General features: G+C 42.2%; 18 protein-coding genes and 1 long non-coding RNA gene across 40 annotated transcripts; 8 read left to right on the top strand and 11 right to left on the bottom strand.

Moving 5' to 3' along the window:
• The first annotated feature begins 4867 nt into the window (after positions 1-4867).
• On the top strand, positions 4868-7710 carry LOC100846004 (galactoside 2-alpha-L-fucosyltransferase). The gene is made up of 2 exons (XM_003571149.4): positions 4868-5214; positions 5896-7710. Exons 1-2 carry the CDS (start codon positions 4920-4922, stop codon positions 7485-7487), a joined length of 1887 nt encoding a protein of 628 aa, XP_003571197.2. The 5' UTR covers positions 4868-4919; the 3' UTR covers positions 7488-7710.
• On the bottom strand, positions 7674-11028 carry LOC100840937 (cytochrome c-type biogenesis CcmH-like mitochondrial protein). 2 transcript variants are annotated; one of them, XM_014900976.2, is made up of 4 exons: positions 10838-11028; positions 9232-9428; positions 8687-8818; positions 7674-8119 (listed from the first exon to the last, which is right to left on the bottom strand). In XM_014900976.2, exons 2-4 carry the CDS (start codon positions 9370-9372, stop codon positions 7937-7939), a joined length of 456 nt encoding a protein of 151 aa, XP_014756462.1. In that variant the 5' UTR covers positions 9373-9428; positions 10838-11028; the 3' UTR covers positions 7674-7936. The 2 variants fall into 2 exon arrangements, with proteins under 2 accessions (XP_014756462.1, XP_003572452.1); XM_003572404.4 differs by having other exon boundaries at positions 10700-11027.
• A 1470-nt stretch (positions 11029-12498) lies between these two features.
• Positions 12499-19714, bottom strand: LOC100838493 (probable plastidic glucose transporter 2). Of its 4 annotated transcripts, none has more exons than XM_010235832.3 (15): positions 19489-19714; positions 19239-19410; positions 19000-19102; positions 18827-18894; positions 18602-18734; positions 16929-17028; positions 16723-16835; positions 16533-16626; positions 15666-15819; positions 15420-15563; positions 15264-15337; positions 15111-15199; positions 14470-14584; positions 13142-13326; positions 12499-12958 (listed from the first exon to the last, which is right to left on the bottom strand). In XM_010235832.3, exons 2-14 carry the CDS (start codon positions 19318-19320, stop codon positions 13144-13146), a joined length of 1452 nt encoding a protein of 483 aa, XP_010234134.1. In that variant the 5' UTR covers positions 19321-19410; positions 19489-19714; the 3' UTR covers positions 12499-12958; positions 13142-13143. The 4 variants fall into 4 exon arrangements, with proteins under 4 accessions (XP_010234134.1, XP_010234135.1, XP_010234133.1 ...); XM_010235833.3 differs by having other exon boundaries at positions 12499-12870; positions 19489-19713; XM_010235831.3 differs by having other exon boundaries at positions 12499-12937; positions 19489-19712.
• Positions 19715-23390: 3676 nt separating this feature from the next.
• On the bottom strand, positions 23391-28746 carry LOC100835123. Its single transcript, XM_003572388.4, has 8 exons — positions 28594-28746; positions 27982-28115; positions 27031-27106; positions 26818-26900; positions 26031-26069; positions 25549-25619; positions 23955-24069; positions 23391-23778 (listed from the first exon to the last, which is right to left on the bottom strand). The coding sequence occupies exons 1-8, from the start codon at positions 28649-28651 to the stop codon at positions 23704-23706; spliced, it is 651 nt and encodes a 216-aa protein (XP_003572436.1). The 5' UTR covers positions 28652-28746; the 3' UTR covers positions 23391-23703.
• Positions 28747-29654: 908 nt separating this feature from the next.
• LOC100845699 (protein tesmin/TSO1-like CXC 5) lies at positions 29655-37549 on the top strand. Its single transcript, XM_003571148.3, has 8 exons — positions 29655-30243; positions 31219-31299; positions 31858-32035; positions 32990-33316; positions 33688-33788; positions 34229-34332; positions 35912-36259; positions 37061-37549. Exons 1-8 carry the CDS (start codon positions 30086-30088, stop codon positions 37225-37227), a joined length of 1464 nt encoding a protein of 487 aa, XP_003571196.1. The 5' UTR covers positions 29655-30085; the 3' UTR covers positions 37228-37549.
• A 10945-nt stretch (positions 37550-48494) lies between these two features.
• LOC100827794 (peroxisomal fatty acid beta-oxidation multifunctional protein) lies at positions 48495-56875 on the bottom strand. The gene is made up of 18 exons (XM_003572368.4): positions 56647-56875; positions 56469-56540; positions 55963-56025; positions 55801-55857; positions 55603-55670; positions 55417-55498; positions 55253-55308; positions 54558-54860; positions 54291-54377; positions 53302-53476; positions 53011-53132; positions 52607-52770; positions 51412-51666; positions 50530-50651; positions 50264-50385; positions 50002-50150; positions 49377-49515; positions 48495-48822 (listed from the first exon to the last, which is right to left on the bottom strand). The coding sequence occupies exons 1-18, from the start codon at positions 56741-56743 to the stop codon at positions 48775-48777; spliced, it is 2181 nt and encodes a 726-aa protein (XP_003572416.1). The 5' UTR covers positions 56744-56875; the 3' UTR covers positions 48495-48774.
• Positions 56876-59230: 2355 nt separating this feature from the next.
• LOC100830527 lies at positions 59231-62476 on the bottom strand. Its single transcript, XM_003572375.4, has 5 exons — positions 62264-62476; positions 61540-61628; positions 60493-60566; positions 59979-60060; positions 59231-59865 (listed from the first exon to the last, which is right to left on the bottom strand). Exons 2-5 carry the CDS (start codon positions 61616-61618, stop codon positions 59618-59620), a joined length of 483 nt encoding a protein of 160 aa, XP_003572423.1. The 5' UTR covers positions 61619-61628; positions 62264-62476; the 3' UTR covers positions 59231-59617.
• Positions 62477-62571: 95 nt separating this feature from the next.
• On the top strand, positions 62572-65043 carry LOC100825318. Its single transcript, XM_003572363.4, has 3 exons — positions 62572-62771; positions 62862-62980; positions 64756-65043. The coding sequence occupies exons 1-3, from the start codon at positions 62650-62652 to the stop codon at positions 64773-64775; spliced, it is 261 nt and encodes an 86-aa protein (XP_003572411.1). The 5' UTR covers positions 62572-62649; the 3' UTR covers positions 64776-65043.
• A 2174-nt stretch (positions 65044-67217) lies between these two features.
• Positions 67218-74587, top strand: LOC100845397 (proteinaceous RNase P 1, chloroplastic/mitochondrial). Of its 9 annotated transcripts, XM_024460919.1 has the most exons (9): positions 67219-68881; positions 69556-69598; positions 69671-69726; positions 69818-69999; positions 70345-70465; positions 70872-70940; positions 71412-71612; positions 73447-73604; positions 74199-74587. In XM_024460919.1, exons 1-7 carry the CDS (start codon positions 67289-67291, stop codon positions 71544-71546), a joined length of 2199 nt encoding a protein of 732 aa, XP_024316687.1. In that variant the 5' UTR covers positions 67219-67288; the 3' UTR covers positions 71547-71612; positions 73447-73604; positions 74199-74587. The 9 variants fall into 9 exon arrangements, with proteins under 9 accessions (XP_024316690.1, XP_024316692.1, XP_024316691.1 ...); XM_024460920.1 differs by lacking the exon at positions 73447-73604; XM_024460918.1 differs by lacking the exons at positions 73447-73604; positions 74199-74587 and adding an exon at positions 71791-71954.
• On the bottom strand, positions 72615-78501 carry LOC100821721 (TOM1-like protein 9). Its single transcript, XM_003572353.4, has 10 exons — positions 78129-78501; positions 77173-77251; positions 76416-76514; positions 76220-76333; positions 75815-75963; positions 75514-75595; positions 75204-75289; positions 74551-74730; positions 73884-74377; positions 72615-73560 (listed from the first exon to the last, which is right to left on the bottom strand). The coding sequence occupies exons 1-10, from the start codon at positions 78227-78229 to the stop codon at positions 72908-72910; spliced, it is 2037 nt and encodes a 678-aa protein (XP_003572401.1). The 5' UTR covers positions 78230-78501; the 3' UTR covers positions 72615-72907.
• A 2855-nt stretch (positions 78502-81356) lies between these two features.
• LOC100846619 (uridine kinase-like protein 3) lies at positions 81357-87653 on the bottom strand. 2 transcript variants are annotated; one of them, XM_010235829.3, is made up of 16 exons: positions 87402-87653; positions 86999-87180; positions 86828-86919; positions 86429-86498; positions 86211-86326; positions 85770-85866; positions 85278-85357; positions 84620-84814; positions 84441-84524; positions 84301-84361; positions 83599-83659; positions 83149-83242; positions 82991-83063; positions 82541-82623; positions 81727-81917; positions 81357-81583 (listed from the first exon to the last, which is right to left on the bottom strand). In XM_010235829.3, the coding sequence occupies exons 2-16, from the start codon at positions 87159-87161 to the stop codon at positions 81574-81576; spliced, it is 1470 nt and encodes a 489-aa protein (XP_010234131.1). In that variant the 5' UTR covers positions 87162-87180; positions 87402-87653; the 3' UTR covers positions 81357-81573. The 2 variants fall into 2 exon arrangements, with proteins under 2 accessions (XP_010234131.1, XP_003572397.1); XM_003572349.4 differs by having other exon boundaries at positions 86999-87177.
• Positions 87654-90130: 2477 nt separating this feature from the next.
• LOC112271621 lies at positions 90131-99053 on the top strand. Its single transcript, XR_002964940.1, has 3 exons — positions 90131-90219; positions 94226-94227; positions 99042-99053. It is a non-coding gene; the product is annotated as an uncharacterized LOC112271621 (long non-coding RNA).
• On the bottom strand, positions 95560-100351 carry LOC100841858 (D-amino-acid transaminase, chloroplastic). The gene is made up of 5 exons (XM_003572335.4): positions 100076-100351; positions 98153-98208; positions 97004-97182; positions 96091-96764; positions 95560-95928 (listed from the first exon to the last, which is right to left on the bottom strand). The coding sequence occupies exons 1-5, from the start codon at positions 100251-100253 to the stop codon at positions 95834-95836; spliced, it is 1182 nt and encodes a 393-aa protein (XP_003572383.1). The 5' UTR covers positions 100254-100351; the 3' UTR covers positions 95560-95833.
• Positions 100352-103977: 3626 nt separating this feature from the next.
• LOC100843983 (nodulin-related protein 1) lies at positions 103978-104596 on the top strand. The gene has a single exon (XM_003572341.4). The coding sequence runs from the start codon at positions 104022-104024 to the stop codon at positions 104421-104423; it is 402 nt and encodes a 133-aa protein (XP_003572389.1). The 5' UTR covers positions 103978-104021; the 3' UTR covers positions 104424-104596.
• Positions 104597-107573: 2977 nt separating this feature from the next.
• On the bottom strand, positions 107574-112823 carry LOC100838492 (gamma-secretase subunit APH1-like). The gene is made up of 6 exons (XM_003572325.4): positions 112538-112823; positions 110512-110667; positions 110298-110383; positions 109654-109779; positions 109295-109422; positions 107574-107939 (listed from the first exon to the last, which is right to left on the bottom strand). Exons 1-6 carry the CDS (start codon positions 112648-112650, stop codon positions 107799-107801), a joined length of 750 nt encoding a protein of 249 aa, XP_003572373.1. The 5' UTR covers positions 112651-112823; the 3' UTR covers positions 107574-107798.
• Positions 112824-114393: 1570 nt separating this feature from the next.
• LOC100836355 (expansin-A14) lies at positions 114394-115570 on the top strand. Its single transcript, XM_003572319.1, has 3 exons — positions 114394-114550; positions 114687-115011; positions 115258-115570. The coding sequence occupies exons 1-3, from the start codon at positions 114394-114396 to the stop codon at positions 115568-115570; spliced, it is 795 nt and encodes a 264-aa protein (XP_003572367.1).
• Positions 115571-118648: 3078 nt separating this feature from the next.
• LOC100834020 lies at positions 118649-122969 on the top strand. The gene is made up of 3 exons (XM_003572313.4): positions 118649-119200; positions 121173-121253; positions 122368-122969. Exons 1-3 carry the CDS (start codon positions 118807-118809, stop codon positions 122802-122804), a joined length of 912 nt encoding a protein of 303 aa, XP_003572361.1. The 5' UTR covers positions 118649-118806; the 3' UTR covers positions 122805-122969.
• A 345-nt stretch (positions 122970-123314) lies between these two features.
• On the bottom strand, positions 123315-126397 carry LOC100832158 (rho guanine nucleotide exchange factor 8). Its single transcript, XM_003572308.4, has 4 exons — positions 125443-126397; positions 125002-125348; positions 124345-124917; positions 123315-124249 (listed from the first exon to the last, which is right to left on the bottom strand). The coding sequence occupies exons 1-4, from the start codon at positions 125621-125623 to the stop codon at positions 123848-123850; spliced, it is 1503 nt and encodes a 500-aa protein (XP_003572356.1). The 5' UTR covers positions 125624-126397; the 3' UTR covers positions 123315-123847.
• A 401-nt stretch (positions 126398-126798) lies between these two features.
• Positions 126799-130988, bottom strand: LOC104583495 (transcription factor MYB3R-1). Of its 9 annotated transcripts, none has more exons than XR_002965655.1 (8): positions 130801-130988; positions 130609-130651; positions 130133-130184; positions 129249-129880; positions 129109-129174; positions 128918-129017; positions 128117-128245; positions 126799-127645 (listed from the first exon to the last, which is right to left on the bottom strand). XR_002965655.1 is itself a non-coding variant. In XM_014900798.2 (8 exons), the coding sequence occupies exons 4-8, from the start codon at positions 129735-129737 to the stop codon at positions 126958-126960; spliced, it is 1050 nt and encodes a 349-aa protein (XP_014756284.1). In that variant the 5' UTR covers positions 129738-129880; positions 130133-130184; positions 130609-130651; positions 130801-130988; the 3' UTR covers positions 126799-126957. The 9 variants fall into 9 exon arrangements, 8 of the variants coding, with proteins under 8 accessions (XP_014756284.1, XP_014756286.1, XP_024318245.1 ...); XM_014900798.2 differs by having other exon boundaries at positions 129109-129177; positions 129674-129880; XM_014900800.2 differs by having other exon boundaries at positions 129678-129880.
• Positions 130989-137182: the final 6194 nt, after the last annotated feature.

The following is a 137182-nucleotide window of genomic DNA, read 5'->3' as shown; positions in this document are numbered from 1 at the left end:
AGCGGTTGCTGATGAGAGTGCCTACTTCGGCCACACAACCAGCTCCTCAATATGCTGATAAGCTCATTGATGATTCAATTGCAGCGGGGGCAGAACCAGAAACCAGACGTGTTGTGTCGTTCAGGGTCATCATCCACGTCCATGAAGTGGTCGATAGGTTTCATCTTCTTACTGATGGTTCGGACCACAACAACAGGGACTACTCTGATTCTTCAGATGATGAAGCTTATCTGGACTATGGTGGTTCTGGAATACCGCAAGGAGATCTCACTCGCCTCCATGAGTTCCCCTGTTTTGCTGGCGCTGTAGATGGCTCAGGTCCTCCAAAAGGAGGGGTTAATCCATGTTGATGTTGTGTTCTGTTTAATCCATGTTGATTTTGATGTACGTTTTCTATGTATTAGTTTGTTGTCCGAAAACTACCTATTTGTACTGATCAAGAGTAGGTTGTTGCTTTTTATCTGAACCTGTGCATGTACTGTTATCGGCACTTATCGTTTCCTATGAATTTCTTTCGTAATTTAACTTCCTCCAAATTGACTTCTGAATGCATAAATAGCGAATGAAAAGTTATGCAAGATTACCAAATTTCAATATGTTTTGAGAAGGTTGACTTTTGTTGACCAGGGAATTTATAGCGACATTTGACTGTGCCCACCCAAATGGACAATTTTGGAGGAAGCTTAGAAAGTGAACTTGCTCCAAATTGATTTCAGACTGCATAAATGGAATCCGAATGGAAAGATGAACAAATTTCAACTTGTTTTGTGAAGGTTGACTTTAGTTGACCAGAGAAAAAATAGCCACATTTGGCTATCCCAACACGCCAAAATTGATGTAGTTGAAAGAACCCCCAAGATCCGACCTTCTCCAAATTATTTTATGATTGCACCAATAGAAAGTACATCAAAAGTTAAGAACACCGGTGAAATTTCAAACCCATTTGAGAAAGTTGACTTCGCATTGACCAGGATTTAAATCCACTCAAATCCATTCAAATCTGCAAAAGTAAAGAGTTTTTTTGAAATTTTCTTCGAGGAGTCAAGTACTAACAATGTTTGCTTACTTCCAGTAGCTGTTCCACAACTTCAAATCATGTATGTCGTATCATTTCGGCCCAAACACAACAAATTTAACTGAATTTGAAATTCAAAAAATATGAAAACCTGTCCAAATTGAAAATGCTTTTGCATAAATGCAATAAATACCAAATGTGCTTAGTGTGCCAAATTTTACAATATTTGGACAAAGTTTTAAATCCAAATGTCAAAATGAGTTCATTTCTCCAACATCTCCCTATGTGGTGCAATGTACATGAAGTACATTGTGAAATTTAGATAATGCTCTGATTTTTTTTATGTGATGAAGTATCACTGAAAATTGACACTTGCAGGAAATAATAATTTTCGGACAACTATTTCATATTATTAACATTTTTATACTTTTGAGTTAAGTGTAAATCATAGTAATCAAGGTATATAGAACATTTAATTTTCATTTCTGAAATGGTTTGCTAATTGTTGAATATCAAATTCACTAAAAATTTCTTGTTTTTCACATTTTTTATGTCAAACATGTGCAATACTAATCCCAGAAGATTTAGGCTGCTTTGTGAGTGCATCACAAGTGTTTCCACCAAATATGAGATTTTCTGGACTTGAGATACTATATCTTTGTACATTTTTTGAATTTCTGAGTTTATTTATGAAAAATAGATAAACCCATGGAACTCAACAGAAATGGTGAGAAAATCAATGAAGAAAAGTTGTGTCTGGACCAATAAAGTCGAGCAAAATTGGATTCCATCCGGTTCAGTTCAATTTCAAACCTATTTGTGCATGAAAACAGGGATTTCACCACACCAAAATGGCTGCAATTGGAAGAACCCCCAAGATTCGACCTTCTCCAAATTAATTTCTGATTACACCAATAGAAAGTACATCAAAAGTTAAGAATACTGGTGAAATTTCAAACCCATTTGAGAAAGTTGACTTCGCGTTGACCAAGATTTAAATCCATTCAAATCTGCAAAAGTAAAGAGTTTTTTTGAACTTTTCTTCGAGGAGTCAAGTACTAACAATCTTTGCATACATAGCCGTTCCACAACTTCAAATCATGTATGTCGTATCATTTTGGCCCAAACACAACAAATTTAACTGAATTTGAAATTCAAAAAATATGAAAACACGTCCAAATTGAAAATGCTTTTGCATACATGCATTTCATACCAAATGTGCTTAGTGTGCCAAATTTTACAAGATTTGGCCAAAGTTTTAAATCTAAATGTCAAAATGAGTCATTTCTCAAACATCTCTCTGAGGTGTTTTACATGAAGTACATTGTGAAATTTAGATAATGCTCTGATTTTTTTTACGTGATGAATATATCACTAAAAATTGACACTTGCACAAAACCATAATTTTCGGACAAGTATTTCATTTTATTAATATTATTATACTACTGAGTTAAGTGTAAATCACAGTAAACAAGGTATGAGACATTTAATTTTCATTGAAACCTATGTGTTTGCGTTCTAATAGGTTGCAATGGGTCCAATGGACCTTTCTTACATTAATTTCTTGTGGTAAATGTATTGAAAAAAGTGATTTTTCATTTAATGCCGAAATGTGTGCTGAAAATCCAAAATATGTATGAAATATAGTAAAATTGCTCCAGAAATTCTGAAATTATTTGAGGAGAACAAGTAACATCTAAGATTACCAAACAAAAATTCTTATATGTTCTAAACCTTTATTTACAAACGTTTTGGACCCAACACTTGAAAATTGGATGAAACTCTATCAGTAGCGGGTCAAGAAAAGCCCGCCAAAGATTTAAGTCATCATGTTTTGGCCACAAATACATGAAAATTATATCTTGCCTTCCTTCCCATCAATCAACAACCGAATAGCCCCTCACATCAACTCTTGAAGAAAGAGGCTGGCAAGAAACGACTCTCGAAGCAAGAACTCAACAAATTTACAAACATATACCGTTGAAATTTTGATTTTAAAATGTTTGTTATCACTGTCGGCCCCGAGGCACCCGACACTGATACTTATGGCCGGTTCTAGGCCTATCTGACAAGCTATTGCTCATTTTTTTTCTCGGTTTTTTTTCTTCCTTTATCCAAAGCGGGACCCACAGTGACTTGTAATCAACCTCACTTTTTTTCAGTGTTTGTTGCATTATTATTTTCAGTGTTTTTGCATTATTATTTTCAGTGTTTTTGCATTATCAACGATTCTTGCGGGTCATTTTTGTACGAGATTTAATGTAACTAAAGAAAACTTGAATGGATCTCTCCAGCATTACATATAGAAATTTATAAAAAAAGAAAAATACATATGAAAATTTATTCCACGCTCCTGGTGATCTTCTCCAAGGCCTTGGTACATGTCTCCAGTGTACCGATCGACGATCGGAGCACTTCCACGGAGACTTGTACAGTCGGCGGCGGCGGCGGAGGCGGCGAGGGCGGAGGCGGCGAGGGTAAAGGTGGCGGTGGCGGCGACGCACGGCGTGTCGGCGGGGCCGTAGGAGCTGCCAGAGGCACCGGCAGTGGAGGAGGCGGTGGCGGTGGTGCAGGTTGCGTGGCCGGTTGACGTACCACTGGCGGAGGAGCAGGCTGGGCCGGCACTGGAGACATGGCCTTCCTTTTACGGCTGCCTCGCTTGACGCCAGACGTTGGTGGAGGCGGAGGCGGCGTCGAAGTTCGACGCCGTGGTGGAGACCGGCGGCATCCATGACCACGGCAGCCAATGCAGCACCGCCTACTACGGACGTCATCTTCATCCGATGAAGTCAAGAATGCCGTCCGTTGGTACGGACTGTCTCCGTCGAGCTCCCTATTCTCCGCTTCAATGGAGGAGCACTGGAAGGAGTCCCCAAACCACCACGCCATATTGATGGATCTTTGGTATCAGGGAAGAAGGCTAGATGAAAAGGCCGGAATGATGGCACAGAATATGTAGGGACAGAGCTCTTTCGAGAAACTTCTGCACGCCTCCGCAAGTCAAGCTCCCTATTAATTAAGGAATATTGAAGGCCAGAGGGTGCGCTCCCCACATCAGTTTCCCATGCAAGTCCCTACAACTGCCCACGCACGCCGGTTTCCCATGCAAGGCCGCCGCGCACGCCTCCGCAAGTCAAACCGCTCCGGTATGATTGTAATAACCGCTATATGGAACTGCCTGTGATGTGATCACTTCCATAATTTAGCATTAGAGGTGTGTTTTTGCTTTCTTCGATTAGGGCTTCCATAATTTAGCATTAGAGGTATGTTTTTGCTTTCTTCGGTTAGGCTATGTAGACGCCGCTTCCCTTCGCAAGTCTCGCCGGTGAGCCCACGGAGGCGTATCTGGTGGCACCATTCCCAGGGCGAGCACGGAGGCGTATTTGGCAGGGGTGGCGACGTATTTGGAAAAGGGATGAGAGAGATAGGCGACAGACCCACCTGTCACTTTTTTTCATCGCCTCACATGTAAGTTAAGTCGACCGCCCCGACAAGTGTAGTGCAATCACTAAAATTTAAAAAAGAAGGAGTACTTAGGAAGCTTCCTACTCCGTATTTGTGTTCACCCTGCTCTGGGCTCTGATACCAATATAGAACGAAACAATCTACCTAGTGCCTACGTACGCCATGTCTTTATCAAACTGACTTTCGCTGCCATCTTCCATATGGTAAGTCGATCTCGACCATTGCCAACTAATTGCGACTTGACGAACGGTTGCCTTGTTAGTTGTTACTCGACCAATAATCCAAAACCGCGGCCGGTCGGTCGAACAATCCAAATAACCCATTGGCTCTTCCGATGTCCGGCTACCTCGATATCCCCATAAATAAAAGGATATATAAACGCACATACATATGCAGCCGAGGCCGGGCCGGTCTCGTTTTGATTTTTCCTCTTATTACAATGCGTGGCCAAGCTGCGGTGGCCTTGGCGGCCAAGGAAGCGGCCATGGACGTCGAGGGCACTGCTCGCGCAACAAGGCAGAGGCCGGCGACATCTTGGTCGTCGTGGCATGGCGGCGCCGACGTGGAGGCCGCGAAGAGGCTGCGGCGGCTCCGGAGCTGCGCGAGGAGCGCCGTGCCGACCGTCTGCGTGGCGGCGACCGTGCTCGCCGTGGTCGTGCTCTGCAACGCCGGCGCCGGGGGCAGCTCGCCGAACAACATGAGTAGTCCCAGCAGTAGCTGGTCGTTCTTCCAAGGTAATTATTAAAGCTACCTAGCTAGAGCGCATCATCATGAATTCATGATATGCTTGGATAAATTGCTTCTCTTTCCCCTACGCCGTTTTCGATCGGCAAGTTGCATGCATCTTTCCAGTAAGTACGTCAGCAATTGCCCGCCATGAACGACCCCAATTCATATTCATGCGTATATATGAGCCCACAGCCTAGCATCACGTGCTGATGTAATATTGTTAGCATCTTCTAAATTAAGCTGTTTGATGGATTGAGTGGCGGCAGAAAGGGCCGGCCGGCGTGGGTTTTGAGGTTTACGTTTCTATCCACTGAGCACCTAGAGATCTCGACAGAGACACGTACTCATGGAGAAAGAAAACAACTCCTGTGAACGTCTCATGCATGTGGATAGTAGATCAAACATTCAGATTTGCATGCGATCAATTAATTGGTGGTGAAGTCAATTTGGAGTTTGGACCAGCCCACACTCGTACACGTCTCCATTTCGACCTTGGTCGCCCACCGAGTGCTCATAGTGGACGCAGCACTATAATTAATAGAGTAGATTCCTCTGTGACTAGAAATTGGACGCGAGGATAAGAATTCGAGCCACGCATGGCAACTTGCCCATGCCACTATCCGGCAGAATCTAGTTGAAAGCAGTTTCGTCGTTATTAAACTGTTTGACCCGTCCTTTTATTGCAGATCCACCACCGTCAAACCTCACCGCGAGCCAGCTCCTGGACGGCCTGCTCACGGCGGACTTCGGCCACCGGTCATGCCAGAGCCGCTACGAGTTCTCCAGCTACTACGCCAACAAGACCAACAACGCCACATCGCACTCGCGCCCGCACCACAAGCCATCCCCGTACCTCCTCGCCAAGCTCCGGACGCACGAGGCGATCCAGAGGCGCTGCGGCCAGGGCACGGCCCCATACGCCGCGGCGATCCAGCAGCTCAAGTCCGGCAATGGCGTCGCGTCCACGGACACGGAAGAATGCCGCTACCTGGTGTCCATCAGCTACGACCGCGGGCTCGGCAACCGGATGCTGGCCACGGCGTCGGCGTTCCTCTACGCGGTGCTCACGGGCCGGACACTGCTCGTGCACCAGTACAAGCACGACGTGGGCGCGCTCTTCTGCGAGCCATTCCCCGGCACCACGTGGCTGCTCCCCTCGCCCAGCGGCTGGCCATGGCCATGGGGTGGTTCTTCTAGTTTCCCGCTTGGGAACCTCCGGGATGACTACGACGGCAGCTCCAGCTCCAGCCTCGGGAACCTGCTCAAGCACAACGTCATCTCCGTGTCCGGGCCCCAGGGCCAGGGCAACAACGCCACGTGGGCCGACAGCGAGCAGCGGCCGCCTTACGTGTACCTCCACCTGGAGGGCGGCTTCGACTTCTTCGACAAGCTCTTCTTCTGCGACGAGCACCAGCGGCTCCTCCACGGCGCGCCGTGGCTGCTCATGAAGACGGACAGCTACCTCGTGCCGGGGCTCTTCCTGCTGCCTTGTTTCCGTGGCGAGCTCGAGAGGATGTTCCCGGAGAAGGACGCCGCGTTCCACCACATCGGGAGGTACCTCTTCCACCCGGTGAACGACGTCTGGAGCGCCGTGAAAGGCTACTACGGCGCCAACCTTGCCGGCGCCGGGCACCGGGTCGGGATACAGATCCGGGTGTTCCAGAAGGGGAAGGCGCCGGTGCAGCGCCTCCTGGACCAGGTCCTCTCGTGTGTCCGCAGGGAGAAGCTTCTACCTCTACCGGATCATGATGATGATCAGAGCCAGATCACTTCCTCCTCGTCGTCGTCGGACAAGGACAAGGCTGTGCTGGTGACTTCGCTGAGCTCGTGGTACTACGAGAGGATCAGGGAGGAGTACAGCAAGGTGGCCGGCGGCGGGGTGCACCAGCCGAGCCACGAGGGGCGGCAGAAGTCGGGGGACACCACGCACGACGCCAGGGCGCTCAGCGAGATGTACCTGCTCAGCATGTGCGACGTGCTCGTCACCACGGGGTTCTCGACGTTCGGGTACGTCGCGCAGGGGATCGGCGGGATCCGGCCGTGGATCATGCCCACGCCGGACCCGTGGAACATGCCCACGCCGGAGAAGGAGGAGGCGCCGGTTGACCGTCCCTGTGTGCGAGCGTCGTCCGTCGAGCCCTGCTTCCACTCGCCGTCCTACTACGACTGCAAGGCCAGGAGAGACGTGGATCTGACCAAAGTGCTGCCGTACGTGCGGCGATGCGAGGATGTCAGCTGGGGGATCAAGATTGCCAACGGAAGCAGCAGCCACTGGTAAACTTGCTCTTGCAGCTTGCAAGGCCGGCCAACGTATTTCGTTTGGTTTCTCTCATAGGAAAGACCCTCATCACAGGTTGTAGCTAGCTCTAGATGCAGATTGTTACAAATAAGACATGCCAAAAGGCACGCGCAAGTTCAGTGGAGGGAGAGGATAAACAATTTGCAGTGTACAATGTAACGAGACTAGAGATAACAAATTTAGAGTTCTTTTTTTTTCTCCAGGAAGAAGGTTTCGTAGTTCTGAGAGCTAGACATCAGGATCGGCAGTGAGAATACCTGCTTATGATTGCCACCGTAGCCTTTTGTTTAACCAAAAATGTGATGGTCAAAATTCAAAAGTTGGAGATACATCAAGATTAAAGTCAGCCATCCTCATCGTTTGTATGTTGCTACCACCGGAAATGAGTGTTATTTGTTGCATACTGAGGCCTGAGGACATGAACATCATCATACAGGCCACCACCACCTCCTTGCTGGCGGAGGTGGGGTAAGGATGTCAATCATGGTCTCCTTCTCCCTCGGAGTCAGGGGAACCCCTCGGACGAGGTTCAGAGCCATGATGTGAACATTAGTCCTTTGCCTATGCTTTTGGTAAGCCCACATGCCGGCTGCTACACCACCCACAATGACCTGCAAGGATTTGACTAGATGAGGTGTTGAAACTGCCTACTCTAGGATTCCAGTTGGTAAAGGAAATGTGTGATCTGGATTTGGTATCGAAGACCCCATGATTCAAATCAAGAAAAATACAAGCCACCAAAATCTTGTGTAGTGTTTGTTCTATGTTCTGTTCTGCTGCAGTACAAGATTATACTTTAGTAAGCAAGAATGAAGCAGTTCGAATAAGTATTGCAATCTATATTTAGACTAAGCAAGAGATCAGCTGGAAGGCTCGAAATCAGACATGATTGATTAGCTTCTTGAGAAATTTTACTTCTACAACTGCATCACACCCAATATCTTAAGATTGCCAAAGAGAATCTTCAGCAGCTACTTTAATACTAGTACTGGAGTATTACTTAAGAAAAAACATTGAGTGTAAAAGTTTGTGATTATAGTTACATGCTTGCTTGGGATTCACCAAGAACATGATGCATGCATAAAACAAAACATAATATGCCAAGAAAGTGCAAATGATGTCATCGTTTAGTACAAGGAAAGGATGAAGAGCGCGTTCAGATCATAATTAAGGCTTACCGGTGATAACCATATTGCAGCAGTTTGAAGATCAAATTTAGGGGCATATAGAACTGTTTCTCCAAAGTCTTCTTCTAATTTTTTGTATATCTCCTTGTCACTCTTTCCAGATTTGATTTCATCACGAATGAGCTGCAAAAATGCAAGATATCTGAATACATAATGATAGGCAGTGAAGTTTCCCTTCACATACTGGCACAAACTGTCAATATTTCAACATAGAGATGCTGTGCAAAACATGAAAAGGACATCGCCAAAGGTTGGATGCTGCGGAAATATGAAAATGACGTCAGATAATCTGAGACTTACTAGTTGACAGATCATAAAAGCAAATGTAATGTTTCCTAGTATATAAAAGATTTTTCAAGAGATGAACAAAGCAAAGGTAGAATGCTGTGGAAACAAATGGACACCAGCAAATCTGAGAGCTTCCTTTGTCCCACAGCTAAATACAGCTTGACTAATAAAAGTTTAAGAGTTAACTGAAGTTACTGAACCAAGGTCAAGCAAGTAATCACAAAGACTTATATGGACAGAAAAGGTACCCTTCTAAGAAGAATTGCAACATCTGCTTGTGAATCTTCAATGGACTGGCTGCCACACTCAGTGCATCGGACATTGTGGCTAATATTTCTTGCACGGTCTTCAACAATCTGCCGCTGCTTCACATCCTCTTCACTGGCCATGATATAAGGTAATGGCTCTCAATAAAGTGTAGCCAACTAGCTGTATATAATATAACCTGAACAAATAAAATAGAGTTATAACTTCTGTCCTTGGTCTACAAAATAATACTACCGACGTTCTAACAATAAAGCAGATCAAAACAATAAGGTACTACATCAAGAAAATAAACTATCAATAAAGAATTGTAACACAAGGGAATGGCTATTAGTTTGTAGAATTGTGGAGGTTGTTGCTGGAATTGCCGATTCCAATTTCCTGTCTGGACACACACTGATTTTTGGTTCCCAGGGCTTTGGACATATTTGAGATAGTATTGTTATGTAGCCTCCTTGTTATACTTAAACCTTAATAATTCTTACTTTAATAAATGGAAATAAAAGGTCACGCAACGCAAAAAAATATTGGAATAGCATATGCGTTGTTTTAAGTATTTGTATCACTTAAAGATAACAAAATGTTGCAGCAAACAACAGTTCGACTTATGCAACAAAAACAGAAAAATAGTGCACAAGTATTAACAAGTGCATGAATAACATGAACAAGATCCATAAGCCAACAGGCAGATGTATATATATAAAATTTGCATGCTCCACACATTACATGTTAAAAAAGTCCTAGCTCAAATAAGAAGTGATCACAAAAGACGACTCAATCTCCTATCCCTAATGATATATGCTATCACCAGAACAATTGTTTCATAAAAATGTTCTGCCAGTGTAGTCCTTCTGTTCTTCCCTCTTTTATTTGACACGAGAAAGAGATCTAAAGATCGTTTTGGCATGGTCCAGCTACACATGTTCAAAACAGAACATATGACCAAAAATTAATGTTGCGGGTCAATATTGCACAGCTTGCTACAACGACTGCACAAAATCAATGATGCAAGTCAATATGCCACGAATATCACCTCATACTCAGACTGCTAAAACAGCTGCACCGGATACTATTGCAGTGTAATGATGTTGGTTTGCAGAGAGAGACATGCATTATCTAAGAACTGATGCTTCTGAAAAATTGTGTGGTCGCAAGTGTGCAGAGTTAACTTATTCTGGTGGCAGACCTCAGTCTTTAATGTAGCCTAAAATCTGTATGCAACCTAAAATGATTGCTAATCTGGCATGGAATTTTACGTCAACTCACAATTTCATCCATTGTATACCTGAAACATAGGAACCTGACAAGCAAGCTTCAAGTTTGGATTTACTAACAAAGAGGATACACCATAAAATGTAAAAAAACAGGCACATACAACAAAAGCATGACAAAAAATGTATATATATTCACGGGCGGAGGACCCAGTAGGGCAAGGTAGGGCGGCCACCCTACCTTGAATTTATTTTCTTTCCTCAGCTACGAATCGGGGGAGATTAAGGAGATGAAAAGGGGAGCTAAAGGGCAGAATCGGTTCGTGGGGTGATGGGAGGAGAAACGGTGGGGAGCGGGAGAATCGAAAGGGAGATCAACCGGCAGTGGCGGCGCTCGCGCGAGGGGGCTGCGGCGCTCGGCAGAGGGATGGGCCAGGAGTGAGGGGTGGCCGCGGCTCTCGTGCGAGGAAGACGAGCGACGGAGCGAGGCAGCTGGGGCGCTCGGCAGCGAGATTGGCCAGCAGGAGGGAGGGGTGACGCTCAAGGAAAAGAAGAGAAAGGGAGAAATAGATGGGGCTCCAGCCGAAGGGGAAAAAGAGGGGAAGGGTAGACCGGCTGCTGTGGTGTTACCGGAGCATTCGGGCCCAGGCCCGATTAGTCCGGCCCGAGCCCTTAGGGCCGGAATATAACCGAGCCCGTTTAGCCTGAAGGGCCCTAAAATATACGGATAGATGCTTCCCTCAGATCTATAATACCAAGTATCTGGAATTTGATTCCCAAAACAAATATATCTGGAATTTAGTATTCTCTCCGGTCGGAATTACTTGTCGAATATTACATGTATCTAGACGCTTTTTAGACACAGATACATCCGTATTTAGGCAAATTTGAGACGAGTAATACCGGTCGGAGGGAGTAAAAAGTTAGTACAACTTTGTACTAAGCCCCCTTCTTCTTTCCTACTTTTGCGGACAAGGAGCTACCATGCGACCTTGTCGACATAGCGACGGAGTAGTAAGAAGAGAGATGAGGAGTGAAAAGAGTGAAGATATATCACGATGGCTTGTGTACTGGGGCTATCTATGATTTCCCCCAACTGCCAACGGAGCGAACTCTCCCGTCAAAGCCCCTAGCCTGATGTGTCTGAGGCAACGCACCACATAGGGCAATCAAATGCTCTTGAGCCACCTTAGGACGTATACAATGGGACGACGTCAAAATTTTCTTAAGGCTGTCACGTAGGATAATTGCTAATGTGAAAAAGACACGAGCCTTCTCTTAGCTAAGAGATAATCTTTTCACAAGGCAAAGAAAAGACAAATTCCTCATTTTACTAGATTCCACCTTTGCGTAACATTTATTCGATTAATTTTATTCATCTAGTCATTAGTTGTAAGATATGGCAGTAAAGATAACCTATTATACAACATGTTTAAAAATTTAGGACCAAAATATGCATTTAGTAATTTTAGGACTAATTTAACACTTCCTCGATAACATTAGAACCATGGATGTATATTACTACCTCCGTTCCTAAATTCTTATACTAAAACAGCGACAAGAATTTAGGAACGGAGGGTACTAATAAAAAGCTTGTTACTAACTTTAAACTAAAACAGCGACACAAAACGGAGGGTACTAGATAAAAAGCTTGTTACTAACTTTAAACTAAAATAGCGACAAAAATTTAGAAACGGAGGAAGATAAAAAAGTTTGTTACTAACTTGACACTTCCACGTATATTGGAGTTTGAGGAAATTGGTTGAGTAACCAACCGATACTTTTTATACTGGACTTGAATTCTTTGCTTTGGCAGATTTTACTGACACGTTGGATGGCTCAGAAAACAAGCCACAAGCTTTGTCGGTAGGGATGCGAATTTGATCCCGCCCATTTAGTTAATTATCAGAATAAAAAATAGACCGTTTGAAAACTAATGCATGGCGTCTATTGTGTCACATCCATCTCTTCATGAAAATTGAAAAGATTATACTGCCCTCTCCTACTTTATTATTAGCTCACATGTTGCGCCACGAAAAATTGAACAAAAAGGTAAGTAGCTCTGAATTTTCATACAACTGGGCAAAGCAAAACCAGGTAGAAACTAGAATACATAAGATCTGACGAGGCGTCCCAGTGTTTTTATTCCCAAGGGTACATTCGTTTCAACAGTGCTCATCGGTAACTAGATTCCAGTTTCTCTTACTATTGAACAGTTAAACAAGAAAACAGCACAGATTCACATAGCACAAACTATATGCCTATACAGACAAGAACTTCGTATCGATCTTGTATGCGTAAACTAGTATGCCGCTCTAATGGTCACAGGTGCATGGCTGGCAACTTCCCTGAGACCAGGGTAGGGAATTCTGTCCATAACAGATGGCCAGATTACTTGATCAGGGAATAGACCTGGTATTCAGCAACAATATATTGTCAAATTCCAGTGATGCCAAAAAAGATATCGCCCAGATAAGACCTGCAATGACAGTAGCACCGCCTGTGAACCCAGATAGTTGTGTCACTATAAAGTTCTCAAACTAATAATTCTTTGCTGAATAATTCACCTCGTCTTTCAGAAAATATAAGTGCCACCTTATAACATCACTGCCACCAACTATAAGTGCAGGTTGATAGACAGATTATCTGGACTACGTCGAAGGAAAAAAAAAGCAAGTAGTACCTTTATTGTGGTTGTAAGAGTGATACTTCTATCTCTTGCAAAGTTTTTCCCTTTGTTTCAATCACATGGCGCCGAACAAATACCGCTGCTACCACGCAAACTGATGAAAATATTGTGTACAGAACTTGCGGACCAAGTTGCTCCAGAAGTCGCAAGAACAACAAACTAACAAAGAAGTTAAAGACCTGCAATTACAGTCAAATATCATGTCAATGAATGAGGACATGATTACAATTAGGGAAGTCAAACACATGGTACAACCCAATCAAAGTTATCTTAGAGCACACTTGTCTATTGGGGATTCCAACTCTTTACCAAAACAACTTACAAAAGCTATCTGCAGTTATTTAAGCGCCAATTGAGTTATATGTAGAATTATACAGTACCAACCTCATAACTGCATTTTTTCAATTAAAAAAAGTAACTAATCAATGAGGATAAGTTGCGTAAACATTGTCTGAAACGTTCCAAAAAATGTCTGTTAGAGGTTTATGTTTCCTCCTCTTAATAGCACATATACAGCCTTAGTTGCATGATGAGGATGGGCTGCATAGTCCTCTTAATAGCAAATATACAGCCCTAGTTGCATGATGAGGATGGGCTGCACAGAGATTTCATATGAATAGTTCCAAGATAAGTTTTTATGCTAATTTATGTTTCTTCTCTCAATAGAATACACAAAGGAGCTGTGTTACAAGTTGCATAAAAAATTGTTAGATAACGGAAGGCTCCACGATTTGTAAATCAGTTTGGCAACCTCCTGCAGGCTGATGATTGAACAGGTTGACTATTTACAAATTACAACTCAAAGTCCTCTCAACTCATCACATATTTGAGTTAAGCCTGGCTAACCCAAACTGAAAAAAAATAGTCAATTTCTAATATCTCAGGGTTTAGTTGGATACGAGAGGTAATCAGTCTGTTTTCCCTGTTCCATTCAAAGGGCATGCATGTCTGATGTCTAGACTCTGTTTTTACCTACACAGAACACTTCTGGACACTGGTATGGTATTTTTGACATTTCAATATTTTTTAGTTTATCCATTTATTCTCATCTTAACAAAAACACGAGGCAAACTAGCTTAAAAATTTACAGTGTGTACTGTTTTGTATTGCCAGATTTTTTTAATCTAATGAAAAATATTTAGTACTCCTCCGTTTCATAATTCTTGTCTCAAATTTGCCCAAAAATGGATGTATCCATTCTTAAAAAGCATCTAGATACATGTAATATTTCGACAAGAATTATGGAACGGAGGGAGTATTTCTCTACAAAAACATTTAGCATGTATTGCATGCTGTTTCATGTTGAAAAAGCGAAATCTTACCCAATGCACAGACATGCATAGAGCCATAGCTTTGGCCCGAATTTTGTTTGGGAAAATCTCAGGCAAAAGAAGTCCTGGAACTGGCCCTGCTCCCAGTGAAAATGACAGGACAAACCTGCATAGAAATGATCAATTGTAAGTAAATGACACGAGTACCACAACTCTTGAAATCCTATAGTAACTCTAAGTAAAGTACAACTGCCAATAAAGTAACGAAGCTCTCCAAAAGCACATAGGCAAATAAAAGTACAAAATGCTTCGTAATTTAACTGCTAGCATACAAATCAACCAAATGGAAAGTCATTATGGGAAATAAAATAGGATTACAGAGGAGAGTATACAGGAGTGGCACAACACAATTGACGAAATATGCTAAAGCAGAATCAAGATTTAACAAGTGGATGACATCATGCTTTCTGTTAATTACTTGGGTAAGAAAACAACTTGTTGACAAATACAAGAAATTTTCCTTATTAATTAATTAATTAATAAAAATGCAAGTAAGCAAAAAAAATTCAACATATGCAGAAGATTTGAAGAACTAGAACTAAGGTAAACAAACAATAATAATATTCTCACACACAAGAAAAACTAGCATAGTAGAACCAAGGTACTGGAAGTTACAGGACTCCAGCACTTACAACAGTATGCCACCAACCGAAAGATACACGCTTGCAGAACCAAGGTGGTGACGATTTGCTCCAATAGCCTGAAGTCCCATTGAGAAGGCCTATACCAGAAAGGAGCATAGTCACAAATGTTTAATATACCTTCCAGTTGTACTAATTTCTTACCATGCCAAGGAAGCTTCCTGAAAGAAGCACTTTTCTGCCTAGTTTGTCCATTAGAAGCATTGCTACAATTGAACCTGGACGCGAACACACCAAAACAAGATCGATGACTATATATAACAGAGAAGCAGAAGAATAGAACAGCTTCGATGGGCTCACCTGCTAAATTTGCAATCCCCATGCATATATTGGCAAAGCTAGAGGGAACCCCCACGCTTCTAAACACAGTTGATGAGAAATAGAACACAGAATTTATGCCCGATAACTGTTGTAAAGCAAAGAGCGTTGTGCCAATAAAAACAACTGTAGCAAAAAAGGGACTTGTAATGAACAAACTTCAAAGATGTTTAGTAATAAGATTATAATGAAGCACATAGATTCAACAGAATAGATGTAATTGTGTACCGTTAAAATGGCGCCCATAAAACAACTCTGAGTACTTCACATTTTCTCCATCATCTCCTCTTTCAGATCGAGATAGTTCTGCCATAGCAGATTTTACGTGAAGAGGACCTAGAAGCTTCTCGAATTGCATTTCTGCTTCACTTGTTCTTCCGCACTGCATAGAAGAACACGGCTCGTTCAATCATCTCAAAAAATACGCTACTTACTAAATACAATTGTACATGCGTGCGTTCTAAGTCAGAGTTGCATATGTATCGTGATACAAACACAGTAGCAGGGCAACCTATACACCAATTGAGCTGTTGGAAATATATATGTCCCAATGGTTACAGTTCCGTTTTATTCTCCAGAAATTAAAAATCATTCCTATTAACAGTAGGGAATAATTTCTTGTAGGGCAATATACGAGAATTTATCTTGACATGGAAAGACATCTAGATGACAATTCAAATAGTTTAAGAAAACTAATGCTGTTTCTAACAAGTAATTCAAACACCAATGCATTTATGTCCCGGTTTGGGTGGCGTGCTAGCTCTAGACTTCTTAGTTTGTACATCGGTTCTCCGTGTGGCCTGTCACACTTGTGGATTTGGTCATGTGTTTTCAATTGTTGAGAATAATGTACCATTTTAGGCTGTATGCACTCTGAATGCAGAGGCCGGAGGTAATAAAGCTTCCATTATCTAAAAAAACATGTGAAGTGACTTCCAAGATTCTGATCAGAACATCTACACCCTATCTCCTGGCTAGCAAAGGCAGAGTATCAAACTACAGAAGCACATTTAGAAAGCAGTAAACCCAGTGGTTAAATCCTTGAATTGATAAATCAGTAAGGCAACATGGCGAATAACAATATCCTGAAGTCACCTTATATAGCCACTGGGGGCTCTCAGCACAGAACTCCATACCAATAGCTTGTAAAGCTGCTGGGACAGCTGAAACCCAGAAACACACTCTCCACCTGCCATTGCAAGGATAGTGTCAACAGAGACGAATTTTGTAAATATTAACTGCAACAGTCACAAAGATTGAAGAACTACAGCACAAAATTTCTGACCATCTATCGATGTCCTTGACAGGTGTGCCAACTAGCAGAGAAAATAAGATTCCAAGACAGGTCGCAATCTGAACAAAGCTTCCATATGTACCCCTCACAGAGGGGGGAGAAACCTAGATTCCATCAGGGGTAAAAATGAACACAGGCGAACTAGGTTGATATCTGCCAGTAGCAATCATCCACCGATAAAACCACCAAATACATACCTCTGTTATATAGAGTGCAGCCACCGGTGGACCCAACCCCATTCCTATTCCAACCAAGAGTCTTCCAAAGAGCATACCCTCCAGACTATTGGTGAGAGCACTGCAAAAAATGTTTATTCATAAGAATGGTATTTATATCTATATTATAAACAAGTCAAGAACATACATGGTTCCTTATCCTTCCAGATCATTAAGTAAGGTAAGGAGTGCCCACTGATGTAGGTTTTTACACGTACTCCACTTTTTGTATCATAACAACCATAACACTCGTTCTCCTAGGCCACCAAGATCACTGGGTATATCAGTAGGAAGAGTGGAAGGATAACTGCCTCGAAATTATAAAACAACCTACACTTTTTAAGAAATGACTAAATAAAATGGCTAAATGGCTAAATTGACCTACATTTCTGGAGAGGGCGAGTTACCATTCATTCATTGATGCCAAAACAAACTGTAAACCTTATGTGGGGTTTCCGGCGTTGTACAAACTCCCCATGTAGTTCAAAGAACATACAACTTAACCCAATTACGAAATGCTACAGATCTTACACACCTGAGTCTTACAAACACCAGGACCGTCACCTCTGTACCTCATGGAAATTAAGAATTTATATGCTATGTCACACAAACTCAGAATTGCGTTAATTTTTGGCCAGGAAAAAAATGCATTACTTGTTGTACCTTTTGTGGCTTTATTGAACACCACTAACAGGCCAGGTCATGGTAAGATTATTCAATCCACTTGTTGTACTCTAACAAACAGACAGGTCGAGTCACATACTTGACATTACATAGTTAGGCCATAAGAAGCCAGGGCTAATAAAGCTTCCATTCTCTTAAAAAAACTTGACATTACATACTCAATAGATCCAATATTCCATCAGGGTAAATAGATCCGTGGAAGAGACAAGTCGCATAACGAGGTGCGTTCTGTTTTATCACCAGGAATGATGACCTACCTTTGACCTTTCCATAAGAAACAATTATCGACTAACTTATGGTCAACACCCCAACGATGAACCCTCTACTATTAGCAATCAATTATAAGAGTGCTACGCTAATGCAAGTCTGATACTTCCTTACACCATGAGTGAGTTAATAGAATGAAGCTTATTAATAAGCTAAGAGAATGCAGGGATCCTTGTCATTTACTATTCAACCAATGAGCCAATTTCTAAGTGGCTGGTAAAAGTTGATTTAGACTTGAGTCACTTTGAAAATGTCAAAATGCCTTCATTTCTATTTTCTACATGTTATGTTGTACTAGCTCCGTAGCTCCTCGCCCAGTTAGAAACCAAAATCCCTCTTGTGAGTTGTGACCATACTAATGTACCTCATGCGCACAGTAGACTCGTTCAATTGTTACAGGATAACCACATTCATCCCTTGTTGAATAATCCAGCAAAAGTACGAACTAATAGAGCAATTACTTATTAGTCATTACTCCAGCAGTTTGTTCCATTAACACTTTATTACTCACAACAGACCAGATCAGCAGTCAGCAATGAATGTATTTGTTTAATGCCTAGCAATCAGCTGCTGCCACCAAAACAATGCTACTAGCAAGTGGTCAATAAATAAAGTGTTCATTGATGGAACTACAAAGAGACAAGGAGCAAGTGAAAACTCTCATCTCTAAAAAAGGAAAGAAAATGTCGTGAAATCATAACTACCTTATGGCAGCACCAACTATCATGGGCAGTGCACTAAGCTGAAAGGCGCGCCGGCGCCCGATCCCATCAGCAACGGAACCACTAAACAGGCAGCCAACGAATGCTCCCCCCAAGCATATGCTCACCACGAGCCCTGCATCCGAAGAACCACCAATTTTATCAGCTCCCTGACAGAACCCTAAATCTAACAAGAGAAGGTGTGCACGTAGCATCGAGAGCTCATACCTTCAGCAAGCGTGTTCCCAGCGAAGCCAAGGTCCGCGGAGATGCTCTCCAGCGGCTCGTTCACCACCCTGCACCACCATCGCAATACGAAACAAACATGAGCACCAATCATATCGCGAAACAGAACATGCGTGAGAACAAGAGCTGGGACAAATCATGACGAGCGCACGCACCCGGTGTGGTAACCAAAGAGGAAGGAGGTGAGCGTGGCGACGCACACGTGCGGCAGCGACATGCGCCACGACGGGCCAGCGCCGCCGCCATCCGCCAACTTCACTGTAGAGAGACCAACACCGCCATGAGAAACCCCTCGAATCTCACCGACCGAATCCACCACCACCACACAAAAAAATCTCCAACCAAATAGAAAATGCAAATGTAAATTAGCGCAGCATCGGGCTGGCGCACGGACCTGGCATCTCGACATCGGGATCCATGGCAGCGTCCCTGGACGACACGCGCTTGTACGCAGAGGTGTTAAGATTCCACCGCATCGCCGCTGAGTTCCGGCCCAACCAGAGCAAAATCAGAGCAGCGCCGAGGGATTTGGAATCCGGAAATGGAGAGCGAGGAGAGAGAGGGATCTGAGATTGGGCGCTCTCCGTATATTAATAGCATCGATCGGGGAGCGAACAGTATAAAATAAAAAAGCATAGAGGTACCTGGATGCCGCGTGCGCGTGCATCAGATCGGCGGCCTGCTGGGATCTGGAGGAGCAATTCGGTTTACGAGATCGATTTGACTAATTTTGGGTGGGTTTGGTGGCGTAGCACGGAGAACCAAGGAGGAGAAGCGGTGGCGATGGCGGAGGAAGGATGGAGGTGGCGAGGTGCCTTTGCTTCTCTTTTCGGAGAAGACAGGCGTCGGCGAGGAAGCAGGCTTCATTAATGATGGTCATTAAGGTGGAGCCACTTCGCGTATTAGCCCCTCGTCAGTTGTCGATATCGAGTTTTAGGAGAAGATTTCGAGTTTTTACATGACGGAAACGGTGATATTGATATGGCAGATAAACTGGGCCTCTTTGCAAAGCGCTAACCAGAACAGAATCTCGCAAAGCGGTGGTTAGGCTTGTGTGCATTTGTTGGCCGTACGCCGACGCGTGGCCGCGAAAATCTAGGAGCATCCACTTGCGGTCCATGAGCCTGGTCCACCGTGCGCCCGTTGGTGATAGCGTCGGTCGGTTCAGCAATAAACGGAAGATGCCGAAATTGACACGTGCTTCCGCGCACACGAAGGGCCGTGGATTTTAATTTTTTTCTGCTGTGGCGCTTGGTGTATCGTTGGGCACAGAGGACAACACGTCTTCATGGTAGGCAGGAAACACCTTTCGCTTTTGCGTTTCCGTGGGTGAGGTGAACCGCTTCGGTGAGTGCAGCGGTCTCTCCCGTCGGACGCCACGAGACGACAGCCGTTGGTGCTCGATGGATTCCGGCCGTCTCTCCCGTCCCATGCCAGGAGCCCACGAGAACCGTCCACACAACATGTCGTGATCTGCCACCGGCCCGTCGCACGTAACTTCCCTATTTACCAGTGGAACCCGTAACTTCCGTACCACTAGAGATTAATGATGCTGGCATAGGCTACAGACTCTTTTTTAACTACGCATTTTGGCATGTCACGGTAAATAAATGAAAAAAAATAGTGGTAACTGGAGTATATATGTTACTATAAAATCCCACAAATAAATACTCCATATGATTAGTCTGTAACATAATAAATAACATAATACATGACATCACATATAAGTTATTACCCACTATAATAACATATGCATATTACTGTTCTAAGTTACGGGCATGGTTATCTGGCGGACATCAGCCCAAATTAAAACTGGCGGGCTGTCACATTTTTTTTGCCATTTTTGAAAACTTTTGTTTTTTTTTCTTCATGGCCTTTAATTCTTCGAGCTTGTAATATTTTTTTTGAACTTTTAATGTTTTGAACTTTTACTTTTAATTCAAAGTGTTTAAGTTTTAATTTTGAACTTTTTATTTTTATCTTTTTGGAATTTTAATTTCCCAAAAAAAGGGAGAGAAAACTTACCTCGGTACACTCGGCTCCGGGCGGCGGGGCCATTTCGGGACGGGGAGACGGCACGGCCGGACCAGGCCCAGGTCGCCCACGCGGACGAGGGGTGCCGCGGCGGCGCGGGGAGCGCAGGGGGAGGGAAGGAGGGGATGGGGGAGGAGGAAGATCGGGAGGGAGGGGACAGGAAGGGAGAGAGGGGGATTGGGATTTCGTCCACCTGCGTGGGAACCTGCAATTAAGTGCTAGAGATATTTCCTGCTAAGTTACTCTCCAGTATGACCAGCCTAACATTAACAAAGAGATACGAGTAACATTAACCTGGATCGGGGAAAATTAATACTATGCATCTATGGATCTGGGTACCATGTATGGATTTTTTTTTTTTGAGAAAAGAGATTATCCGATCTGTAGCGACACAAACATATTTCTATAAGAATATATACAAATCCAAGTCACTCATTTCCGAACAAAGGGAGTACAAATGATCTGAGGGCGTGGATAGTCAGTCTATATATCGTGTAATCTATCAGTATAAAGCCAGTGACGTTGACCGGTGGATGAGCATATCTTATGTTTTGTGTTGAGTTGCTATAGAAAGTAGCTAGGTTACTGGACATTGGAGCACAGGTTGTTGATGTTGCTCGGTTTGAGAACCTATGGTGGTCAAAACTAGCTTGATGTATCGTAGGTTTTCTTTTGTGTTATTTCGCCAGACTAAGTATGAGACACTTGGTTCCCTTTAATGAAACCTAAGGGGGTGCCCTTTGTTTTTCAAAAAAGTATAAAGCGCTGGCCACTCCGATTGAAGATATCTCGATATTTTTTTGTAACCTTATGTATTCCGTATATATATCAATGGTGGGATTATAACCCGTGAAAATTTGAAAACTCCCGTCGCGGGCCACTGTATTGACAGTGGACGACACAAATCAAAGGTGTGGTATAACCAGCCACTTAACCCCAGGTTGCATCAAAAACTAAAAGTTCCCGCTGATCCATCGGGAGCGGGATGACCAAAGACGAATATGATGAGTAGTCTTTGTAGATAACCTAAAAACACCGAGAAACTCTTTATCTGTTAAAAACACGGTCATTTTGAGAATTCCAAATTGCCCAACATAAGGGAAAACTCCACCTGAATGTAAGATTTAGTTTTTTTTTGTCAATCTCTTTAAGCCAATTCCGAAACAAATTTGTGACACCACCACCCAACATCTAAATATTGAGTGCGCATAAGGACGCAACAGGTCAATGAAATCCTTAGCATGTGCCGCATGCGCATGCTCCAGAATCAGCTGCCACCGTCTTCCACCAACCCATCTTCAAAAAAGGGATCGAAGCATTCAACTTGTCAGGCCCGGCAACATCAACGCCAGCCAGAGCCACCGACGAGCAAGCACCCAGCAGCCGTCCTTTGACCAAAATCCCTGCACCCGCAGATCTAGCCTTTCCCCAACGACGCCTCCAAGGGGAGAGCGTCGTCGCCAGCGCCGCTGCCGCCCGATACAAGGACTTTGGGTTTTCACCTAGGACCCAGCTCAAGGGTGAACCAGATCGGGGATTTTGGGTCGGGATTTAGATCTATGGGAGCCATCCTCCTAATTATAGAGGAAACTTGGTAGTAGTGGCAAACCTAAAGTTGCGGTGCATCACCGATGTTTAGCTTGCTGAAGCTACTCCTATGAGGTTTGGTTTTGTTCTGGCGCAAACTGTTGTTCGCTAATTATGATCTCTGATAGTATGGAGGTGGTGCATACATGCATGGTGGCAGTTCGGAAACAATTTGTTCTACGGTATACTATGACGGTGCCAACTTAGTGAGCAAGTTCGGCAATGTCAAAACTAATGGTGCCGGTATCTACCCTAGGATTTCGGCCGGCCGATCCGTGCCGAGATCCGTGCGCCAGAGGAGAGCACATGGGGAACAGGGTTAGGCACGAATCGGTGCGGATCGGACTGTTGAAATCCCGCCGGTAGATCGCCGCGTTCGGAAGTTCGCAAGAATTTCCTTCTCACTGTCGCTCATGAAGCCAACACAACGGGGTTGAGGCAGCTCAGGGGCGGAGCTGGCATGTAGCCATCGGGTTCAAATGAACCCAATAAAATTAGGCTCATCCTTTTTGTTCAGCCCAAACTTTGTGAGAAGTATTACGACTAGAGATTCAGAGTTCGTCGCATCAGTGTTCTCCTCCAGGTAGTTCCACAGCCAACACGTAGTGCAGCCATGGAATCGCCCCGTGGCTAACATGGTTCTCCATGGCAGCTACCTCAGCCTCCAGTGCATCGGCACAGTGTGCCAGGTGGCGGCACGCAGCAAATATAACATCATCTTTGCAATCTCGGCAGCTGATCAAAGCAGAGGAAGAAAACATGTACTCCGTACTTCTTCCGTCTAACAAAGTGTCAACTTTGACTAAATTTGTATGCATCTATACACTAACTAAGTCATATCTAAATACATCCAAATTTTGACAAATTTAAGACATCTTTTGTTGGACGGAGGGAGTACGAGATCGTAGTGCATTGGCACGGCAGCAAACAGAAAAACCACAAGACATTCCTTAATACGAGCAGCAAATTCAAAGTTACTATTACATGCGAGATGATTCAGTAAATCACATACGGAGGTAAACACTCCTGTTCTTTTTCTTGCCACGAAGGTAGACGACACCATGTTGAGACTGCATTGCACCAATTTCTTGCATCATTTGTTTTCAAGGTTAATGCATATAATACTATTACAAAAAAAAAGAATACACAAATTTATGTAGATTGTCCAAATCGTGATTTTGGCTCCTGGAACTTGACCTAATGCTATACAACAAATGGACCTCAACTCATCGTCTGTCTCAAGGATTAGTAGGACCACTTGTTTCCGAAGGTCCAGCGCGCTCCACCATAACATCATAGAGTTGTCGACCGTTCTGTGTTGTGACAATGAATCAAATCCAGTTTTGTAATAAGAGATCTCTTGTACTCCCTCCGTTTCATATGAATTGGCATGGATTTAGAACAAGTTATGCTAAATCCGTGCCAATTAATATGGAACGGAGGGAGTAATAACAAAGTCGTTAAGCTTATGATCAACAAAAGGACTTACAAAGATCACAGGGAAGAAATGGATCTGGCCTTCAGGTTTTGTTTGGGTCTCTTTGAAGTAAACCAAGATAGGAAATTGCGGCCACCACAGTTCCCAATTCACAAATGTCGAGTATCTATATGCATGCTCTCGATCGTTAGAATATATTGTAATCTTTTGCCATGATCAAATAAATTAATTGGAGAAGACAATACATTCATCGGCTCAGAATTCTACCTCTATGAATATGGAACAAGGAGTTAACGCTTTAGTATTTATATAGAACTAGTAGGGCGGTGACCCGCGCATTTGCGCTGCTAGATTTGTTAAAAGATTTTGACAGTATATTTCCTCTGATAATTAACCCATGATGATCAAGTATCGACATAATTTAGCCTACACAGATGAACATGATGGTCTTTTTCCTCTTGTTTTATGCCGACTGATTAGCGTCCACTTTAGGAAAAAAGAATAACATGAAGTGGTTTCAGTTGAAATAAATTATTCTTTTTATTTTGTCTCTCTTTATCTTTCTGTTGGATTCTATTTCTAAGGTAGCAATGTTGGACTCACTCTTATATGTATGTATACTTCTATCAGAATAAAATGTTTTGTATTTTCTATGTTTCTATCATTATATGCGAGCCGATATAATCTAGACCAACGGCGATTGACAGTGTAGATTATTTAGCCTATGTGGACGAATGTGGTGGCTTCATGTTCATTTATTTTAATGAACCGTACGTGGTGCGTATTTTGTGCATCTATTACATACATGCAGGCTTATGCAACGAAGAAATTTGGGACTTGATTTTTATGAAACGTCTCTTTTTTAATTTATCCCGGTTAGTGTTAGACACGGTGATTGCTTGGGGCAAAACACATCTGATGTATGTATGTATGTGGATTCGTCTGATGGAATATAATTATTTTTATTAGCATTGCTGCAATGCGGGATGTGGATGAATGTGTTTGCGCATGTCACGAAGGATGCTGTGATGTCGTACTGCATACATTTGAAGTTGTATCTTGGCCGGATTAGCACATACGTATGTAAACTACTGCATGTATTGTGTTTTTAGCCGGATGGCATAGACTCCTGCCGACACAATTGTGTGCCTGTGTAAGCTTGAGGAGCAGTACTCCCTTAACTACATCCGTCCGTGACTGATGACTGGACATATTTTAGATGCGTGGAACTCTAAATCTGGACCGTTGATTCTATAATTAACTAAGGAGATCATTTAGTCTATGTGGACAAACGTGGTGGCTTCTTGTCCTTCGGTTTTAATTATATATACCTTTACTATTTTTCCGTTTATACACAACAATTTAGAAAGCGTGCATTCAAACTTCACTAGCTTTGACTAGTCATGTAAAGTATTTTCATAATACCATAAAAGATCCCTACAAGATGCTGAGATATTCATATGCCCAAACACCATGTACTGAAGGAAGGAAGAAATAAGTACTCCAAAACATTGCCTACTACAAAACATTGCCTACAGAAAAGTAAAACTACAAATACTTGCATGCCAACACCGACTTCCAATACATCTTTTTAGACTGGAGGTACTGATAGAAAAGATTAACAAGTAGTAGTAAGTATGCTTACTTCCAGCGGTTCTTGCCACCAACAAATACGTTCTCGCCTGACTCCTGCAGCTCATTGCCCACTTTCACTTCCTATAATAACACAAGAATATGAAGTTTGAGAAAAGAAAAACTACACACGCTCATCTGCAACAAATGTGACTGAAACAATGAAATCCTCATGGTATGGCAAAGAAGAAGCATCACTCAAGAAAAGTTATCAGTGTTTCAGTTTGTAACACAGCATGGTAGCCAAAAAATGACCAGTACTCAGTAGAATGTGAGCTTACACAAAACATGTTTACTGAGCTTTGTTGTGGTTGTGGGGGCATTGCTAACTTACCAACAAGAATATTATACATGTTGTGCGCATATTTCAGTCATTATAGAATAAATGCTCACATATAATCAAGAAACCAGTTTTAGAACAGATTTACATAATTTGTTGGCATACTCCCACATAATTATTTTACTCCAAATGGTAGAAATGTAGAATGCACTAACCAGGGAGTCATCATCAAAGACGAATCTTACTCTAGTAGTCTGCAAAAGATGAGGGAATAAATCTGTGTCAGCATTAGCACAAAAACAAACCATAGTGACAAAATGACCAGGATAATTTAGTATATGAGCTAAATGCTGGTGCGCTGGAACAGAAGTTTCTTTTTTGCATAAGTTTTTTAAATGCTCATGTCATCATAGTCCCTAATTTTGTGCGAAATTAAAAGTTATCTCAAAATATGCATCAGCGAATCACCAAACCAAAAGATCATGATACATATGTGTACCATATAATGGTATGATAATTGTGGTAATTAATTTCTTGGCAACTTAAAGTTAATCTCAGTGAGGTTGAACGGACCACGACCAACTCATTTCTTTTTAAAATATTAAAGGTCAAGATAATGATATCAATGCCATACCCCTTGTTTTAAGAGCAACATGATAAGTTATAAGTTAAAAATGTTTTTTTCCTGAGGAATATGTTGACAATGCTGTCAAGAGCAGGAAGGGAAAACCAGTGTCAACCTGATGATTCTGGAGCTCAATATGTCTTTACTGTGTAACTCAGTTTGAGTTGAAGTGAGGTTAGTAATAGAGCTCTGACATCAGTGTGATAGTATCATAGTTTCTGTGATAGTACAGTAGGTGAACTGTAGTAGCATAGCATGATCACTAAGACTTTAGCTAAAGATGCTCTGTGAAAAAATTTAGAGATCTCTGCTAGTATTTGTTCAGCAATGCCGCACACAGATTGTCTAAAAGCAGAGCACACTCAGGACAGACTGACCTGAAACAAAAGAAGCAGCCCCAGTAGGCCTACAGGTGCAGCAGCAAGAAGATTGTCTGCGTATGCAAATGCACCAGCTATCCCTGGATTTAAGCAATGCTGGTTACCAAGTGGAGACATTACCGTGCTAAAAGATACTATATCTTCTTTAGTTGATGTAAAAGTACATGTCCAGAGAACAGAGATGTTTTATTTGCTACCTCTAGAGCTCACCAAGTATAGCAATCGGTAGTCGGTAATCTGGGTCTGGAACAACTGTTTCTCTGGTGGTCTTTGTCCTTCTTCCAAACTGCAAGAGGCATACAGGTTACTAGATTGAACAAAATGTAAGACATCACATGTAAAATGTTAACTTTCACATGATGATTTCTATGTTCCAGTAAATTCACAGTGCAACTTAGTATCTCCAGGATCTTCTGGAAGACACTTTCCTCATGTCTATGTCGCATTGTTTATACAGGTATGAAGTTGCAAAAGGAAACAAGAAAATGCTATAATATTTGGCAGTACAACTGTATAAGCCAGAGGCAGCCACATACAAGCAAATGGCGATCATAGAGAGAATAAGTTACAATATTGGCAGAAAGTAAATATACTCCATTTAAATACCAAATTTTGGATAAAGAATGCAATGTGACTTTGGAATGGCAGATAGACAGGCATGGATCTTTTAACTGCAATGCTACACACAATTATCAACCATGAAATTCCCTACTTTCAGGTACCTAAGCAGCTAAGCTACGGTACGGTGAAAAAGAAAAATAGAGTGAAAGAATTCCCTTGATTTACTAATCTAGAGGATCATTGTTGGTTGGGATTCTCTGTCATCACAAAGTACTCCCTCCGTCCAACAAAGGATGTCTCAACTTTGGCTAAATTTGAATGCATCTATACACTAAGTCGTGTCTAGATACATTCAAGTTTTGAGAAACTTGAGACATCCTTTGTTGGACGGAGGGAGTATATAAATTGCCTATTCCATACCCTTCTCTTAGGATAATGATTTGATTGGTGGTAGACGTCTAGACAATATGACTATTCACCAGGCATTAGTGCCAATGTTTTATATGAATAGTCTTCTTATGATGCAAAAATACAATCAGAAGTAGAGCAGATTAGGAGGTACTGAGAAATGTAGACTGCACAAAGAAGTTTGTGACTAACCACATATACTATTGATGTGTGTCGCTGTTGCTTCCTGCCATGCGCTGTACCATCATAATACCACTTGCATGGTAGTTTTGCATTGTTCCATGATGGACTAGCTGAAGCCACTCCACGCAGAATCACATTTGTAGCTGCAAAATTGAAAAAAAAAAACGTTAGTTGCATCTTTGTGCCAATGCAAGTGTTCCCCTATTCCAACCAACAATTACGCCTTCATCAAGGACCAATATTCAACATACGACATATGTGCAAATCTGAAAGATTTGGTGGAACAAAAATTAACCACCTTTTTTACAAGATTAAGCATCCAACCCCTGCTACATATTTCCAGGTACTACTGCAGTACTACGTCAGACAGTGTTTCTGGAGAAACTGAAGCCTACTAAAGCTACACATAGCTGGTAGATCCAGTGTGAATTCGTCTGTTGAATACACCGTTTCCAAACTAACAGGACCTATATACCGAATCCACCGTGGCCAGCTCAAGCTACCACATTGAGAAAATTGACAGCTTCAGCGGTTAGCCGATTACTACAGGACTATCGGGCCACCGACTACGCGTAGATGGCAAGAACAGCAGTCAGAGGAGGAGTTCTCGGAGGCAGGTACCTTTGGGCGGAGCAGCAGCGAGGAAGAGGGGAGAAGATAACGAGAGAGTGGTCGCCATGGCTGTTCCTCCTCCCGTCTCCGGCTGCCCTTTTCCCTCGGCTCGCTGCTCTTTTCCTTCCTCTCGTCTCGTGGCGCCACCGAAGTGCCACGTGTACACGCCAGGCTAGCTTCGTGGGCCGGGTCGCGACTTTTCTTCGGGCTTTTAGATGGGCTACGGAGCTGGGCCTTTAGAGAAGGGAGACTCTCGATAATTGTTCGGTGACGCGGCCAGCCACATTCAGCCGTTTGCCCAACGCACGCGCCGTCGCGGCATAGCTCCCCTAAAAAAGGGTAACTCTTTCACGACGCGTTCAGAGGTCTTTCATATGTAGTACGTTCATTATTCTATTGCATCTTTTTATTATTTTTTATCTCTCTTCGATCCATATAAATGTCTTAGAACACTTGAAATCCACCGATTTCAAGTGTTGCGGAGCATATTTTTAAGAAAATAGTATTGTAATACGAGAGAATTTTGAGAAATGCAAGAATTTTACATGCAACACTTGAAATTCACTTCTCTACAGTTTTTTTTTTCAGCTTTTAACATTCTCTGCATTCAAGTTTTTTTTTTCCATCTCTGCATTCAAGAACCATGAATGCCATTCCACAAGTGTTTGCCAGTTCTTAACGGACGGTAAAATGCATCAAAAACATCCTGCAGAACCGAATGTTATCCAGAAGTTTCAAAAATCTATAAAGGTGGAAAATATCTAATTGTATTTAGAAGAATTAATAAAAACAGAAAAATACATATGAATAGTAATCAACAAAAGTGTACTAATCAAGCCCTGTTTAACTGCTAGTACCAGATTAACGTGTGGTGCCTTTGTTATTTGAGATCTCTTGTTAGCCTCTAAAATTTAAACTTGGATTGTACCAAAATTGGTGGAGTATTTCAAACGGAGAGCCGTCGAAATCAGAGGAAGAATCATCCGTTCTTCTGCCAAAATTCGGGGGCGCAAAAACAGAAGGAAATAATGGAAGTTAGAATAACTAATAAATGCATAAAATATTTCAGATTCAAAAAAACTGCGAAGAGACCAAAGCCTCCATTGCCTTTAGCTTCTTCTCCCCCAACCTCCACCTCCTCCTCACCCTCTTCGATCCCTCAAATCTCACAAAGATTTCACCTTTCCTTATCTCTTCTCCTTCCGGATTCCGACCTGTCTTAATCTCTGCGTTTCCGACGCAAATTTGGCCTCTTGGGCATGATCCCTCGACTTGCTCCATTGTTTTTTGCCTCCTGGTTTGCGCTGCTTCCTGAAATTGGACGAGTCCATGAACTCGCCCTGTTCTGGAGCTCTTGATCCAATCCCTCCCAATTCCTGGAGCTCGAGCTGGGAGATTCGGCTCTGAGCCTCGAGGCGTGGTGGTCTCGGTCCGGGATTGCACACCCTGCCGTGGGATTTTGCTATCGGTGACCTAATTCGGTGGGCATTCTGGATTGGTGATGGAGCAAGAGAAGCAGCCGCCGCCGCCGCCGAACCATCAGCCCAAGCCGGTTGTTCCAGCCGCTGCGGGCGGGATGAAGGCGCCGGTGGTGGCGCCGCAGCAGCAGAAGCCAGCGGCTCCGGTGCCGAGGCCGTGGCCCGTGGCCTTCACCCCGATGTGAGCAAGCTCCCTGCTTAGAATTTTAACTCCGTTTTGGTGTATTTGCATGTGGATTTGTTCTTTTCTTCCAGTCAAGGATATAGTTCAGTTTACGTTTTCCAAATCGTGTTGCTTGTGGTATCGTTCTGTTTAAATGAGTTGGTGGCATCGGAATTCAATTCTTTTAACTGAATTTGAGGACTGATAAGTATACGTTCAATTATCTCATATGTAGTAACACTCTTTGTTATTGATTTTTTTGAGAAATATGTTATTGTTATTATAAGAATTTCTAAGCTGATAAGAGAATAATTAGCTTAGATTAAATTTTAGAGTTGGATACTCTGGCATGGCTCACCATGTTGTGTAATCTATACAGATATGCATGTACATAATTATATTAATCTTGTGAAAGGTAAGTGAGACTGATTTAGTTGTAGGCTATTGCACTTTGCACTTGGTGAGTATTGAAGCTTAGCATTTTCATACGTGAAGCTGTGGATGTGTTGTTGGAAATGTATGTTATTTATCATAGTTTCGCATGTTAATTCTGTCGGTTGTTATCAGCGAAACAATGGAGTTTCTGTAGGTTTCTTAATTGGATCTTACACCTCAGATCACAATTGAAAGGGCATATCCGGTTTAAAAGATAGAATAGATAATGGTGTTCTGCTACAATACTGTCATACTCCTAGTTCCCCTTTATTTGTGATCTGATTATTTTTTCAATAATTTGTTCCATCCACCATTCATTTTTGTTTCGACAACTGGTTGTTTGACATTTTTCCTGGAACTTGTTAATTGTTAGAGACACTTCGGTTACCAAAAAACAATTTTCAGCTCTTTTTCAAAATAAATTACTATTACTCATTGTCTATATAACAAAAGAACAAGTTTGTCCCTCATGTATGATTCTTCTGCCTTGGAAAGAAAATCAGGAGTGTATACTTGGAAGATGTTTCTTACTAACCAAGTGTACTTTTATTTGCCCAGGAAGCCTGCTGCTGAAGTAAAGAATGTTACCCCAAAGAAAAGGAAGCACTGTAACTGTAAGAATTCACGATGTTTGAAGCTGTGAGTACTATTTTCCTCTGCCCATGCATTTTCTTGTTAACAACACAAAGCAAATGTACTATTGGAAAAAAACAGAATAATGGGCATTCTTACATTGCTATTAAAATCAGGCTCGCTATCAATGGTTAACAAGATGTGTGCTCAGTTAACTGTTTAGTACTCTCTTAAGATTTTCTTTTTTTAGGATTGTCCTAAGAGTATTGCAAAGAGCTCAAATAGGATGAGAAATAGGTTGCTGTATTTATATGCACTAGCGTGTGTTATCATTAGCGGTACATTCGTGCCAAACTAGCTATATTATATGCACTAGCGTGAGTTATCGTTGAACAGATCAGAATTTATGTTGGGTTCATAGGAGATGACTATTGCTAATCATCGGGTCATGTTTTATTTCCTTTTGCACTTTCAGTTTTCCTGCACTCTGTAAAACAAGCAGTACCTTCAAGTTTGCAGAGTTTGTAACCAGTTGATCATTTTTTTGTGAATACACATTAATGATGAAACATCCTATTATTGCTTATTGAAGGTAAACTCGCTAACTTGATATTTATTTGTTAGGTATTGTGAGTGTTTTGCAGCACGTGTAAGTTGCGATGGTTGTAATTGTTCAAATTGTGGAAACAACAGTGAGAACGAAAAAATCAGGAAGGGAGCTATTGAAGCGACTCTCCTCCGTAACCCACTTGCTTTTCAGCCTAAAATTGAAAATGGCCCAAGTACAGTCAATGTTCGAAAGGTACTTTCCTCCAATAAAATTGTTTGATAAATGCTGGTTGAACTTATGAACTACATGTAATATATTATGTACACTAGTTAATAACCTCTAGTAATAGTTCATGTGCTCTTTATATCTCTTACTCAGCATGCAAATTATTGTAATTTTTGCTGTCAAACATTTTTCTGCTAACTATCAGCGGAATAGAAAAATATATTTCCAAAAGATGTAGTACTAAAAGTTGAAATTGGAGTATTTAGATGACACATTAACTTGAACTTGTTTGCCTCCGCGATCTCTAATTACTCTTTTGTTGCTATCAGAGCTAAAAATTATGATAGCATCCCTGAGGTGTTACATAACATCAAGTCAGGCTTTTCTCTGACCGATGAATTTGTTGTGTATATTTACTACGCTGTAGTGTGCTTAAAGCTCAGGGGCATATATCTGATTATTCCACTCAGCAAGACAGTTAGCATGTCGTTTATATGTCCACATTTAGCTTTTCACCTACTTTGTATCCCTTACCAATTATTCTGAACTGATGTTTATCTTCTGCCCGTCCAATTGAATTACTATATTGTGCAGCCACAATGTTACTGAACTTAATTGGCAGTAAAGTCTCATTTTCATTACACTATACGTACTCTCCTGCCTTTGGTCACTACCTTTTCTGTGTAGAATTTAGAAAGATTTATAAAAGTATAACAAGATAAAAGTATTCTTGACAAAAAATCTAGTAATAACATTAGGATGTGGCAAATTCATGTAACTTTTTATATATTGGTGGTCAAAGTTCTATAGCATGGACCCATTGGATTCTAAAATGAAATACAAGAAAGGACGGAGTTAGCACTTCATTGCCTCTTATACTAATCCCTACTTTATTTTACTTTTTCATGCTTTATCCTTAAATAAACACATTTTTCTTGTGCTTCAGTCGCATATGTTTGAACAATCTTACTTGACTATCAGGATAATTCTGGAGCAGTACCTCTTCGACCAAAGCACAATAAAGGCTGTCATTGCAAGAAGTCAGGATGCTTAAAGAAGTACTGTGAATGCTTCCAAGCGAATATCCTTTGCTCCAAAAACTGTAGATGTATGGACTGTAAGAACTTTGAAGGAAGTGAAGAAAGACGAGCTTTAGTTCAAGGGGACAATACATCTGATAGAAATAACATTCAGCAAGCAGCTAATACCGCTCTGAATGGTGCCATCGGATCCTCAGGGTACAAATGTTCTCCAGCGCGTAGAAAAATATCTCAAGAAGATTCACTATCAGAAATGCAATTTCAACAGGTATGCTCCAAAGGAGTTGGCTGCTTGTTTGAATTTGAGTTTAGTAAGGAATTTGACTGAATACTGAGTATTGAGGAATTTTATTGAGTTATGTGTTTACTTTATAATCCCTTCTCTTATTTTCTTTCTTCTTCGAGAAAACGCAAAGCTTGCGTCTCGATGCATTAATAGAAGAAAATAATATGTACAAGCCAAAGAAAGGGCTAACACTCGCAGTTGCAACTCAACACATTTCTCTTCTTTGGATGGATGGGAAAAAAAATCAGCTGTTTCATTCTTGTTGTCACTTTTATTGCCACATTTTTTTTACTAAAGCTCATCACTGTAGTGTTTTCTGACTCAAAACTTTTGTGACTGTTCTTGTGTGCTAGGTGAATCTTTCAGATGTTTCACAGCTTACACCTTCTTGCACAGGATTTGGAGGGCATAACGGTTGTTATTCCCAAAGTAATTCGTCTAAAATGATTTACAGGTAATTGAGATAAAAAATTTATCAAATAACTGAGTACAGGAAATTGGTCCATTGCCCAATTAAATGATGCAGAGGTAGTTCAATTGCCAAAATACTCTAGAGATGGACTATCAAAACATGTAATCCCATTGTTTTTACAGCGTTAGCTTCCTGTAACTAGTGCATTTCAGATGGCCCATTCCACATAATTGACACAGTACTTTCTTGGGTTCAGCTATAAAGTTGAAAAAGAAGCATATTTAATTTAAACACAAGTATATTTGCATAAACAATTACAATGATGATCTTCTCCCTATTTATTACTCCCTCCGATCCATAAAAAGTGTCGCTCATTTTATACTAAGTTAGTACAAATTTTGTACTAAGCGGGCGACACTTTTTATGGATCGCAGAGAGTACATGTGCTTGTATCATCTTTTGATGAAATGCATTATTCTCAGGTCTCCACTAGCAAACACTATCCATCTTAGTGATGTCAATGATCTAGTCAAGCATGTGGTGATTGCATGCAGAAAGGCAGCAGAAGCATTTCCCACAATAGCTGGTAATGTTTTATCTTCTTTCTGTTTTGTTAAATTATTCAGAAAGCCTGAGTTTGGAATAAACATTAGTGTTATGTGAACCAGGCATTGGCAATAAGAAATAAGTTTTAGATAAACACTGTGCACTTTTTCCTTTTGTTTTGAACGAAGAAGAAACAATGACAGTCATCCATGTTTATTAATCAGCAGAATTTGCAGATAGTTTGCAGGTTGCTATTTGTATTTGCTTTCCCACTACAGTTTTTTTTTCCGAGGAGTTTTCCCACTACAGTTTGCTTCCACATGTTTATCTTAATATGGTGCAAGTGCTGCGCACCAATGGGGATCAAATAATCTAACAGACCATAACGACAAGGTGAACATGAAGATGTGTCGATACCATTGAATGTTCCAAACAACAGAAATAATAAAATTATGTCAGTGCAAGAGCTAAAACAATAATGCCACCCTGATGTCTTGTGCTCGTTTTCATGGGAAGTTCAATTAGGATCATATCATTATCTGAGATCAATATGGCATGCATCTGATACAGCATGCGTGAGTGGACATAACAGACATGAGGGCACCTCCTTCATATTCAAAGTTTGGATCGTGGCATATCCCTCTTTCATGAAAGGAAGAGCTTAATGAATAGAGTAAACTGTACTTTGGACCAGGTATTCTACTCAGTTGCAAGTTACACCAGATTTTGTGAAAATAACCAACCAAACCAGATATTGTTACCATAAGGTTTGAACAGGGCCAGGGTAGAAGAAACCAAACCACTTTGTTGACTTAGGCCCAGGTGTCAAGTGCCACATGGATGCAATCTCACTCCTCACTTCCATGTTTGTGCCACCTCACTCAAGCTCTTAATTTAGTTGTTGTACCTTAGTACGAAATGGCTTATTAATTTCCAAGATTTGATGCCAATTAGGTGCTAATTAGACTTGCATTGTTTCAATTTGGAGTTGGGACACAAGCTTGCTTATTTTATGTGTTAGTGGATCCTTAATTATATTGCATACTTCTAATAGTGTGACAAAACTTCAATTACCATCACTAATAGACATTTTATAGAGTTGGTATCAATTTGAATACTACAGTGTATAGTTTGCTTGAGTGGCACAAGCGTCGCACTTGGCACCTGCGGAAAGGGCTTAGTCACTTTGTTTTTAGGACATAGCAGTTTTATTACCCCCGGCCTTTGCACAAGATGCATACAGCCTAAAGTTTGTTACAAGGTTTTTATAACAAACACAAAGACTTCTTTGAAAGCTAGAGAAGGCACTCCCCAAAACCAAACTACAAGCTTAGGAGTCTATAGCTTGCATGCCATCCAAGCTTTGTGGCACGTGGCACCTGTGGACGGGGCTTAGTCACTAAATCGGCGGTCTTTTTTTTTATCTTGATCTGGTTCGAACCTGATGGTAACACTATCTTGTCATGTTTCAAATCATAACTGAGGTAAGAATACATAATACCTTCGGTCAAAAAAAAAGAATACATAATACCTGGTCCAATGTGCAATTAATATGGTGATTGCTGTCACTCTAGAGTCTAGATGGTTGTTTAACTCCAGTTTTTTGCTTATGTCCACAGACAATAAAGGGGTGGAGGTGGAAGTTGAGAAGGAATTTCATGCAAATTATGGCTTAAATAATAATAGGAGCAAAGTGCAAGACTTGAAGGAAGCTTCTCCAATGGACATCCATAGCAAAGCCTGTACAGATCAGCATAATGTTGATCCCAGGCCTGCATCTCCAGGAACACAAGCACTAATGTGTGATGAGCAAGACACTTCGTTTGGAAATGATATTTATAGAAGTTCATTTGCGGCGACGTCATGTGATAAGAATATTTCCGAGATAAATGCTTTGCAAGAAAACCTAGTATTGACAGGGTTCCGGGACTACCTCCGTGTTCTTATCACACGTGGAAAAATAAATGGTGAGTAGAACTTAATTGAAAATGTGCCATGTTCAGTTTATTACTCACATTCATTTAACTTATTCTGTGATGACACGCTTGAAGTGCAAACTATCAGGTCAAAATTTGAAATTGCATGCTTCAGACAGCAATTAACATAAAAATAATCCCTGAATAAAATTGATAAGGTAGGTCTTAGTTCATTAAGAATCTGTTCAAAGTTTAAGGTTCAAATACATTTTTTGTTAGTATAGATGGATTTTCTTTAAGAGATGTTTGATGAATTAAGAACTAACTCCTTATGATTTGGTGTCTGAACCAAGAACGATTTAAAATTTTCACCAAATGAACATTTATTTTTGTGAGGATCAAGTGAACATTTTTCTGTGGGGATCAAATGAATATTTTCATTTGATAAAGGCTACCATACATTGAAGGGAGTGTTAGAAAAATGATGGGACTATTAAAGTACTAAATTTAAATAAACCTTCCATAAATACACAATAGACAGAATTTGATCTTGAACGCTCTCTTATTACTTTTGGTGCTTATTGATCAAATGCAGGTATATTTATGTGAAAAATTGTTTTACTACTGATTACTACTAAATATAAGAAGTCTATGCTTTTCCATGTTGCACCTTTGGTCTTTTGGCATAACCACCTAAGGCGCCATGTATAAGTAGAAGCTGGCACTTCTGATAAACAAGCTTTGTAGTTTCTACTTATCCTTACTGGATGAATGTGTCGTTGGCTAAGTTGGAGAATGAACTTTTTTGTTGGGGATAAACTTGACAATCTAACATTTATGCCAATGTCACAGAAGCCAAATCTTCATCAGAGGCAGCCATGGAGCTGAATGCCCAGAGGTATCATGGAGCAACACCTGTTTTCCACCCTGTAAAAGCTGAAGAAAATTATATTTCTTCTAATGGTCCTGAAACCCTTAGGAATACTGGAATGCCTGTACCAAATGATGAACAAAAGTAAAGAGTCGAAGTTAAGACTAGGTACAAATTTTAGCTGCTTCAAGTCGCCATGTTATAAATGATCACCTCTGTGCATAGATGGATAAAGATAGATAATATAGTCCCTCTTGCCATTCTGGCAACTGGTGTTGTAAGAGCAATCATTCATGAGGTGTAGCCAGCAACGATTTTCCTGCTACTCATGCATTTGTTAATTTAATCAACTGTATGTTGTTTTACCTTGAGCAGTGGGATATTGTGAAAAAGCTGATGCTCATTTGTTATGTACTATCCATAATATTCTTCAGAATATGTAGCGGGGTCTATATGCATAGATTTGATTATATTTGAAACCGAGAAGATGTTGTATCTGCACAAGTTTGATTCTCCATGGTAATAACAACAGCAGCCCTGTTGTTACACTTTGGTGTCAAGGGTTTGGCTCGCTTGCATATTTGTGTGTCGAACATGATCCCCACTTATGTCCTGGAAAAGGATATGCGTATCCCTTATTCTACTCTTTATTAAAGTACATAAATACTCCCTATCTCAAATAAGTGATGTTCATGTCACTTATTTTGGGACGGAGGGAGTAAACAAAACGACATTGAAACAAATGTGGGCCATTTACTCGTTCAAGTAAATTTCAAGACGCAAGGCCCAGCCTGTGGTTAGGCTAGATTGAGGAAGAGCAAGGGCATGATATCTAAATGATATACTGATTTAGCAAGCTACCAATAATGATCAGCTCTTGCTTTTTCCACCTTCGCTATTTCCCCGATGGCACGGTAGCCGCCGGCCGACGCTTCATTGATATCTTGATTTTCTTTTCCCTGAAATTTGGTGCGAAGCATTATACTCCAGTTTGGGACAAGCGTGGCTTGCTTGCTTGCTTGTGCATACTGCTTGCTACATGTGTGTGAATCGAAAGGCGAAGACTGACTGGATCCGGCTATCAGGCCAAACCTCGTGGTACCACAGGTGGCGGACCTAGCTAAGAAATTCAGAGTGGTCCAACAGTAATATTAATCATGAAAATCAATTTTTTTTTCTATTTTGTGAGTGCTATTGATATGATCATGAAGGGTCCCAAAATCCTAGGATGGTTCAGGGACCACCCTGGCCACCCCCTAGATCTGCCACTGAGTACCACCGACGGTACCTACACCATCGTGCTGACCAACAACGTGTCACTTTCTTTTTTCCTTAATACTCTGCTATGTGAGTGAGAAAAAAAAGGTATGTAGTGTGCCTCGTACAAAGAATAGAGAGAAACAAAGAAAAGAAAAGTTGCCAGGTGGTCCCATCCAAAAGAAAAGAGAGAGACACAAGTAGTATTTTTCTCTTAATCACTCTCTTTAGTACAAGACACATTAAAATAATTTGATGACCCCACATATTAGTAGACTTGTGTGCAGAATGAGTGGCTCACATGATGGGGGTAGATACCACCAGTGGTACCGCCTCCGCTTTAGTGTATGGGCGAACCGTGCAGTCTCATGTGGAATTTCTTCGTGCTATAGCACATCATGAACGTACGCACGGATGTACAATGTGCTAACCGGTTAAGTGCCATGGCCTGCCGTGCTGTGAAGACCGATACAGACTTTTGTCATTGTTGTACTAGCTCTAGTGTAATTGCGAAACGATTGAACTGACGCCACCTTAAACATAGACATAGGCATTGGGCAGCCACAATGATTTGTGGGACCCTAGTACCTACTTTGTTTTTAATAGTTGCTAGAAAGAACATTATTGGGAAATTTTAAGATTTATTTTAGAGTTGGTTTGAAGAACAAATTGTTGAATTTAATTTGAATTCAGCTTGGATCTTGTCCAAAATTTCTAGGTAAAAAAAAATACTTCCCCCGTCCCAAAATAAGTGATGTGAATTTGTACTTATTTTTTATTTCGGGATAGATGTAGTATATATACTTGACACTGCTAGAGAAGATATCTAGTGCTCCCAGGGTTTTAGGTGCTGCCAAACAATGTCATGCTCCGGAGCAACCTGGAACGTCCAATCTAGATCCAAAGGACGGAATTAGAACATTTGACAATTTTGCACTTGCCTCCTTAAGTTTTGTGTGAATCAACCCTCGCTACACTACTCTCTCTAATCATTTTTCTATTTCACACCTATAGGTTTTTATAGTGATTGGTGCTAACGAATTTTTATTGTCATGCCATTGAAATAATTGATGGTAACGAATTTTTCAAAAGACTTGCAATGAAATTTCAATGATGTATCAACGAAATAATTGCACGTTTGGATTTTTCAAAGGTGCTTCTGTTAAATTTCAATGAGATTCAATTGCACGCTTGGATTTTCAAATGGTGCATTTGTGAAATTTCAGTGAGGTTTTAACCGCACGTTCGAGTTTTCAATGGTGCATCTGTAAAATTTCAATGAGATTTCGATGAGACTTGTTTGAAATTCGATCGGTACGAAACAAAATCATGGATTTTCAATGTTATCTACAAAATTTCAATGAGATTTGTTTGAAATCCAAATCTTTGTAATCCAAAATTCCAAGCCACGGCACACCAAAATCTTTTGATCCAAAAATTGACATTTCAGCGGGGCGCCGGTGAGAAGCAGTGCGTGGGGCGCAGACTCCGGCGAGCCAAGCAGCAGCACGCGGCTCGAGGGCGAGGCAGATCCCGCCCCGATCCGGCCTGCCGGCAGAGGAACAACGGCGGGGAGGTCAGCCGAGCTCAGGCCGAGGGAGGCATTGTCGGCTGCCTGCGGGGAGGTCAGCAGCGGCCCGGCCCGATCTGGATCCTGCATGATCAAGTCGGCCGTGCGGCGGATCTCACCGGATCCTGGGGCGTGGGCGGCGTTGTGGAGCGTGCAGGCGACAGGGGATGGGCGCACGGCTGTTGAAGTATAAGTGAATTGCCTAGCCCCTTCCATCAGATCGGTCTTTTGGTTGCGTTGGCTAGCGCATGAAGCTCTTCATGGTATCAGAGCCAAGAGGTCTCGAGTTCGAGACCCGATGGAGCGGTGGAGCGCTCCCCATCGTCGTTGTCGTCGGCCGGCCACGCGGGGACAGTCGGCGACGCGTGGGGGTAGTCGGAAGGCGTAGGCGGCGGGCGGCGCGGGGGCAATTGGCGGCGTTGGTGGCCGGTCGCGAGGAGGGAGGGAGGCGGCCGGGTCGCGGGGAGGATGAGAGTCTGAGCGGGGAGCGAGAGAGAGGGGTGGGTGGGTGGGTGGGGGTGGGGAAATGATGGATTGACAGGGCTCTTTTTGCATATGTGATAGGTTGGGCTGAGGGATGTTTTTATGTTTTGATCTTGTCCATTGAATCAGATCGCAGCGGAGTATGGCAGCACCTTATGGGTCGGTAGGACCAGATCCGGACTTTGACGCTGCTAGTCATGGGTCGGGTGATGTACTACTTTAGGTAGGCGTTGGGCCGCCTGTTGACTGTTTGATCTTTTCCATTCGCGTGATTTCTCCCAGCACCAAGCTTCCCTCTGCTTCACTACCCCTTGTTTCCCTCCGATTTCTCCCAGCTCCAAGTTTCCACCCTCAGCTCGTTAGCCTTCTTTAATGCCATGACAAGTCTCTAGCAACCAAGCCGCAAAGGGAGACTGGGAGAGGGATTGGATTGCACCCGGCAACTGCACGCGCTGAGGATGGCCACCTTCAAAATGAGAAGCACCCCTCAAATTAAATCAAAAACAAAATACTGTTGCAACAAAAGGAAATTAAACTAAAAACAACAAAGCTGCTAGATGTATGCAACAAAGTAAGCTATGCAACACGCCAGTATGTAAACAATCTGTATTACTGTTTCAACAAAAGGACACATGAATCCAACAAAACTTTTCTACCTGTGCAGCAAATTGTGAAATTTGAATTCGACAAACATTCAAATCTATTATTCTTATGTAGTGCAACATCATACTGCAAACAAATCCCGAAATGATTTACAACAAAAATTACAAAAACGCAGAAGCAAAACAAAACAGTGCAGCAGCGAAAATGCATGTATATATGATGCGTCACCTGAAATGAAACTGTGTGTGGGGGTGGTCGATCCCCTAGTCTATATCTATACCTATCTAAAAATTACGTAAGGTTCCCTTCACCACGCGTTTTTGTTGCTGCATGTCGTCGTCGTTCGTCGAGTGCTTCGTCCCACCCCTGCGTCCCGTACCCCTTCATCGAAAAGAGAATCGCCCCCCTTTGTCTCCTCCTCCATATCGACCCAGGTGCACGCGTCCCCATCTCCTTCCTCCTCCTCACCCCCCCCCCCCCCTCCTTCCTCCAACGGCACGGGAGCAGCGGTGGTGGTGTGGGAGCAGCGGATCCGCCAGCGACGGCACGGGAGCAAGCAGAAGGCTGGATCCACTTCACCGCCCCCATCTTCGCAATCGCCCACACGCCACAGCTCCTTAACGGCGCGCCTGGACCTGGTGCCGGGTCGTATCTGATTGGATCGACGGGGCTGAGAGATGTGTGAGTCGGTGGAGCTCACGCTAGGCTCTTTGAGAAAAGGAAAAAAAAACTCATGTCTTTATATTTTTTTACTATGGTCGAATGAAACTATGCAATTACACTTTGCTTGTCAATCCCTTGACAAGAAGAGATAGTGAATATTACAAGATGTATCAGGGGAGCATGGGCATCTGCTGACTAGGATGCGATAATGGTATGATCAACCTGTCACGTTAGCGGTTGAACCCGATGAAACTGTTTTCAGAACTATGGTAAAGAGGTAAATATGTGCTTTCTATGTTTGTGGACTAGCGTGTAAGACAGTAAGTTTTAAGGACTCGGGCGTGGGTGCCAATGCGGTCACCAACTGGTATAAAATCTGCCATCTGGGTTGAAATGTCTGTAGCTCATCTGGCTGTGCGGTATGTCCATTTGGCTATGTTTAGAGCTAAAATTTTGGAGGAGGCGATTTGTTCGTCGATTTGGCTGTGGAAAAACGATATTGTTTCTAATAATCATTGCTTCGGCGGGAGAAGTAACGGGCAATGGTTACGCTTGCATGTATGCAGTGGAGTAAAGAGACAAGTGATAGCACCAATGAATGGAAAACTAAGAGAAAAAATGGTACTTAATGCACATTCAAAGTCCAAAGGGTATCCCCGTTCCGTGTGTACACCTGGAAGCTGCAAATTTTTAGTGAAAGAAGGCACCTCATTCTGTTTGACACGAAAAATACTTAAAAAATATCTCTCATGCGCCGGTGGAAATAAAATGAGGACGTGCCAGTGTACCTAAATACACAAATAAAACATAGGGGAATATGTATTTTATTAATCTCAGTTAGAGAAACAAAATTACAATTTCCCATAATGGAGTGCGCTTCGTGGCCTACAAGCGCAGCCAATATGACATGGGCGATCATGGTGTCTTCGTTCACGGGGCCTCGTAAAGCTCCCGATTAATTACTCCCGCGGGTCGAGCTGCAAGACACCTCCGATTAAGCTGCTGCAATGGTCGCTATCTTCAAGTCTTGTCTTCCCCGTGTGCTTGACGTAGACAGTGGCATTGTGGAGGCGAAGTGGAGAGGGGGAGCGGTACGCCATCGCTCCAGCGATGCTTAGCCATAGACCTCCAGCTTTGTCGTTGTCCGATGATGATGGTGTCTAAGCCTCGTCGGCTTAGACAGGATGGGTGGCCTTGCCTTGTCGGTGTCAGGCCTAGGTGTGAAATCATAGGTGATGTGTAACATTGGCAAGTGTTTTAGATGAAACATTGATGTGGATACTTTGGATAATATGGATATTTATGTGATGACATGTATCTTGTTTGGACTTAGTGCTTTGCTAGTGGTGTGCTGATCCATTAGTTTCTTATGTGAAAACATGGCATGAGTCGTGTGAAACTTACCCTGAGTCAAGTCGTGGACTTCTGGTCGTACTGGTTATTTGTGTGTTCGCTTTCAGGTGTGGCAGGAGCTAGAGGAACGTGGTCAATGACAGGATCGAGGGACGAAGCTTGGCAGAAGCTGAGGTCAAGGGATCAAGATCATGCGGGACGTTCGTGCAAAGGAACAATGAAAGTGAAGGCTACGATGATCAGGAAGGGCACCGGTTTGTCGTACGTTATTTATACCGGAGATGTACGGTATTGGAGATATTCGACACATGATGGTCGAGTTTTGAAGACACCACAAGAAGAGTTGATGGCATGGAGTGGCATTGACGTGACGACATGTAGGTCCAGCCGTGGCTGGATGAGAGCTGTTTAAAGATTAAACAGTAGCATCCTGAAGATGGCGTCCGATGGAAAAATGATCCACATGAAAGTTGTGCGCGTCGTCGAGAAGAACAACTTTGCTTTTGGAGTCATCTCAATCGAGGTCGTATGCGGGCTCCACGGGCAAAATACCGACCGGGATAGAGGAATTCGTGTTGGATTCAGACTCGGTTTAGAGTTGCGAATTTTCCCTTATAAATAGAGGGCGTCCTAGTTAGGGTTTCTAAAAGGATGCGAGGGAACTCAGAACTTTGAATATAGATCAATTCTTGGAGAGTTCTTGGATGCATGGTTGCATCTTTTGTAATCGATCGACATCGTTGCAATAAAGAGATTCGTTAGCGGTGTCATCTCTGTTCTTCTCGGATCTTCGTGGATTCTTCGTGCTAGATCTTTCTAACACTTTGGTGCAGGTTCATCACGAGTTCATAATACTTTTCTGCAGGTTTATCACGAGATCAAGTGAAGATTGCGATTAATTCATCTTTCTTGTTATTCCTCGAAATTGGTTTTAGATTAATTCTCGTAACTTTCTGTCAGCTGTTACTATTTTGATCATATCTTTTGATTGGTACGTCCGATTGAGCTGATTCTTCTTGCGTTGGTTAGATAATTTCAATACCTTTCTTTTTCATACTCATACGTATTTTTTGGTTCATCCAATCAAAAGTTACGTCTGTTTTACTATCACGGACAGAAAGGTAATTTAGGGTTTGAACTTTCAGAAAAAGTTTTAGTTTGTTTCCACGCAATCATTCACCCCCCTCTGATTGCCTATCTCAATCTCACACTAGGAATGTCTGCCTTACCGGTGTCGGACGGGATGACTTGCCAGCACCTCGTCGGTGCAAGCAAGTAACTGGTTACCTCATCGGAGAAGGACTAGTCGGTGGAGTAAAGCCTCGCCTCGTCGGCGCCTGGACGATGCTGGGGAACAATGTTGGCTTAGATGTTGGAGTAGACGGTCACGTGTCGATGATGTAGTCGGAGTTGGATAAATACGCATGGCAGGGCTTGGTTTTGACGTCGAGACGACTCAGTAGCATCATCGAGATGATGGAGGGGCACCCCAATCGAGCATCCACCGAAGTCCTACCGGCAGGAGTTGTTTGATAGCAAAGAGAGGGTGCTGCACAGCAGCAAGGATTTACCAAGTCCCATAGGTGTGCTGAAAAACGTGCCGGAAGACTGCCTACTAGCAGCCTCGGCGTCGGCGTCGCCGTCGCAGCTCGTGGGGTCGAAGGTCCACCTGAGGAGGCGACCTCGCAGCCAAGCGAAGCGGTCAGGCATCGGTGATGTCACGGCCCAATAGGGCCACAAAGCAGCAATGGCACCTCTGCCGTCGTAGCGCGTGTTAGGCAGACGCGCGGCGTCGTCTTCTTCAGCTGTAGGTGTTGGCGATCTCGCAATGTCGAAGTCGGCGGGCTGCACGTTGGCAGTCCCAACGGCCCAACAGCCACCATCTGGACGAGGATCCAGAAACAGGCCGACAAAACGCACGGCGACAGCCTCGGCAAGCTGGCCGTGACCAAGCGACCCAGCCACATGCGAAGATGCACAGCATAGAGAAAAAGAGAGAGGAGAAGAGAGATCAACCATGGTCCTCACCATTGGAGAAAGACGCCATCGACGCTTGCTGTGCTTGATCCAGCCCCTGGCCAGCTGCTGCTTGCTTTTGTAAGTGGATGTTTTTTGATGTTTGTATTTTGGATGTGAGAGTATACGTGCTCTTTTTACTTCTGGCCGATTGATGCCTTAGGCAAGTCGGGGGCGTTCTTCGCTTGCCGCCGACTTGGGCGCGTCGTCTCGCTGCCCTCTGCCTAGGACACGCGCGGCCGCCCTTACCTCATGGAGGAGGCTGCTGTGCACCGCCGCCGCCTGGGGCGCGTCCTCTTGCTGCCCGGTGCCTGGCCGGCTGGCCCTCGCCTTGGGCTCCACTGCCAGGTCACGCCCGCCTCCTTGTGGGCGCCTTCCGGCAAACAACATCACGACGCCGGTTGTTCCTGAGACAACAGAGAGAGCAGAGAGCACGGAGATGGATCAATTATACCTTGAATCCCTCAGCACGTAAGTGCTTCGTTTGCTTGAGTGAAGCTCAACACTTGCATGTTCTGGATGATAGGTTGAAGTAGCGTGATGGCCGACGGCCACGCCTACCTCGGTGAACGCCTCTCCAACACGAGGCGGATGATGGGTACGGCGCCAGTGTTCGGTATTGTCGATTTTGTTGGCGATCTCCATGTCTGCTGTGAAAGGGAAAGCATGAAGAGTAAAGAAGAGGCATTAGGGTTAATCCTCATCACCTTTAGGGGAGGTGGCTGCCATCAGCTTCACGTGAAGCTTTCATGTTCGTGTGTACAGGTGTAACAGGTCGTGTATGCGTCTCTCCTGTGTGCTTGGGTATTCTGCAGCCATGGAGTTATTCTGGCCCCCTGTACATGTGTGTGGCTTGCCGCCGCCGCGCCGCCATGGGCGCAGCATCGGCCCTCTGTCTGGGGCGCTGCCGCCCTGATCCTTCTCCGCGCCTCCCTGCGAGTGGTGGTTCCTCGTATATTGACAGCAGATGTAGAAGGGATTTTTGGAAAGAGAAGAGCACCGCCTCGCCTCAGGTCATACTAGGAAACTTCCATCCGTTGGGTGCAAGCAACAATCAATCAGCGCCTGTATTGTTGATATTTGTTTCCATGTTTCAGCAGCATTGGGGTTTTCCGTCGGGTGCAAGCTTAATTACCATGCGTATGTAGCGGCAAATCTTTACGCGCACGATCGGCCAGTGCAGCGTCTAGCAGCCCGCTCGTCCGAGCCTAGCCGGCCGATGTGATCTAATACAACAGCCCACCCGGCGCGCGTGTGCATGGACTAAAGATGTGTCGTGCTAGCAAGCTATATAGCCAGCTTGGGCTAATTAATTGTCTGGCCATTAGCCCATTAATCGTGTCATCTTATATCAGGAGTACGTACAGGAGCATTTACATATACTGATATACACGTACATGTATGATGCATATAGCGACCTGAACAGGACCACACCTTGTTGGCTCCATGCTTGATTTTCTTTTCAATCCACCGGAAGAGATTAGTGTACAAAATCTCGTCGAACACATTCAAAATTTAAGCAAGTTGTATCACCCCTTTAGATTCGAAGAATCAGAAATGCTTTATGCAGATCTCAGGTTATTCAAGGTTAAAATGGACAATTATTTTCGCCAAAACAAGGTAAGGATCAATTACAGCTAAATAAACATTAGGACGTGAGCAAAACATAGTACTGTTTGAAGGAAACAAAAGCGCAAAACAAGAGGAGAAAAAGGAATAAAGGAAAAAAAAAAGCTAATGGGTTCCGTGTCAAGAGAAACTCTAAATTTGAACTCTATGAGAGCACTGATAACAAAAATTGTAGGGTGTAATACTGCTATGCATGTGATTGCAAATTTACCTGTCTCAGCTGACTGCAGGTCAGCGCGGAACCAAACGAGCGTGCGCCGGCGACCGGCGCGATGTCCCACCGACATCCTCATGGCCGCGGTTCAACCCTCTTGTCTGCGGTCTGCCTTTTCAAAGTTCACCCTATTGGCAGGGGCTGGCATAGGATTTTGAGAGTGGCTTTCAAAATTGCAAATTATTTGCGTATCTAAACGAGTGATCGCTGAAGCATTGTCGGCTGCAGGGGCCGGCAGCGCAGTGCAAAGTGTGCAACTGCCGAACGGCGTGTGAGTGGAGCCGCGGCCCTCGCAGCCGGCTGCCGGCCAGGCAGGGCAGCGCCCAAAAGCGGGGACGTTGGGGAGTAGAGCAGTTGAGGAGGTAGAGGAGCAACGCCAGGTTTTTAGATTTGTAAACATTTCTTTGTTTGGAGATTCAAAAGGAACACGCGAGGTGCAAACATCAATTGAGGTCGTAGTACGATGTATCGAGCAGACATTTCAGTTTTCAGCCATCGAAAATCCTTGCCAGTAGACGAATACAGAGGAGGAAGAAGAGAGATGGGCGGGTGCATTTCTATGCTCAATGTTTGAATACCCTTGAGTTTTAGACCAAAATTCTTTTTTACTCTCTCCGACCCATATTACTTGTCTCAAATTTGTTCAAATTTGGATGTATCTATGTTTAAAAAGCGTCTAGATACATGTAATATTTCGACAAGTAATATGGGTCGGAGAAAGTACTTGCATAAGACATAATATATATTTGAATTTTTGCAAAAATAGTGGTTATAAAGTGAAATATCCTTGAATTGAGCTAGGCCCGCCCATGCCTTTTGGCTCAAGCATATTTATGCCTCAGCTCATATTGAACTTCCACATCTATTTGTCCAAAAGTGTTATTTTCAGGAAGTTACTTCGTACTCCCTCCGACTCATATTAAGTGATTCAAATTTGTCCGAATGTGGATGCGTCTAACTGTCTATACCCAAAAAGCGTCTAGATACGTGTAATATTTCGTCACTTAATATGGGACACAGGAAGTACTCCCTCCGTTCAACAAAAGATGTCTCAAGTTTGTCAAAATTTGGATGTATTTAGACATGACTTAGAGTATATATGCATTCAAATTTAGTTAAAGTTGAGACATGTTTTGTTGGACGGAGGAAGTATTATCTTCGTGTTATCCAATGACCATTCCATGTATATATCTATCTATAGGTTGAATCTGTGTAAAACTTTTGGAAGTCTTGTATTGTTTGCTTTTTTTATACCAGCTACATTTGGATTTTGTTTTAACCTAATTTCAGGCTAAATATTCATGACAGAGGATGTTCTTAACTTCACATTCAGCTTGCTTATTATCCATGTTCTTATTTATTCCAGCATTATCCGTACCTGACTCCAGCTAAAAAAATATATGGTTGTGACAAGGGTTAGGTTAAAATTTGGTTTGGTGAGACAACGCGTCATACATCGTTGTATGAATCGTGAATGTTTAATGGTTGGTCCAAAATCATATCCGTTTTGTACAAAAAGAACAAATTGTTTTGTACTACTCCCTCCGTTCCTAAATACTTGTCGTGGTTTTAGTGTTGCACTAAAACCACTGAAACCACGACAAGTATTTAGTAACGGCGGAAGTACTTGGGAAACACGCAGCATACTCTTTATTATACTTGTGACAATCATACCATTAGTTACAGTATTGAGCCATGAAATTACAATCAGAAAAAACATGCTTGACATCTATTGTTCTGATTGTCGTAGCAGCAGCCCAAATACGAAAATGGAACATGATGGACGACCCAATACACTGCAGTGAACACTTCCCTGGAACTCCTTTTGAATACAATACATTTGTGTGTGGCAAGGGTGCTCATGTTGTTCAAGCAAACACCTCTGCCATGTGCTGAACACAGATACCTCACATGCGTGACCTTGACGAAGATTGTTGAGACATGCGTGGCGCGCCCTGGGGAGATTGTAAGATGGTTAATTTCTACATCTTTAACTCTGATTTGAACATTTGAACATCAGCAGTCACAAATATATCCAAGTTTTGGAACCAATATATATCCAGTTTTGGAACCAGAACGAATTTGAGACTTCACTCCTCAACACCAACCCAGCACAGATCTCAAAGCAATCCCACCCTTTTTTCCAACTTCAATTCTTCAAACATCTAATAACTACGAGTACTATGCAAGTCTTTTAGTTTGTGGAAGGACAGCCCCCACAAGAAAAACAAAGATTGAAGAACTATGGAAAAAAAAACAGTGCAATGATATACTTCATACTACTATAACATTTCATCTGTACAGGAATGTCGACTTCATTTTCCTACTATTCACACGGTCGACAGTTAGAAGGAAACGTTGATCATAAGTAATTTCCAGCGATGGCTTAACAGACTGTTAAACGTTGATTATACATTGACAATCTTGAATATTTGTGTTTGTCATAATACGTGAATAAAATATAATTGGAAAATCTATGCACATAATCTGAGAGAGAGAGAGAGAGTACCAGCAGGCGGCCACTTTTTGCTCTGTCTTCCAAATATAATGATGGCTTGAAGAAATCACCATAAAGCTCAGCCCACTTTGTAAGCTTTGAATATATATAAGATGCTCCAACAGTGTCAGCCCAGAAGATGAGGCCACCCCTTCATTAAAAAAACTAAAGATTACAACTAATACTCCAGAGTAACCACTAAACTCCTACAAAGAAAAGCAATAAATAATGACGAAATACATGTTGCACAGAGGACTGTGATTAACAAGGGATGTATCCCAAATTGAATTAACTATAGTTGAAGATATTTATCCAAGCTAAAAACTCCTTCAGTATCATTATAGCTGTCAGCTAGACTAAGCAGAAAGTTCAGTATACAAGGTGATTTCAATAATCAGGCATAGAGCCATAACTCACTAGCCTCGAGTGTAAGCCAAAATTAATCAGTGTTAGAATCCATTCCCACATATCACAGACAATGCTAGCCTACGTAAGTATTAAAGTAGGCTTAATAGCATATAAGCAGCAGTATAATCTCAACCTGTATGTCCAATTTAATCATATATCAAGTAAATGCAAATTGTCACTGATTAGTTAGGATTTCGGACACGGTTAGAAATAAGAAGCAGCCGCATACCTGTACTTCGGAAAGCCCATCCCAAGGACAGATGCAATATCAAGATCAGAAGCCCTGATCACAACATTTTCATCCATGACCCTGCATGCCTCGTTAACTACCGGGAAGAAAACCATCTCCAATATATCTTGATCCGATAAAGTAACAGGCTGCAGGCAAGGTAATGTATCGATATCAGGAAACCTTGAACAAATGAGATGCATGATAATACTTCGTAAATGCAGAAATAATGTCGCAGACAGTTAGAAAGAGGAAGAGAAACCTTTCCGTCTGGCATTGTCTTTGCTCGTTTTCTGTATTCGTCAATCACATGTTGAACACTAGGGTCTGGCTTTGGCTTCCCACCCTTCTCATAAAGGTAATAACCTTTTCCATTGATCTTTCCTGTAAAACAATATGGAAATTTCACTTGTTAAATATGATATATACTGAAATGGTGCGTTAATTAATGGTCCTTAATGGTCCGGTCTCATCACATCCTATGAACTTTAATCCAAAGCAGGAGCAAAAACAGGCTAAGAAGAATACCTTGTCGCCCATCCTCTGCCATCAAAACCACTAGATCAGAATCAAAATTCCGTGTTCCGAAAGCAGCTGCATAGATATCTTTCACTGCCAAGGCTACTCCATATCCAGCTACATCCTGGAGTCTGCAGGGGAATGGAAACGGTTGAACATGAGAACTCAGGTGATTCATGATTAAAATATTTAAAGAGTTGATGAATGATATCCGAGCACTGCACTCTTCATTGCAACAAGCTAACTAAGGCACATCGCATATCCCAAGATTGTTAAAATCCAACTTCAGAAGGCACAAGACGATTTTTCATATGGTCATACCAAAAGTTAACAACCCTTGGATGATGAGAATGTTTGCAACAATCAAATGCTAAGAGAAATATCCTTAATTTATAGTTATCACTTCAAACATTCAAAGGAAAAGACGTTTTACATTGAGAAGGTCCTCTAAAGCACACACATAACTTTGACCATCAAATCCCATTTAACATATTTGTAAACATTATAATTTGTATAATATTCTTTGAGGTAAATAATGCTTGATCTAAATATTTTTGAAATTTTGGTTAGTAAACGTTCAAATTGTTGATTGCAAGCATTCTAAGGGATCACCTTTTTTTTGCTAGAGGGCGTACTATTATCACAATGTCATGCCATAGTGGACCATAACATTGTACTGATTGAACTCAAGAAGAAACATACTGTACAATACTAATAAAAGAGAACACTCTGAAGCAGGTTGCATCTGATTTATCCTAGGAAATTGAACAGACAAAAGTAGGATACTGGAACATTTAAAAAAAAAGATTTATGTACAGTTAATTGGGAACTTCATTTCAGACCATTGGCTGTTGTTGCACATAGACATGCAAACAGGGTTGAAGCACTTACTGGAAAGGTCCCAGAGGCATGCCAAAGCTGCTTATTACTCGGTCAATTCTGAAAAGATCAATGCCAAGACTGACTAGAAGCTGAGAACCCTGTGTGTAAGGGAAAAATGTACGGTTTACTGCAAAGCCCGTGCAGTTGCCAACCACAACAGGAACTTTCTTTATTATTTTCCCAACTGTGATGAGATCAAGGATAGCTTGTGGCGATGTCTTCTCCGTACGGACAATTTCAAGTAAAGGCATAATATGAGCAGGGCTGTAAACAATGAAACATCAGCAAGGTGCCTTTTCAATAAGAAAGTAAAGCATGAAGGTTTGATATAACATCCAAGCCAGTAAGGTTCAAGGAAACTATCATCTCCATAATCCCATTTCCATGACATGCTGTTCCAACATGTTGTTCAAAAGTTCAATAGAATTAGCTTCCCAAAACTAAGAACATCTAATAGAAATTGCAACAGCTACTGCCTTAAGAAGATAAAAAAAAATCTTAAGATAATGATGTTAAGAAGATATAGGCAAACTTGAAACTGCACCGAGTCAAACTGCCACATGTCCTTTGGGACATTGCAAATATCAATTTGCAATGGATTAAAGACCAGACAATTAGTTATACATATTTCTTTTTACAGGAATTGGAGAGTGGAGGAACAACTTACGACTTATTTGTTTCTATTCCTTCAGCAAACAATTGTGAAAAGATTTTATTTGATTATCGTCTCCTTTTGTTTTAAATATAATCGCATAAATTGAGAGCCATGCTTTTGAATATAAATGTAGCATAAACAACGATCAACAATTATACATGACTCATCTGGAAAAAATAAACCTTGGATGAATTATCATGCGAAAATTAACACCAAGAATATCATACTACATCTAGTAGATTTTTGAGATTTTTTGGGAATTTCCATGCAAAGTTGGAATATTTATATTTGCACTGTTCACATAACCCTTAAATTCCCTTCTATGAAAAATAAGTCACATTTACCGTCGTAAATTAGATGCATGTAGTTGAATTGGCAATCTATGGTGTCAAGGACTCGTTGGTGATATGCTAGCATGTCCTGTTAACGAAATTTAGTGATTTGAAGTGTTTTTAGTAACTTGATGCATAGGTCATGAGTGCACTCCTTAAGTTGGTAGACTGCTAGGTTAAGGACATGTTACAATCATAACTCAAAAGAAATACAAACCTGAAAAAATGTGCCCCTATAATTCTATCTTGAGATTTTGTCTTCTCGCCAACAACATTCAAATCGATGGTGGATGTGTTCGTTGCAAGTATGCAATGTGGCGGGCAGATTTTCTCAATGTCAGCAAATATTGATTGCTTCAAAGGAATCTTCTCTATAACAGCCTACAATAAGAGCAGATATGTGGCATAAGGACCTAACAAACAAGTCTGCTATGTTATAATTGAACCAAGTTATCTATGAAGATTGTAAAGATTTAAGATTCTTTTTTTTTATGGGAACCTTCATACGATTAATTAATGCACTATAATGTCTTGAACATCAGATTCAAACACTAGAGGAACCCTAAATAAGTGAGCACAATTATTTTGTCATGTCAAAATCATAGAACATATGAGGGATACCTCAATAACCATATCAACATCCTTGAAATCTGAATAATCCAACGCACCCTTGAGAAGTGATATGGCCTTGTTCATCTTATCCTTTGTCAATGAGCCTCTTTTGACTAGGCCCTCAAGATTTCCTGTGCAAATCATTGGTGTTGATCAGTAATAGCATTTGAATCTGACTAGCAAAAACTAACCATAACATGATAACTTCAAGTTTCAATATTACATCAAGGAGAAATCAAATTCCAAATATTTACTGGAAGAAATTCCGAAGAAATGCAGCAGCAGTTTAACAAAATTGACCTGCTATTGTATTTTGTCCCCTTTTCAGAAATTGAGGGTTTACTTCCTTCAGGACAACAGATATATTGCCAACTAGAAGTGCTGTTGCAATTCCAGAGCCCATAAGACCACCGCCAATAACAGCAACTTTTTTTATTTGCCTAGGTTTTATTTGAATATCAGTAACACCAGGCACCTACAAAAAAAATTCAACTCTAAGAGTCAGACAGTGGCATCAGGCTATAAATAAATAGAGGGGGGAGAACAAAAGTTGGCAGATTAAGTGATGCCCCTGCAGTAATTTAGCTTCGATGCATTCACATAAAGCTTATTACTCCCTCCGTTCCTAAAAAAGGGTGTATTTTGTTTCCTTTGACTGAGCCTGTGACCAAGGATTACTCCATCAACGTGTGACATGTGATACAAATCATAACCACAAACAAGTACCTTTGAATATGAATGCAATTATATCAATTTTATTTCACAAAAATATACTCCCTCCGTCCCGAAATAAGTGACGTGGATTTGTATAAGAATCGGAGGAAGTACATCAATAGACTAATTCTTGGTCAAAGGCACGGTCAAGGAAACAAAATATGCCCTATTTTTAGGAACGGAGGAAGAATAATTTTGAAGATATTCAGTTAAGATTGTGCATCATATTCTATAACATGGTCTGGTAGCATGGTAGTATAATTAACAACAACAAAAATCAACCTGCACAAATAAATAGCAACAAAAGTGAGTACCTGAGGGTTTGAAGATAATTTGGAATACACAGAACAAAAGGGGAAAAGGTTCCATCAAACATAAAATATATTTATTTTAATTTTGTTCTCCATTAGTAGAAACAAACATTTAGGCTTTTAACCTTTTTTTTTAAATAAAACATTGGGACTATTTCAAAGGTATAGGCTAACTATGTAGTGCAAAATCAAGACAATGACACCAACATATGAAAAGTGAATTAAGGAAAAAAAAGTAAACAGAAAACTACTTTGGAAGACAACCTTTGTGGTGGAACGTTGCGCAAAAAATACATGGACAAGTGCCTTTGATGTTGTTGATAGTACCAACTCCTTGAAAACCTTGGCTTCCTGCATTATTGAGTATATACAGAAAATGCGTGCATAAGGCATAATGAATAACAGAACAAACAAACAATGTCTGCTACTACATGGAAGTGTCTGATTTGGTACCCAGCTAGCCGTATACCTAAAAGAAGTGCATACGTGATAGTTGTCATAGTAAGCGAATGGAGAATAGGAGATACAAACCTTTACAACACCAGCATGGCCTCCAAACACTACACCTTCTTCAATAACATCTAAGCATGCTTGGTGCTGTGGCATGTTTAGCGCAACCTTCTTTGCTTGTTCTCTTGCCATATTTAACACAGCACGAGCTTCAGACAGTGAGCCAAGCCTATCCGTTCTGCCAAGCGATCTTATCCAAGGTTTACGGCAATTAGCAATCTCCAGAGCCCAAAAGCGTGACAATTTTATCAACTCGTCAGGGGAGCAAAGCGCATCAACAAAACCACGTTCTTTCCCTTCCTTTGCTGTAATGAACTTTGATTGCTGTAGGACGAAAATGTTTAATTATATTGAAGTATGAAAAAAATGAAACTTAACTTCTTGACGGTCATTACATTTACGCTCATGGTTAAAAAAAACTATTGGGTGTCTAGTATGTTTAATGGTACAAACATGTACCAGGTAGATAGGGTTCGTATTTATGGTTACCTTTCTAAATCCATTATTCTTTGGTAATCCTACAACTATTGAAACTGGGTATGAATGACTATGACTCAAACCACCCAAAGCATTGTAACAAGTAAAATTTGAATTTCACTAGTATTATATTTATTTTGGTTACTTGGGTGCGCATCTGTTTGCAACTTTGGACACCAAATTTATCGAGTGCCGCTAGGTCAGTGTAACAACTTACGCAGAAGATAGATTACACTCACCAGCATCATTTCTATTGCTTTGGGCAGGCCTACAAGCCTTGGCAGACGCTGGGTTCCTACATGATAAGTGAAAAAAAAAAATCCATGACAGAACCCAATACAAAGCAAGGGAACGCGGGCAGTAGTTCACTACTTCACTGTCAGAAAAAAAGATGTATGCCTACCTCCAAATCCAGGTATCACGCCGAGAGTTAGCTCTGGTAATCCAAGTTGAGCTTCAGGTGTAGATATCCGAGCATGACAACCCTGAACAATTTTACATTCATATGATATACAGGACTTAGATTCGGATACAAGGTTAAGAAACTGCAGTTAAACTGTTAAGCAAGACAGCAACACAAATGACAGACCATAGTCAACTCTAGTCCTCCACCGAGAGCAAGGCCTTGAATGGCAGCAACAGAAGGTTTTTTGCCCTCTGCATATAAACAGGTTTTTACAAACAGGTCCAGATATCATGATTTCGATACAAATGAGAAATACCTAAAGAGTTCCACCATTTATAATTAAGAGAAACAATGACAAATTTAGAAACAAAAATGACAAACCTTCCATCATATTTGACACAAGCTCAACAGACACATCAGGCATAAGTGTCACATCTCCTGCAAGCCCATGTCTAATGTGTGAGAAAACTAAAAAGGTTCGCCCTATGAAGCTAAGTTCTGAACAAAGAATTTAATAACTGTAAAAACGAAAGCAACCCTTACCAGTCTCATGAACTTTTGTGAAAACATTAATATCAAAGCCCCCACAAAACTTGCCCGCAGCACCTATAAAGGTTTAAAGGTTACTAAGAATACAAGACAGAAACAAGCATCAGTAATAACAAGCTCCATGAATTGATATTCTTGAACCCCTTGCCCACATTCCTCAAATGCAGAACTTCCTACTGGTTCCTCTCTCTATACTGTGACAAAAAAGGAAATATGCCTTCTGTCTATAAGAGTCAAGACATGTTCTGACTAGGACAACTAAAACAACCGCTCCCCTTTTCTGGACCTGTACAGAAACAGGGGAGCTTGCTTCTGGTCAAAAAATCTGTAACAAGCAGCAACCCAACTTCTGTACTTGGCCCCCTTCAGTAGTTCAAGTAGCAATTGCCCATTCCAAAATAGTTACTGAAGTAAGGTGATTTCCCCAATAGGCAAACCAGCCATCATTTTTTATTACGTTTGGGCGGTTTTGGGAGGGGATGAAACAAAAATAATCTCACCAGTGAGCACGATGGCCTTGACGTCGTCGCGATCCATGGCCTCGGCGTACTTCTCCTTGAGCCCCTGGATGACTGCGCGCGGAGAACCGAATCAGCGAAACGAAATTAGACCATCAAAAAACTGAAAACCCAAGAGAAACCCAGCAAACAGAAACGGAGAAGAGGCCGTGGGCGTTACTGATGGGGTGCAGCGCATTGACGGGCGGGTTGCAGATGGTGATGAGCGCGACGCCGTCGGCGCCGACCTCCATGGTGACGCGGATCGACCCCGCCATGATGGGCAGGCAGGCAGGCTCCGGCGCGAGGCCCTAGGGATCGATGGATCGGAATTCGGAAGGGGAACGGGGGAGGAGGGGGAGAGAGATGGAAGGAAAGACTGGAGGAAGCTACTGGCTGGGGCTGGCACGAGTAACTTGCACGTCTTTATTTATCGATCTCGGAAGGGAAGGGGACGACTGGAACGGGAAAGCGGAGGAGTGGGAACGGTGGCTGGTGGATCGGATCGGAATATCGGATGGGTCGGCGTCCGCGGTGGGTTCACCCGCGTGTCCGCTCCAACAACGCAGCTGGGGTTCTACACGGGGAGATTGTTTAATTCCTGCTAATTAACGTGCCAACTGTCAAGTGTTATTTTTTCCTTTAATTTTTTTGATTGCATTTTTAATTGCCAACCACCTTTAATGAAGCATACTAAGTGTGATGCGTTATGTTCAGAAATCTTAAATCTATTTTTTTTATGATGAGTTTTTTTTTCAAGAATATGCGATGAGTCGTGAGCAAAGGGTCGGACGAGAAAAACATCACATATATAGCCTTGATGCTCCCTTGTTTAACTAATGTAATAAATCGCCTTTTTTTATTTTTGCAAGGACTCCTTGTGTGAGGTGGATCCTCTGCAATAGCTGCATCATGAACAAAAATATTTTTCTTTTTCTGATGAATCACGTGAACGAATAACAGGCTCCACCTGAACACTTGATTTCTGATCATCTCAACATCTCCATTAGTAGCTGTTCCATTGTGTAGCATAGCAGATTCATTAAAGACAACATTTCTGCTAATCACAACCTTACTCTTTTTTTGAAGGAAAAGCTTTTCATTAGCTCAGCATTGCCATAAGGTTACAACGGTTGGCATCTGAAGACAGGAGAGGCCAGGGTACAGTACCGGTTAAAAAACCAGACGAATTATTAGTCCTAGCATACTGCGCCAAATCATGCGCAACATTATTCGCCTCACGTTGAGCCCAGGTGTAGCGGGAAGCATCAAAGTTTACGAGGAGAGCCCTAATATCAGACAGAATTTGCAGCTACATGTAAGCCGGAGATCAGAGTGGTGCAATCAGATTTCAGATGGAGCTTCAAATTGTGCTCGTCGCAGAGCGTGATGATCCCATTTCTCACCGCTAGAGCTTCAGCTTCAGTGACAGAGTCACAGTGATCAATCCTCCCCCAAGCCGAGACGATAAACGCCCCAGAGCTGGAACGCACGGACTTGTTTCAGATTTCACAACTTGTATCCTTTAACAATTGATTTGTAACCAAATACTCTGCTAACCACAACCTCCGTCACATATCAAGTGATGAAATATTACATGTATCTAAACGTTTTTTGGTATAGATAATTCATATTTGGACAATTTTGATAGGACTGACATGTCTTCTTCCTTGCCCTAGTGACAAAAGGCAAGTTTGCTCCGTGCCGCGGTCTACAGATGGTTCAACGGAAATGACGAAAGAAAGAGATGGTGGGAAGCGGAAATTGATGGACGGACACGTTTGCAACGCAATCAAGCAACGGTGAGATAAGGATCAGCTCGGCCGTATAGGACGAACGACGTTTCCTCCATGCGCACACGCTTCCCCAAGTGAGAGTATTAACCATTCTAGACATACATAATTTGATTAACGGGGAGGATTAAGCATTCAAGACATACTTCCTCCGATTCTAAATTGTTGTCGAAATATTACATGCATCTAGACGTTTTTTAAGAATAGATACTCCCATATTTAACCAAATTTGAGTCAAAGAATTTAGGATCAAGTATTTGCTCGAGACCAGAGTTTAAATTCGCTTGACCTGCCCAATATGGACCGGAAGTCCGGAACATGTGGGAGTAGGAACAAAATATGGACCGGAAGTCCGGAACATGTGGGAGTAGGAACAAAATAGACTGAGGGTGAAGACCTAGATGGTGTCTCCTAAAAGAGGTCAAGAGAAAGAAGGACCAAGACTAGACCAAAAAAACAAGTCGTCCTGTGTCCAGCAGGTCCGAGTCTGAGGAATTCACACGGGAGGAGCTGCGAAAATGCAACGATCAAGCGCCATTCGCAGTGGCCTTGTTGGTCAACCGTGGATCCAGGCCAGGCTTTCAGAACCTACGACATGTTTTTCAGACTCGGAGGTTGACATCCGGAGAATTCCGTTGAGCTTTCATGTGCAGTACGTAGCAACTCTTGTTCTGTCCCTTTTAGAGCGGGTTTGGTTTGCTTACACTGCACACCGAGCGAGATAGTTCCCTGGATGTGTCAGTCGTTTAATACGTGTTTGCTTACATCGAGCGTGACAGTTCAATATGGCATTGTACAGTATCAACTCAGTCAGGATGGAAAGGTACAACAACAGTGAATTAATATTCGTGGGTACATATCAACTACCAGCCAGCGGAAAGCACCCAAACAGTTTCTTCACTCCTTTTCTTAGGTGGGAGATGGTTGGTGTTGCTTATTATAATTCCATCCCATTAGGTTCAAGCACCAAACAAACACTCAATAATGGTTTTCCCCAACAGCAACAAATGGACAGTAGCATAAGAACAATATAATTTCCATTATGTTGATTCTGCATGAAGCACATCCATGGCAAGCATTTCAAACCTGTGGATCAGTGAATTTAAGTGTGGCAGCAAGCAAAACCTAGCTGGATTATACTAGGGGCACGCTTATGTTTCCAGCACAACAGCCACGTCGGATGAAGTTTCAGCACCTCCAATACAGTTCTGCGATTTGGGCTTCATGGTGATGACTGATGAAACCTGTTTTTCCCAGGACATGGATACCGTAAACAAGACACCTTATCTGATTGCAGTTCTAGGGGCAGCCTTGAAGAATCATAGAGATCAAAACGCTAGGAGCTACTGCTAATAAGATTCACGATGATTGATCTAGCAGCCCGTTGCCTGCATCGTCTGTATCATCTCCAGCACGCTGCCTTCGAGCAAGCAGGTTCTTCTCAAACTCCTTGAGGTAATCCAGGAGCAGCACAATGGTGAAGAGAAGGAATCCACCAAAGTAGTTGCTGCCGCCACCGCCCCCTCCACCGCCCCCACCTCCTTTGCCGAAACGGAATGGAGGAAACCCACCACTTCCATCGTCCAGTTTAGGTGCTTGGGTTTTCCCTGGAACATTAACAGATTACACAAGTGAACTTAAGCAGTCATAATCAAGTGCCCGCTGCAATGTGACTAGAACATCCAATTACATGCAGCATGAGAAATAAATAAATAAACACCTTTTGGATCAGATCGTTTGACAGTCGCAGTTGATGATTTGCGCTGAACACTTTGGGTTTGAGCAGCATTGCATCTTACACTCTGCAGCACATAGAGTTGTCACAACAAGGGTGATCAAAGAAAGGATCTGATAGCAGAGCAGGTCATAAGCAATTAACCAAACTAGACTCACAACCAGATATAGTATTTCCCTGAGAGTCACCATGCGCCTATTCTAAAATTGCTGTTTTATCTACTATAACAACTTTATATATCAACATCTTAAACAAACATATATGCCATGAACCATGAGATATGTAAAGCACTAAAATCAGCAGGTACAAAGTGTAACAAGCATGCATAGCTTCTATTTCTAACTTAATCATTTTTTAACATGAAAAATATCATAATTGATACTCCTTCCAAATTTAAAACAAACGAGATTTCATACTAGAGAAATAACTAAATTGAGTGATACTCAATTTACTTAGGATGATGGAAGTAGCTACTGATCCACCGAATATTCTGACGTACCCTCGATGTTACTTTAGTAGAAATTTCCCGTTTAAACGAGATGCAGTTAACTTGAGTTCTCTGACATTGTGAGCCTACACAAACACTAAAGGTATTCAAAAGAACATTGAAATAACACAAATAAGGATAAAAAGAAATACCGAATATAAAAATATTAGTCAAAGAGGGTCCATAAGGTATGTAATAAGACCCATGATTGCTTAGAGGAAGAGAGTTTGACCTTAACATTCCAGACTAGAATAACTCAACCAGTTACTACTACATGCAGACATAGTTTGTGGGTGTATGAGATGCATATCAGGGAGGAGTCCATGTTAATTACGAGTCAAGGAGAGATATTATTTAATCGTGCACGACCAACTGAACCGAGTCAGGTTGTACTATGTCTAGGGACATGCTTTGCTGCAGCTAGAAAAAGTATACACGGCTGCTACTTCTTTGGATTTGTACGACTACTGGACTGGAGGAAGGACTCAACAGATGAGAGAATTGCACTTGTTAAAGGGAACCCAATGGGGTTCACCAGCAGTCAGCAGAGATAACAAAGATGGCACAACAATGGGACAGATTCCAAAACCATTGGAACCTGCTTAGTTTACTTATTTCCTTTATTTCGTGAACTAGGATATGGTAGTTTTAGAAAATTTTGCACGGCTGCTTAACAATTGGACCTTGTGACTTGTGATCGGGTCCTTATCACATGTAAGGGTTAGTTCACGTGGCGTTTAGGTTCCTACTACTGGCAGGGTTGATTCACGCTTGATCTTCGGATCTTGGTTCTCGTGGCGTGAACTTCCATGAACTAGTTATCGAGGTGAAAATGCCGTGAAAGATCTGGTAGCAACAACCCGTCGAATCTTTGCCTTGAAGTTTGGTCTTCATTATGTGCAATAGAAATTATCTAAACAGCCACAACATGTGCAATAACAAAGGGTGTCCATTTGTAACATAACTCAAATTTTCTTAAGTATAAGTCACATTTCTATCCAGTAAATGAAACATTCAACCATATTCATTGGGCAGCCTATCTTAAAGTTAATTGTTTACCTTGAATTCTGCGAGTTAAACCATTGGTGATTACAGTTCCAGGCAACAAGCCTGTGGCCAGTGTTGACATGGTGGCCATAATTCAAGACCTACAATGTCCAACATATGAAAACATTGTTAGACCTGACAAATGAAATACCACGCTCAATGTTGCAGAACTGAAATAAGGTGATGCAGGGCCCAGAAAAGAATCGTAATGTCAACATAATGGGAATGAGATAACGGAGGATCAGGTGGTGTAATTGATAATTATTAAATGGGAAACTGGTGTTTTCCCTCAAAGTTCGTTGACATAATCCCAAAAGTTGGTCGTTCATTTTGATGATTTGTCAGCGTTTTCTTTAACAAATTCGAATAAGTTTACTCTCTAATGAGCTATTGAGCTTATTAAATGCTGAGTTGCCCTTCTGCTCTCTAATTCACAGCTTCATTTTTCTGTTCTTTTTCACAAATTGGTTAGTTCAAACACAACAATTGCTGATGCATACACATAAACAAAAAACACATAACAACATACTCCTACATATCTTGCCTCTCCTCATCCTCAATTTCATTCGATTTTTTTTTTGCAGGGAAACAATTTCATTCAATTTTATCAGAAGATCCAAGAATCTGGCGGGCGGAATCCGCTCCCATCATGTACAGGTGCACCGTCGGGTACTCAGGTCAAGAGCGTAAAGGGAGGGAAAAAAATGCAAAGACAAAGAGATGGGGCAGCACGCACCTCGGTGCTGGCTGGAACAATCTCGCCGGAGAGGGAGGCGGACTGCGCCTCTGGCTGGGACCCGTCGGGGCGATGCGGCAGGCGGCAGGAGCAGAGAGGAAAGGGGAAACCAGAGTTCTCGGCGGATTTCGCTTGCGGACAAGCGACGGATCGGCAGAGAGAGACGGGACGGCACCCCTTGGCCGGCGGCGTGGGGGATCCGGCTTCCAGTGTTTTGGGCTTTGTAAACCGTCCACTTTCATGGGCCATTGGGACATAGATGAGGCCCAACTACACGTAGGCGAGAGTCCAATAGGTCACCTGCTGCGGGCTGCGGCTAAACCCCGAAACCGAAACCCCTCTCCTGATCCTCTCTGCGATCTCGAGCACCACCGAGTCCTGCAAAAATGGCCATCTCTGCCGTCGGCGCCCGATCTAGGGTCATAGCCCGCGCCGTCTCCTCCTCCCTCCTCGGCCGCAGCGCCAGCGCCCTCCTCCCGACCTCCCGCCGCGCTTCCTGCATCAACAGGCACGCACGCGCCCTCGCCGGGCAGCGCCCCCCTCCACTCCCTAGCTGTACTGCTCCATCTGACCCTGTGCTTCCGTGGGGTTGTTGCAGGTTGCCTCTGGTGTCCGGGACGTTGCTCTCCGCGCTGCCGCTCCACAGCGCCATCGCGTCCGCGCGGTTACGGTCGGCCATCGCGCCCGAGTCCCAGAGTTGGGGTTTGATCCCCCAAGGTGCGGTTCTTTGCTTTGCATGTGCTTCGATTGGAATTGCTTGAGCCTCTGAGTTGGTTGGAATTACATGCTTCTCTATAAGTAGGGGGTGGTGTGGGCTGTACGGTAGCTGGTCGGTGGTTCAGTTGGTCAGGTGCTGGGAGAACATGGACTGCTTGCATACTGGAGTATACTACATCTTGGTTTTGGTTATTAGTTTTTCTTTTACAAAAATGTGATAATCCCTGGCTTCATTTACTGAAATGGTTATGATATATTGAGAAAAACAGGAGAATTGGTTACGATGAAATGAAACTCTTAGGTTCAGTAGGTTCTCTTATTCTTGCAAGATTACTACGTCTTGCAACTGGAAATGATTTGTATTTGGTTCTTCTGTTTGTTGCAAAAATCTGTTGCAATTATCATAGTTAAATGATGGGTTTTATTTCTGATAAACGAGCTTCAACTTGTCACTTTGCTATTCTTCATGGGAGGTGGCTTGTGGTTCCTTGGTAGGAAGGTGGATTGAGGTTGGCCACTTATCCTGGAAGTACATACCGCTCTTGTTAGGTTGCATGGAGTGTGAATGTATCAGCTCGTGTTTGCCGTTATATAGGTGACCTATTATTTAAAGTAAATATCCATCTTTGTGAACATGTTGGCTTTTCTTGCCCCCCTTTTTTATGCGCACTTAATTCAATAGCTTGCTCAAGTGGTCAGGAATGTCAAATTGCCAATGAGTCTTGAGTTTTTTTCTTTGTCCCGACGGAATGGTTAGTAATAGGTCCATTGGACCCGTGTTTATAAACACAGTAGTGCTCTATGGTTGCCCTTTAGTGATTGCCAGGTGTCGCATTGTAGAAAATATTGAGTGTGCAGGCATGATCTGGACCATCTGGTATTAATAGAAGAACTCATGTAAATAATATACTTCCTCCGTCCAACAAAGGATGTCTAAACTTTGACTAAATTTGAATGCATCTATACACTAAGTCATGTCTAGATACATCCAAATTTTGACAAACTTAAGACATCTTTTGTTGGACGGAGGAAGTATGTAACTTTTTTTTGCGGTGAACTCATGTAAAATATTGAATATGGTGATCCGCAGTGCTGAGCCCAGAAAATGCAAATGTCCTTGGCTCCTTTCACTGTAGTATGCTAAAATTAGGTCGCACTAATGTTTGATACTAGCATGACGGTACCACTTTTAGGCAAAAGGTGCTATGAACAAACAGGTGTGCCTTTGCCAACACAGCTCATTACTCACAATACAAATATATGCCATGTTTGGTTATATGCGCTACATACATTTAAATATTTAAATAGATTGTAAGGTTAATGATCTTATGCCCGCTGTGACAATGTGCTTGTTATATAAATGGAAGCTTTTGCCAGTTAAGGAAGATAGCAATTAGACTAATTGAATGGCTTGTTTCTGTATTTACTTCTACTGCTTGTGCACCCTTTTCAGTGTAGGTGAGAAATTGTTTGACAATAGTAGATCCATCAGTCCAAATGAAAATGTACAGGCATAGATCGGTGTTGCTTGTAATATGCCTTATTGATGGATACATCTTCAGGAATCAGGAGCTACTAAAGTTAACAATATCAGTCAACCATTTATCTTAATCTTGCTTATGAAATTAGCTTAGTTCTGATGTTATTAGTTGTTTATATTGTTTTTTCATGTTATTCTAGGTATAATTAACAAAGTTTGTGTGTATTGCTACGCCGCTGTAATGATAAAATTAGTGCAGAGTACTTAAACGACGCTTTTCTCTTTTGATTTGCAGGTAACTCCATGCCTTTATGAGAGCACCGTTTCATTTATGTTGTAACGGTCTGAACAATTCAGCAACCTTTTGAATTTTTCCTGTGTTAGTTCTACAATCAAAACTGTGATTGAGCTTACAAGAAGCTGTCTTGCCATGATGTGAACAGTTCAATGGATAAAAAAAATCTGCGGGTTATGTTTTGTGCTATACTGGAGTGGAGTATGTAATTTTGCTCTCGCGTGGTATGAGTATTTACTGATCATGCTTGGATATTCATCCCGTATAACATGTTCTTTGTGAATCGTTTCAGCTTCTTTCAAAGTCTGAAGATATGTTGGGTTGAGTCCAAGCTTGACCTATCAAAAATTTGGCTAGCCAAATACTCCCTCCGTTCCATAATTCTTGTCTCAAATTAGCGAAAATAGATGTATCTATTCTTAAAAAGCGTCTAGATACATGTAATATTTTGACAAGAATTATGGGATATGAGTTGGCCAATTTTAGAAAAAAAGTTAAGAGTTAGCTGCAGGCTTTTGATAATGGCAATGACAAAGCGATAATTATTTTCTTCAGGCTTTTGCAACGTCAATCGGTGCACCCATGTACCTTAATTCTTATCTTACATGGAAATTCTTTGCCTCCCAAAACTTCAGAGAGAGGTTTGATGAATTCACATATATCATACCCTTCCGTCCAGAAATAAGTGATGTGAATTTGTATAAATTCTGACACAAATCCACGTCACTTTCGGAGGGAGTAATAAATCCCATGCGTTAATTGACCAGCCTTGTTGTCCTTGCTCATAAATTTCATGCTGTATTTATTTTGAACAACTTAAGTTGCCACATACTCGTCTGCCATGATAGGAAAAAAAACTAGGGCTGCGGAGAGAAAAAACTCTAGAGCATCATTGAAAGAGAAGAGCTTCTCAGACAGACATAGAAAATCTCTGAACCTCATACACAGCGCCACCGCAGCTCAAAACTGGAATTAGACCTATGCTTTGGCATGGGACAGATGAGGGGAATTTTTTAACCCTTCAACTTGAAATTTGCTCTCAAAGAAAATAGAACTCGAACCTAGAACCAAAATAGTGCAAGTTGCATCTCCTCCGTCATTCATCAATTACTCCCGTTGCCGTCATTCGAGATGTTATCTCCTCCGTCATTAATTACTCCCGATGCCATCATTCGAGATGTTAGGGCATGATCAATGTTAGTCAAAAAGCAGTGCTAAGGATGGTTTAAGTATTGGAAGATCCGGTTTTAAGCTCTAACCATTGCACACAGTAGTGCTAAGAGTTTTTTCAGGAATAGCTTGAGTACTTTCAACCGATCAAATGGTGGGCTTAGGCAAAACTCGGCGTTGGGCTCACCTGCTCCTATTTATTAAAAAAAAATTACTGCTGCTGCTACACACTTCAGTTGCAGGACTTCACCCCCTAAAAAAATTTGCGGAACTTCAGATTGAAAACTACAAACACAACATGCCCAAACAATGGAACCCAAAACATACCCAACAATGGAGCCCAATCATGGAGGGCTACGAGGCAGCTGCCTCCACTTGATTTTTTGGTTCATTTATGAGAAGAATGACCTCTTATCTGATCCATTTTGCACCACTTTGCCCCCTCTCAAATTCTTTTCTGGATCCGCCGATGGCTCAACTCTCCAATGCCAAATGCTGATGTAGAACACAAAAACAGTCCACATCAACAACTTTCTGCTTGCCCCCTCATACAACAACCATATGTCGATGAGAAGTTCATACGGTCATAAAGTATTTTATGGGTCTTTGTTATAAAATCTACTCCCTCCGATTCATAATAAGTGTTTTGGATTTAGTACAAAGTTAGGCAGCATGAATCTTTTTATCATGTGCAAAATATCTGGATTTGTTTTGAAAAAGAAGAGTCTTTTTTTTTAGATTTTCATATAGCCCCGGCCAAAAAGAAGACCTTTTTTCACGTAACGTTATCCTCGGGATGGCAATGGGGTGGGTCTTGACGAGCGGAGCACATCCATATCCACATCCATATTCAAATTCACTATCCATCCACGAAAGTATCCGTGGAACGAAAACAATATCCATATCCACCAGGTATTTGGGATCCATGAAGCTCCATCGAGCAACATAAAATACCTTAAAATGCCTTAAACAACGGCATCATGGGGTGGGACTGGGGGAGTTAGGTTAGCCTTGAGTGGAAAGAGGAACTATTTATATATCACTCAAATAGCTAAATAATGAATTCACATGTCAGTAATTTATTTATTTTATTAAATATCAGATATTTATGGATATCGATAAATCAAATGTGATATCCGTGCCCGCTCCTCCACGAGTTTGCAAATATCCATTCGTGAATATCCATGAAGCAAGAACCTGTTTCATACCCGTCATTCATAGACTGGATATCCATGGACAGTTACATTTTGACTATCCATTATCCAGTGCTATCTTCTTATCCCTGCTCCGTCCTGGCCTCGCTTAAAACCTCCCTCGGTGGCTCGGTACACTCGCTTCCCTCCCGCTCTTATGGGAGCGAGCCATGGTCTCACTCTTCGCTCCCCGCCCTCTGCCCGCCCACCTCCGCCGCTTCCCCGCCGTCTCCTTGCCCTCCGTCGCTCTTAGTTATCTCTTTTCTCCACTCCCATGCCACGCTCGTAACCTGCTCGACGTATTGCCCCTCAGGGACCGCAATCCTGGCGGCGTAGCAAACGGCGGTACCCCAAGAACCGAGGAAGGTGCAGCAGGTTCACCCGTCGTCTCATGTACAGCGGCGCAGGGCGATGTGACTCGAGAGGTCGAGGCGAGCGTTTCGTCAGGACATGGAAGGAACCGGACGAGACGCTGGAGAAGAGGGGACAGCAGGCTAGTGCTCGGAGAAGGCACGGACAGGGATGTCAAAGAGAGGGGTTGGAGGGGAGGCCCGGCGAGGACTGGGGAATCTGAAGGACGCAGGCGTGATAGACGCTGGACGAGAGGTGGAATGCGGGTGCAGGAATCTGGTAAGGATGGAAATTTGGGAAATTTGTCCCCAAGAGGTGAGGATAGAGGAGGAAATTTGAAGAGGGGGAAGAGATTAAAGAGTTCTGAGCAGGGAGTCATGCTAAGAGTTGCGCTGGATTTGTGCTCAAAGAGAGGAGACGTAATCGGAGCGATCAACCTGTACGATTCTGCAGTGAAGGAGGGGATCAGGATGGGGCAGCACCATTACAATGTGCTGCTTTACCTGTGTTCTTCTGCCGCCCTCGGGATTGTGCAACCAGCAAAAAGTGGCAGTGCCGGCAAATTAGATCCAGCTTCTGTCGAAAGCTCGGGCCATCCGGAGGACAGCAATGTACCTGAAGGCCATGTTCAAAACCAGGAGGGAAATGAGACTATTCTGTTTCCTTCAGTGCAAATAGGTAGCAGCATACCGGTAAGTGATGAAATCAGAGAGTATGCACGGACTCGAGGGTTTGAGATATTTGAGAAGATGTGCTCGGAGAAAGAGAGAGTTGCAATGAGCAAGGCTGCGTTGACTGGAGTGGCCCGTATGGCAACGTCCATGGGGAATGGTGACATGGCCTTTGAGATTGTCAAACAAATGAAAGAGCTGGGTATAACTCCTAAGTTGCGCTCATATGGTCCTGCGTTAACGGCATTTTGTGATAGCGGAAATGTTGAGAAGGCATTTGAAGTGGAAGCCCATATGTTGGAGTCTGGGGTCACACCTGAAGAGCCTGAGTTGGAGATGCTTCTTAGGGCTAGTGTGGTCGCCAGACGGGGGGACAGGGTCTATTATTTGCTGCATAAGTTCAGGAATACTGTAAGACAGGTATCTCCATCCACAGCTGAACAAATTGAGGCTTGGTTCAGGAGCTCAACAGCATCTAAAGTGGGGAAGAGAAAGTGGGATGCCTGTGCTTTAGCAAAAGAGATTGAAAATCATGGAGGGGGTTGGCATGGTTTGGGCTGGTTAGGGAGGGGGAAATGGACCATAACACGCTCACACATTGACAAGAATGGCGTCTGCCTTGCTTGTGGAGGCAAGTTAGCTATTATAGACCTTGATCCAAAAGAGACGGAAGATTTTGCCACATTAGTGGCAACATTGGCTCTCAAGAGAGAGAGGACTTCGAACTTCGATAACTTTCAGGTGATCTACCTCAGATTGCTATTTTCTTATTTTTTAACTATGTGGATGCCCTTGTGTTACCAATATGATACAGAACTGATATGGTTATACTAGATTTTCCTGAAAATATTGACTGAGGTCACATAAACATGCATGGCAAATAATCATGCTTTGTTCTGGATAAAACAAATTAGACTACCCACCCAACAGGTCGACTCGCTGTTGACGGTCTCAATGTTTGCCGCAGATCTAACTGCTCAAATCAGGAGGAGTAGGTGATAAGGTGACCAGACCATAGGAGTGAAGAAAAGTAGTTTTCCAAGTATAATTTGTATAGTCTGAAACCTAATATCCAAATTATATAATTTGAGAAGAAATACCAGCAAGAAGCAACCATTTTGTAACTTCTAGTTATTCTCCATCCTGTTTGGCATATGTATTTAAACGACTGGATTTATAAACGATTGTGTAAATTATCAAATATAGAATATATTTATTCTGCATTGTAAACTGTAAATGAATTTGTCAATAAACGTGCTACTGCTATATTTGAAAAATAATAATTAGTATCTAAAAATCAGAATTAGTTTGTCACGTCAGTGGCACATTTTAAACTAGCACCAGCACTATTTTGTACCTGATTCATTGGTAGTAAGTGTGTTGCTTATCTATTCACCCAAGTGTCCATATGATAGATGCGCTATACATGGAGCCCACCATATATGGAGATTACTTCAGGTATATCTGACTTCTGCACATTATTTCTTCATGTTCAGAAATGGCTGGATGATCATGGCCCTTTTGAAGCAGTTATGGATGCTGCCAATGTTGGTCTTTTTAGCCACAGACATCTTTCTGTGAGTAAGGCAAGTATGTTGAGATAAATCTTTTTCTACTTAAGATATTGTTAAGCAAACGAATATTAATTAATTTTCTGCTCATCATTTTACTGGACAGGTTAATGCTGTTGCTGATGCTATACAGAAAAGGTTTCCATCAAGAAAGTGGCCTTTAATAGTTGTGCACAACAGGCATCTCACTGGAAAGCACATGAAGAATCCTGCTAATCATAAGTGGGTCGAAAACTGGAAGCGAGCAGATATTATATATGAAACGCCTACTGGTTCAAATGATGATTGGTAAGCTTGAGATGCATCTAGGAACGTCTACAGCAAATTTGCTCTGAAGATGGAAATTAGTTCCTTTAAAAAGCCTAATCTGTTTAATTAATGTCTAGTGGTAGTATCTATTATCTGTCTCGATTATTAATGTTTTGTCAAGTAAAAGAAAACAACTTGTTTTTGTGAACCGTATGCTTAGTATTTGCTGCTCCTTGGTGAGAGTGGATTTTGGTTATTCGTTTTACATGGCCAAAGTTTACAAAATTCTCATTTTTGCCTGTTCCTTATTGCTATCAATCCATAAATTGTTCCTAATGGCATATGCTGCTCGTGCCGTAAGTAATTTATGGGTATGTAGTTCAGGTACTGGTTATATGCTGCTATCAGATGGAAATGCTTGATCATAACCAATGATGAAATGAGAGACCACACGTTTCAGCTATTGGAAAAAGATTTCTTCCCCAAATGGAAGGAAAGGCATCAGGTGCTTCATCTATGAATCTACTTTTCCTCTGTTCAAACATGATCTTGCGTTACATTAGTGTGGATATAGCGAAAAGAACAAGCTATATTGTGGGGAATAAAACATTTCATTTGAATGTTGAAGATAACGGGCATGATTGTAGGTAACAATATCAGGGAACATGTATTCATATATCTAAAGAAGCTAGAAGGCCATGGGATAATATATGTTGTATCTAAATGAGGTTTCAGGGCCAAACAATGTAGCACATTAGTAGCACCTGATATTTTCATTAGCCTGTACTGTCTTCCTAAATTATTGCTTAAACATGAAGAAATATGACAAGATGAACTGTCCCTTGCTCACTACATCTATAGATCATTGCATATTTGTAGCAGAACTCATTCAGTGTCATCTTCACTATCAGGTACGCTTCAGTTTTGGTGACAGCTGCGTTACATTTCAAATGCCACCTCCTTGCTCAGTTGTAATTCAGGTTTGGTTTTAGCTATTAAATAATATTAAATTTGTGGTGTGCAGCCATGGGGTACTCTTCGAGTGAAATATTAAGTGAATCAATTCCTCTCCTTGGGGCTCCAACTTGTGGTTAATTGATTTGTTCGTTGATATCTTTATCTCTCGATCGTTAAGGAGGCCATCTAGGAAGTTTATCACTGATGAATGCACTCAGATACTGTGATATGAAATCAGCAGTTAGCATTGATGAAAGGCCCATGTTGAACGGGCCTTTTTAGGCGGTACAGCTGTAATAACTGTAGTTCTAGCTCCGACCTTTAATTAGCAAGACCAGGGGCCTGGGCAAGACCTAATTGGGCATGTAGCTGTTGATTATGCACAAATAACATCTGCTTTTGTTTCCAAAAAGCTTGAATATGGTTTATCTAGCCCTGTGTTCTTTATCTGTACAGACTTTATAATTGTTCTGCCCATTCTCTCTGAAACCCAGGAATCGGAGAAAGGTCATTGGCATATCCCTCTCAGTGAGGAAAGTTTGCTGGAGGAAGAACGGACCTGGTTATGTGTGATGAGGCGCAGTTCACAGGCATTATATAATGAAGCAGGAGTTAATTCAGACCTATGAGTAAATCACAACATATATTTAATCCTTGTGAAGCTAAATGTTGACCATTCTTTTCTGGACTATCAGGTTATCTCATTTCCCCTCTATTCATATGTTATCTGTGTGTGGAACTTCTACAGTTTTTAACTAGGCCCTTAGCTTGAGGTAATTAGATTTCCGCAATAGAGATCATCCATATTATATGGATAAGTTAGCTATGCATGCGTATGCAGGCCATCTACTTATTGCCTTCTGCTTGAAACAGGATATATTCTAACAAGGCGTAGTAAACCAGAGGCTCTCCGGATCATAATCCATAAGTTGCTATGTTTTTACGCATCTATATCATTTTCTATAACGTTTTAAAGTTGTATGATCAATGTAAATTTACAACTTTATAAAGATATGCATAGCACTTTATTCGTCTCACCGTATTTGTCCATTTTCCTGGGAAGTGTCATTTCACAACATTCCTCCCTTGAGACCTTAGATATTTGCAATGGTTTCAATCTCAACTCCTATTTTTTAATGATGTACAGAAGGGGTTAATTATTCTTTCAGCAATTCACTCCCTGCCACCTCTTGGTATCTAATTTCAATAGGGTTGCCATGCACCTTTTTTATACTTTGGAGGTGTTGCATTTTTAAGCTTTAGGGGGGTTGTTTTATTTTGGTATGTTGCACTTAAAATAGGTTGTAATTTTCCCAACTTAAAATTATGTTGTTAGGATAAAATGGTGGGCGTAGTTGCTACAAATGACAATGTGACCTTATAACTCCTAAGGGAATACGAGATATTGTAAGTTCATTTGCTAATCACCGATCTCTTCATATTGGTTGGATTTAAAGATACCATGAGTAAAACTATGTTATTAAAAGAAAAAAGAAGACATATGTACCAAAGTCAGGATTGGATAAAACGAATTGCGCATCTACAACAGGTATAATCTAAGATCCAACGTGATTCTACAGTTCTAGTAAAGATACATTTTCAAGAATATACCATCTGCTTGAACCGAAAACATTATGCAGAAATGAACATCTACCAAAGTTGAAAAAAGAGGTTCTCTAAAAGAAGTCGATGTAATAGTAGTAATGCCGTGAACTCTTTGTCACTTCCTAATATTTGTATAGATAGATGTTGATGACACTACATTTTATAACTGTACTATATAAACACATTTGCTATGACAAATCATACATGAATCACAATTCATGATTTACAAATTTTTCAATATATATCTCTACCTAAAAATAGAATTTACATCAATAAGCCGTCTAGCATCGCACAAAAAGTGGTGAAAGAATTATGTACTACGAAGAAAAACTCTTGCTTCTGGCAAATGAGGTGAAATAACACATCTACTCAGCTATTATTCTTCTTACAAGCCACCGACCTTACCCGCTGCAGGTTTGTTCTGCTTCATTTTGGCGATACTAACAAGATCGCCAAAGAGAGAGTCTTCTGGTTGGCTTGTTTTATTTGGGTGCTTCAGGGAAAAGGATGCCGCTGCTCCATTCGAAGTACCATCTTGGACTGAAATACCATTCATTCTCTCGGAAAGCTCATTTGCGCTGGTATACGCATATGCGGCATTAGGAATATAGTAGCCTCCAGACTGCTGCCCATACCCATAACCGGCCATTTGGAGAGCATACAACTGTTGATGGTTCATGCCGTAAAACTCCCCTCCACTCATTGACTGGGAATTCATGCCCATTCCTTGGTTAGTTTGCATCGAAGGATACACCCCATATTGCATGTTCGGCAGTGTCAGTGATTGTTGTAGGGACCTATTCTGTGTGCGGAGCTCTGGTTGCAAGTGCATTCCTCCTGGTTGCTCCCTCGGCATTTGTCGCGATGACATAAATCCTTGACCAAATTGACTAACTTGTGTTGACTGGGCTTGCATGACCACAGGTTGTCCTGGTTGCAATGACATAGCACCAAGTTGGTTGTCTTGGGGTTGGTTAGCCATCGACTGCTGAAGTTCCCAGGGTGGTGGTGGAAGGTCTCCGTTTTGATCCTCTACACCTGTTAATAGGATATTTTCAAATGCTATTTGACATGGCAACGAGGTGAGCATACTTTTCTGGACCAAGCTGAAAAGCTAAATAGTTAACAATGCATAGGCTCCACTATTGTAGCCCAGGAATATACCAAACTACCTCTAGAAGACAGAACCACATGTTCTATTCAACGTGAAAAGTTCTACCCCTATCTTGGGCTATATTAGGCACTATTTAGAAATATTAAATCGAGTAATTAAGGATACAGTGGGTGTTTTCCCCTCAATTTGAAATAAATAGACACATGATACTATTATAGGCCTAAAAATCACTGGTAAAGTAGTGTACCATAGTTTAGTGCTTGCCGTTGAGAATTCATTCCGTAAGCAGGATGTCCATTCCATGAACTTGTGGAGTTCAATTGAGACTGTTGATCATAAGGTACGATGGCATTAGAAATGTCCCCATTTGAATAAGCGGGATGCTGGGGCAGTATTGGTTGCACTGGAGTAGGATATGCTAGAGATGTGGGGAAAGTAGAATTTGGAGTTAATGAAACAGAAGAGTTTGTAAGGTTTTGGTTGCTCTTGTTGGCAGTGGCGCTATTTTGTTGAAACATGTCTGCAAGGGCTAATACATTCTGGTCTGAAGCTGAGTATTCAGTGACAGGAACAAGCGCCAGTGAGTTTGCAGGCTCAGGTTTGATGTAATCATCTCCACTAAGGAGGTCAAAACTGGGTGCAGGTGCAACAACAGCTTTTGGACTGCTAGATGATGGAGGCGCAGGAAGTGCTAGTTGCACAAAGGGTGACTGCTTGCTTGCACTTGTAGTTGCTGAAGTCCTGAAAAATAAGAGGGAAGATAAATGTTTAGGAAGAACAGCCAGTTCTGTTTGGCGATGTGAACCCAGGCAGTCAACTGTAAATAGGATTGCTAAAGAGTTAGTATCAAAATAATGTCTTACGAGTGTATATTTCTAGTAGAATATCTTGAACAAAATATTGACATAATGTACCTTTGAACTGATTCTTTTATAGTATCTTGCTTTGCTAGTGGAGAATTGTCAATCTGGGCCTGGAGTAATCTCGGCTTTTCGACCAGAACCGCTATGCCCGCAGCAATAGCATCGTGTTTTCCTAGGACACGCTGCAAATCATCATTGAAAGAAAGGCCCTGGCCCAGCAATTCCTCGTCCCTGCATCAATTCAGTATCTGAGATAAGAAGCCTTGTACTGATACAGAGCAACATATGGCAACAAAATGCTAGTGATAGAAGCAGCTGCATAAATAAAGGAAACAAAATAAGAACCAGCTTCCAAGACCAGTAAACTGTCTATTTAAACATGTAAACCGCTATACATGTAGTCAACTTTTACACAGCATAAAATAAACACCCTATACAATATGGACTCTGGTATGATACTTGTTTACTAATTGGCAGCTGGAATTATCATCAAGACGTAAACAGACAAACATTACTGCCAGTAGTTCTTCAAACATTGCATACATACATAACAAATGTAATGTTTCCCTTCAGTTGCCGCATTGATTGGGCTCATTTACACTTGGAACAAGAGTATCAATTATTGGTTCTATATTGTGTGCAGCACTAGATGAATTACACTTCTAAAGAGCATATGAACTGGCAAAGACACCCAAGAAACATACGAGGTACTGTTGACAAGTTGTACCACTCTCTGCTTGTAGGAACGACACTGATCCACAAGGTCAACAATGACCTCCTGCCGAAGTTCCTGCATATATAGTTTAACTTAGAAATCTTGAAGTGAGAGTAGATTGATTTCAATTGAACAAGTTTAGAGCTGATGAAGACGGTTCCTAGTTAATTTTTTGTTACATGTATCACCCTGTTGATGTCACTTGAATTTTCTGATTCCATAACACTAAACTTGCTTGATTGGTCCCATACCAACTTCATTGGAATAGATTCATAACTCCGGGTGCATCAGGAAAGTACCTCTTTTTTACCAGGATCTAAAGCATTCAGCATCTCTGAAAGAACATCCATGATATCCCGTGCATTCTGAATCTCTGTCAGGCTGGTGAAACAACAATGATCATTTTCAAAATTGAAGCAGAGGTTCAGATTTCAAATCTTTCATGAATAGAATCATAATACAGATCCAAGGAGGAAATTGTATTTGTGCAACCCAAATTGTTGAGATACATTGCATGATTCTTCAATTGTGTTCTTAGCTACTTCAGTTCAGTAGTTAAACATGTCTATTGTATGATAGAACTTTCATAAGCTGGGATACCTTATGGAAGGGAAATCCTGCATTGACGATTCAGGGGCCTCTTGCTCAGCATCGCGCAAAGGAAGGGGATAGTTTAGAGGCCGAGTTTGTGGAGGAGTAAATATTGGTACAGAACCATTTGGTCTTTCAGGAAATATGGCTCCAGCACGCTGGCATATGGAAGGAAGTTGGAGTAAAATAAGTTCACAAAATTTTGATATCGAACACATAATATTAATTTTGAAATAGCATGATCACATTCTTACATGATCATCAATTGTAAGCTTAAAAATCAAATATAAATGTTGGTTATTCCTGTTACTGCAATATTGGAAGATGGCAACCTTTGTGGGGAAATTGAGCTTGCAAAAATCTGACATAATTAAAATATCACAACATATACAAATATGATGTGTGTAATATTACCAAGAGCTCCTGGTATGCTGCATAATACTGTGGATATCTTGCACGTACACCACCGAAAACTTCTTGCCAAGTGTCTATCAGAGTGAGAATCTTCTCTTTTACGTGAAAATCAGGCTATGAACACCACACAAATAAAGATATTGAGGCTTATTATTGACCAGCAGTAAACTTCATAGTTTGAAATGTCCACACATACCTTTTTTTTAACTATCTTCACCATTTCATGAAGTATGTCTCTCTCAGCAACATACATATGGACAATGTCCCCACAATTCTTAATCATAGTCTCCAGCAACTGAAATAAGGAAACCGATGTACTGATGTAGTAGTTCAGTAAATGATTACTTAAGCATACCTACCATTTCAAATCACATTCCAAATGCAGAACACTGCAAAAAAATTATTTTACCCTTCTACCAGAATACCATAAAGTAAATAAGATTGCAGTTTAGAAACAGTAAAAAAAATGTGGAGTAAATTGCAGGCATCATCAGGTCTCAAATACAAGTACAGTAGACATAAAAAAGAGCCTCCATCAATGGCCAATGTGCTAGCTATGTATATTCCTGTTATATCCCCTTTTGGCTGCATTTCTCAGTTCATTTATCAATCAAAGCATACAAGTTCCTGTCATTCAATCCTAATTGTGCAATCACCTGGCAAGAACCCTAGCCGCCTAACTGTGTCGTTAATCTTCCTTCTGATGTGAAGTACTGAATTTCTAGTTTGCTACATGCTACGTGGGCTCGTGCAAATATGCGCATGAATTGGAAAGAATATCAGGCAGGCATTCAGAGATTGAAGAAAATGTACATAGGTACAGATCATATGGATGGTCACACTACATCAAAGAGAACAAATCAACCAGCCTTTCACATAGTCCCTAGCAAAGAACTAAGAATAGATGAGTCAAATTCTTATACCAAGATGGTCGGTTTCAAAATCATACTTACCGTGAGTGCAAGAAGCTGGACCTTTGAGTTCTTGTGTGCAATGCGTTTTTTCAGAGACTTCACAGCGTCTTTGGCTTTCCTATGAATATAATAACAACACAAAGATATTTAGAACAAACTGATAACAGCACATCGGAAGTACTTTGTAGAAATGCTGAGCTGACTAAAAGTTAAGCAGGAACTCTAGCTATGATGAAGATTTGGAAAAAACTCAAATAGAACTAACATCGATGCAACAGTTCTGTTCTGAAAAGGGCTTACGTTTAATTAAATGGTTTGATAATAATCTCTAAATCAAGAGTTTGATAAATTTAAAATTACTTGAAAATGTGAACAACAAAATTAAATAGCAAGACTTGCGAATATTGAATCTTTCAACGAAGCTTTTCAACGCAAAACCAATCACAAAACTTCCATTTTGATGTGAACAACATCACATCTCAACAGTTGTATGTGGCTGTGTACATCATTTTGATGTAGAGGCCGGAGATTTCAACCAAAAATCTCAACAGCTGTATATAACACGATTCAAGATTCACAGATACACTTGCATGCCTCAAATCCTTAACCACAGAAAATTCACAACCCTGAAAACCCACAACGTCCCCTATAAACCCAGAGGGAGTTGAGTGGACACACCTTTGTGCACGTTTTTACTGATATAAAAGTTATCCTAGCATAATTCAGAACGAGACCCATCACGAACATTTATCCATGTGCCCAAATCAGCATGAACCCGGAGGTCATCGAAATTACAGTATTATTTTTGAAAATTAATTACAAACGCAGTTTCTTCAATACGCAACATAACAGAGATTAACTCATGCCCCCAATTAAAAAAAGGTCAGCCGCAAAAGCAAAATGGAAGTTTTTAAAACAGAAGTAGCCAATACAACAGTAAAATTAATTGAAAACGCAGAAAAGAGATAGGAGAATCGTTGTGCTTGCGTCCTCACCCAGGGTCGCGGTTGAGGGTGTCGCAGATCTCCAGGTTCATCGCCCAGTCGGGGCCGATGAGCACGTCGCTCGTGGCGCGGTCGACCAGCGGCGACGGCATCTCCGCTCCCTTGGCAAATTCCCTCCCTCCGCGTGCCTTCTTTTTGGCCGGCCACCGTCCGCCCTCCAGACCAGGAAGGAAAAGCCAAGGGAAATGGAAAAGGAAGCTTTTTGTGGGCGGAGGAAGGATTCGTGTGTCTGGACGGAGGGCGGCGGCCACAGCGATGATTCGATGATCCCTATACGCTGTTGGTCCCTTTCCGCCGCCCGATTCCTTCCTTGGTTCTGTTTGGCCGGTCTGCCCTGGTGGCTCTCGTTCGTTTCGTCTTCCTTTTCCTCGTTGCCTTTTCTTTCTTTAACCGCCTTGGAAATGGTATTTCGGGTTGCTGTCGTATCACAATGTTGCTTCCGGACCATCTTGTCATAAACGTGATTGCAAACATAATGTCAGTATATATCCAGCTGTATCATGTACTCACAGAAAGCAGCAAAGATGGTGGAAACTGCACTCAAATCAAGTCAAGTCACAGTATGCTCTTTGCCACGAGAGAATTTCATATTTGTCACTCAAATTTTGTAATATGTCCAAATGTCACTTAAATTTTTCTTATTCCAAATTTTCCATCTAGATTTTCCTTATCCCGTTGACCATTAAGAGATGAAAAAGACAAATTTGCTCCAAGATAGTACTTCCTCTTTTTTTTTATGTAAGACATTATAATTTTTGCACGAAATTAACGCAGCTAACGATTGTCTTGACTTGAGGCTTATCTACCAGAGAGCAACTGCCTTGCTCCTGTACATGTGTACATGCACAAAAGGAAAACTCTTTTTCTCTCTCTGCTAATGCAATGACTTGTTGCCGATTTTTCTGCTGGCATGCGAAAGTGGGCTCACGTGGGCTGTTGCAGATTTCTGTGTCTTATATTTCACAAATTTGAAGAAAACTTTATACGCCTTATATATAAAAACTGAAAATTAAAATGAGTAATAATTATAGGATTTTACTGAAACTTACTCCGAGATAGTGTATTACTGAAATCTTAAAAATCTAGAATTATAATTTTTTTTAAATGAGTACTTTGTTCTAAAGGGGAAATCATCCTATTTAGGGGCAAAATTGTCTTTTCGTCTCTTATTTAACGGTTAACTAGCGGTAACGAACGGTAGTGGCATATTTGTACCTCATGCAAAATTAAGTGACAAATTTGAAACAAGAAAATTCCAAGTGACATTTGGCCATATGGACAAATCTGAGTGTAATCCAAAATTTGGGTTTATCACCGAAAGCAGCAAAGATGGTGGAAGCTGCACTCAAATCAAGTCAAGCAGTAAACATCAGAATGCTGGATTCGTCTTTGGAGCATTAACTTTGTTGGGTCTCCTGTTCCACGTTGACCCGTCCTAGCATGCTTACGTGATTCCACTCCACCAGTTACTAGTACGACCGGCCATTTTCCAAGCAACGAAATTAGAATTCCAGTGGAGTTATGTGTGCATGGCGGTTGACGAGGACGGGCAAGCGAACCTGCTCCACACGGCGTCGACGACTCCCTTTGTTTAGTGCCGGCGATGACTAGGATACATAAATTATATGCCGATAATATTGGAGTCCAGGCTGTAGTTTGCTAAAAGTTGGCTGCGCAACTGCTCCCGGTTCACTGTTCGCTCCTTTTCGAACAAGATGGACAAGCCACCGGCACGTGTGAGTTGACCGTTGCTGTCCGTCCGATTCAGGCAACTTTGGAGACACGGAGCTGCGGAAGGACATGCATCCTCCACGATTCCTGAGTTTTGACAACACAGTGCAAACCTGGGTTCATCGGTTCATAGGAAAGAGGATCGGACAAAGATAAGACAAGAGACTAGGGCCATAAACGGAATGCATGGTTTAGTTCGAGGAACTCACCGAGCTCAACCTTTGAATTCAAGTCTATATGCTCTAGTCGTTCTCGAACCGAGCCTAGCCAGTCGAGTTTGAGGAACTCACCAAGCTCAACCCTTTTTGACAACCCTAATCCGTTTATGTCCCCCGCTAAGGCTCTATTTGGCATTGCGGTGGATTATCATAATTTCGTTTTTTCACCCGTTTTTCATTATTTTTGTGTTTGGCTAACTAACTTTTGTCATCTTTATATGTATTTTTTCACAACAGATTATAAAATAAGTTCAGTACAACACAGTTCAGCAATGCAAACTGAGCCTAAGTAATTCAGAAAATCGACACTTGGGTTGAGTGCTTACACTTGTCCGGACAGCCTGCATCCCCTCATGTAAAAGTTCATTGGACTATGAATCTAATGGTATATCTTTTATGTAACATAATTTATATTTGCTAGCATGTGATCTTGGAATGCGTGCGTGCCTCATAAAAATAGACGGAGGTAATACAATTTTGCTCATGTTCTACGTGTATCCACACTCCCTGGGTACCCGATCTCCTTCCAGATCACCAAAACGTTCCATCGATCAACACGGGTCATACAAGTACCCATCAGTTGACATGCAATTGGTTCTCGAGAATTCCATAATCTGCACGTAATATGTAGACATTTTTTATCCTTTGCTAAAGGCCCCTCTAATCAAATGTACAAGGTCGTCCCACCTAAGGACTCGTTCGGTTGTCACATTCCCCACAGGGAGAGGGATCGGATGAAATTTGACCTAAAATCTCATCAATCTTTCCCAATCCCCGTTGGAATGTGAGTAACCGAACTGGCCCTAAAACCCATGCTTACCGGTAAATCTACGGCTTTCCAATTTAGCCATAAAGACCTGCATGCCAGATATGGCTCTTCGTCATTTTTTTTTCCTACTTGTTGCATATTCTAGTGCCATCGATAATATAATACTTCGTTCCAAAATATAAAATGTACTACCTTTGTCATGAGTCAAATTTCTTTAAATTTGACCATGATTGAAAAAAAAATACTAATATTAATAATATCAAAAATATAGTATATAGTATATCACGACATAGAGTGTTATATAAATTTAGTCAAATTTAAGGAAGTTAACACCTTATATTTTTATATGGAGGAAGTAATAAAATGATTTTGTGTAGTCTGAATTGGTAATCGGGCGTACGAGACTAGGTTATACTAACAGAGGATATTTCAGTCGCCACACAGTTTATCACCAAATAAACGAGGAACAGAGAATCATAATTGGGCTGGATAAACGACGGCTTTCCAGAGGAGACTTGACTGGCAGTCTGGCACCAAAGAAATGGATTTGCTCCAATTATTTTGGGAGGCGAGTTCGGTCTATAAAGTTCCATGATACACATTTTTCTGGTAACCAATACATCAATAAGGCACATGAGAGTCTACAATGTGATATAAATTTCTCAGAGAAAATTGTAGATAATGCCGCAGGCAGGACTTGGTACGTCTGGGCACAATCTTACAAGAGCCTGCACAGTATTTGAAAGTGAGAGGTTAACTTTTTGCAAGACTGGCAAACGAATACTCATACATACGCCAGCTAAGTGGCGAAGTTGAATCTGATGAAGAAAAAAACGCCGTCCCGTCTATCTACAGAAATACAACAGCTCACCTGACACGATTTTTGTCATCACAAAAGAATGGTGTCGATGACTGATAATCATCTGTTCCAAAGTATCTATCTCCAAACTCACCCATCCCCGGGATGACGCGGAAATCATCATTTAGACCAAACTCAATCTCTGATGTCACAATCTTGATTCTTGGGAATTTCTTGCTAACTACATGCACCCCTTGAGGAGCCTGGGACAACAGCAAACAGTTTCAGTGAAGAGTCATTTGGTTTTCCAACACCCAGAGACGACGTACAAATTGTAAAGGCAATCCCAAGTCAGTATCAAGATCATGAACAATGATGAGAAATACTCCAGGTCAGAAAAAGATGAGAAACACTGAAGTCAATAGATTTACATTAGACTTCAAAACAGATGATTTAGATCATACAACTAGAACATATGAACGTTGAAATACGTTCTAGTGAGCCATGAATCTTTAACAGGGAACAAAAATGAAATTTATATTAGTAGCAAAAAACATATATGGGGTGTGTTTGGATTTAGCCTAGGTTTGCCCTACCAAAAGTTGGCTAGCCAATTTTTTGGCCATGGTTTTGCTTGCCCAAGAATTGACCAACATTGGCAAGAAAAATGAACTAGAGTGCCAAAGGAAGCATTGGCATGCCAAAAAATTGGCAGCCATCCAAACAAAGACCAACTATTTGGTCATGACCAAAAAATTGTAAGGTACAATTTGGCCACTATCAAAACAGCCACAAGAAAATTTAAAAAACAGCTAATATACTCAAGAAAAGAAAAGAAAAGAAAAGAAAAGAAAAGAAAAGAAAAGAAAACACTCCAGTGACTTACTGATATAAGATTAAGGAAGATAATATTTGCTTCCTGAACACCCTTCTTCAAGAGCAGCGATATAGCTTGAACAGCAGAATTTCCTGATAATGATCAAAAGGGAGGACATGACATTGTAAGAGGGGATGGAATATCCAATAGTTGAGCTGGAGTACCTACTTGACAAACATCCTCTCTTAAATACAAAAAAAAAAGTTGAAATCTTGAAGAAGAAAAAAGGAATACATCAATGTGGATACATCTAGCATTGTAGGGCAATATGTAAATGGAAAACACAGAATATGCATGAACTGGTACGAAAAGAAGATCACTGGATAACAATGCTAACCTGTGAAAAAAAAATACATATCTTATTTTTTCTAGAATAACATATCTTATTGACTTAATGGCTTATATTTTATTCATGAGAAAGTACTAAGGTGCGCAAATAGATAGAACTCGTGAACAAACCTGTTCCCAGAATGGGGTCCAACAACAGGACATGCCTGTTTGCAATATCTTTTGGTAAATTGTGATAGATGAGCTGCAAAGGAAAATGAACGTAGAGAGCTTAGTGGTTCGACTCACCCTAACACCTTATAGAAATTAGATAGTAAATTAAACCATACCTGCTGCCCATTATCTCCCTCCCTATGAATAAGAATCTTCCCGATCTTTATGCCTTTACAGCACGCCCGCAGTGCATTCTCCATACTTTCACCACTGGGAAGCAATTGTACCAAATCATTAACAGGATTATCCATTTCTATTTGAGTGCTTGTTGCAACGAAGAGACTCAACAAGTGCCCCTTATCAGAAAAAAAATCTATTCAAAGATGCATCATTGGTTTGAAGTGTTTACTGGTTGCCACACAGCTTTTGTATCTATAGGAGCGGAGCCGACACAGCAGAGCTAGACCTGTCGAATTTCTCAGGTATACATGCAACCTAACAATATTACAGGCATAAACCGAAGCATGGTACGAAACACGACTTTCCATCATATGAATCCCAAAGTTAATCAATCAATTAGAACATCGAGAAATTACAAGATCAAAATATTTTGGAAATCTTGGTACCTCCTAATCACTGAGATACCACACAATCTTTTAGAGAACTCCACCCCAGTGTAAACAGATCCTGCATGTACAAGCACATAAGGGCAAACTGTAAATTACTTGCATGAAAGAGTACAAGTACAGGTAACTTCAGTACACAGGCTAATTACAAACGGATAAAACTATGCTGGAACTGGTAGACGAATTATTGCCCTTTATTAGGGCAAACAACACAGGCTTTTCTGACAACCATGCTGCCTATTCCCAATAATGCTGAACCATGGAATTTTAAGCAAGCAGTCCCAAACAAATATGATAAATTGTTTGCAAAGTCTTGGAAGTCCTTTTCAGATTAAAATAAAACCTCAACACTAACCTAGTTACCTAATTTGTCAGATAATATCTTGTACATTAGACCATCACGTTCCCAGGTTGTAACATACTAATATGGAGGTTGGCTAAGTTCAAGCAGAATAAGGAACTGCATTTGAGGTAATACAGATACAGGAAAATTATGACTGGAAAGAAACACAAGATTATATAATACTTTAACAATACTAACGTGAATTTGGTTGGAAAATACTAGGACAGGACACTACATCCAATCATGCATTGCAAACTTAACATAAACTCGGCAGGTAAAATCTCAGATGCATTTGAAGCTATAACTTATAAATAATAAACAATCCAAGGGAGGATATGCAGAATTGCAATAATACATACCAGTTGGAGTTATGACCTGCCTTTCTTTGAAAGGAAGGTGACCCAGCCCATGCTCGACAACCTATTTTCCACAGGGAAGTTCAAGTTACAACTGAAACCCATACTTCAAAAAAAATCATCAAATGCATGTGTATACTGACCAATCGAATCAACCGATCAGCATAAAATATGAAATCATGTGTTGTCGTGGCAGCATCCCGTATTATTGTGTGCATGCCTCGAACCTGAAAGAAAACAGCATACATAATTCAATAATGACACATGATAAAAACCCAAAGTAAGTTGAGGATAGCAAAATAGTTCTGTTTATGTTAGATACCTGATAAGTAGTCGGGACAACATACAAATTGGAGTGTATTTTGCAGAGATCATGTTGACCAAGCTTAGTGCGAATATGCTGAACGATGAGGTCAATAGCCACATTATTATCTCCACCTCGTGGAATGATAATATCAGCATACTTCTTCGTTGGGAGGATGAAGTCATCAAAGGCAGGCTTAACGAACTTCGAGTACTGTTTCGAAAAAAGTTACATTCAGCACTAAATTTTTTCAACATAAACAAAAAGGACATGCGTGGATAAGAAGTAGCCTTTTGAAAATACCCTAACTGAAGGGTAAAAAATATTTTATTATTTTTGTGATGAGAAACTAGAAACTCCAGAGCTGAACATGTGGAAGCAAAGGAATGCGGAAATCTGTGACAATATCCATCCTAATTTAGGCAGTTGACTAGCCATGTTTAGGAAAGATCTTCTGCCAAATCATCAAGGTAGAATGAAGGAGCTTATCACTCCGCTCCTATCTTGCTAGATCAAATTAGTTACCTCTGTTCTTGTTATACATTCTTCTTCTGTCTTGTAAATATTTTCTTTGATAAATAAAATTTACTGCCAAGGCCTCCCCTACAGTTCTCCGCTCAAAAAGTTGCCAAAGGTAATGAGAAAGAAAAATAGGCAACAGCTGAGGTTACATAACCTGATCTAACACAGTTTTGATGTCTCTGCCCTTCTCAATGGTGTCACAACGGATCCTCCTTGTTAATCGCACATCAGCATCTGAAAAATTGGTAGAATTGAATTCAGTAACAAAAGATGGCCCTCTTAAAATGCAGTGTAGAGAATTCAGAGCCATGGTCTACTGAGAAACAATATTAACATCAGTGTAAGAATTAAGGCAAAGCTAGATAACAAATTACAAGCCAGATCCTCAAATTAATCATTTAGGAGACAAGTGCAGATTCTTAATCTATTATATCCACTGCTGCAGTACGTGCAACAGATCCTGAGGTATCTATAACATAAAAAAATACGAAGGCGAAATGCTTCTTATTGAATACATAACAGGAAGATATTCACAAAATTCTATGTGAACAGTGCATCAAAATGAACAATAGAATGACCCAAAATCTGTTGTGAGTTGATATAAAAGAACATGCAAATGAAACAATCTTCCCTGGCAAACTATTACCTGTATCAACAAATATCTTCATGTTCATCAAATCCCGGACACGCAGATCATGGAAAACTAGAATTCCTTCCAAAATAATAACATCTGAAGGATTAACCTGGCATCAGCAAATAAAATTAGGATTGTTGTGAAACACAAAATAATACAAAATACAACTAATTTGTAAGCAGTAAATTGGTATTCTTGGAGCAAATATTGAAGATGAAACCATGAAGCAAAGAGCAGATTAATGTTACAAAAATATTGTGTCAGCTAATACTGCACACACATCCTTATAAGTCATGCCATGGGAAGAGTACATAACATTGTAAAATTTCCAGTACAATGGGCACCATATGGATTGGAATTCAGAAACTGAAGGCTGTAACTAAAACTTTGGATCAGGAAACCTCAGTTTACCAGGTGGGTAAATAATAAATAACACAAAACAAAAGCTTTTACCTTCCTTGCATGTGGGGTGCTCTTATATGTTTTCAAGCTGTAATCAGGAATGTCAACAGCCTTCCCATGTTTCAAGTCTTCCATACAAGAGAGTAGCAAATCCGTATTGAATGCATCTGAAATTAGGACAAAACCGGCCGTGGCGGCAGCAAGGTTAAATGAATCTCTTGCCAACCACATAGTAAGATATTAAATTCTCCTGAAAGCATGCACTCTACCTGGATGGTCGAAGTTACAATCATGAGCATGGAGCAATTCCTCATCAGATAGTCCATAATAAAAAGAATCCTGTGATATTTTAGATAGGCAGTGTTATTGCTTAATCATTGTAAATAGCATATTTTTGTACAATTTTTGCAGTTATCAATGTCAATGCAATAGCATGGAACAACATCCTGAATTATTTTTAAAACTACTCATGACTTTTCATAATGCGCAAAAACGAGATTGAATATATAGAGGAGATCCAAGTGGGTGCAGATAAGCATTTAGCAACTGTCCAACTATGATGTTCATACATTTCATCTCAATACAATAGAGATATACAAACTAAAACAAGAAGATGCTAAGAACGAAACCACAATCATAAAACAAAAACAAGGCTGTAACAGACAAACCTGAGTAACAACAACTACACGCTGATCGCGCAGCTGGTCGATTATCATCTTGCATACGGTACTTTTACCTGAAGATGCACCCCCAGCAACACCTGCAACCCAAAACAAAATCAAAGGTTTGGCACATTTGGGGGTTAAATAGGCTGCGATAAATTAGTCCAGACTACTGACCAATGACAAATGGCTCTCGGTGCCCATTCTCCAAGCCTGTCGTCGTTGGTTGTTCCAGCCCAGACTTAGAAGCTTGGAGGTTCAGCTCTTCTAAACGGAATGCTGAGTAGTGAACCCCCGCGGTGGCGGCATCAAGCACTCCGTCCACCAATTTTGAACCCATATATTGTTCCAAGAACCTGCTACAATCACCAGAATATCAAACAAGGCGACCTTGTAGATTTGCACCGAGTAACAATTAGGCAAATTTAACTAATCAGCGCCTACAACCATAACAGCAGTCGATACAACACCACGAGGGTGACCGCTGGGGCAGATCTAGATGGTGTGCCGGATGTTCACACCAAAATTTGTGTAAGTTAGTTTGGGTTTAAGCAATCACTAGACGAGTAAAAGCTTATACCTCAAAAATCAATGTCCAAGCGAGAAGGCGATGGTGGCGACCAGCGTGAGAGCGGAGGAGTTGGGGGTGTGAGGCGTCAGCGGTGGTGCTAGACGGAGGCAGCTCTAGGGCACAGCGGCGGAAGACTACAGAGAGTTTATAGCCGCATTGGGTTGGATTGGAGCTTTGGAGATCAGAGCATGAGATAGGTGAGGAGAAGAGGAAAAAGGTACGGGACGGTGGAGAGGAAAAATCGCCGGGATGGAATGGAGAAGACAAAGCAAATTATTTTTCTCTTTTATACTAATTCATAAATTCGCTAAATTAGTCCTATGAAAAATACTAGCGAGCAATTCGCGTCAAAGATGACAGCAGAGAGCAGCAAACGAGTCTCACGCGTTATACGTCACTTGCCCTATGAAAATACGCGCAGTTGTACCGCATTTTACATGATAACTCGCTTGATATAGGGAAGTATACATACCTGTACCGCATTTTAGATGAAAACGCCACACTCGCATTAAAGATGACAGCACAGAGCAGCATACGTGTCTCACGCGTTACACGCCACTTGCTATATGGAAGTATGCGCGGTTGCACTGCATTTTAGATGATAACTCCCTTGATATATGGAAGTATACACAGCTGTACCGCATTTTAGATGAAAACGCCAACTCGCATTAAAGATGACAGCACAGAGCAGCATACGAGTCTCTCAAGCATTATACGCCACTTGTTGTATGGAAGTATGCGCAGTTGTACCGCATTTTAGATGATAACTCGCTTGATATATGGAAGCATACACAGCTGTGCCGCATTTTAGATAAAAACGCCACCCCTCATTAAAGATGACAGCGCATAACAGCATACGAGTTTCTAACGCGTTATACGCCACTTGCTATATGGAAGTATGCCCATTGTACCGCATTTTAGATGATAATTTACTTGATATGTGGAAGTATACACAGTTGTACCGCATTTTAGATGAAAACGCCACACTCGCATTAAAGATGACACCACAGAGCAGCAATGAGGCTCTCATGTGTTATACACCACTTGCTATATGGAAGTATGTGCAGTTGTACCACATTTTAGATGATAATTCACTTGACATATGGAAGCATACACGGTTGTACCGCATTTTAGATGAAAACGCCACACTATTTCGGTTCACAACAAATAAATAGAGCGTCTTCCGAAGTTCCTCGAACCTCCTACGTCACTCACTTGTTGCGTAGGAGTTTGTAAAATTGTAGCCTATGTTAGGTGAGACTCGCACACTAAATGAGTAGCCACCAAGTTTTCGCACGCATCCTATGTTGCATATATGTATACACAACTGTAACACATTTTAGGTGATACCGTTTCTACAACTCAGAGTATGCAGAGCGGTAGCGTGAGGCTGTCACACTAAATGAGTAGGGTGAGACTCGCTACATATAAGCATACACAGCTACAATGTGTTTTAGGTGATACAGCCAGCCGCACTATCGATTCTACATCACTCACTACATAGGCGAGTGCACAGCTGCAGAACATGTTAGGTGAGACTGTCACACTAAATGAGTAGCCTCCAAGTTCTCTAAGGTCCCCTAAGTTACTCACTAGGTGTATACACCGCTGCACCGCATTCTAAGTGATATCGTCATACTATTTTTAAATTCACAAATAACATAGCAATCTTGGAGCTCTCTCACGCCTCTTATGGTACTCGTCGCATAGGATTTTCAGGTGCACCGCCAAATAGTGTGACACGGTTGTACCACATTTTAGCTGATAGCGTCACGCTATTTTCAATTCATAAATAGATGATGTTTCAAACATTAACATTGTATTTAAAGTGTACTCTAAATTTTTAAATTCATAAATAAATTATGTTCCGGAGTAATTTGTAATCACTAGTTTTAATTTTCTTCAAACAGATGTTAACATGAGATCTTCATGTTTTAATAAACATTTAAAACAATTTTGACAATAAAGTTTGAATATTTGGCTGAAGAATATCCAAAATCACTTATTGTCAACTTGAGAAAGTATCGGCATCTGACAGTGTTCTAAATGGTTTGAAAAATTGCCGGAGTTTCTTCTTAGATAAGTATGTCGAAACATCCTTCAAAACTCAATCAAAGCCCAGATGTGCTACTCCCTCCATCCGGGGTTACATGGTCATTTTTAAATTTCGGAAACTCAAGATTAGAAGGTATCTCTCTCTCCTTACTCCATGCATTAATTTCCCCGATTTACAATTCAACATTAATATACCTACATACATTGAGCCATTTTTGTTTCCGGCACTAGAGTTTTTCAACATTAACTATAGGAATGTATCATCTATTTTCCCTATGCTTTGGTTGCATATTTTCAAGAGGGCCCCGTAAACCAGAATAGAGTAATATGTTGAAGTGAAGGGACACGAGATGATGACAAACTTTAGTGAATAATGTTTTTTATTTTGCATTGGTTTTCAGCATGCACTCAAAATAAAAACCGATGTTTTACTACCAGTCACAAGCTTTATGTTCGGCGCAGTACTCATACTGGAACTTACGAGCAAGAATTGCTCATTTGTCATTTGGGAAAATTTCCCATATAAAGAAAGAAAACCATATAAACAAAGAAAAAAAGTAAAAGAAAGGATGCGAGTTGCAGCCTGCAATCCGAACTGAGGACGGGTTTTTGGAGTTAGCTCACCCTCGCGAGATCGCGACCCTTTGTCCCGCCCATTGTAGCACGTGTGTCGCCCAGGGCATAGGAATAACAGATTCGTGGGGTGGTTGGAGTATTTCAGGAGGAACTGTAACAAATCCGGGTATTTGGAGTTATGAAGGTGTGGCAGGTAGTTTCAATATTGCCCATACGTAATCCTTTGTATAGACGTTGAGGGGGACGGACACTAAGATGGAATAGGCCCGCTAATATACCCAATGTACCCGCAGCAATATGATGAGAAGCTAATTTTGTTCTCTCTATGCGAACCCCCTCTCCTTATCAGAAGACTGAGGTGTAGGTAGGGCTAAAAAAAACATTTGAAATTAAACTAAGCGCGCTATTCTAAATCGAAGTAAAGTCAATTACGTAAATCAATAGTTCAAACCGCACTCAAAGGTAGGGCATTTCCCATTGATATAGGAACTTTTGTACCAGAAACAATAGTATCTCCAATTATAGCCCCTCTGGGATGTAAAATATATCTCTTCTCACCATTCCCATAGTGTATGAGACAAATGTATGCACGTCCTGTTTTTGGATGGAAAAATGTCATGATTTTTCATGATCATTTGCCTCGCCATTTGGATGTTGGTATCACCTAAGGAACGGTATCACTAGATAATGTTCTTGTGGATAAAAATATGTGCCCACGTCAATGTGTTTCAATTGTTAACACGCCATTGCTACTGGAAACAGGTAAGGTAGGACACCAGTACAGTAGTTACGTTAATCGAAAATGGGAATGCTCATTCCGTGAAAACACACTTACAACATGCTCATTCCGTTCATGAATTCTTATCGTGGTTTAGTTCAAATTTGAAAGGTCCAGGTGATATATCGAATAACGGCAATAGTTAAAAAGTTATTTTGTTTTAAGGGAAGCTATAAAGTTATATATTTAACATAAAATGCAAACATGTTTGTTGCATGATATTTGCAGGTTGATTTACTACTCACTCCATACATGCATGCATGTAACTGACATGTGAGAGCTTGATTTTAACACACCTGTTTTTTTCCTCGTAACAGGACAGTATGATCATCGGACCATGGTCAGAGTGACCCACTAATTCTATTTCAGTTCTACTCCCTCAATGAGTACTCTGTATGCATATACAAGTTCACGTGAGTTAATTTGGGACGGAGTGAGTTAAACTTAGGAGTAGTATCACAGCCATCAAATACTTTTGCAATTGTATACGACAATGGCGAATATTTGCAATCGTAAACAGACAACAACTTTTCCTAGAAATCTAGATGCTGCGCCGAGTCCGTAACCTTTTGCTCCACGCTTTAAGTGACACGGAGTCCAGAATTTGACGACAAGTAGTACTCTGCGACTGCAAAGGTCAAGTCTGCCACGAACCTCGCAACCTTCAGGCCTGTTTGTTCAAGTGAAACGTTTTATTTCTAGCCTATCTATCTAGTAGGAGTACAAAAAGCGGCCGTGGTGGGGGCACGAAGGAATATTCGTCACCGAGAGACACGCGATCTGCGGGGCGGACCCGACATCCATCCCAGTCGGCGCGCACGGTGGGTCACGCGGATCGTGCTGCCGAGTCACCACGGGCGTGGCACCACCGTAGTGGAGTGCGCCCGATTCGCCTCGTTTTGCGTGTAATCGGCGCCATGTCTCCGTGGCGCCGTGGCGCGGGTGTCAGGTCTCACTCTGTTTTGCGTGCCACCCGGTGCACTGCACTGCACCGTGTCCGGGGCTCCGGGTCCCTGCTCGGTTGCAATCATGGAGCAAGCAGCACGGATTGCCAATCTGCCAGAGCCCAGAGGTGCATTCGCAAATCCGGATTGGAGCTACACGGTGCTATGAAGGCCACACGAAACGCGGCAAGCTACAATTGCATTTACCCATCATACGTTAGTTAGACTGAAAGCACCGTTTAGATGTCCAACGAGTAGGTCTCAAAAAAGTGCGACCTTCGGGGTATCCTTTGGCTTTTCTTAGTTCAAACAAATGAATTAGTTTTTTAAAAAATTGTATCATTTTATAATTTTAATTCATTTGTTTGAATTAAGAAGGATCAAAGAGAGAGTCACCATGTTGCACCTCTACCGACGAGTGGCTTTGCTAGGAGGAGCGCACAAATCCAAAGTCCCTTCTTTATTAAGATAGGAAGAAAAGACACATCAACAGAGTATACAACAGCAGCAGTGCAACGATAGCTACAGCGGCAGCGTAAGCTATAGCAGCAGCACAGGCTTCAAACAGAAAAAGAAAAAAACAGCCCCTCAGCTCAGCTAACTTAACAACAGAGGACATAAAAACAACCACTCAGCTGACTTAACAACACGGAACATGGCTCAAAAGCTTAAAACATGGTAACACAACCGGCTGCTCTCCAAGATAGTAGATCCTCCATACTGAGCTCAAACACCCTGTCGACAGAGCTGGCCTCGTGCTGAAAAATACGCGCATTCCGTTCCTTCCAAATCTGTCAAAGTCAGTGCGAAGAGCCTTAGAAGCTTGCTTCCTTGCCGTCAGCCACCAGCTCTCGGTGCTGCTGAACTGAAAATCCAAAGTCCCTTACTCTTTCTTCACCTAGCTAGAATGCTAGATAAGGATGCGACGGTTAGTTAATGGATAAGGTCAAAAGAGAATAAACATTGCCAGGCAAGTAAAAAGGGAAGTTAACCCAAACATGCGTTGGTTCGAGACAAGCTTTAGATCGATGGATGGATAGAGATCACTCAAATTAGCTCCGCTGGAGAAATGACCCGACATGAAAGCGATGGCTCCCTGGTCCTGATCCATGCATATCCGTTTGCTATGACCGGGGTTGATTTCAGAATCCAAGGGCACGAGCTAGAACGAAAGCGATGGAACATAAATATGGTCCCGGAATCTTCAATTATCCAGTAACCTTGAGTAACTATACGTTGTTTCGCATTAGTGCCTTTGCTCGCCCACAGAATTTTATTTCCAAACAACAGCTTTATGAAACTTAAGATGTCGTGTCAAGAAGACAAACAAAGTCTGCACACACCCAAAAAATCTTAAAAACTAAAGAAAAAACATAATTTATTATGGCCGAGCAAAAGGGTTCAAGGATCTCGAGCCGTAGACTGCACCGCCGCCACCCAGTGTAGGTGAACACCTCTCTAATTGCCGCTTCACTTGTAAACATGGACTATAACTATTGGCCTGTCTTTCTATCATAGAGCCAACAACCATGAATGGAGGCAAACGTAAATTTACTGGTAAATAAACATGCATAAAAAAGTAGACTCTGAATATCGTTTTTGGCATAACCAAACTGAGCAACAAAGGGCGGTCGCTTTCACCAAAATTTAGTTCTAAGCTTACCGAACTTCCTATACCGTTCAGCCAATTGGGAAAAAATATTTAGCACGTTTCGTGGTGGACGAAGGTTAGAAGCCACCTGAACGGTGGACCATACAGAACGAACGAACTGGCAATGAAAAAACAGTTGCTTGATTGTCTCGTCCTGAGAACAAAAGGTGCACTTTGGACTTCCATATTAATTTCTTTGTTGCAAATTATCTTTTGTGAACATGACCACTCTAGGCAACAGTCACATAAAAACAATTTTAGAGGCACTTTAAGTTTTCACAATTGTCTGTTCATTGTTCACGGGGGCACATCAGAATGGATGAGCGCACGGTACATAGAGCTAGCGAAAAAAGACCAGATTGATGTAAATTCCACCAAAAAAATATCATAACCTTGGGGTTAATTGAACTGCTTCAAGTTGCTGGAGCAAGCGATTCAGGCCTCCAGCTTGAGACCAGTAAGGTCTCTCCAAAAGGTCACATTCCGTAGGGAAGAGCTGAGAATTTGTTTTTCTAGGGAAAAGACGTTCGATTAGAAGGCACAAGTTACTCCGTACAAAAGGAATAATAAAAGAATTTGGGCGGTCATGCTTGTTTCGAACGATACCAAAAAAGCTTGAGTATTGCTCGCAGAGAGAGCGTGTTCTCATGCCTGGAAGTCCACGGGGTGGTTGTAGCTATTTCCGAAGTAAGAGTATCGAACCACGACGAGTTTAGGAAATAGTCTTTTGCCTCTTATAGAGGGTCTTTTTAGGGTTTTGTGGGGGTTTCGAAGAGTATATGCAAGTTATCTTAGATTCGAAGCAAGAGAAAATATTTGATTGTGAAAGCGGTGAGTGTTTGTGAGCTTGAGCAAAGAGCATTAAAAGTAACAAGAGCGAGAGTACTAAGAAAATTGCAATTCTAGAATTTAGTTGAAGGGAATAGTCATACTCAACATTAATCTGCTAGAATTTTAGTTGCCATATCTAATGAAGCAAAAATGTGTCACAGTTAAATCTCGCAAAATGCAACAGCCACACAATTTGGTGACATCTGAATAACTTTTTTTCCCCGAAAAGGAGGTTGAAAGTGACATCTGAATATTCCTCTTTTAGTCACTTTGTTGGCAAAACGGTAAAATGAAAAGAATATTGGTAGTGAAACCACGTTTCTATAACCTGATATTTTTCACATTTCCGGGCAATGAACCTCAAATAAAGGAGATCATTCGGTGCATTCAGATAGCACTGCACTGGTGGAGGAGAACCAGGCAAACCGGCCTGCCATGTGGATGTGGGATGTTGTTCTGATGCTGAGTTGCGAAGATGTGACCTTACCGGTTCCCAAGCACCCCGCTTACTACAAGAGAGATGGAGCTGTGGCACAGGTCAGTGTCAGAATGAGTCACCAGATACAAGGCATGGTGTCACAAGCTGAATTAAGCCGAGTAGCTGACAGATTTGTTTGTATTGTGCACACCGGCCTCGTCTTGTTCAGCAATCTTATTTTTTTTTTTTTTAGAAATCTTAGTGGGCTTCATCTGTGTCTCCAGTAGTCCAGTGTGAAAGAGCAAGTTCTTGAGAACACTACCAGGAAAATTATGCCTGAATGCATTTTAATCCCATACATTCTGCCTGGTGGTTTGAGAATAAAGTGCTTTATTTTTCAGTCATAAGTTCCAAGTTCCATCCTGATGCATATGCTCTTAAAAGTTTTGAAAAGATAATTTCGAATTTCTGGATTTATTTTTTGAAAATGTACATTGTTCTACAAAAGGCAACATTTACCAAAAGAGACCCGGCGAAGTATCCCGTGAAAACCACCTCTACGGTGCAAACTCCATCGAAAAGATTTCAAAAAATTATTAAAAAATCACATATGTTAGAAAAGTGATGTTTTATATATGTGTAAAATTTCAAGTCCAAATTCAATTTCGTTTGGTAGCAGCGAAAAAAAACAAATTCTGCATGAATAGTGGTCTTTTAGTGTTTGACACTATCCATTGTAATTTTCTCTTTTTAATTCCTTTCAAATGTTTTTGATTTTGAACTTGAAATTTTGCAGGTCTGTAGAACATCGCACTCCCAACATATGGTATTTTTGTAGAATTTTTTTGAAACTTTTAAACATGGTTTTTATGAAGTTTGCACGGTTTGCCCGAATAAGTATTTTCACCGGATACTTCGCCAATCTCCAATTCAACCACTGGTATGCTGGTATCTGTGCAGCAAACTACAGTATCGAGTTTATGCTCATATTAAATATGACTAACAAAGTAAAAAGACACAAGGTCCACACACAAGAATGGCTTCAAGTAATCAAGTTCTATACTTCTGACTTCTGGCAAACATCAAAGGCACGCTGCCATCATATATTATCACTGGTTTATATCTCTAATATCTGGGGTCTTGTTGCTCATGTGAAGTCGTGTAATAATTTGTAAACTGCAAGTGGTTTCAGTAAGGGACGGCGATCCGAACTGAAGGTGGACCGGATCGCATGTCCTCAAGAATGAGGTTGAAAAGTGCTTGAGCAATCGGGCCTTCTTTGCCTGTAAAGGAACATGTGAATCAATCAGCCTGTATGCTACAGGGAGTTTGCAGTAAACCATTAAGGTGATAGAAATCTTCTACCCGATCTGTTGATAAAATGAAAGCTGATGTACTAATTATAAAGCTAGGTAACTAAATTTTAAGAAACGAATTTTCCTTACCTGAGCCAACCATCTGTTCATCCCACTGAACAACAGGTTTGACAAGAATCCCACTCCCAATAAGCATCATCTCGTCAGCTGCCTTCCCTTCCTGGACACTCACATTCCTTGTAGTTATTCCACTAAGCCTTCCATCATCCACCAGTTGCCCAGCAAGGTCCAGAACCCGTTTTGCCGTGCACCCGCTCAGTATGTTGTCGAAACGGGGCAAGATAAGCTCCTTGTTTCGTGTCACAAAACCAACATTCATGTTGGAACCCTCAGCAACAAAACCCTCATCGTCCAACCAGATGCCGGTAAATCCACCATTCTCTTCACCTTCCACCTTGGTGAGTGCATTCGGAAGGTAGTTCACGTTTTTCATGACTGCAAACTGTGGGGACTTCATAGGTATGGATGATGTGACCACTTTGCAGCCTGATGGTACTGGCAAGGATGGGCTATCAATGACAATTGCGTAAAGAGCTGGGTTTGTACAGCCTAATGAAGATAACTGGAAATCTCCAGGTCCAACAGACAACCAGTACCTGAGCGACCCTTGAGTACATTTTGATGCACACACAGTTTGAATGAGTACACTTTGAATTCTCGAACGATCAAAAGGCAATTGGATTTTGGCCATCTGTGCAGACTTCAGGAAGCGGTCCAGGTGTTGTTGTAACTCATAGATGTGACTGCCAGTAGTATGCCATAAGTTAAAGTTTTGAGCAGAATTTCAAGGAAATTGAGCAATAAGAATAATCCATCCTTGTTCACTTCCCTAGTTCACACAAACACACACAAAGATGGAACTATTACAGACTTGCTGTATATGACTATATCTTGCTTTGTTTCTGTTTGACATAAACATACATGTCACACTTTTTTTTACCAGATTCATGTCAAGCTTATCTCATAAAAGAAAATTTCTTACCCATCCATAATAGCAGCAGTATCAAAAACACCATGTCCTCTATGGACCATGTGGTCATCAATCGGTATCACCATTGCAGAGGGATCTGTGGTAATTCCACCAAAAATACTGGAGTACATGGCCATGTAATTTTGTTTCCTAGCACCAGATGCTTGGAATGCCTCAAGCCTCTCTGCAACCTACAGGGAAAAAGATGCTGATTTCAATTTAATTTTCTGTTGTGACAGCATGCTTCAAGAGAAGATCCTACTCTGATGAATCATTTCATGGACCGATGGACACATTTTACACATATATTAAACAAGTTACAGATATGGATCATCCAAAATCCAAAGTGATGTGGAAAAAAGCCCAATTCACCAATCAACATGACAAAAGTTTTATCCCCAGAACAGAGGAAGTGAGCCTAGCTTACTTGTTAAGACAGTGGATGCATGATCCAACCACCTGGTTTCAAGTCCGAATGGACTCGAATTTAGGTTCCTATTTATAATATTATCGGAACTTCCCTTACATCTTTTGTTTAAATTTTTTATCCAAGAAACAGACTTGTTAAGGTGGTTGGGTGGTTGATTCAGACTTCTACAGTTGTTTTAGATGCATAATTCAAGTTTCTCGTTACCCTATACAATCTGATACTCTGTTCTTAAAAGATGGAACATAATAAGTTCTCGAAGGGAGTCGTCACCTCCATGTCAAGTACTAGGGCGCACCTTTAACTATAACTTATGGTCGGACATTACTTCCTTTCATATCATAATATAGCGTTCGGATTTCACAAAATAAAGTATTTTTTTTAATTCAGTCCAACAGCAACCCCAAATGTGTTTTTGTATTTGCAGGCCACTATACTAATCTAGGTAGCTGAGAAGCCGAGATGAGCTAGTCCTTTGAGGTGGGCTAAACATAATGTGGCCACGACCAAATGATTCTAAAGAAATTAAATGCAGAGAATATAGTGTCCATCAGCGCACGCTAATGACATAAGATAATCCCATATTAACCAAAGCATTAACTAACACAAGTGGAAGAGTACTAAGGATAAATAAGACAATATGTTTCTACAAATAAGGATTTCAAGCTTCCAAGTCGTGCAAATGCCAATTAATCTAATCGTCAACACACAACACAAAAGACAAGGAAGTCTACCTCAGAGAAAGATAAGAGAGGGACGTCAATTGGATTGACAATGGTGCCGGCCGATGCTGCAGGGCAAAGATGCTGTTTAGTTACATGACAAATATTATTACACATTCAGGCTCCTAAGATCAGTGTTATTCTTAGTACACAAGATACATTTCGTTGTAAGCAAAGAAGAGCTACTAATTATGATTCCAAAAGCATGTGAAAACAATCAAAAAAAGCAATGTCCATAAGGTATCAAAGGGCAAAACATAAACATTTGTGTTCAATTCGCCCTGTCTGTGGTAAACATATCCAGCTATTACAAGCTCATCCAAATCAAGATGTTAAGGGTTAAGAAGTCATCAAATCGCTCATTATTGAATTGTATGCACACCACAAGTTCACCCGAAAGCTCAAGCTATTAAAAAACTGTATGCAATATATTTCAACACTTGTTTTTTGACCGAAAACTGTAGGAGAGGCTCCGACGGTGTATATATTAATAACACTTCCCCTCATGTCTACGCTCCACTAAGCCTTGGAGGTGGGATCAACGTAGTTCGGGACTAATTTAGTATTGTTATTATTAGTGCATTAACCCATTCGTAAACTCTAGACCTCTTGTCTATAATACATATTGAATCGCATGCACCATCCAGTTTGCTTATCATCATCAAAGTGAGTTAATGAACTACAACGACATCATGATGAACTCATGTCACGTAGTCACTTATAGAGCCACCATATATTTCCACACTTCAAACTAGTTAATCTGATCAGGAAAAACTAGCTTTATACATATATTTTCATAATAAAAACTCAAAAGTATTTTACGATAGCTAAGCCCAATTAACCTTCATCTATCAGCCTGAACAATAAATGTTATCTACTCCCTCCGTTTGCTTTTATGCAGCCTATTTTGATTAGTTAACACAGGAATTTCATCAATAATAACTATGTTAATATGTGGGGTTATGTGATAAAAAATCAAAATTATAAAAAAATAGGTTTGAATACAAATCTAACGACATAATGTAACTGTTGATCAAAGGCTTATCAATCCATCAAAATATGGACGCAATGTTTTGGCTCCCAGGCTCCAGGTGTAAATTTACAGACATATGTGGTATGCAATATATATTTACAGAAAGATGGAAATCATATTTTTGAAGCTTTGAATTTTTTTGAAAATTTTCCAGTGTAAGTATAGATGCATACCACATATGTACATATTCATTAAGAAATACGTTGATTCGTGATCCGTGTAAAAATCACAAATCTTCGGATCTAGAATAGTATACTGTAGATCTATTTAAACTCTATGATCCTTTTTATGTCCAGATCAAAGTCAACAATGCTTTCTAATGAAAATTTACAGACATGTGACATACACTTGTATTTTTGTTTTAAACTTTAAAAATGTGATCTTGAGAAAAAGAATCAAAAGTGCTACCTGGCACCCAGAAGCCAAAGGCGGTTTCTGATCAAAATACGCTCTATAAAAACATGAGAACATGTGCAGCTCAGAATGCCAAAATCCGGAATTACCACGGGTAATCCTGGAATTACCGATGACAAGTCATAATTGATGCAAAATTCTACTCGTTTCAAAAATATTTGTGTGCTTTAGTAGCCATTTGAACTCCAGACCAAACGAAATGCAGGACTGGAATTATCTCCATCATCTCGAAGGTGCCTCATCAATGCAAAATCTTCTGCGGACCCATCAAGAACTGCTCCACTGGACCACGGAAAAGCAGCCGCGCCCTTGGGCTATACACACAGTCACAAAAAAAATGTTTCGTCCCTCCGGCACCGACGCAAGGTATGAGACGGCAGCCGCACGAAGGCGATCGCCACGAAGCAGGGCGGGCACACCCTGATGCTAACGAACCAGGAGGAATCAAAGGAGGAAAGGAACAAACTACACGCTACAGGAGTACTAACCTGCCCAATTGGACCTCCTGGCGGCTATGGCGACCGCCGCCCGCCACAAAAGGAGCCCATCCGGCGCGGCGCCGGCTCCTCCGCCCGGCGACGGCGCGATCTTCGTCTGCGCGAGGAAAGGCCGGTACGCGCGGTGGCCGGAGGCAGCAGGTGGCGGCAGGGCGGAGAGGTGGCCCATAGAAGAAAGGAGAGTTGGCAGGAGTGGGTCAGAGTTTTTTCTGGGGGTGTATGGAATGCAATGCCTGCTGGTGAACTCGGCCTATGCGGAGGTGATCCCGAAGATGGACAACGGTGGCAGTTCAGGTACTTTCCTGCAGCAATTTACGATGACATCATCTACATGGCGTCGGACTTATGCAAATTTTTTCTTTTTTCTTTCGAGACCATATTCAATTTTTTTAGAACAACGATCTAGTTTTATTTATTCAACAAATAAAGTATAACCGATAAAAAACTAAAACGACAATAAAGATTTCGGATAAACCGAAATTTACTTCAAAAATCTCTGAAGCCAACTTCTCTACATGCACCTTTTGCATCTTCGTGTTTTTTCAAATCTTTGGTGATAGACCAAATCTGCATAAGTTGGACTAACCTAGTAGGTTTTACTGAGCCGCATGAGCCACCCACCCCAGCGGGTGAGAACTTAAGATCCTTGAACGCACGGTGGCTGGGGACACACCCCTTGCAAGACAGGTTGTCAAACCATTGAATCATCACCGAACTGATGAGGAAGAAGACCAAAATCACGAAATTACGAGTCGTAAGATCCACAAACTTCATGGAGTAGACCATGATAGACACGCCAGAACAACAATGGAGTCGGGAGAGTAAAAATCCGAACGTCGTCGCCTCCACCGTCAGGACGCCATCGCCAAGGATATGCAAAACCTTACAAAAAAGATACTAAGGCGATGTTGATCCGTGGTTCTCATGCATCACCTCCTGATGGCCAATAGGCTATCGGAGAGGAGGGGAAGCCAAGACGGCACCGTGGTTTTTCTCCCGGCGGCTAGGATATTCAAATTTTCCTTTTTCTTTTTCCTTTGTGTCCATTAGAGGCAAATTTTTTTAAGGAAAGTCCATGAGAGGCAGATACCATTGCCCACGAGAAGTGGTTCAGCCTGCAGGGCAGGGGTCCAACTACCAGCCTATGTTACTTCAGCCCAAAAGCGCCCAGAGCCCAGCAGTTCTTTTGTTTTGTTTTTGCGGATGGCCCGGCAGTGCCAAGATCGTTCTGAAAAAAAAGAGCAGCGCTGCTGCAATCTCTTGCTCAGGAGCTCGATGCCATGCATTCTAACTAGCGCTTAAGGCATCCCTAAGGGCGAGCCTTCATTTGTCTTCTCCGTTTGTCCATTTGACTTCTCAGATAGACAAATGGGGTGAACAAAATTTCAAGTTGTGCAATGATAAACATCCATTTATCTTTTCATGAGTTTTTGACATGTGGACCAAAAAAACAAGTGGACATAATTTGGATGAGTTTTGTATAAATGAGGACTCCTCGTACTCTTCCCAATTTTGGAGAAGAAATGAAGGGTGTGGACCATTTTTGGACAAATGTAGATTGTCTTGGGTTTTGTATTTTGTGCATGAACCTTTTATGGACAGATTTGAACAAATGGGGAGAACTTGAGGGGTTTCCTTGGAGATGCCCTAACCACGGAGTTCAAAATCTGGTCGGGACATGGCAGAATCTCTTCTCCGATCCCCACCAAGATGTGTAAGGCTGAGCTTCAAATCTTACAATGCAGAAGTTATATGGTGCTAATATAGCCGAACTCAGCGCGAACGACGTAGACCCAAAATAAAATAAAATTAAAATACGACTTTCTTTGGCTGAAGTTTAAAGCAGCTAGGCTCAATTTTGTAAAATAAAGTACCTTCTAAAAGAAGGAATAGCGGACTGGGTATATGGCGCAAACGAGTTTTCGCACGTCACATGTCGCCGTTTCGACCATTAACGAGTGTCGGCAGCCTCCGCCGACGGTACGGTCCCGTCTTCCCTGCTAAGCAGGTTTGGTTGCATTGCCATCACTTTCCCTGCCTATAGACGGGCATCTGCGCTCCCATTAGCCACTTGCTTCTTTCTGTAAATTCGCTAGCAATTATTGCCCCCTTTAGCTGATTCTCCATATCTGATGCATGCCTTTACCTGAAAAAGGATCATGTGCTCAGATTTGTTGACACGGAGTAGTGCCGATGGCTATCAGCCTCAGTCACTTTTTCTTCTGTCCTTTCGTGTTTACCCTAGATTTTTGCAAGATGGGATCATAAGGAAGGAGTAAACACACAATTCCTTCAACTTCAGGAGCGAGGTACATTCCGAGAGGGCTGTAACCGAGCAAACTGTTTATGTTTCTATGGAAGGATACACATGATTAGGCCAATGGTAACCAACAATATAATCTTTTTATAACAGAAAATGCATTTTTGTGGACCGTGGTTAAAATAAATAAATCAGAAAACAAAAAAAAAATCATGAAAAAATGTTTTCGTTCCACACATGTCTTTTTCATGTAGTCCACAAATAAATTTTTACAAATTTGTACTCACTCTGATCCTAAATTCTTGACTCAAATTTGCCTAAATATAGATGTATCTATTCTTAAAAAGTGTCTAGATACATGGAATATTTCGACAACAACTTAGGATCGGAGGGAGTAGTAAACTATGCAGGTACATGTGGGATGTTTTTTTAATTGAAACTTAAAATAATCCCTCCATCCAACAAAGGATGTCTCGACTTTGACTAAATTTGAATGCATCTATATACTAAGTCATGTCTAGATACATCCAAATTTTGACAAACTTGAGACATCTTTTGTTGGGCGGAGGGAGTATATGATTTTATACATACATAAAAAAGATAGTTCTTTATTTTTTCACTGAAATCAATGAATCTAATTAAGAGCCAAACACCCAGAGTCAGTGTAAAACAACAACTAAAAGTGTATGCTATTTTTGTACAACACCACTCAGATTGACATGCTATTCTTCTAAAATTTGCACTTGAAGCTCTATCCCACAATGTAACTAATTTTGGATATGTTTTCTTATTTTGTATTTACATGGTAGGAGATGAAGTGTAATCTGGGAACTACAACTCGCTAAAAAAATATGTGCTCATTTACACGCTTCATAAAACAATATGTTCATTTACATGCATAAAACATGAACAATATAGTTTTTCTAAAACAACTAAAAGTGTATGCAACGACACACTTTTTTTTCTTTGGAAATTAACATATCAAGTTCCATTTTTTTAAGAAGAAAAGTTGCATACCCACAATGTAAATTCTGGATATGTTAATATCTTTCCCTCAATTGGCAAAAAAGTTTAGAAATGGTTCCTGGACTCGAAATTTTATACATTTGGTGACTCAATTTATAAAACAGGATACTTTTGGTTACTCTCCCGTATTTTAATGGTTTTGACTGGTTTTGCCTTTATGTGACATGCTTTCCCTTAGAATTTTTCACATGAGATGTCACAATGGCGTTAGGTTTCTCCCAGAAATGGTCAAACCAATACACATTGGTCCATTCAATGTGCATCGTGGTAGCCGATGTGAAAAAAATCATGTCAGGTGTAGTAAAAAAAACAGTAAAAGAAGTTTCAAAAAACTTGAAGCAATTTTACTAATTGAGAGACCAAATGTGTGCGGTTGGATCGAGAGATTATTTCTAGACTTTGCTGGCAACACAAGGACCAAGCATTTTTTTTTTTCATAGGCGCAGTTTTGGAGTTGCATTTTCTCGTAGCTTTCATCGATCTGTCCAACTGTCTTTATGAGGTGGAGATATTTCCTTCCCCATTTCCGAACTGGACCACAGAAGTAGCTTTCTCTACTGTTGTCCATCCCCATCTAGATTTCCCGGCCTCCGCGTATAAAGATGGCAACACCATACACACTTCCACAGCATCTACATCCAAACTTCTTCCATGGAGAATTTCAAGAAGTCATCCGGTGACCTGATGTCGAGCGGCAAGTTGGTGGCGGAGTCCGCCATGTCTGCGTTCCAGGAGAAGAGCGTGGAGAACGTGGACAAGAAGAAGGTCGCGGGCGCCTCTGCGGAGATCCTGGACTCCGCCTCCGCCTACGCCAAGCTGGAGGACAAGCCGGTGGGGCAGTACATGGAGAAGGCCGAGGTGTACCTGAAGCAGTACAGCGCCGGCGGCACCGAGGAGAAGCCTACCGACGCCGCGGCACCTCCAGCTGCTGCCGTCGATGCGCCGCCGAAGCCGGAAGCGGAGGAGGAGGCGCCCAAGGAGCCTGCACCGAAGCCTGAAGCGGAGGAGAGCGGCGGCGGTCTGTTCAAGATGGCTCAGGGCTTCATGAAGTAGATCTTGCGATTATGCATGTGTAGCTCGTACGTGCTAAAGTCTGTGTGCTGCTTTGCTTATCTATTTACTGTTGTGGCTGTGTGCTTGATTATGTTAACCGCTGATATTTGCTTTTGTAAAAGTACTTACTCCTACATACAGTCTGTATAATAAATCATCCAATTGTGTGCTAGCTGCTCCTGCTTGGAGGATTTTTTTTTTAATCTTTTTTTTGTGGAGTGCTTGGAGGATTTCAGTTGCGCTCATATATCATTCTTATGGTCAGCCAGTAACAGATTTTGTTCCCTACTAATTGTTCTCCTGGAAATATTTCTTGCTCGTGATAACTCAGTTTCCCAAGCTAGCTTTACACTGCAGCATGCACTTCGTAGATCTTCCTAAACCTGTTTGCCTGACAGCATGTGTGTTGTAATTAGGGCGGAAGAGCACAGTCACTCCATTTGTTGAATTATGTGAGTCAGTGAGTGCATCAGTTGGAGCGTCCATGCTTGTTCAAGATATTCTTTAACTACAAGAGGGAGCAAGAACACATGGCCTTACACGTGTCCCCTCCATGAGTGGTTGGATAGCCCTTGTGTTACAAAGGGCCTTTTTGTAATTTTTTGCATCCTTCAGATTTGTAATCACTTATTCCTAAATTAATGGCAATACTATTTTTTTAAAGCAATCTAACAATTGAATCCACAAAAGACTAGACTTTGATCCAAGGAACTTTCCCGTCAGCAATATAGCAAGCAGCCTCAACTGTCGGCGTAGGTCACTTTTGCCGGCAGTTTTTCTGCCTACACAAATGGACATCATGTAGTGAAGATAAACCTAGGCAATTAGCTAGACCTACTTGGATTGTTGTATTTTTAGTAGGAGGGCTGGTATTTACTTCACGTTTTGGAGGTAGGTTCCGCAAAATAAAATAAAAATATAGCATTACAAGAGAGAGTTAAGTCCATATAACCCCCTGAACCACGAGGGTGGAACTACTTTTACTCTGTGCACTTCAAAACCGATTACTTAACCCCTTGAATTTCACAAAACCAGACAAATCACCCCGGCGTTTTGCTGACATGGCGACTGACAAATGTCATAATGTCAATTTTAGCGCGGAGATCAGTTGGTCTAGCCGGGGAAAGCCCCGTCAACTTTTTCAGATCTTCCTCATTTTCCATTTCCCTTTTATTTCCTTCCTTTTTCATTCCGAAAACTAGGGTTCATCCTCAGAGCTGAAATTAGACAACAGGAGAAGCTCGCTCTCATCACGAGGGTTAATAGTGTCTGGCTAATTTAGATATTTTGATATGTTAAGCATGCTCGTGTTCAAGCTATCTTAGCTTTTGGACAAGTGTATGCTATTTCTACATTGTGTTAAGCATGATCAAATTCATGCTCTTTGAAGTTTCACGTTTTGAGATGCAACTGAAATGATGACGTTTTGTTATATATAGATCATGCTCAAACTAATTACCGCCCTAAATCAGACAGTGTGACATTTCCCAGCCGCCAAGACAGCAAAACCACCCCAAAAACAGCTCGATGTGGTCTCAAGTGGTGATTTGTCGAATTTCAGGGAGGTTAAATAACCGGTTTTGAAGTTATGGGGTAAAGTAGTCCCACCCTCATAGTTCAAGGGTTATATGAACTTAACTCTAGAAGAGAGCCACCATTTGGGAATCCACATCCAAAGCACAGGAGGTATATTGCAACATCATTCCGGATGGAAGAAAATAAATAAATAAATAAATAAATAAATACCTAAGTTACTGAATAATTGTCACTTTTAACAAGGGAAAATATCCAGTGAAAACTCTATTTAGGTGCAAACTTGCAAACTTTCGGCCTAAGCCATCCGATCTAAAACGTACCGTCCAGATGAGAGGTGGGAATGAAACCCATCACTTAGACGCAATTTTTCAGAAACCCCCCGCTTCCTAACGCTTCATTTTATGTAAAAAGAAAAAACGGTTCGTTTCTTCGCCGTCTAATGGTTTCTTTGCTGCCCGCTGATGGAGCATCGATGTTGTTCCGGTAGCTGGTGTTGGCCTTCCTCCCGACTGCAGGGTTGTTCCTAAACATCTAATTGCCCCGTCTGACCGTCCAGCACTCCTCCGCGGACTGTTATTCCAGGCGCTCCGCCGCCACGTGCTCTGTCGATGGCCATGAATCCGTGATGCCCCGGCCCGTTCTCTGCCGGCCGTGACCCGCCCTTCTGAGCACACACCATTGTCTGACCGTCATAAGCAACCTTGCCGCTGATTCTTTGTCCCCTGCCGTGCATAGTTGTGATTTGGTTTTACAAACCCACGATTGCAACGAGGGAGCAACTCATGATGCAGAAACACATCCTTCCCCGATCAATTTGGATGGCTCCAGCAACACAGCAGCTCGCAGCTTCAGAAACCAACCAGCCGTAGAAATTCAGGCCATACAGCCCACGGCAGGCGACAAGGTGACCTTCGCAGCGCCGCAGCCGCCAGGCAAGCAACGTCGAGGAGATTGCCGTCGCGCCCGGCCGTGGGGTCGGGGCGGCGCCAGGTCGCGGTGGCTGCAGCAGGGTTCCAGCGCCTCCTTGGGTACTGCGTGGTGCAACGCCGCCGCCCGCGCGGCTGCTATGCCGCCGCAAGGCTGTGGCCTCGGATTTACCCTCGCAAGAGGAGCGGTGTGAGGCGGCCGAGGAGAGGGGTTTCGGGTTGGGCACCGGCCACCGTCAAGAGTAGAGGGCCGGGTCTCCGGCTTCCCTAGCGAGGAGAGGGCTGGTTCGATGGTCGCCGTTGCAAGGAGAGGGCAGGGTCGCCGGCGTCAATGATATCCAGGTCGCCACTCGCCACATCGGCAGGGAACAGGAAGTCGGGAACAGGGACTTGTGAATCGTTTTCTCTCCCTGTATCGCGCTAAAGCTGGGCTTGGCAGGGGGTTTTCTAAAAAAATCGTGTTTAAGTGATGGGTTTCATTCCCACCTCTCATCTGGACGGTACGTTTTAGATCGGATGGCCTAAGACGAAAGTTTGCAAGTTTGCACCCAAAGAGAGTTTTCACTGGATATTTCCCTTTAACCAAATCAAGTTGGTAGCGCAATGGTTTAAGTTATAATGATAGCCGGGGTAGTCACTAAGTGCAAGTACTTGTGGATGAGAATATTCATCAAGAGTGCAAAGTAACTGAGCGATGAAACTTTGCACCTATCCATATAACAATAAGATCATCACAGTAGAAGTACCAGGAGCAACCCAACAGAAAGGCACGGGCTCACCGTGAACATTGTTTTAATAATCTTAGCACGCTAGTAGCATAATCACTAAATCTACGCACTGTTGTCCTAGCAAAAGAACAACATACAGACAAGCCTACAAGATGAAATTTCATGCAACGAGCATAGGGCAAACGCTAGCTGTTAAACTGACGATGCTGCTGCTCAGTTAGTCTCTGCTCTACCATTCGCCATGAGTACTGTAAGGTAACCGCAGCCATGACGCATAACAAAGGCGTACCAATGAGACAGCCTCCTGGCGCAAGGTTAATTAGTGTCTGAAATGAGCAAATCACACAATAGGTTAGGCATAAATCCAGCAATGCATAGTTTGAATCTGATTTATCAAAAGCAACAACATATGGTAGAATTCTTTCTTTTTATAGGGTGTAGTTTGTTTCATTAAGACAAGCCTTTGACCAAAAATTACATCATTAGGATGCAATTTATATGAGATAGAATTAATGTCATTACATTGGTATTAAAAAAGTACTCATTAATGATTGTGATGTTGTATCAAATAAATCATATATTTACGAAGTAATTGTCGCTCAAAGGCTTGTCTTACTGAAACAAATTACGCCCTAAAAAGAAAAGGAAGGACTACATGGTTGAGGTATACATACTATTATTACCTTAACTCGATGAAGTGATATAGATGAAAATCATAATAGGTGAAAATATTTCAATTGTTCAGTCATCCGTGCAATATGAAATTACTTCAAAACCACACAGAATTAGTAGTCTATAGGTGTCAAAATTACAGAAAACAGCAAATATTCAATGTTTGCTCAATCAATGCTTCTGTACATTTGATCAGATTTTCTTTACCCTTATAAAGATCGGAGTTGGTGAAGATTCGTTTACCCTCAACAAATTACCTCTTAAGTTGCCAACAAATTATATTATACTACTCCATCCGTCCCATATTAAGTGCCCAAATATTACATGTATCTAGACGCTTTTTAGGTATAGATACATCCATATTTGGGCAAATTTGAGTCACTTAATATGACACGGAAGGAGCATTATAAAGATCTGAGTTGGTGGCAATCTGTTCACCCTCACTTAGACTACCTGTTAAGTTGCTAAGAGCAATGATCATACATTCTATGTAGTAGGCATATGCATCACTATCAATTGATGTGTATTTTGAGATAATATTCTATTTCGCACAAAATTAGAAACCTTGATGGCAGAAGTGTTTACAGAACTCATGTAATAGAAGAACTTCTGTAGCAACACACAAGCAATTAGCTACATGGAAAGAAATTTCAGTTCAATAATAACAGTATCTTGAAGGAACCTGAGACTACATTTTTTGCAAAACTGAACTTGTTTTTGAACAACCCTATGGTATTCTGCATTCAACTTCCATTGATAAATCTTCCACATTTCAGTAGACAACAGTTTATACTAGTGAAGAGTAAATGGATGGACCCAATATAAGGGGTAAAGTTTACCAAAGACCTCTTTACATCAATGTATTGGGGTCAGATGAAAATGACCAATGCAATAGACATGATCATTAAAGCAAAGAACAAACATAAATATGTTCAAGCATTGTCAGGCCAGTTGTAAGAGACAGCGAGAATTTTAATCCAACAAAAACAATCTAAGACCCAGTTCTTACCATTACAGCAGCAATCAAATGAACCACTGGGACAAAGATCTGGTCACTTTTCTTTCTCTCTCCATATCCATTAAAAGCAATAATCATCGAGAAAGTATGGATGAGCAAGAATCCAAGTGAAATGATGGCTGCAAATAGTACATATGGTTTAGCAAAGGAAAACAAATTCAGGAGAATGCAGTTTGGCAGCCAAAACCATTGGATCTTGGAGAAACAAACTATGTTGACAACATAGAATAAAATGTGTTATAACCAAAATAGTTGTCCTGGAATTTGTTTACCAGACATCCAATTAGAAAGAAAGTTTCTTCAATTCCATGGTGTCTACTATTAGGGAGTAAAGGAAAACTCTGACTTGCCTGACACTAGGAAAAATGGCATCCTGGAGCACCTTTCGACATAAAATGTGGCTCGACCAAATGCTGGAGTTAAAAGGCTGAGACAGAAAAAGACTGCATGAGCGAGTCCATGACCTAAACCACCAGCTGCACAAACATATAAATATAGAGATGAGCAAAGAACTGTGGCAGTAGTAATTCGTGACATCCTGAAGAGTAATGAAGAACAAATGTTTCCCATCAATCAATCAGTGAATGCACATCCTTGGATTTAGCATTCACTTGAGTCAACAATATGATCCATGGTTATGTCGTTCCAGATTAAATGTTGGAGAACCGAATAAGCTATGCTTGCTCTATCACGACTACAAAATTTAGAATACTACAAGCAACTATTAGCCTGTGTAATACTTGTTGTTAGAGTTGGAATGAATTACAGTCGCCTGAAGATCTAGTGGATGACTATAAAATGCTGTGAATTTTATTTGCAATGCATGGCCCATTTTAAATTGGAGGCATGATTGAGCACATCTCCAATTATGATATGCACACATTCACTCAAAGAAATAGAACAATCGTAGAGATATCTGCAGCTGTCTATAACCAGTTAAAATCCTGGGCAAAACACAAGCCAGCAATAGTTATGTATTACCAGAAAAACTTACTTAAAGAAATGAGCATCTTGTCTGTCAAAGAGAGACGTGGTTTAGATATTCTATCGGCAAATGCATCTAACATCTCTTCCACTTTCCTGAAACAATGATATATCATAAGGAAAATAAATAAATGTATAACCTCTATTGCAAGCACTTTGGCACATAAGAACATGAATTGCCAACAAGAGGAAGTAACTTCCAACAATTTATATGGTTTACCTACTTGTAAAGCCTCCAGAAGACAAGACGGATGCCTTCTTGAAACATAACAGATGTAAGGATCAGAAGTACATATGGCCACCATGCTCCTGATTTTACAGGAAGAAACCCCCTCCATATTCCCGAGATGACTATCAAACTTATAAGCCAAAACAATGTGCTGCACGAATAAATTTGGCAGTAATTACATTTTCAATCATGATAATGTATTTCCATTTGGATCGTTATAACAGAACATATAGTAGAACTTTCTATTTTAGGGGCTTAAGAATCATAGCACAAGCAGTTGAGTTTGGATGGAATAGGGTATCGATTATGGGGAGTGAGCCACTTGCCGTTCTGCTAGATAAAGTTCATTGCTACAACAGGGCTCTGAGATCAACATAGATAGTGATGGTTTCTAGATTATGTTGCTCGCCCAGATTTGCACAATACTTATGCTAATATAGACGGTGGACTTTCTGATTCTTCCGAGGCAAAACCGATATCTTGGGAACCAAATAATAACTAATCCCGTTGCTTTGGAAACTAATCCAATAAATTAAAACACGCAAGACATCATACGATCAAAACCTCCCTAAGTTCTAACCCTGATCGCACTATAAAAAGGTAGCCTTACTGGCTGTGCACATCCTCCTGGCTGCATCACTGCTGAAGGACATACCCAAAAATAGTCGAGAATATTACTCAAATTAATAAATGCACAGAAGTTGGGCAAAAATTAGAAGGATATGAATATAGAAGTCCTAAAATGGACCTTATTTAGAAGCGTAAGAGCATGATCTTGTGTCTAATAGAAACTAAGCCGAAGAAGCTCACATGATTCAAAATCCCCCAGTACCTTCTTAATGATACTACTTGCTTGGTGATTGAATTCCTATTGTTCAGATGACCGAGTCACGAACCTTTTTGTTTAGGATCATACAGATACCTCCATGAAGCGTTTCCTTTTTCAACACAGGATTTCAAATGATATTTTTGATCTAAAAAAGCCATGGATATGCTTTATGAAGCCATACGAAGCAGATTGGAAGTTTTACAAAATGCCAAATCACATATCACAGATATATAGCCTTAAGTTTCTTGATGAAGTATGTTAACCAGTTAGCAATACCAGGCATTCTACTGAGACTTTTGTGTATTCTACATCTCCAAACAAAGGGCACACTGAAATATTGTGAATGATTGCAGGCGGACAGGAGAATAGATTTTAATGGTCGCACTGCTTTGCTGCCACTGTAGAATTTTCTTATTCTAAACAAATTTCATAGATGAAGACTTCAAGCAATGTCCACACAGGCATGAAAGTAGTAATGTTAGTTTACAGAATAAAAACAAACATTCTACTGTCCACAGTACTAACATCCCAGATAACAAATATGCTAACATCCCATATAATATTGCAAATATCCCTCGTATGATTTCTAACAATTAATTTCCTTGGAGAACAGACAGATTCAGTCCTTGCAGTGGCTTGATACCAGAAAACGTAACAGCAGATCTGACGATTGAATTTTGTTTTGCCATCAACTATTTTTTTAGAATTTCATTAAAAAACATTTTACATTCTCTACAATTTATTCTGGAAGACAGCCAAAAAGATTGCTTATCACATTATAAGTTTCCTGTTGTGTCAGAACTAGAAGCCCCAACAGTACTCATGTACATCCTGTGAATCATACACTCTGTATCCTGCACTCCAACACAAGGTATGATGAGGAATATTATCAGCAACATTCATCACAAGATAGCTTTTGCAAGCAGCATACGGATCGATCTTGCAAGCAGCAAACCGGCCAGCGAGGCAAAAAGAGTAGAGGTCCACAAGGAACTGCAAACCCTAGCACAAGCGAACCAAGAAGCGACCGAAATCCTCACGAATCCCCACGTGAACGCCTCAGCTGAATTTCTTACGCCAATCGGGAAGCTGCGTATAATTCTACTATACTGCTACACTAAAATCGGAACAAACGATTTGATCCAAACGCAGCAGTGGAGGTTTAAGAGACGATTGGGGTTTCGGGGGAGACCTGGAGAGGAGGGTGAGGACGAGGAAGGGCTTCTTGGCGATGACGCCGGTGAAGAGGGAGAAGGCGGGGCCCAGCGCGATCAGCGCGTACCCCACCCCCGCAGCCACCGTCATCTCGTCTCGCCGCAGGTTCTCCGCCGCCGGCGATAGAGGGGGACGGAAGTCTGTCTGGCTGGCTAGATTCCAGGGAAGAACGAGGTGGGGCCGAAACGCGGGGCGACCGGGCGAGAGAGCCAGATACGGTCGGGTCGAAGGTCGATGCTCGATACGGCGCGCAGAGCCCCAGAGGCCAGAGCGAACGCGAACCAACAAAAGGCCAGCCCGTGTTCCAATTACTTTGGCGGAAAGTTGAAAGACTTTTCACTCAAAATCTTGTGCATACGAACTCGATTCATCTGACCAAATGGCTCAAAAACTTGAGTGCCGTAAACCCTCAACCGCAAGAACCAAGCGTGGTTTGTTGGATTTTCATACTGCCTCCCATCCATATTACTTGTCGAAATATTACATGTATCTAAACGTTTTTTATATAGATACATACATATTTGTATTGTACGGGTAATTTAATAATTGGCGTCCGTTGTCTTCTGGTACGGCATTGTTGGAAATTCGTGCAAGGCCATCAAGAGACACAGCGCGCCCGATTCTCCTCCCAACTTTCTTTCTCCTCCATATCTCCTCCATATCTCCTCTCTCCTCCACCTCCCCTGATCTCTTCTCTCTCCTCCTCCCCTGATCTCCTCCTCCCGATAGCTCTTGTCGGTGGCATGGGGCACGCAGGGCGGCAGCCGCAAAGGGCGGTGGCGTGCGCTGGGCGACCGCAAAGGGCGGCAGCGTTCGGCAGTCGCGACGTGCAGCAGCGGTGAGACAGCGTGGGGCCTGCGGGCCGGTGGCCGCGAAGGGCAGCGGCAACAACGGGTGAGCCCCGTGGGCCGGAGGCGTGGCGGACACGGAGACCCGCGGGCCAGGGGCGGAGCAGGGGTCCAGCGACGGTGGAGCGGCGTGGGCTAGGGGCGGAGCATGTCGCGCTGCGGAGAAGGGGGGTGCTGGGCGGCGGAGCAGGGACGAGCTGGGGCGGCGGCGGAGAAGGGTGTGCCTTGTCGGCGGTACAGCAGGGGCGCGATGGCGACGAAGCAGACAGAGCCGGCGCACGACGACAGGAGCAGCATGGCAGCAGCGACGGGGCACGGTGCGACAAATGGAGGTGAAGCAGGTCCTGACCCGGAGGAGACGGTCGTCGGTCTGGATGGCGACCTCTCTCTGATCCTGATCCATAGCAAGTGTCGCTGATGTAGTACAATTTTGTACCGCTAAGTCAAATGAGCAACTTGCACATTTATAATTTGAGAATTTGCATTTGTGTATGTCTACGAAGCAAAATGTGAAAAATGAGAAGTTGACTAGTAATGAACTACTACGGGAAACTTTTTCTTAAAGGAGGGAAAAAACTGAAACACACAAAAACATGGAGTGCATAAACCGTGCCGGCGCTGCCATATCTTTGTTCGGAATATCAAGCAAGCTTTTTGTGCGGTCAGCTGCTTTGTCCGTGCATGCACATGCCGGCGCCGCGCTTGCTTCATTCGACGGCGTCCTCGGGTTCACTTGGTTACGAATTTAGCCACCAATTCTGCATCCCTGCTGTGCAGCGTCGCTCCAGGCACCAGCCCTATATGTACACAACCCAATCATCACGAGACTATGTGAAACAATGAAACAATTGCGCATCGACCCAAATCTCGACACACAGCAACAGCAATAGAACCCAACAAAACTGCTGCTGCCTGCCTGCCTGCCTCTCATATACTTTAAACATTCAGCTTAAGTATATTCAGCGACCTCGTGCAGTTTTAAGGTATGGCTCAAGCAAGGGTGTTAGCACCGCTGGTCCTCGCACTACTGGGCTGCGCGTTGGCCGTCACCGCCGACGACGTCGACGCACCTGCATCTGGTGGAGGATTACTGAAGGCGCATGCGACATTTTACGGGGGCGCGGACGGTGCCGGCACCATGGGTAAACTAGCCCTTGCTAACACATCATAGTTACTCTTTCTGCTGGAAAGATATATATCATGTTAAGAATAAGTCTGATCCAGAAACCCTTTGAAACTAATCTTGGCATGGTCATGGTGAATGTTTGCATACGGCAGGTGGTGCATGCGGGTATGGCAACCTGTACTCGACGGGGTACGGCACAAACACGGCAGCGCTGAGCACGGCGCTCTTCAATGACGGGGCATCTTGCGGGCAGTGTTACAAGATTGCGTGTGACAGCAAGCTGGTGGACCCAGGGTGGTGTAAAGTCGGTGAGACGGTGACCATCACGGCCACAAATTTCTGCCCGCCCAACTACGATTTGCCGAGCGACAATGGTGGCTGGTGCAACCCACCACGACCACACTTTGACATGGCGCAGCCGGCCTGGGAGAAGATCGGTGTTTATCGAGCCGGCATCATCCCAGTTGTGTACCGAAGGTACCTAATAAAAGAAGAACAAAATCGAGAAAAAAAAGCAAGCTGCAAAGAGTAATTTTTTTTTCCGAAAATGGTAGTTTTTATTGATCTCAAAGTTTATATCGAACGATACAAGCAAAGAGTATCACACACCCAGTCTCTGTGCCGAAGCACACACGGCCACACACCGCAAAGAGTAAATATGTCACAAAATCTTGACGAAGTCACTTGTAGCGGTTGTCTTCGACTAATGATGCCTAACTGCAGGGTTCCATGTGTGAGGCGAGGCGGTGTGCGGTTCACGATCAACGGACATGACTACTTCCAGCTTGTTCTTGTGACCAATGTCGGAGGTATTGGTTCGATCAAGTCAATGGACGTTAGGGGCGCCAATTCATCCGATTGGATGCCCATGGCACGCAACTGGGGTGCAAATTGGCACTCTCTGGCGTACCTCACTGGTCAGAGCCTCTCATTCAGAGTGACCAACAATAATGGCCAAACACTTGCATTCAAAAAATTGGTGCCACCCAGCTGGAAGTTCGGCCAAACATTTTCTAGCAATGTGCAGTTCAAGTGAGCTCCCTCGGGGGTGTAAATCTGAAGATTGACTAGCCTATGGACATCCAAATTGGTGCCCTAGAATAGTCCTTGTGAATATATTCTACTTGCATACATTAATTATTATTATTATATATATAATGATTCGAACTCATTCGGTCAAATCATCTATTCATCTTGTATTCAAAACAATACACAAGAGGTGATTGTTGGCCAACAAACATTCATTAAATGAGGAAATAGATGTTCGATTGAACAATACACGAGAGGCAATTGTTCTCCAAACGAAGACTCAATAAATAAGAAAATAGATGTTTGATAGATTCAATAATACGCAAGAGGCGATTGTTGGCCAAACAAAGATTCGATAAAGCAGGAAGTAGAATTAGACACCGATATACCCAGGTTGAGGTCTTGCTTAGGGTAAAAGGCTACATCGTGCTTTGTTCTTTATTATCTCCAGAGGACCACCAGGGTATCAAGTCAATGTGGCGATCCACCCAGAGGATCGGATCTAGAACTAGACGAGATGGATATGGCTCCATATATACTCGGGGTGTTCAAGCATGACTCTTGCATATGTTTTTCTTTTCTTTTTGGGTGTAGTTTGTGGTCCCTTCTCATAGGTGCCTCCTTCCCCTTATATAGGAATATGCATCATAACAGTCTTGATCTTTCAGAGCAAAGATCACATCATTTTGAGGCACAAATTTCGAGAATATGCAATTGTGGTTGATCCCCATAAAAAACTACCGCGCCATAGTAGTACCACTAGAGATAGAGCTAACATAATATATGATATATTCTCCTTATCATGATCACCTATCTATCCTTTTGTGGTCACCTCATAACACGGGCGGAGGACTCGATAGGGCAAGGTAGGGCGGCCGCCCTACCTTGATTTTTGCCTCAGTTACGAATTGGGGAAGATTATGACGGGGAGCTAAAGGGTTCGTCCCCTAGTGGGGTGAAGGGAGGTCGGGACCGAGAGAATCGAATGGGAGATAGATACCTACGGTGGAGGAGACGAGGCAGGGGTCTGCAGCGCCTGGCAGCGGGATGGGGAGGGAGGGGCGGCGGCGCTCGCGCACGTGAGGAGGAAGATGAGGGACGGATGGGCCAAAATATAGGTAGCCAACGGCCCAGCAAGGCCCCTCAGGCCTAAGGTAGAAAAAAAATGTTAGATTTGGGCGAAAACTAGTTGAGTTCACGGGCCAAATGTAAAGATGAGTTGGCTTGGGCCAGAATTGAAAAGGTTAATGGCCAAATGTATTAATCCAAAAAAGAAAAATAAATAAACGGTTCGTGCCTGGCCCGGCCTGAGGGCCTGAGGTTGAAGCCCAGACACGGCACAGGTGGGGCCTCGGGCCGGCCCGACCCAATTATTTTATACACAATACATTTATATTTTATACTTTTTATACTATTGTTAATGTAACAATATATTTGTTGAGAATAGTCTCGTTTGCTATGTCACGTATCTACTTGATCTTTTTTTGTGTGCAAGTACCGAGATGTTTCTAGAATAAAATATATAACTACAGATTAACAGTTACAAAAACCTGAGTTGACAATCCATATCTATTTGTTATAGCGTTGTATGAAACATTAGATTACCAAAGATACGTAGCACAAAGATCATCACAAACACGCATTCATATTTTGATGAGGTATTTACAAAAAATATAACTATATGTTTGCTAGTGATCTGTATTTCTATGAGACTTATTGTAGCCGCCTTGTTACGAGCACTCGTAAATATTAAATTGATTCCCAAAATCAATACAAATTCACCTATTCAAATTTTAAATGTTGAAAAATACAATGCCATACAAATTATTAAAAAACTAAAAAAAAAATACATCAAAATACATTGTTGCAACCATAAATAAATATTAAATGTTATGTGTAGGGATATTAGTTCGCCCTACCTTAATTTTTTTTTATCGTTCGCCAATGCCTCATAATAAAGTTGAGTTTCAAATCCAGCCCTTGCATTAGTTTTTGAGGACCGAAAACTAACTTGATGATGTAGATCAGAGCATAAAAAAGCTTTAATTAGTTCAAAAAGATTTGGTCAATTATTAATGTTTATTTATATCCAGCTCCGGTATTAGTCGCTAAAGATTGGAAGCAATTCTCTATGACGTGAACCTATTCAAACTAACTAATTCCATGTAATTAATCAATCCATATTGGCAAGATTTAGTTAAATAGGAACAAAAAATAATAGATCGGGAAGTAGTTAAATAGTTAAAGAAAAAAAAATGAGCTCATTCTAGGATTGGGATGCAATTGGGCTCTAATGAATGTGTTTCACACGATTTCCACAACCCCAATCCCTATGGATCAAAGGGCTCTTGTCATTTCCCCCCCTATAAATTAGAATTCTTCAACATTCTTTTGAAAATACTACAATACAAACAAACCATTAAAAGATGGAAAATTATGTATACTCATAGAACTACGACACCGTGTGTCATGGATAATTTTAGAAATTCTTCCACCACACTCCTTTTCGTGTCCAAAGGTGTGACGATCCAGTAGCTCAATGATGATGACGACAGGAGCTCGCTAAGAAAGCCAATGCCACATGTAATTGCCAATAGAAATCAATGTGAACAACCCATGTTTCATGTGCTTGGAAGAATAAATCAGAGGTTGAAAAAGCGAACCATGTGTCAACGCAATGCACACATGAAAAGTTAATGACAACAACCTTAATGACCTTCTAGATGCATGGAAGGAGATTGATTGAAGACTGGTCACGAATCATTGTGGTTTGCATTGATGAGATTCTAGATGACAACGTTCTGTTTGTACTTAAATGACCCATCTACATTGATACCCGTAAATTAGCCATTGCACCACTCAATATAACACCAGAATCTACATTGATACGTGTAGAAAGCAGAAAACAGCTAATGCAGGGGGAGTATCCTGTACATCCACAATGATATTTTCAAATCTTTTTACAATTTCCCTTAACAATTTTCTTTCCCATAATTTTGGACTTCGGAGCATAACCATATCGAAAGGTGTGACTTTGCCAAAAGAAAAAAAGCGTCTAAAGAAAACTAGAGATCGCACCACACTCGTGGTCTTTTCCTCTGCTGCAAGGCAACCGAAAAGCCCTCCCTCCTCGGCGGCTCGGTTCCTCCTCTTTTCCCCTCTTCCCCGGCCCCGAATCCCTGCACCTACTGGCAACACCGCGTCTAGGGCTGTAGCCTCCGCCCACCGAGCCTTCCGCCGCCGATGGCACTGCTTGGCGACGCCCTCCGGCAGGCCATCATGCCGCGGGGCGCGTACGAGGCGCTGCGGCACGAGGAGCGCGCGCTGCCGCGCCTCCGCCGCCCGCTCGCGGGGCTGGCTGCCGCCTGCGTCGCCGTGGCCGCCGTCGCGGCGGCGGGGGTCAGCCTCGGGATCGTGTTCCCTGCCGAGCCCGCGGAGCGGCCCTTCTGCCGCGAACGCCGCATGCTGGAGGCGCTCCCGGCGAATGCCAGCAGCCGGGAGGAGGAGCCCGAGGCGTACCGGTACCGAGGTGGGGCGTTCTACATGACCACAGCCGAGGCCGCCGACTTCTATTGGATGGTGGTCTTCGTGCCATCCGCCGTCCTCTTCGCCGCATCTGCTGCCTACCTTGTAGCAGGTGAGTCCCCCCTTGCGCTCCTTGTGTTGTGTACTGCTCCGATATAGCCAGGTTACAGTGTTAATTCGCTCATCTAGCTGTCGGCATCCAATGCTTCATAGGAATTGCAAAAATCATGAAGCACTTCCCACATTAGGTGCTGGGTTATTGCATAGTGATCGGTGGTAAATGAATGAGGCATGTTTCCGGACGCTAGGTCATTTTACCCCAGATGGGCATCATAAGCCTTGTTTTGCTTGTGGAATATGGTGAAATTACAACATGACTATGGATACTAATAGAAGTGCAATGCTGGGATGGTACACTTGACCTGTCTCAATTATGAAATATAGCACTTGCAATACAAATAGCCTTGTTGCTTTGAGACTGAGTTTCCCAAAAGATATAAATAAAGATAACTGTTGTGTAATGAGATTAAGAGATTTAGATTTACATTGTGTAACTTTTTCCAAATACTTGCTTATTTCATTCATAGTAGCTGATCTGAAGCTTTATCGCTGATCCATTTGTCCGAATGTGGGTCAGAGATTGCAAAATTACTAAATTCGAGTCATGCAGTTATTTATAGTGGAACATACCCTTATCCTGTGTTTTAAATGCGTAAATGCTAGGGGATGGCAGGGTGGTAGCTAGCGCCTAGTCACTGACTGGTCGGGTGAGGTGGTCAGGTGGCACCTAGTGCCCTATGCGTGTTAAGCGTCCGCTTCTTAAAACAGTGTCATTTCATATTCTCAGTTTGCTTGCATCTGCCTTTCTGGGAAACTATGCCTGTTTGTATGAGATGTACTCCCTCCGATCCATAAAAAGTGTCTCCAATTTTGTACTAAGTCAGTACAAATTTTGCACTCCCTCCGATCCATATTAATTGTCCCAAAATTGCCTAAATATCGATTTATCTATGGCTAAAAAGCGTCTAGATACATGTAATATTTCGACAATTAATATGGATCAGAGGACGTACTAAATAGGCGGCACTTTTTATGGATCGGAGGGACTAGTTTTCATGTGAGCTTTGGAATTTAGTTCAAACTTGATCTAAATGGAAGCTCCCTAAATAAATACTCCTAATCCACGCACCCCCAGTTACAAATAAATGTATGGAGAAGGGTAGCTAGTCATCTGACAAAAAAATTGTTCTAGGCTCTTATGTACATAAAACGAATGTTTCAGAGTGATATAGCTTAGATTCAGGATTTTAGCCCCTCAAAGTTGTCAGGGCAAAGAGCATTTATCAAATGAATACCATCCTCGAAATAGGCTATTAGGGAATAACAATTATGATCATTTGACCTGATCTGTTGTTCTCAAATTATGCACTAAAAGCTGATTACTTTCAGAAAACACTTCTGACTTCTTTTTTTCACTTTGCACTCATGTCTTTCTACTGAATGAGAAAGTAATCCTTGTTGATATACAGTCAATTGCTGTAACTATAAAACTGCACAAACTGGAATTCTCTTGCAAATGACCTATCTCCTGTGACTAATGAAGTATACTAATTAAATTGTAAGTTTCAAGCTAGATTGTCACCAAATCATGAACCTGACTATCGATAGTGGTATGCATATAAGCTTCATACAGTTTGGTGTTCTTCAAGTAATATGATGCTTCCTTGTGCCAGAACTATTTATGTAATTCATTGATAGCATATCCTTGGTGGAAAAAATATCACTTCAGAGAACCTGGAAATTTTAGTAGATACTGTAGTAGATTCTTAGATATTCTATTTTACTATAGTTCCAAGTATCTATAGATGATTCTCATTGATAACTTTTGTGGTGTAAGTTCCTTCTTTGGTTCTGTTTGTTCATTAATTCTTACATAATCCTACAGTTTTCCCTAAGAGCAACAATTGTTTATGTATATTTTGCATTAAAAAATCTGTTTTTCTTTGGGCTGTATCCATCAATGTCATACCACTTCCAGTGATACCCTTCATATGTACTAATATTAGATCAATATACACCTGCAGGAATATCTGTTGCATATGCTGCTCCACGAAGGCATCCATTCATCTGTATTGTTGAGAATAACTTCTGTGCTTCTAGAAGAGGTGAGTTCAGAAAGTCATTATTCTCAGTTATCTTTGTACAAACTATGTCTTGTTGCTTGCATTCTGGGATGCATAGTGGTATTGAGAAAGCAAAGAGCTAGCATGGTCATTTGTTTTTTGAGTTAGTCTTTAAGATATTCCAGCGAGTTAGGTTTCTGGAAATATACATTCTGGTAACCTTTTTTGAATGGCACAGTTAACCTTTTTTGATCTGAGGCCTAGCATTCTCCCATCCAAGAATTGTGCAGATACAGTCTCTTCTTATTTTGAATGGCACAGTTAATAGTCATAGGTTTGATTGTGCATTAAAGCCCCCCAATTTTGATGAATACCTCAAATATGGTAAATTTATGCAAATTTAACATGTTAACTGGTGAACCATGATTCGGTTTTAACTGGGGAAAATCTATATCATCTTAATCTAGGTTTTGCACTACTGGTGTTTGCTGATAGTTTGTATCAGTTATGGCAAAGATGCTGGTAAAACTGTTCTTTTACAGAAAGTGAACTTGGCCAGCAGTAGATCTTGAGATTGTTGACTCTCAAGTCTCAACTGATATCTCTTTCATTGGTTGGTGGCACTCTTTACTATCATCGTTTCCATTGGTTGTTGCTAGTGATTTGACAATACCATGAGGGGCTTGAATGAACTAACAACAAACAATTGTCCAACGGTACCAATTGCATTAACATTGCTTTACAATGGGCGATAAATGGGGAGCCAACTATTTTCGATGGCTTTGTCTTCCAGATCCATTTAGTATCTTATGGCTGTGTTTATGTTAAAGAGTGTTACCAATCTGAGATAGTAACTAGTCACAGCATCAGTTATGAATGGCAGAAATTTCATATACCTGTTGTACTCCCTCCGTCAAATAAGTGACTTGGATTTGTATAAGAATCTATACAAATCCAATTCACTTATTTCCGGATGGAGGGACTTAAGTATTTTCCTAATGTGACTTGGTACCGGTATCACCGGTCATAGTTCTCTTCCGTGTGTGTAGAACTGGGTCCTATTATGCATGCACATATAATTACTATCAAAATGCATTCCCTTCCAGTTATGCATATCTACACTTCTTCAGTAATCAATATCAACTTGGATCTGCAGGTGGTGTGCGTTGCCTGTCTATACTTAATGCAGTTTTTGCCATCATATTTGGTCTCATGGCTATAATTCTTGGGTCAACGCTTCTGGCCCTTGGAAGTAGTTGTTCGGTCCCTCTCTTCTGGTGTTATGAAATTACAGCATGGGGTTTGGTAATCCTATATGGTGGCACAGCCTTCTTCTTGAGAAGGAAAGCGGCAGCTGTCCTTGATGAGGGTGATTATGCTACCCACAGTGTGGGCCTTGAGATGCTTGAGACCACAATAGAAGTGACCCCAGAGATGCAACGACGCGTAAATGATGGTTTCAAAACATGGATGGGATCATCTCTTCTATCTTCAGATGATGAGGAGGAAGCTTCGGATGATTATGTAGAGCACAATACTCCTAGCCCAAAAGCTTCGGTTCAACACAGGCAGGAAAATGATTTAGAGAGCTGACTTGTGTATAAACAGATGTACATAGTGCTCCAGTTATTCCTTGAGGCTGATGATGTTGTATATCCTCGGCTCAGGTCCTACGGCTAAAAGTGTAAGTGTGTTGTTTCGTTCTTTCTCTACTATAGAGCAATGAAAATGAGGGGTTAGTTAGCAAGTCAAGTTATATGTGGTTTTGTCTCTTTTTTTTGCCTTCACATTTTCATCGGTTTCAATGATTTGGTATTCCCCTGGGGGGTTGGGAGGAGTAAATAGCAAGCAGCCTCAATCTGATGCACATTGCTCTCTGTACTGTAGTCAGCAGAAAGGAGTTGGGATCCCCTGGCATGGCTTAAACGGATACTTAGGCAAATCATGTTTCCGTGTACAAGCCAGTACTGACTGTACTGTAGTGCCGTGTCCTGTGTGATGGAAAAGTTTTGAGGCTGGAGTCCATGAGGCAAAGCAAGTGTGTTTCTGAGTCTCTTTGACAATATAATAGCCAGGCAAGAAATAAGCATTCAAATAGGAGAATCGAGTCTAGAAAAGATTAGCTTGAATCAAATGAATGAATATACAATGTGTTTGGCCGCGTGGTAGTAGTAAGTCGCATACATATACCCCAGAGTTTAGCGTCTCCTCTTCCGGAGAGTAAATTCAGAACTAGGTACAAAAATACATACTAGGTTTTGTTTGTTTGTTTGTGTGAAAATCAGTAGCTACGTACGTACAACAGCAACCCTTCTTGCATGTCGGACGGAGAGCAAAGAGATGTACTAGTAAATTGTAGAGTCAGCAGATCAGATCATCGTCTTCGTTCTTTCTTTCCCCTTGTCAAGAAGATAGGGTCGGTAGGAGAAGAACGAGGCCGACTGATCGGTTCGAGCTGATGGTGATCTCTCGGCAGTCCAGTGAAGATCGATCTCCAGTACGTAGCGTGTGTGTGTGTTGTGTGCCCCAGATATGTACAATAGCCATGCCCATCTCTGCTGTTGGATCCATCCATCGTCCCCCATTGTTGTCTTGCTCAATTTGTGCCAGTTCTGTAACGACGAAGAAATGAAGTATCAATGGCGCGCGGAGGGGCTCCGCATGCCTGATCCGGCGAGGCTGTCGACGTAGGAGAACTTCTTGGGCGCGAGCTGGCTGGGCGCCTTCTTGAGCTTGGCCTCGCCGGCCTCGTCGAGCGTGCCTTCCTCCTTCTTCCGCATGAGCTCGTCCTGGTCGAAGTGCCAGCCCATGAAGTCGTAGAGCGTCATGGACGCCGGCGCCTCGTTGAGCTTCTCCAGCTCCTCCCTGGCGTCCAGCTTCCTCGGCGCGTCCATCTCCTGCCTCCTCGCCGCCTCGCTCGCCGTCAGGTTCGTCGCCGCCGCGTCCGCCCCCAGCACGTCCTCGATCCTCGACATCACGCTGTACGCCAGGCTCTCCAGCACCCTCGAGTAGCTCTCCAACAGCGCGTACCCCACATCCTGCATTTTACAACATGATTGATGACGGGCGTCAATCCAAATTCCCCACAACGCAACATAAATGGGTCATGTATGCAACATTGCAACGTACGTACCCTGTTGTATTGGATCTTGGAGATGTCGAGCTGGGACTGGGGGGTGCCGGGGAACTGGAGCTTGAGGAGGTGGAGGATGGTCTCGGCGCGCTCCTCGAACTGCTCGCGCTTCTCGAAGCTGATGATGGAGCCCCAGGAGGACTTGGTGTCCTTGGTCTGCATCTTGCGCTTCCAGATGATGGTGGAGGCCTCGATGCGGTTCTTGAGGTCGAGCACCTTGTGCTCCGTGGAGAGGTCCACGCCTTCCAGGAACTCGATGGGGTCGAAGTCCTCGTCCGTGATGCTGCGGTAGATGGCGTCGCCCAGGCTCGTCTTGCCCTTCTTGGGCAGCGACTCGATGTACACCTCCGGGATCTCCATCTCCACCAGCACCTGCGCGTTGATGGCCATGGCCGCCTTCAGCACCTGGTTCACGCACTCCTTCTGGTACTGCAGCCACCTCCGGGTCACCTCCGACAGCCCCTCCGCGGGCACTTTCACCGTCGGCATCCACCACTTGTCGTCGTCGCGCTTGTTGTCGCCGCCCTTCTCGTACCAGAACTCCGTCTGGTCCACGAAGTTGTCCATGTACCCCTGTGCATTTGATCTCAATCAACAATTATCGATTTAACTCGAGTTGCATTGCAGCAGCCAGAAAGAAGTACTGTCTGTACTGACGATGAGCATGGCGTCGAGCTTGCGCAGGGCGGGGATGTTCATGGCGAGGTCGCGGCGCTGCGACGTGGACATGATCTCCATGGTGGTGCCGTTCTCGGCGGTCTGGCGCGTGGGCACGAACTCCACGATGTGGTCCGTGACGGACAGCAGCCAGCCCACCTCCTTCTTCCAGCGCTCCTTGGTGTCGGGCGCCATGGGCTCCAGCTTGCGGTGCTCGCCGAACACGGACGCAGCCAGGTTCGTCACGGCATTCGACAGCGCCAGCGCCGACGACACGCCTTTGCCCGTGCCCGACATGTCCTCGCCCAGCAGCAGCTTGGCGAACTTCTCCTTCATCACGTCCAAATCTAGCACCAAACAAACCATTCGTTATTCCTTGATCGCATCAAATTGACGGCTAACTGTCGTAATGTAGAAAAATGCAAAGACGTCAGTGAGTACCTGAGGGCGGCCCGTCGCGCCGGCCCCTCGGCGCGGCCCGGCCATTGGGGAGCGGGGGAGTGCTCCCGTCGGTCATCTCGGCGTCGCTGTTGTCTGCCTCTCGATTCTGCTGCTGCTGCTGCTGCAGGTGGTTGCGGGAGCTGCTCTTGTCAAGGCTGTGGCGCCGGAGGAACCGAACCATCACCCAGCCCACCGCCTCGAGCTTGACGCCCAACGCGCACTAACTGCTGGGAACTTTGTGCGCAAGGCGTCCAGGCCCCCTGGACGCTGGAGCACCGCCGCTGCCGCCGTGACGAAGTCGACCAAGATCACCAGCTAGCTAGCAGCACCGTCGGACCAACAATTCCTCAGAGCAGCAGCAGAATCGACAACAATGGCAGCAGCAACAAGAAGCAGGGCGACCGAGCGAGCAACAAACACAAAGCAAAAAATCAAGAGAGAAGAACTGGCGTCGTCCAAGACATGCGGCGCACGACGACGACTGCTACTACGAATACGGCCGGCATGGGGGGGAACGAATTGAAGGGGAAACAAGAAGAAATTAAGGCGGATTCGTCCGTCCGGCCCCCGGGGAAAAATTAAAAAAAAAAGGTCCGGGGTCGAGCGATCGCGCGGCACCTGCCTAATTTAAGCAGGGCGCGAACGTGGGGTGCATGTCGACGGGGGGGCTGGGCCGGGGGAGACGATTAAATCCCTTCCCCTGTGTCGCCCAGTTTCTGCCCCGGGTGGTTGCCGTTGCCTTGCCTTGTTTAGATTGCCCGGGGAAAATGGGGAGGAGAATGCTCCCGGCCACTCCTTCCCTCGTGTGGCTGCGTTGATTCTGCTTAGCTGTGCCGACCACCATCTTGGCTCATCGGCTTGTTTTCAATGGGGCTAATGGAGGATATATGCTCAGGGGATAATCTTGGTTGTCAGGTAGGTAGTTGATCACTTGATATGGCGCATATATAGGAATCAATATGGTAGCTGAAGAGCATCTACAGAATCAAGACACGAGGACTCCATGTACTGTTACCTAGAACAATTGCTGATGCAATTGAGGAGGGTAAAATTGACTTTTTGTTAAGAGTTAGACTCTAACATACTACCTCTGTTTCATAATTCTTGTCTCAAATTTGCTTAAAAATGGCGTTAGATACATCATAATTGTAATATTTCGACAAAAATTATGGAACGGAGGGAGTATAATACTAATATAATCGTAAAACTCGATCTCTATCGAGTCAGCTTAAGACATACTTTTTCTTTAGAGGTGCTTAGTCGAGATGCATCGAACAACATTTGCTCTTCTCCAGTACCAATAGGAGCATTGTCAACTGAATGAAATGCAGACCTTATGGACAGATGAACACATCATTTTGCAAATCTCCTCCACTTAATAACCCGACGAGAATGATACATTGGTGGTTCAAGATAAAGCTGCATACGTTTCAAGACCAAGGAGCACAAGTCTCACTTTTTTCTCCAACTAGATAGTGCAGGTTGCAGATACCTGACATACTTAAGACGATAATATCACATTCCAGGCACGCCACCATTGCCACTTTGTGGAGAGTCGGGAGGGATGATCATCAAGCTCTCGCAATACGACATGTCCAGAAGATCAGCTATATCAGACTGGTGTAGCTCCGACAACTCGTCGAGATGTGCATAACGAGATTGGGAACTATGAGCTGGAGATAAGCCTGTGTAACTCATTTGCTTCTCCTCTGACGTAGACCTTACAAAACTTGGTGCAGCAACGCACACCTTCAGATCCACTGAACTTGATGACACAACCGTTTCCATGTCATTGTCGGTTACTACAGGAAACTTTGATACTACTCTATCAATTTGACCATCCCCTGCATCCACCTTTGGCTGGGCATCAGCTGAACGTGCACCAAATCCTTTAGGTGAAGAACTCATTGGCTTCCCTTCCGACACAGACCTTATGGAATCAGAACTTTGTCCATCAAGCATACTTGCGTTTTCACCAGTCTCTGTGAGCCCTCGCTTAGATTCGGACCATATCAGCAAATCGGATGGAAGTTGATTATTATTGAATGAGTCTTGACTACCTTTCGGGGTACTCCAGCCCCTGTTTGAAACTGATGGATCGACGGGCAGATTTTGGAATTGCTTCGGCAACCCTCTGGCTAAATACGATTTCAATTTCCTCTTCATATGACCGTTCCAGTGATTCTTTACTGCTTTTCCCGTCCTGGCAGTACATGACATAACCATTTGCAACAAATTATAGGTAAGAATAATGCACTGAATTTTACATTTTGGAGAATGAAATGAAACGCAATGTACTCCCTCCTATCCATAAAAAGTGTCGCCCACTTAGTACAAAATTTGTACTAACTTAGTACAAAATGTGCGACACTTTTTATGGATCGGAGAGAGTAATAATGAAAATATGATACAGTTTTTTAAAGACAAATCCAGATTACTGTTGACCATCCATTTTGGATGATCGGAAGGTACATAACTTCATAATGGATGCCAATCTGTACTGTAACTGACTAGTGATAACATAGATTGAGATCAGCTATATGGTCTGGTTAATAGTATTACTGGAATCCCATGAATAAGGAAACAATAAACAAACTGAGCACGAGATTCACGTAAAAAAACTGAATACGAGAGATTTGTCTTTCAATTTTTAATCCCCTTCTTGGAATCTTACCTCCCTGGAAAAAGTTTAGCCAGTTCACGCCACTTGTTTCCATGCATTTCATGAGCATGGATCAGTGTTACCTCATCCTGTTCTGACCATGCCTGTCTATTCAAAGCAGGGTTGAGGTAATATGTCCACCTGCATCCCCATTTTCCATATGGAAAATCCTCATTTAGTTCAGAAACAATACTATGAAAGGGTGAATTTAAAATAGGGAATAATAGACCACAACAACGAGAATTCAGAAATCGCCACCACAACAAAAGGTAGATTTGTAATGTGGTGTGTAGTGCAACAAAATTTCTAGCATCTCCTTTCAACTTTTTCCAGCATCTGAGTTTCCGAAAAATATCATCATGCAAAAAAAAATAGTCCCTCATCTCTGAGGGACACCAAACATGATAAATTAACTAGTGTTCTTACTTCCTAGTATTGAATTTTTAAGACATTAGCACCAAAAGTAAAACATATAAGAAGTTTATCAACAAAGATTAAATTTACTTTTTATCATACAACATGTAAGTTAGCAGGTGTGGCACCATAGGTAGGCCACGCTGACAATGAGCCTGAGGCTGCCCGAGGATCAACAAGACAACAGCAGTCATGGTCGTGAATGACAGGTTCATGGCCACAGTAAAGAAAAGAAAGCTAAGCATATACATGCAGCTAGAGATCTCATCGAAATACAGAACTTCTACAGTTGTACTGAATCTAGCTAGAATCAAAAGAAATGGCTAGGTTGAATCGCTTAAATTTTGAAATAGCATCCAAATGGAATCAGTCAAATAGCGTGATTTCTGTAAACTGTACCTCTCCCGGCATTGGTAACGACTACGAAGAGGCATAGCACAAGCAATAGTTGACCAATTCTTTGTGCCAAGATTTTGTACCATTTGAATCAGAACGTCATCTTCCTGAAATAATTTCATTTTTATTTCATATTTAAATTGTCAAAGTATACAGCAAAAAAATTGAAAGTCTCTGATAAGAACTAATATAACTTTCCTCTTCTGACCATCTGCGCCTCTTCTTGAACGAGTAGACACCTGTCTTGCGGTGGATGCACTCTGCTAAACAGAAGAAGAAAATTCAGGCAACCATTAATGTTAAAAACCATGAATTGATGGTTTGTGGAGACTACCGACAAGCTGTAGTTATGGATGAAAGTAGTGATAGAAGGGTGAGGAATTCAGGATACATGATACAGAGTAAAATGTGAAGTAGAAGTGTGATCTCAGTAAAGCTTCCATTGTCTAAAACAAAGAATTGTGGTCCAGTTCGTTGCTCCCTCTGCGGGGTTCATTTTAGCATCATTTCCCCTCATTAAGATTCAAAAGTTACTAATGATGGCAAGCATCTTCTCCTAAACAATTTATTAATGAGGCTCAGTTTGGCATTGCTGAACTGTGCTGCGCTGAACTTGTTTTATAATCTGCTGTGAAAAAATACACACAAAAGTAGGGAAAAGTTGGTTAGCCAAACACGAAAATAGTGAAAAGCGGGTGAAAAAAACGGGATTATGATAATCCACCGCAATGCCAAAGGGAGCCTAAGCAGTCTTCTTACTTACGCATACTTCAGCGCATTGGTGTGCCAAATTTGGGCTTGCTTGGGCTATGAAACTGAGCATTTTGATGCATTGTCTTTGGGCAGACTGCAATTCTCAATCGCTGATTTAGTGGAGGTTCTGAGCTTCCCCTCCAAAAAAAATAAGGTTACAGATGTCTTCATGTCCATGCATTATTGCATTGCAAGCAATTTTGCATACATTTACTGACAAAAATATTTATTCATGAAGTCTGATATATAAATTTGATCAACTGATTAAGAAGTCTGATACTCCCTCTGTCCAACAAAAGATGTCTCAAGTTTGCCAAAATTTGGATGTATCTAGACATGACTTAGTGTATAGATACATTCAAATTTAGTCAAAGTTGACACATCCTTTGTTGGACAGAGGGAGTATATATACAGAATGAAAAGGCACCATCTGAATATAAATTTGCAATTGTAAATTACCGTTACCTACTGTTCTCCATTTTGCATTCTTCGAAGGTGCATCTTGCAGTTTAGCACGCTGCAGTAAACGTTAATGAATTAGTATATATATATCGATATATGTATAAGAAATCCATAATAAGGAGTACTTATTTGCTAATGTAAGCAGGGTATGTCTTCTGTTAACATCCACAATCTTCTACTACCTCTTTTCCTAAATATAAGTTGCTCTAGCTTTGTCCAATGTAAAACTTGTTAAAATTTGACGAGTTTATAGAAACTGTACTAACATAAAAAACAATATCAAATAAGTATACTATGAAGATATATATCCTGACGAATTTAATAAAACTAATATAGAGTTATAGATATTGGTAGATATTCCTATAAAATTTGGTCAAATTGTAAATTTTTTGACTTAGTACAAAGCTATAACAACTTGGAACAGAGGGGGTACGACTTAAAAAAGATTTCGAACAAAAGTTCATCTACACAGTACACACCTCTTGTGCGATTCCACGCATTTGGCTTGAGCGACTCGTTGATCTGCAGATATACCTCCTCAAAATAAGGTGTAGTTAACTGACTATTTCGGCTTCTTACCCGGCTTAACAAGCGCCAAGATTATTTACAGAAATAGATCTGATGCAATGCCACGAAAGGTCAGATAGAAAGAGGATGAGAAAGGTTCTTACCGCCTCATTGGGAGCCCGTCTTCTGTCTGCCGCATGGTGGCCGGTCGTGTGCAGGTGCAGAAGAAATCAATCGGCAAGGCAAAGTGGCAAAGAAGCAAGGGCCGGCGCAAGGCAGCAACAGCAACAATGGGCGGTGTCGGCCGGCGGAGCAGCCTCGCCTATGTCTCGACTCCCAAGTCTGCACGAAGCTCCTCATCGGGCACGTGTATGCTCTGCCTCTTTTTATGCCACACGTGTAAAAGTGAACTAATCGGTTGCCAGCTCGCTCCGTGTCAGTACAAAGTGAACTAATCGGTTGCCAGCTCGCTCCGTGTTAGTACAAAGTGTACAAATTCATCAAGGAGTTAAAAATTCATCTTGTTCTTCCCAAGGTTGAAATTCTGGCCTCTCCATTAAAAAAAAAGCACATAGTCATTTTTATGATTTACTCTTTTCGTTCCTAAATACTTGTCGTTGTACTTAACAAGACAGATAGAATGATACATCAAATGATCAAACACAAAGCCATCAAGTTATACCCACAAGGCTGATGAAGAGGTGATCATTTATCTGGGCCACATGCCTTACTTGTACACCATCGCCATTCAGAGCATGCTATTTACGCTCGCTCTAAAATCAGCCCCCACCGTCTTCCATCAACCCATCTTTAGGACATAAATTTGAAACATTGAAACTGCCAAGCCTAGCATTGAATGACGCAATGTAGAGAAATCGATACGCGCCCAGCTGCCCTCCGACCAAAGATCCCTCACCCGTGCGTGGATCTAGAATTTCCCCAACGACGCTCTCAAGGGTGAGCGCACCGCCACCGCCTCCACCTTGTCCGAGGACTTTGGGTTTTTGCCCAACATAAAAAATTCTTCTTGTTGCACATTTGAAATTTCAGTTCATTTAGGTTTGCTGAAATAGTGAGATTTATTAAATTCCAATTTTATGCTACTGTTTGAACTTAATTCTAGAAATTTCTTACCTAGTCAGCACAGACATGCAGTTAGAAATGTCGTTAACAGAGGCCATGGCTGAGGGGCTACGGTTTGGGCATCAGATGCAACTGAAACACAATTTTTTTCTGGTTGCTGCTCATTGATAAACTCAACACTTGTGCTATGCTACAGAAGAAACGGTTCCGTCTTCCATCATATGATTATGTCCTCTGTGGATCCAGGGTCTTGGAGACTACCACATGTTCGTCCACTGCCCTTTTGTCGCAGCATGTTGGTCATATTTATGCCCTCATTTCACGGCTAATTAACATAATGTTCATGAGAATATATCACATCTGAAAGACGAGCTGCAAATTCCTTTCCACATGGAAATTCAAGTTCTTCGGGAAAAAAAAAGGAAATTCAAGTTCTGGCTGCATGGAGTATCTGGAAAACTAGAAATGATGACATTTTCAACCAAATTCAGCCTAGGCTCTAAGATACGGAGAGCTCTTCTTGGAGGAATTAAATCTTGTCCGACACAGATGAAGGAGAAACAAATATGCAGATTTTGGAACATGATGTCTTCCTCTAGATAGTTAGCTATTTCCTTTTCTTTTAATTGTACAGTTATCATTTGGTTTTTATAATACTCCCTCAATTTCATATTAAGTGATGAAATATTAAATGTATCCAACTGCTTTTTCGGTATAGATACATTCATATTTGGGCAACTTTGAGTCACTTAATATGGACGTAAGGAGTATATGACAACTAGTGGATACCCCGCGCGGTGTTGTGGGACTCAAAAAAGCAACGCATCATTCCATAAGAATGGATTGCAATGAAGCAAAATAGACATTATATGAGTATTGTAACTCATGTATGATTGATTTAAGAGAAAATGCAAACGTGTCTGTTCGGTATACAAATTTGTATATCTTCATTACTAATTTCTTGTGTGTCCAAAAAATAAATAACTATAGGCTAAACTAAATATTGGTGTTACTCGCAGTTGCTTATTCCAAAAGAATAACTTGGATGTGAGGTCCCATTTTTCATTGTAATCAATGTTGACAAATAGATAATCACAAAGTGGTTGGTTTGGGATGTGGATATGAGAATATATAATTTTGACAAAACCACACTTCTTGGGGCTAGAGTTATCACTAACAGTCTCACAGAAGCACACTTTTTGAGGCAACTTGTTTCAAAAAATGGTATTTGATGTTGTTTCTGACAGGTGGGACCCACCAGTCAGGTTCCATGTCTGACAGCCTGACTAGTTTCTCGCCAAGTCAGCACAAGGACCCACCAGTCAGGCACCCCGCCATCGTCATCCCCCCCTCGCGCATCCCTCAGCTTCGCGGAGGACCGTCGTTGGACGCGGAGAAGACGGCGGCGACTGCAGCTCCTCGGTGCGTGGCAAGGCGCACCACGGGTCCCTTTGTGTGCGCGACGTCACGGTGGATCGAAAGAAGGCGACGGAGGGGCTAATCCGGCGTTGGGGTCATCCCGCGACGGTGAGGTGGCGGCGGCCGGCGGTGGTCTGCGTGGAGGTGAAACTCCGATGCACGGTGGCTTTGAGCGAGGATGCCAGCATGCTCGGGGAGGTGGCACGGCGGGACGCAGGGGCCACTGTGGGAGTTGGCGCGGCAGGACAGGGGGGGCCATTGGGGGAGGGTGCGGAGGCGGTGGAGCGCCGCTGGCTCCAAGAGAGACACGCGACAGTGAGGGCACACAACGAGGAGGGGAACCGAGCAGCAGCTCGCGCTGCTCGTTGGAGCAGGTCCTAGGGTGGGGAAGCACCATGGCGCGGTTAGCGGCGGCGGCGGCTTCCTTGTTCGAGCACCGCGGAGCGCACTGAGAGGCTGTGCGAGGGGGGATGATGATGGGTGGCGCCTGACTGGTGGGTCTTGGTGCTGACACGACGCCTGACTGGTGGGTCCCACCTGTTGGAAACAACATCAAACACCATAATCCACCCAATTAGGGTTTTAATTCTGAAACAAGTTGACTCAAAAAGTGTGGTTCTGTGAGACGTTAGTGATAACTGTGGCCCGTTAAAATGCTAGCCCCAAAAAGTGTGGTTTTGTGAAATTTACTCCAGTTTAAGTGAATTTTAGCGGGAATCAACTTGATGAGGTGAGCACTTTATGTGGCTTAGTGGAGATCAACTTGACGTGGCGTACATTTTGCATATTGAACTTGCATTTTTGTAGGGATCAATTTACAGAGATTATAGGTAGACAGGCCTTTTGGCCCATTATCTTTCCCTAAAAACAAGATGCAACAGAACCCAGAAAGTGGCGGTTACATCATTTTTTTTTCTTTCTCGAAAGCCATAGTAAAGAAGTCACAACTCTCAGGATTTATGACATTTACGTGAAATTTTGTTGAATGCGGTTCAAAATTAAACGCGGCCGAAAACTTAAGTTACCAAGAACACGTCCAGGCCGGGGTGCTTGAAGTGAATAGGCGTCAAGTCCGAGGCCATGCCCCCATGACGTGCGTGTCCGAATTGGAGCTGAACTCGGCACGGCGTCTCCTGATTATCAACTCGACGGCAGCATAAAGCACGAGACGCGCAGGACGTACGCGGCGTGAATCCTTGTCGCCTCCGACTTCCATCGGCCTGCGCGCACAAGAATTCGAGATACTGTAGCTAGGTTCCCCTGCGCGTCCAGTTCCGATCAAGAAGAAATCGAGATGGCAAGCCGCGGCCGGCATCTCAAGCCGGAGCACCACCACGAGCGGAAGGAGCCGTCGAGGCCGCACCTCCGGTCAGAGATCGGCGAGGTGCGCGGCTCCCTCGAGAGGATTGGCTTCGCCGAGTACACGGCCCGGCAAGTCGCAGCCACGGCGCCGCCCCCGTCCTCCAAGCCAGCAGCAGCCCCAGCCCCAGCCCCTGGCAGCGCCGGAGCGCGCACAAATAAGCAGCCGATCTTTACCACCGCTCGGCCGGCTCCGGCGCCGCTGCATCCGAAGGCCGACGACAGTACCCCGGCATCTAAGAGGAGGAAGACCACTGTCCCAACCACCGTACTACTGGAGCCTCCGATGAGCACCAACGCTCCTGCCACCTTCAAGCCGCCTTCGCAGCAGCACGTGCCAGAGCTGCGCCACACGAACGCCGCCGTCATTCTCAAAGCGTTGCAGCACGTCGTCGCACCTGAACCTGAGCCGGACGTCCTGGCGCGGGCAGCGTCTCTCAAGACCCGGTTTGCCGACATCATCAACAAGGCTCAAGAGACTCTCAGCGCCAACCGCCAGCAGAAGCTCAAGAAGAAGCGGCAGCCAAAGCCAGCAGCAGTCAGAGTCTAAACCCAGGACATGCTAATTTCAGATTTCTTGTGTATAAGTTGGATTGATCTAATAATTTTGATTTGTAACCTCTGCAAACTGCAACAATTCATGGTTCAACACACTTATGTATGCACCACATATTATGAAATTCCATGAATTTTTCTGGAGCAACTTGTTGGTCTGATAGTCCTCCTACAAAATAAGGTGAAAATTAGCAGAACATTTGGGCTTCTTTTCCGGACTAACAGACAGGGGGTATCAAATCGGATCTAAAATAGGTTCATATGTCATCTCGGTTTAAATGCCACAACAGAACAAAAATAAGTGACAACGGGTAGAGATTACAGCACAGATATGGTGACATGCAAATTGATTTACCCCCGCCTTGGGACCCTGTCAGGCCCGTCTCCGTATTGCCCCATGTGACCGCGTCAGGCCCCGTTCGTTTATGCCCCAACCCCTTCAATCCAGGAGTAATGACACGGATTGAGGATGATTTTAGTTCATTTTTTCCTCAATCCCCTCTAATCCCCCTCAAGAGGAAATCAACCAACGAAACAAATTGGCTGAAATGGAACAAGCAAAGCAATGGTTGTATCAGATTAAAACGGACTGCGGTTTCAAACAAGTAAAACAGAGGTGGATATGACCCCTGCTCGCAGCTTACGGCGGGCGGTGTTGGTGACGCCGGCTGGGAGAAGGTGAGGGGGACTCGGGGAAAACCAAGGTTAGTTCAGCTGACCATGGTCTTGCTATGGTCGGGATTAGCCAGGTCCCGCCCCAGCATCTATTTGACACCAAGCCAAGCCCATTGTTTTAACAAATCTTCACCAATCTAAACGAAAGTTGGCGTTCTAAAGCTTAGTTTTGCATCTGTGAACCGTGCTGCAGCAGAATTATTTATAATATGTTGTTGAAAAATTCGCACTAAAGCAGGAAAAAAATGGTTAGCCAAACACGAAAAGAGCCAAAATCCAGTTGAAAACGTTGGATTATAATAATCCACCTCAATGCCAAATGCAGTCTAAAGCAATGACGGTACCAGGCCGTAATTTACCCCTATCGTGTTAGTCATATGATGGTACTTTGAGATGAGTGATCTAATTTGTTTACAGCTCCATCTGATTCATAATAAGTGTAATTTATTAAAATATACGAGAAAATATGTATTATATTAGAGAGATGATTAACAATGTAAGTGAGGTGACGCGCTGACATCTTTTTTTCTTTCGCCAATGTACGTGATGTCATGTGCTCACAACTTTTTTCTTTTTTCCATTCTCTCTATCTTTTTGCATATGAAGTTCTGACACCTTTGTACATGTGATCAGCCGACACATTTTTCTCCTCACATTTGTATGGGCTCAGTTGTTAGTACATGGTGATACATTAGAAATACCTGCAGGAACAACCTCATTGATGGTTTCAAACTTGTATTTTTCATTTTCACTATAGTAACAGTATTTTAAATAAAATTGGATAGGTGCCATTTTGATTACTCATGCTTGCTTCAAATATACTCGATTTTTGCATTTTAATCATTTTTTAACTTAAAGGTGGCAACTGGCAAAATTGTTTTTCATGACAAAATACACCTCTGTGTAAAGAATGGATACATTATTATGACGTAGAAATAACCAAAACTTTCATCATTTGGCTTAAAGCCTTAAACTACAACTCTAGTAAATCACAACCTCGTGTTAGGGAACCAATCCCTAACCATTAGAGAATTGCGGTATATGTCAGCTCTGCAAGAGGGAACTTGAGACCGCGGAGCATATTCTTTTTTCTTGCAGATTCTCTATCCGCATTTGGCTGATGGTTAGGGATTGGTTGGGGCTGGCTGAGCTCAACCCAAGTTCGTCGCAAGACACCAACTCGGTGCGGGAGTTATGGAATTCCAACATCTTGGGAGTTGGCACGAGAAGGAAGGCGATTGCTTCGATCGCCATGTTGGTCATTTGGGAGCTTTGGAACGAAAGAAACGCGAGGGTCTTCCGTAACATCTCGACCATGTCGCTTATTATCTTCTACAAGATCAAGAATGAAACTCGCAATTGGACGCTCACGGGCGCTAAGCACATGAGTAGTATTATGCAGGGAGAGTAGGCTTTTGTTGCCTTTTTTCTTTTTTTTTCCTTTCAACCTTATTC

The sequence above is a fragment of the Brachypodium distachyon genome, chromosome 3, assembly GCF_000005505.3.
Source record: "Brachypodium distachyon strain Bd21 chromosome 3, Brachypodium_distachyon_v3.0, whole genome shotgun sequence".
NCBI classification, from domain to species: Eukaryota; Viridiplantae; Streptophyta; class Magnoliopsida; order Poales; family Poaceae; genus Brachypodium; species Brachypodium distachyon.
The sequence above is the reverse complement of the archived record's forward strand: the minus strand, read 5'-3'. Positions and strand labels throughout refer to the sequence as shown.

Bases quoted from the DNA above. Each gene is read 5' to 3' on its own strand.
- LOC100846619 (XM_010235829.3), bottom strand. From the start codon at position 87,161: ATGGGTTCAAAATTGGTGGACGGAGTGCTTGATGCCGCCACCGCGGGG. The intron at 86,920-86,998 runs GTCAGTAGTCTG...TTTGGGTTGCAG, and splicing joins CCGAGAGCCATTTGTCATTG to GTGTTGCTGGGGGTGCATCT. The intron at 84,362-84,440 runs GTCAGTATACAC...TGTGGAAAATAG, and splicing joins CTGATCGGTTGATTCGATTG to GTTGTCGAGCATGGGCTGGG.
- LOC100845699 (XM_003571148.3), top strand. From the start codon at position 30,086: ATGGAGCAAGAGAAGCAGCCGCCGCCGCCGCCGAACCATCAGCCCAAG. The intron at 31,300-31,857 runs GTGAGTACTATT...TTTATTTGTTAG, and splicing joins AATTCACGATGTTTGAAGCT to GTATTGTGAGTGTTTTGCAG. The intron at 36,260-37,060 runs GTGAGTAGAACT...CCAATGTCACAG, and splicing joins CACACGTGGAAAAATAAATG to AAGCCAAATCTTCATCAGAG.
- LOC100834020 (XM_003572313.4), top strand. From the start codon at position 118,807: ATGGCACTGCTTGGCGACGCCCTCCGGCAGGCCATCATGCCGCGGGGC. The intron at 119,201-121,172 runs GTGAGTCCCCCC...ATACACCTGCAG, and splicing joins TGCTGCCTACCTTGTAGCAG to GAATATCTGTTGCATATGCT. The intron at 121,254-122,367 runs GTGAGTTCAGAA...TTGGATCTGCAG, and splicing joins CTTCTGTGCTTCTAGAAGAG to GTGGTGTGCGTTGCCTGTCT.
- LOC100838492 (XM_003572325.4), bottom strand. From the start codon at position 112,650: ATGACGGTGGCTGCGGGGGTGGGGTACGCGCTGATCGCGCTGGGCCCC. The intron at 110,668-112,537 runs GTCTCCCCCGAA...TTATTCGTGCAG, and splicing joins GTCCTCACCCTCCTCTCCAG to CACATTGTTTTGGCTTATAA. The intron at 110,384-110,511 runs GTAGGTAAACCA...TCATTGTTTCAG, and splicing joins GTCTTCTGGAGGCTTTACAA to GAAAGTGGAAGAGATGTTAG.
- LOC100838493 (XM_010235832.3), bottom strand. From the start codon at position 19,320: ATGCGGTGGAATCTTAACACCTCTGCGTACAAGCGCGTGTCGTCCAGG. The intron at 16,627-16,722 runs GTCAGAAATTTT...TTGCAATGGCAG, and splicing joins GTCAAGGACATCGATAGATG to GTGGAGAGTGTGTTTCTGGG. The intron at 15,200-15,263 runs GTAAGAAATTAG...TTTCTGGTATAG, and splicing joins CAGGAAGCTTCCTTGGCATG to GCCTTCTCAATGGGACTTCA.
- LOC100845397 (XM_024460920.1), top strand. From the start codon at position 67,289: ATGGTCTCACTCTTCGCTCCCCGCCCTCTGCCCGCCCACCTCCGCCGC. The intron at 69,599-69,670 runs GTATATCTGACT...CTTTTGAAGCAG, and splicing joins ATATATGGAGATTACTTCAG to TTATGGATGCTGCCAATGTT. The intron at 70,466-70,871 runs GTGCTTCATCTA...CTTCACTATCAG, and splicing joins AATGGAAGGAAAGGCATCAG to GTACGCTTCAGTTTTGGTGA.
- LOC104583495 (XM_014900796.2), bottom strand. From the start codon at position 130,835: ATGCGGCAGACAGAAGACGGGCTCCCAATGAGGCG. The intron at 128,246-128,917 runs GTACAGTTTACA...ATGGGGATGCAG, and splicing joins CGTTACCAATGCCGGGAGAG to GTGGACATATTACCTCAACC. The intron at 127,646-128,116 runs GTAAGATTCCAA...ATGTACTGCCAG, and splicing joins GCTAAACTTTTTCCAGGGAG to GACGGGAAAAGCAGTAAAGA.
- LOC100843983 (XM_003572341.4), top strand. From the start codon at position 104,022: ATGGAGAATTTCAAGAAGTCATCCGGTGACCTGATGTCGAGCGGCAAG.
- LOC100841858 (XM_003572335.4), bottom strand. From the start codon at position 100,253: ATGGGCCACCTCTCCGCCCTGCCGCCACCTGCTGCCTCCGGCCACCGC. The intron at 97,183-98,152 runs GTAGACTTCCTT...TTTTCCCTGTAG, and splicing joins CTCTCTTATCTTTCTCTGAG to GTTGCAGAGAGGCTTGAGGC. The intron at 96,765-97,003 runs GTAAGAAATTTT...TACTACTGGCAG, and splicing joins ACTGCTGCTATTATGGATGG to TCACATCTATGAGTTACAAC.
- LOC100821721 (XM_003572353.4), bottom strand. From the start codon at position 78,229: ATGCCGTCGCCGCTGGTCGACCGCGCCACGAGCGACGTGCTCATCGGC. The intron at 77,252-78,128 runs GTGAGGACGCAA...TTATATTCATAG, and splicing joins ACCCTCAACCGCGACCCTGG to GAAAGCCAAAGACGCTGTGA. The intron at 73,561-73,883 runs GTACACTACTTT...TCCTATTAACAG, and splicing joins ACGGCAAGCACTAAACTATG to GTGTAGAGGATCAAAACGGA.
- LOC100835123 (XM_003572388.4), bottom strand. From the start codon at position 28,651: ATGGCGACCACTCTCTCGTTATCTTCTCCCCTCTTCCTCGCTGCTGCT. The intron at 28,116-28,593 runs GTACCTGCCTCC...TCAATTTTGCAG, and splicing joins CGCTGCTGCTCCGCCCAAAG to CTACAAATGTGATTCTGCGT. The intron at 25,620-26,030 runs GTTAGTGCATTC...GTGTTATTATAG, and splicing joins TCTTTGATGATGACTCCCTG to GAAGTGAAAGTGGGCAATGA.
- LOC100846004 (XM_003571149.4), top strand. From the start codon at position 4,920: ATGCGTGGCCAAGCTGCGGTGGCCTTGGCGGCCAAGGAAGCGGCCATG. The intron at 5,215-5,895 runs GTAATTATTAAA...CTTTTATTGCAG, and splicing joins TAGCTGGTCGTTCTTCCAAG to ATCCACCACCGTCAAACCTC.
- LOC100832158 (XM_003572308.4), bottom strand. From the start codon at position 125,623: ATGGTTCGGTTCCTCCGGCGCCACAGCCTTGACAAGAGCAGCTCCCGC. The intron at 124,918-125,001 runs GTCAGTACAGAC...TCAAATGCACAG, and splicing joins AGCTCGACGCCATGCTCATC to GGGTACATGGACAACTTCGT. The intron at 124,250-124,344 runs GTACGTACGTTG...TGTAAAATGCAG, and splicing joins CCAAGATCCAATACAACAGG to GATGTGGGGTACGCGCTGTT.
- LOC100836355 (XM_003572319.1), top strand. From the start codon at position 114,394: ATGGCTCAAGCAAGGGTGTTAGCACCGCTGGTCCTCGCACTACTGGGC. The intron at 114,551-114,686 runs GTAAACTAGCCC...TGCATACGGCAG, and splicing joins GGACGGTGCCGGCACCATGG to GTGGTGCATGCGGGTATGGC. The intron at 115,012-115,257 runs GTACCTAATAAA...GCCTAACTGCAG, and splicing joins ATCCCAGTTGTGTACCGAAG to GGTTCCATGTGTGAGGCGAG.
- LOC100830527 (XM_003572375.4), bottom strand. From the start codon at position 61,618: ATGGCCACCATGTCAACACTGGCCACAGGCTTGTTGCCTGGAACTGTA. The intron at 60,567-61,539 runs GTAAACAATTAA...GTGTTTGTGTAG, and splicing joins TTTAACTCGCAGAATTCAAG to GCTCACAATGTCAGAGAACT. The intron at 59,866-59,978 runs GTGTTTATTTAT...TTAATGTTCCAG, and splicing joins CAAACGATCTGATCCAAAAG to GGAAAACCCAAGCACCTAAA.
- LOC100825318 (XM_003572363.4), top strand. From the start codon at position 62,650: ATGGCCATCTCTGCCGTCGGCGCCCGATCTAGGGTCATAGCCCGCGCC. The intron at 62,772-62,861 runs GCACGCACGCGC...GGGTTGTTGCAG, and splicing joins CGCGCTTCCTGCATCAACAG to GTTGCCTCTGGTGTCCGGGA. The intron at 62,981-64,755 runs GTGCGGTTCTTT...TTTGATTTGCAG, and splicing joins TTGGGGTTTGATCCCCCAAG to GTAACTCCATGCCTTTATGA.
- LOC100840937 (XM_014900976.2), bottom strand. From the start codon at position 9,372: ATGGCCAGTGAAGAGGATGTGAAGCAGCGGCAGATTGTTGAAGACCGT. The intron at 8,819-9,231 runs GTACCTTTTCTG...GCATTTTTGCAG, and splicing joins TTGCAATTCTTCTTAGAAGG to CTCATTCGTGATGAAATCAA. The intron at 8,120-8,686 runs GTAAGCCTTAAT...AAATCCTTGCAG, and splicing joins CTGCAATATGGTTATCACCG to GTCATTGTGGGTGGTGTAGC.
- LOC100827794 (XM_003572368.4), bottom strand. From the start codon at position 56,743: ATGGCGGGGTCGATCCGCGTCACCATGGAGGTCGGCGCCGACGGCGTC. The intron at 56,026-56,468 runs GTGAGATTATTT...AAACCTTTATAG, and splicing joins CAAGGCCATCGTGCTCACTG to GTGCTGCGGGCAAGTTTTGT. The intron at 55,309-55,416 runs GTAGGCATACAT...CTTATCATGTAG, and splicing joins CGTGATACCTGGATTTGGAG to GAACCCAGCGTCTGCCAAGG.